This window comes from Xyrauchen texanus, chromosome 37, assembly GCF_025860055.1.
Source record: "Xyrauchen texanus isolate HMW12.3.18 chromosome 37, RBS_HiC_50CHRs, whole genome shotgun sequence".
Lineage (NCBI taxonomy): Eukaryota > Metazoa > Chordata > Actinopteri > Cypriniformes > Catostomidae > Xyrauchen > Xyrauchen texanus.
This window is the reverse complement of record NC_068312.1, coordinates 14,245,125-14,367,020: the sequence shown is the minus strand read 5'-3', so window position 1 is coordinate 14,367,020 and position 121,896 is coordinate 14,245,125. Positions and strand designations below refer to the sequence as shown.

The window sequence follows — 121,896 nt, the reverse complement described above, 5'->3', positions numbered from 1 at the left end:
CTCTCACTTTCTTTATTTTTACATTTGCTAGGTGAAAGTTATAAGCAATCACTTCAGTGGAGTCTACTTATGTGATGTATTTCTGTCCCCTGAGATGTTTCCAAAAGCACAAGGTATCCTGTAGAATAGCAGGTTCAATGGCATGGAACTCCACAGTGAAAAAAAGACTGCTGCAAAAAGTCACACACCAGAGAAGGTTCCCTCCTCGTAAAACATTTCCAATACATCAACATGGATCATCTTCTCCAAGCATTGGGGCCTATAGAAAAAGCATACTCAAAGGGAGCTCCCTAAAAGATTCAAGAAACATCTCAAGAGAAACCACCAAGGAATCATTCACAGCCAAAAAGCTATGTTCATGGGTAATGATCTACTAATGATCTAATAATCTACTAATATAATGCAATATAGTATCTAATATATAATATATAAGTAACTGTCCACTACAGTTCAAATTTAAATAATTGGTAATTAGAATAGAGTTATTTAGTTATTTATTATATTTAGTCCTTTCAGATGGAAAACATTTATACATATAAATGATGTGATCCAAAGTGCATGTGAACAGCGGTGAAACACTTTCTTATGAAGTGTTACATTCATACGAGCAGACAGAGAAGTTTGAAGTAAGTTTGGAGCAGAAGAAATAGAATTAAACCTTGTGTATATTGTCAGCTTTACGCTAAGCTAAAATGCTATTTCTAGCCATTTTACATGCATGTTACCAGACACAATCATATTTTTATATCAAGAAAATGTATGCCTGGGAATTGAAGCACGCGTCGCGGGATACACCATAGCCGAGAAGACAGGCCGCCACCCCACACGTCATGGACCAGTGAGATGGACCAATCATGGATCCTTCTCTGGACACTCCCCATTCTACACGATGCCCCCTTTCACCATGAGGATGACTGATTACCCTTTATTTTGAACACTTCTCCCCAGTACTGAATTCTCCCCATTTATGAATATTTTATGTTTATTATTATTTGTAATAAATACCTCTCTGAGGCATGACTCTGTTTCTGTCTCTTGCTATCCCCACCACAATATGTACAGAAATGGTCAATGAATGGATCAGTGAACAAAATCCAAATGAACGATGAATCAAAATACCCACCACTAAATGGAAAGCCAGGAATAAAGACAAGCAGGGTGTTGCAAATAATGAAGCATCCCTTGGCTAATCATATTCGAGGACTGGAACAAACTTTTGACAAACTTACCTGAAATAACATTTCTTGTGATCAGAATTGGGTAAGTTGCTCAAAGAAAGAAATTCACTATAAAGGACTTACTACTGCTCAAATTTAAATCAGATATTACTGACAGTACTGATTACTTCAATGGAAAAGTAATCACATTACTAGTTATTTTAAAGTTTAAACTTTCTAGAACACTTCACAGAAAAGCTTTTGTTTTACCACTCAATGAACTGTTCATTGGCTCGTTTCTGTAATGTGGTGTTGATCTTTCAGAAAAGAGGCATAGGATCTAATCGCAGCTTCTTTAATGATAGCAAGGAAGAAGGTAATTCAATAAAAATGGAGGAGTAAAAAAATAACTAAATATATTGTACATCAATGCTACAGCTTAATATAAGTACAAGAACTGACATTGAGTGAAGGAAACAAGAGGGTATATCTACACAGATTAATAATGAGGGAACAGTGAACAGCTGTGGAAGATGGAGGGCAGGTGAGTGTAATCAAAAAGGTGCATACTGGGAAATGTAGTCCATCAATACAACCACTTTACAACCTTATTTATAAACATTATTTTTATTGTATTGTATTGTATATGGTTGAGTGACAATAAAGAGATTTGATTTGAACAAGGGGAAAAACTAAACAGTCACTGAAACTGAACTAAAGGTGAGGGAAAAACACAAGGCAGTTTGTGACAGTTTGGAGGATGGAAGCCCTTAAAATGCGTTATGCGGCTACACTGTGTTTTCTTTGGGATATCTCTTCTGTTCATTACAAATGATTAACTTTTGCAAGTTTGATATTGCTGGAGGTCTTTTTTCTATATATATAATTACTAAGTGTAAATAGTGTAAGCACGTTTATCTGTCCAGTGGCGGTCTCCAATAATACGGGTGAAGGTCTCTGCGCGTTACTCTCTTTCTTGTTACGCAACACAACAATATTAAATGAAATACATTTTCTCTTATGTATTACCTCGTTATTTCATCTAACTCCATAAATGAAAAAGGTTTTTAATGATATCTGAGCATCATTAAAAGTGAGCGAACGTTTGATTATTCTTTTAACTCCTTTAACTATATTTTACCCGTTTAGATTAAGAAACTATGTCGCTTTGAGGTCCTCTCGTGTTTTTCTCTACACCGCGGGTCTCACGATCACAAGCGGTGAGTATTGGATCATCAAACAGAGGTAATTGCTATATACCTGAGATCGGTCACGTTCAAGTTCACACAATCAAAGATACTTCAGTATAGCCCCATGGAATTGCACACACTTGAATGTAACTTAACGTTTTCTTCAGTAGAGGTCACGGCCACTATTACAGATGTAAGTTGACCAACATAACTTCTATTTTAATAGCTTTGGATTGGCCATGCGTACACTTATCTGGAGAAACATCAAATTAAAACAGAGGTAAGACACACCCGAATTTAGATTGGTCAAGCAGCGTTTACTGTTCTAAACGGAAATTCCCTTTTTGTCTTTGCAAACCAAGTACACTTGAATCGATGCCAAATATTAGTCGTCACTAATCTGATGCAGACTTGCGGTACGAATCGTTTAATCTGTTTGGGAAACACAATGTCAGAGTCAGTCAGAATAAAATCAAATGTTGACAATTTATTGACCAGGTAACATAATCAATTCATCAATTCCAATTAGACAGTGATAAGTCAAATTTAGACATTTTATCAAAACATAAGAAATTCGAATTGCAATCACCTGATATAAATTACACACAGTAAACTGTGTGGGCTCGTCTGACTACAGAGAACCCTGAGCAATGTGTCACATTTCCTTAAATACCCAAACCATGAACAAGGGAATTTTGGGAGTGGTTAGGTTTGGTAGTCCTGGGGACATACCTCATTGACATACAGGCAGGGATGGGGACAGACCTCCAGAATTATACAGCATTTGGCAAAGACCTTTGAAACTTGTGATTGATTAGGTCCTTTGATGTTTACAAAGAATATACCTACATGTGGCCCCTGTGGGAGATTTGGAAGGGACATGTCTCTAATAGAGTGCAGGATTCTGTTAAGTTCTAAAATCTTAATGGAGATTTGGTTTTTCTGAAAAGGGAATGAGACCACCTTACCAGTTGCACTGCAACCTCTTGAATGATATCAAACATGTATGAACAGAAAACCTCTTATATTACAGAAAAGGATGTAATTCTAAAGTGCCCTTAGGTGAGATAGAGGTCAAAAATGGGATTTGTGTTGTATGGTCCTTAGCAAGTAGGGAGTGTTATCTTGGGTGGAGATGTTCGTCTGTGTGAGAGTTTTATGACGTTGGTTCTCGCAGAGTTCTTTGACTTTGATGTCAGCCTTACAATAGTACAGTGAGTAATAGTCAAGTGTTATCACATAAACAGGTTTATTTTAAAGTGAGGGTCATGGTAACGGATTATTAATGAATGAAATCTTATTGAATCCTCTTTAAAATTAACGGTTTTCTTTAAATCTTAGAAAAAGAAGAAGAAATTAAAGAATATCTAGTTTTAAAAAGCATGTGCCTAGTTCTTAGAAATGTAATTTTTGTATTCATGATGCTTCATACATTTAAAAAAACAAACTTTTATATCATATTCTACAAATGGTTTGATCTAGTGGCTTTATTAATGTCAATGAAATTAATAAAACATTTCAAGTGGTGTTATCATTAATTAGAGTAATAAGTAATACTTTCCTATAGCACCTTGAGTACATGTGAATCTACAAAAATATTACAATGAATTTTTGAGGCATAGATAGGTTAATCATACAATAAGTGTTTAACCTTTTAACTTAATGGGCAAATGAAAAAAAAAGTGTCATGTCCATCAAGCTTCTAATCCAATCAGAGTACACCATATTCCATGCTTGCGTTGAAATCGAAAAAGAAGCAAGTGCGATTTTGCTCCACACTTCCCTCGCTCTGTCTGCACATGGTGAACTTAAACATACATTTAAGATCTGTTCTGTTCAGACCGAACATAGGAAAAGGAGGACACATTTAAAATACATTTTATAAATATGTTATGTATTTATCGATTGTACTGTCTAGGGCAGAAGTACACAAATGGGTGGAATCGGCTTCATAGCTGCTCAACCTCTCCATTTTCTGTTGAGTCTTGTGGAGATCAACGCACTTGTCCTTTAGACACATCATTATAATATTTATTTTGATTTATTATTTTACATTTTGTTAAGAGATAAGACATTTAAAATGTGTAGTAACCATGAGCACCAGACATTTAAAGCATTATCCTGCTAAATGTTTGTGGAAATACATTGTGTTTTGTTAAGTGTGCAGTTTATGTTCAGTTATTTCAATGATTTAGAATTATTTGATTAAATGAATAAAATGTAGGAACAAACACTTTAGGATTTATTACTAACTGACAAGTAACACCTCAGTTACTTTTAATGGTTTATAATGTTTTTTCACTTCATAATAATGGTCCAGATAACCTTTAACTACCAAGGAAGGAAACAGAGATCTCATTCATTAATAATGTGCAACCATGACCCTCACTTTAGAATAATAGTCCAGATCATTAGTAATTCCTTCATGTTTATGTGGTAACACTTGACTCATTATTATGGGATAACAAAATTATTAAAAAGATCTCCAGCAATATCTAACATGCTGAATTTAATCATTTGTAATGAACAGACGAGATAACCCAAAGAATACACAGATTGGGCACATAAATTCCTATATTTCTGTAGGGTAAGCTGACTATGATACTCCACCAGACAGTGAGGCGCATGTTTGTCTGTAGATGCACTTCATGATCATGTTCACAATAAAAATAACCATTCACATTATAGACACATTAATGTTTTGATCAGTAATTAATTAGTAGTTATTTTAAATTAGCCATAGTTAGTTAATAGTTCTCAATGAGGCAAATCAAGTTCAGTAAGATGTCAGATTAACTACCTCAGTCATCAGTTTGCTATTACTTACTGATTAGTTAATTGTGTTTCCATATTAGTTAATAGTAGTAACTAAAGTGTTAATGTAGTACTACTCATTTATCCTGTATTAATTCCTGCATAATTACCTATTAATTACACTACTTACACTACTTTTTAGTGTAAGTTTTTGTACAAAAACATAATTAGTTCATGGAAATTAATTACTTTGTAATTAGAATAGTTTGTAGACAAATAATTTGTAGACAAATAACTTCTTTAAAAATGGTTTGAAGTTTATTGAGAGAATATCCAGATTGTACAAAGCTGCAATCTGGCAAGGTGACTACTTTAAAGAATACCATAATAATCGTAAATATAATAATGTTTGGTCACTGCATAATTCCCATTTCTTTTGTGTTATTTTACAGTTTGACTTTTATTCTAAGTATGTTGAAATAGTATTAATAAAGAATGAGTGTGTCCAAACTTTTAACTAGTTGTCTTGCCTTATAATTGTTGCTGGTCGGGATACAGTTAAAGTTGTTTCAACCCTATTAATCAAGATTTCTATTTATGTTCTCCCAGCATGTGGAGTGTGATGTGTCATGTCATCACAGCCCTCCAACTGCTGCACATCATCTCTCAATAAAGATGAAAAAGATAGACCTCATTCCACTCCATCAAGAGCAGAGAAATGCAATACAAAGAGAGCTGAGAGATATACTGGCATAAAAAGAACAGAGGAGCAAGAGAGAGAGAGCGAGGAGCGGTATACACAGACAGAGAGTAACAGTACATTTAACACACAGGCCTGCCACTGTTCCACTGGATAATCAGATGGGACACAGAGCACTTAGCACACAAGATAACACAATGACATAGAGTTAATCATGGTGTGTTTATTTATGCTATCTGTATAATTTATGAGCTCTTTGTTTTATCACAGCTCCCAAACATTTTTGAGCCTTAAAGAGATGGTTCAGCCAAAAATGAAAATTCTGTCATAATTTACCCACCCATGTTATTTTCTTTCTTCTGTGGAACACAAAAAGAGGTATTAGGCAGAATTTTAGGATCTGACATCCTCAGTCACATGTACAAGAGCAGCATCAACATTTCCTCCTCTTATGTTACATAGAATAAAGAAAGACATATGGGTTTGAAACAATGTGAGAGTGAGTAAATGACAAATAAATTTACATTTTTGGGCAAACTAACTATTTAACTGAATCAAAATATATAGGCCCCAATTTATTAATCACCTGAACAAACTGTTGCTTGTCATCAGGCATTTAGCCTTGCATGTCTGACTTAACTTTGGAAGCTCTGCAGTTTGAAAGCAACAGGTGTCATTTGCTCAGAAAAGAAACTACATAACATGAAGAACTGCAAAAGATTTTAGGTTAAGAGAATAGAATATTCATTTGGCTACATCAGCACAGGACTATATTTCTATGTTTAAAAAATTTAAAAAAGTTTAAAATGGTCTGAACAGAGATTATAAGGAATTCAAAATTCAACACACTCATTCTCATTCATTTCATTCTTTATAGAGAAACTCTCACATGCAAGATTCTTTGGAGAAAAAAAGATAATCAAAGTATCCTCCAAGATGGACCTCAATGTTCTAATGAAAAAAAAAAGTAGCAATCTAACTCCATCTCTTCATCTCTAGACTGGTCAGATCATTACTTTGTCTCTTATATACAGTGATCAGCTAATGTTACTCAATCTGCACCATGCTATCGTTCAGGTAGAACTATTCTTTCGACCACTAAAGATAGCTTCACTAATAATCTTCCAGATCTATCTCATAAACTCAGTATACCCCAAAGCCTAGAAGAAGTTGATGAAATAACAGAAAATATAAATACACTCATTTCTAACACTCTTGATATTGTCGCACCCCTTCGATTAAAGAAAATTAAAGAAAAAAGCTCTGCACCTTGGTACAATGATCACACTCATGCTCTCAAGAGAGCAGTTAGGAAAATGGAGCGCAAGTGGAAGAATACAAAATTAGAGGTATTTCACGGTGCATGGAAGGATAGTGTATGTAGCTACAGAAAAGCACTAAAAGCTGCCAGGTCTGCATATTTCACTCATAGAAAATAATCACAACAATCCTAGGTATTTATTCAGTACTGTGGCTAAATTGGTTAGGAATAAAGCCTCAACTGAACCAGATATTATGCCACAGCACAAGAGCAATGACATTAATTTCTTTACTGATAAAATTGAAATAATCAGAAATAAAATTATGCAATCATCTGTCATAGCACCTCAGAAAACAGTGTCTCGTTATTTTCCTTACGTGAAACTTCAATCCTTCGCTGTCATAGGTTATGAAGAGATAACAAACCTTATTGAATCATCAAAAGCCATAACATGTCTGTTAGATCCAATACAAACCAAGCTCTTAAAAGAGGTATTCCCTGTAATATTATTAACTCCTCACTATCCTTAGGACATGTCCCAAGAAACTTTAAGATGGCAGTTATCAAACCGCTTATTAAGAAGCCACAGCTTGATCGTGGAGAACTGGCTAATTATAGACCGATTTCAAATCTCCCGTTTATGTCGAAAATACTAGAAAAGGAAGTATCCTCCCAAATATGTTCATTTCTACAGAGAAATAGTATACAGTGCATCTGGAAAGTATTCACAGCGCTTCACTTTTTCCACATTTTGTTATGTTACAGCCTCATTCCAAAATTGATTAAATTCTTTATTTTCCTCAATATTCTACAAACAATACCCCATAATGACAATGTGAAAGAAGTTTTTTTGAAATCTTTGCAAATGTATTAAAAATAAAAATAAAAATAAATCACATGTACATAAGTATTCACAGCCTTTGCTCAATACTTTGTTGAAGCACCTTTGACACCAATTACAGCCTCAAGTCTTTTTGTGTATGATGCTACAAGCTTGGCACACCTATTTTTGGGCAGTTTCTCCCATTCTTCTTTGCAGGACCTCTCAAGCTCCATCAGGTTGGATGGGGAGTGTCGGTGCACAGCAATTTTCAGATCTCTCCAGAGATGTTCAATCAGGTTCAAGTCTGGGCTCTGGCTGGGCCACTGAAGGACATTCACAGAGTTGTCCCGTAGCCACTCCTTTGTTATCTTGGCTGTGTGCTTAGGGTCGTTGTCCTGTTGGAAGATGAACCGTCGCCCCAGTATGAAGTCCAGAGCGCTCTGGAGCAGGTTTTCATCAAGGATGTCTCTGTACATTGCTGCATTCATCTTTCCCTTGATCCTGACTAGTCTCCCAGTTCCTGCCGCTGAAAAACATCCCCACAGCATGATGCTGCCACCACCATGCTTAACTCTAGGGATGGTATTGGCCAGGTGATGAGCAGTTCCTGGTTTCCTTCAGACATGACACTTGCCATTCAGGCCAGAGTTCAATCTTTGTTTCATCAGACCAGAGAATTTTGTTTCTCATGGTCTGAGAGTCCTTCAGGTGCCTTTAGGCAAACTCCAGGCTTGCTGTCATGTGCCTTTTACTGAGGAGTGGCTTCCGTCAGACCTGATTGGTGGAGTGCAGCAGAGATGGTTGTTCTTCTGGAAGGTTCTCCTCACTCCACAGTGAAACGCTGGAGCTCTGTCAGAGTGACCATCGGGTTCTTGGTCACCTCCCTGACTAAGCCCATTCTCCCCCGATCGCTCAGTTGACCGGATGGCCAGCTCTAGGAAGAGTTCTGGTGGTTCCAAACTTCTTCCATTTATGGATAATGGAGGCCACTGTGCTCATTGGGAGCTTCAATGCGGCAGAAATTTTTCTGTACTTTTCCCCAGATCTGTGCCTCGATACAATCCTGTTTCGGAGTTCTACAGATAATTCCTTGGACTTCATGGCTTGGTTTGTGCTCTGACATGCACTGTTAACTGTGGGACCTTATATAGACAGGTGTGTGCCTTTCCAAATCATGTCCAATCAACTGAAATTACCACAGGTGGACTCGTAGACTTGAAGAACTCAACTTGTAGAAACATCTCCAGGATGATCAGTGGAAACAGGATGGACCTGAGCTCAATTTTGAGTGTCATGGCAAAGGCTGTGAATACTTATGTACATGTGATTATTTTTTTTTTAAATACATTTGCAAAGATTGCAAATTTAAGATACTTTCTGGATGCACTGTATATGAACAATTTCAGTCAGGATTTAGGCCTCACCACAGTACAGAGACTGCACTTATCAAAGTTACAAATGACTTGCTCTTATCATCTTATCGTGGCTGCATTTCACTTTTAGTACTTTTAGATCTTAGTGCTGCATTCGACACGATAGATCACGACATTCTCTTGAATAATGTTGGCATTTGTGCAGTTGCATTAGCATTGTTCAGGTCCTATTTAGCAGACCACTACCACTTTGTCTATGTAAAGGAGGAAGTGTCAAACCAAACAAAAGTAAAATATGTGCAGGAATCATGGAATAAGTTTCCACTGTTATGCTGATGATACCAACTTTATATTTCTCCAAAACCTGATGAGATTTCACAATTCTCCAAATTCTCCATGTATCAATGAAATTAAATATTGGATGGCCAGAAATTTTCTTCAACTCAATTCTGACAAAACAGAGGTACTAATTATTGGACCAAAAACCACAAAAAATAAGCTGCTAAAATATTATTTGACTCTCGATGGATGTACTGTTACATCATTGTGGCAGGGCGGAGGGCGGGGCCTGGTCATGATCCTACACATCTGGTCCCGTATTAGGCTAATTATGCCTCTGTGAGGGTTAAAGGTCGACTGCAGAGAATCGTGCGGGAGAGAGAGATTGTTTACGGACATGTCCGTCGTGTGTGTTTATGATCTTTAACCCTCACGGAGGCATAATTAGCCTAATACGGGCCCTGGTGTGTAGGATCATGACCCAGCCCGCCCTCCGCCCTGCCACAATCATCTTCAACAGCAAAGAACTTATGTGTTATATTTGATACCAATCTGTCCTTTGAAAATCAAATTACCAATGTTTGTAGAACAGCATTCTTCCACCTAAGAAATATTGCTAAATTACGGCACATGCTCTCTGTTGCTGTTGCCTAAAAACTAATGCATGCTTTCATGACCTCAAGACTAGATTATTGTAATGCATTACTATGAGGATGTCCAGAAAGTTCAATACATAAACTTCAATTGGTTCAAAATGCATCAGCCAGAGTGCTGAAGAGAACCAAGAAATATGATCATATTAGCCCCATTTTAACATTGTTACATTGGCTACCTGTTACATTTCATTTTAATTAAAAAATTCTGTTAACTACGTACAAAGCTTTGAATGGTCTAGCTCCACAGTACTTAAGTGACCTTCTACCACGCTATATTCCGTTATGTTCGTTATGATCACAAAATTCTGGCCTGTTAATTATTCCTAAAATATCAAAATCCAAAAAAAGGAGGTAGATCAACTAATTTATCCATCAACTCACAATTAGGCTGCTTTAGTTAGGTCTGCCAGAGCCAGAAACAATAAATTGCAATAAACTCTGCAATAAATTGAATGGCATCTATACTAATATTTATTTTATTTGTTTCCCTGTCTCAACATCGGGACTCCTATCCTGAGGTCACCAGGACCGGCTGGATCCAGCTCTGCTACATGTCGCTGTGTGATGATGACTAATAGCAGCCGGTGCCAGCCAAACATCACTTCAGTCTATTACGATGGACTTTGGAGGATGAACTGATGCCAAATCCAACCATAAGACATGGGATACTTCATATGCCACTGCCTGAACCTTGGACTTAGGAAAGATACCATCTGTCCTAAGATAATACTGTCCAGGTCGAACTGCGATGCACCTAATCTCTGCCTGCATCACCTCGGTCTATTGATGGACAACACTCTTGAAATGAAATACATAGACTATCAATTAATTGCCAACAAAACCCTTCATCAGCCAACCAACAAGGACAATTGCATCTACAGTATGTGAACTTCTGCAGTTATTCTAGGATGGACTTCAATGACATTAGTCATTAATCTTACAGTTCATAAAATATCTTTGTTTAAACACTGACCCTTAACACTTACTTAGTTTAATACTTTTTAAACATGGCTTGCACTATACATAAGTAATATTGGCACTATATTCATGATGTTAGTCAGTGGGGAATTGACCCCCACAATGAGTCTGGTTTCTCCAAAGGTGATTTTTCTCCATTAAACAACATCTTCTGGAGTTTTGTCTTCCTTAACACAGTCTCCTTCAGCTTGATCACTGGGGTTATAAATACAATTATTATTGAATTACTTATTTTTAAACACAATTCATAATCATATTTGATCAAACTACACAATGATATCTAAGACATTATAGATATTACAGTTTTATCTTCTGCTAATGCATGATCTTCTGTAAAGCTTCTTTGAAACAATGTGTGTTGTGAAAGGTGCTATTCAAATAAAAATGACTTGACTTGACTCTACCTCCATTCATCATACCAGCCAGAGAAACAGGGAGATGACACAGAAGAGCAGTGGGAAAATAAGTAAAGCTTACTTACTAAACCAACCAACCAATCAAACATCTATATTGTAAAAAGTGGTCAACTGTAATTATTATCCTAAAAAGCTACTTCTTGCTGATCTAGCCGAAAAGTTAAGTTGTTTTGTTGGTGTAGTCTAATATGTTCATGTTTATTCAGTCTTGAATCAAACCAGTTAGTTTAGATGTTACTACATAAAGCATGCATTTTTAGGTTACATTTTTGGTGTGTGTAATTAACTAGACAATCTAAACTACACTGTATGTCTAACTTTGTAAACAAAAGACAATCCTGAAAAGAGGACAATACGATAAAAGTACATTCAGAGTGTTGAAACAGAGGGATTAAAAGGGGGTTAAATGACGTGGATAATAAAAAGACAACTGAGTATAACATAGCTCTTATCTAGCACAATGGAAAAGCAGCAAGCAAAGAAATACATGTTATGTCTAGCATATCAGAATGATAAAATGAGAGACTCATTTATCTATGCACTAGTGCATTGAGAATAAAGGCAGTTTATGAGAGTTCATGAGTGATATTCTGAGCCCTCTGTGCCTTTAAGCAGTATTAAGTGACATATTGTATGCTGTGTGGTTATTGTCTAGCTTTCAATTGGTGGCAGCATGATGTTCTCACCTCCATGAAAACTCACAATACTCCCATAGAGGCCATACTCAAGTCCTGTTGCCTGGAGTAGCATTAATCTTATGTTCATGGATCAAGTAGCGTAAGAAGTGAATATGGGCAGCTGTTACCTTATGTGGATATTCCTACCTTATCTGACCCTTAACTATGACTTCCAAAGGTTGATGTGGTCAAATAATATATTTGAATAGAACAAGCTAATTTAGATGTTACCATATTCAGAACATTTTCAGGCTATTTTACAAAACAAGATTTTTACCCCACTCAAGTTTATGTGGATGTGCACTCACAAGGAGTCATCATAAGTTGTTAGATTGTTTTGCCCTGCAGACAAACAGTCTTTGAATCTGCTAATAAATATGTAAACCTTTCAGTCACGGCAAGGTGCTTGGCAAGAGTTTTGTTTTATACAAGTTTAATAATGAAAGGAAAGTTCGACAAACTGTGACGTTGGCTTTGTTGGTTTTAAAACACTTTTAAAAACCTTGATGGTAGGATTATTTGTTGTATATAACATAGATAGATGGATGGATGGATGGATGGATGGATGGATAGTTGGACAGATGGATGGATGGAGATAAGTTATTTAGAAAAATATTTGTACAAGCCAACATGAAAATATGTGGTGTAAAATGTAAATGCAGAGTTTTCTTCCTTAAGTGTTGACAATTTGTTTTCCTTAAAACCTCAGAGGAACATGAGAAGTGAACCATCACAGAGGAGCATGACCGACAACATGAAATCACCATGGAGAACCAAAAAAAAAAAGATAACTCTGTCAACAAAAGGCGTGCTGAACAAAAAAAATTATTCTTTATGATATCATAAAATATGATATCATAGACACCAGGAAGTATGACATTTCAGTTGGCAAAATACAACCTGACATGACTGATGCACAACAACATATTACAACAGAAGACAACACCAAAGAGTAGAAACATCCACAGAAGATCACAGATGAAAACAGACAACATAAAATTATGTATGACAGCATGATACAAGAAAATCAACGTGACATCACTTATGCTTATGTTATAATATTATAGAGGACACTCTATAATACAAACACAGAATGGCATATATAGGTGGACCAGATCAACTGTTTATAACAGAAGTGCATATTTAAGAGTGGAAAAAACCTCTGATGGCAAATTCATGGGTAAAGCACATTATCCAGCCACAGCTAAAGCTCTGCAATTCCCCTCTGCCCTGTCGAACAGATACCTTTCTCCCACACTTGGTGTTTTGCCATCGTTTTATGGAAAATAATTTGGCTATCGCATCAGAACTTTCAATTCTTCTGATCCCGGCCATTCCGAAATAAGGACCAGAAATGTCTGTAATGACAACAGATTTATTAGGCAAATGAATGACATGGGACATACCATAGAAATAAAAGGAAATCCTTGCTTATTAAAAACAAAGGCTGGAGTTGTAATCAGCCCCCACCCCAAAATAATGCACACTATGAGGGGGGTTCAGCCTCATAAAATTAAAACCACCAAGCCTTTTTTGTGGGGAACAGAGGGGACCCAAGAGGCTAATATGTGAGCTAAAGACTCAATTGAACAGATGGAGAAGCTTGGATTAGTTCTGAAAGCAATGTGAGATCACAGTTGTGTGTCTTTTCAGTCCTATCCCGTGTAGAAAACACATTTTAAGATGATTGATTGAGAACATTTATCCACTTTGGGTTTAACAAAATCAAACTTCTTATGCATTTAAGAAGAAGGGCTTTACATAATTGGGTACAACAACTGCTATGTTCTCATTCCCTTTAGTCAAGCACAGAAGAATGATACACATTTTAGGTTCTCTGTTACACTCTGTACTTACTGTCTGTCTTACCAATAACTTGTCTGGTGAGTGTCTTTCAACTCTAGGGAAAGAAGAAAAAAGGGTTGAAGAAAAAAGTGCACCTATACAAAATAACAGCTGTGGATTTTGAACTCAATTATGCAAAAATCGGTTAAACAAATACATTAATATTCAGTCTGTCAGCTGTTCTTTGTAACAGACATTATATGTTTGTAAGGCCCATGAAGAAACAAAAAAATAGGAATCACAATTGTAAATATTTTGGAATAATAAATAAATAATATTTATTTTATTTTAAAGAGACTAAAGGAGACACACCACCAAATATTAGGTGAAAGTACTCAAATCTGTCTACTATGTTTCATTTTGCAGTCATACTGTATATGCAACAGAACATTTTTATACTAATACTGTATATATTGACTTATTGAATGAATTATTCATATTCTGGAAATGTTCAATGTGTGCCTGGAACATGAGACCCTCATCAATACCATACATTAGACACTATCTGATTTAAAGAAAACTGAATTCATAGAAGCAGCAGGGTTTTGTGGAATGCCCTGAAGTCTGACTCTCCCAGCACTCCTTTCCATTTCAGAGTCAGAGTAAATATTTGTATTGCCCTTTAAAATGGGAGAGAGGATGTCAGCCAGGCATTGATAATGCCTTTATATACATCACTTTGCTTCAACTCACAATCAGAATTATTTTTGGCATTAGCAATGAAAATACAACCAAAATTCACATAATGTACATGTACATGCAAACACAAGTAATTACATTCATGCCATGGAAATCCTGGATAGTATGGGACAGACTATTTAATTTAAATATTTTACATTTATGCATTTGCAGACGCTTTTATCCAAAGTGACTTAGAGTGCCCTTGTTACAGGAACAATCCCCCCGGAGCAACCTGGAGATAAGTGCCTTGTTCAAGGACACAATGGCGGTGGCCGTGGGAATCAAACCAACAACCTTCGGCTTAACAGTTTAGTGCTTTAGCCCACTACGCCACCACCACTTCAGACACTCCCATTGGTATACAGGGGTTTATGTGGAAAAATGTGCTTGCTATTAAAAAAAAAGAGAAAAAAAGAGAAAAAGTTCAGCCTCTCATTTAGATTCTATTAACATTAACTTAACAAATGATACATTTGTTCGAATTTACAATCATTTTAAAGAGTCTAATCCTTTATCAGATGGTCGTAATAGTAGTCAACAAGAAAAGGGAAAAAAATGACAAGAAAACAATGTTTCATCAAGACGCATGTCTTACAATGTCAAACAGTATAAAATAGAACAAGGATACCTTTGTAAACAAATAAAACAAATATGTTCAAGATGGTGTACTGGTTTGGCCCCTGAATAAATGTCAATAGATGCAATACATGAGCATTAGTATGAAAACATCTGCTGCCCCCTAGTAGCCATTTGCTGCTTTAAGCCATGACTGTATGAAGCACTGCGTTCCAAAATAAAAAAGTATGTACTCTTTTGTGACAGAAAAGTGTATACTTTTTAGTGTGTAGCAAAAAAGTGTGCAAGTATTGGGACAATCACGTTATAAAATTGCATCTTGGAACATTTTATTGTATGTATATGAGACTTCACTATTAATATTGAAGGGATAGTTCATCTAAAAATGAAAATTCTCCCATCATTTACTCCCCCTCATGCCATCCCAGATGTGAATGACTTTCTTTCTTCTGCAGAACACAAATGAAGATTTTTTGAAGAATATCTCAACACTGTAGGTCCTCACAAAGTGAATAATGGCCAGAAATGTAAAGGTCCAAAAAGCAGATAAAGGCAGCATGCCAGGTTATATGATAGGTGTGGGTGAAAAACAGATCAATATTTAGTCCTTTTTCACTATCAACCTCCACTTTCACTTCCACATTTTTGGTGATTTGGATTCCTCTTGCATACCGCCACCTACTGGTTGGGGCTGTTCAAATGTGTAGATTTATAGTGAAAAAATACTTATGTATTGATCTGTTTCTCACCCAGACCTATCATATCAATTCTGAAGACATGGATTAAACCACTGGAGTCGTATGTATTGCTTTTATGCTATTTTAGCATTCTGAAGCTTTCACATGACTGAGCCTTTGAATTAGCCACGTGCCCTCATTCCAAAACCCCACCCTACAAAGATAGCTAAAGGGCAGCAATGTTTGTTCCTGTAGCTTTCACATTCAGTGGCACAATAGCACCCACAACTGACAAACATTATGAAGCATAGCTTCAATGATCCACTTCAAATACAACACTATGAGAACAAGCTAAATGATTGACAGGTGAAAAGTGTCAATGTCAGTGGTCATATTTTTGTTTGCTGTTTAAAAGTCAACAGCTGTCACTGAGAAAAATACAACAGCCAGAGGAAAACGATTAATTTATATCGACAGTATTCATTGACATTTCTTAGGTCTTTTGTTTATAATGCCCAACAAAGATTTAACAGGAATTAAAATTAACTAAATTGAGTGGCAGTGGATTCTGGCTTAGAATTGACACTTAAATGAAGCATTTTCCAAAATAATAAAAATAAATAGTAGTTGTTAGTTAAATAAAAATTATATAAAATGTGTTAGTACTTATGTCAGAGACCATTTTTTCAGATATATTTGCTCAAATCCTTCCAGAAATATTTAACAATAACCAAAAAAGTTATTCAACTGTCTCATATTTGTAAAAAAAAAAAAAAAAAACATACAAAAGAAAATAGTAATTTTTAAATGTATTTATAAAGCATATATTTCAATTCGCAGTCAGATTCCAATCAATCGTCACATTACAGGAAGCAATGTGTCACACTGTAACCATCGTGTGTGATTCCGCTTCCGCTTCAGTCGGGATTTTTTTTTTTTTTTGTCGGCTCTGCAGGAATGTGTGGAAATGCTCGTGATGGGGAAGAGGTAACAACGCACCTTCCTGCTGACAAATGAACCGACTAACAGATGTCAATGCCTTTGGGTTTCGGCACTGAGGATAGCGGAGACAGACTCGGATCGGCGTGTAGCTGAATATCTGTCCTATTATCCCACATTCCTGGAGTCGCATGATTGATTGAAACTGCTCCTCCTCCTCATGGCGAAAAACACACTGTCCTCGCGATTCCGGGGAGTCGACATCGACGAATACGACGAGAATAAATTCGTGGATGATCAAGATGAGGCTGCCGAACAGCAGGGACCCGACGCGTCAGAGGTGGACGATCTCATCAGGCAATATCCTTCAGTTCAGTGCTATTGATATCACTGTCATAGTCAATGATCAACAGTCTTCTTTATTATAGGTTACTAGTCAAACATTTCAGGAGAAAGTTTACATTTCTTTATTACAAGATCATCCGCAGACCTTGTCCTAGATTAGTGTATTTCGTATATTATTTACGCATAGATTGTGTCTCATAACCTTGTGAGCTGCCTTCTCATGCAGCATTTTGGGCATTACAGGTGCGTTTGAACATTCATATGATGGCATAAAATACTATCGGATGTTCGAATTGAAAGTTTGAACGCGCCTTTGATGCGCCAGAATGCTGCCGAAAGCTCGAATCGAATCATCCTGTGATGGCCTAATATGTTGCTGAATGTTCGAATCAACCGTTCGAACACGCTTCTGGTGGCACAAAATGTTCCCGAATTGTATATTGAACTATTTAAACGTGCCCCTGATGTCACAAAATGCTGTTGAATGTTAAAATTAACTGTTTGAATGCTGTTGTGATACTCAAAAATGCTGTTGAATATTTGAATCAATCATTTGAACGCTCTCCAAAATGGATATTGAATGTTCGAATCAACCGGTGGAACTAAAATAGTGGTGAATTTTCGAAACCAGCCATCCAAACACACCTCTGATGTGCAAAAATGCTGCAAAATGTTCTTATTAACCATTCAAGTACACCTCTGGTGCTCTAAAATGCTGTTGAATGTTCAAAGAAACCATTTGAATGCTGTCAAATATTTGAATCAATTGTTAAAACGCACCAAAGATGGTGACAAAATTAAATTGAATGTTCAAATCAACCATTCGAACATGACCTGATGGCCAAAAGCTTGTGTTGCAGAATGTTTGACTCAACAGTAACGAACATAACTAACACACAGTATCAGATTTGGATCGTGCTTGTTGGACTGATACCTGATCCGTCTAAAAGCTTCAGTATTAGAGCCGATACCAATCCAGGTATCAGATCAGCGCATCCCTGGTTGAATGTTCAAAAATAACCATTTGATCGTTTTTTTTTTATGCTCAAAAATGCTTTTGAATGTTTGATGCCAAGAAATGCTGTCGAATATTCAAATAATCTGTTCGAACATGCCAAAAATTCCCCAAAATCTGTTGAATGCTCTTATCAACCTTTTGAAGATTCCAAAGGTGCCAAAAAATGCTGTTGAATTTTCGAATCAACTGTCCGCCAAAAATATCTATTGCTATTGTTGTTTTTGTTGCGTCTGAAAAAACTGAACTTTTATGCATTATTAAAGGCTGAAGGTGTGCTGATTACATTCTTTTCTAGAAAATGACAAGGCCATGCAGTTTTTTCAGCATGTGAGATGTTGTTAAGAAATTATGGCTGTGAACCACTAGGTCTGCCTTTTGCATAACTCATTTAGCGTTTGACATTAGGATTGCCTTCCCCACTCAATTTGATGTAATTTATTTAATAAGGTCAACAGATTTGGTGACTTGATTTGGCAGAACTCCACATTTTTATAAAGACAAACTTTAAGAGGTCTTTAAGAGGTTTGCTTTAGAGTCAGGACTCTCTCCATCACTCTCACCAATAAAGTAAAGGCCTAACTGAATTAACTTTGGATTCCTTCCTGCTAAAGTGTGTGTCATCGGTATGGACTGTTCTAGTGTTTGAAGGTTTGTCTTGGCAGCAGGTTATGCATGCTCATTCTTTCCTCACCCTAAGAAACCGTGATTTCACAACGACTTCATGTATTAAGGGTGTGAATGATGTGACTCAAAATCTTAGATTAGAGATTAGCCAGTGAAATTAAAACTCCTTAATAAAGGAGCTCCTTTTTTTCTGAAGCTGTATGTTTAAAAGACTTTTTCTTGCATCCTCATTGATCTAAACATGCCTGCATCAAAGTAAGATTTACATGAGACATTTTAAAATATTCTTTTTATCTAAGGAATGCTCGTTTGTGTACTTTGTGAGTGTTTGACTGGCTGGTTAGCTTTCCTTAACTAACTGTGATGCACAGGGGACATGATGACGGCATTTCACATCGCCTTGAGGAATCCACCAATCAACTCCAAGAATCTGGCAGTGAAAGTAAGAGACATTCAACAAATTCAGTTACTCTGACATGTTCATTCATCACCTTCAGATGTTCAAGAACACTCTGTTTTTAAGGCATAACAGGTTGTCAAGTTTTTCAGAATAATGAGGACATCATGATGACATTATGATATGGTTGAAATGTGTTGTTGTATTCATTTACCTCTAGGGGTGTTTCATTCTGTGCTGTGGATGGTTTGATATTAAAACAGTAATCTGTGCGTTGCAGTGATTTAATGGCTGCAACAGTAATATGATAACAGGCCAATGTTTAATAATAAAAATGTAATATAGTAAAAAATACAGTGAAATATGCCTTAATTTGTAATGAATATCAGAAGAAGCAATAATGAAATATAAAATGCATTAATGATAACACAAATAAAGAATTATTCTGCAAAGTTATATAGTTCAGTAGCCTAAATGAAGGCTATTTATCATGGTTTGACTTTGTATCAATTTAGCGCATTAAAATAAAATTCAGATGATACGTACATTGTGTGTTTTAGAGTGGGAACTATCCATTTTATAATAAATAATGCCAAGTAATATCATTCAATAGCCTAACTAATAGCCTAACTGCATGCTGTTTATCGTTTTAATGGTTTGTAGCAACTACGTGCATTATTCTGATGTCCAGTCACATGTGTGCGTGAATCAAAATCAGCTGTTATATTTTTAATGGCTTTGAAAGTGGCTCCTCCAGTTAGATTTAGAACAGAACTGTCTGTTTTTATAAACATGTTTATTAGGGCTTGGTATCGCCAGCCACCTCAAAATACGATACGTAGTGCGTTACACTTCAGGATTCAATATATCACGATACATCACGATATCATGATTCGATTCTGATTAACAAGATTTTCATTCCAATTCATTTGGGTATACAGTATTTCAATTATAATGTCTGTTTTGATTGCATACAGTATGAAATCAATTATTTTTCAGCTAATGCGTTGATTAATTACAGGGAACCTTCAAATAAATGTCTTTAACTTGCATATTTTATATCGCATATATGTTTTGCCACATGTTTGTTGTTTACATGTCTAATTTGTACTATTTACAAGTATTTACATTGATATGTAGAACAAGCGCTAAAACAGTACTGTCTGTTTAAGACCAGCATCAAGGACTTTGACAGAAGTGTTTATTTTGGTCTAATAGCTTTTTATTTACTGCATCCATGCTGTGTGATTAGGATTAAATGTATAGTTTGTTGTTTTTGATCAAGAACTGATCAATAACTAACTGAAAAGAACAGAATGGACATTAAAAGTGACATTATTAAATGACAAATGGATTGCTTGGATCTTAGTTACATATGCGAGCGATTTGCACGCATATGAGGCTAGAGGGTTGCGGATAGAAAGAACGAGTGATCTTGGGATTTTCGCTATTAAGCAGAAAATCGATATTTTTGTCCGGGCCTGGATCGAAATGCGTGAGAGAGGCCCAGCACAAGAGAAAAAGTCTCTCTCGCTGACTGCACTGAGGAATATTGCTTTGGTGTGCGAGAGTTTGCACTTATTTAGATGACCTACTTCTTTATTAAAATGCTGGACATGATATGAATGCACACATAGTTGAATTTAAATACCGATACATGGATGTAAAGTATTGCGATATATCGATATATGATTGTTTTTACACAGCCATAATGTTTATGCATTTCAGCTGTACCATCTCACGAGAAGACCTTTTTGACCTGCATTTTTCTATTTCACCACCCCCATCTCTCCACTTTCTTTCTATTTCTATCTCAACCTCTGCCTCAACCTCCATCTCCTCTCCCAGGAGCGGGCCCAGGCAGCGGTGTTACGAGTGTTGACTGCATTTAAGAGCAGCGATATTGAGCCTGCGGTGAAATCTCTGGACAAGAACGGAGTTGACCTGTTGATGAAGTACATCTACAGAGGCTTTGAGAAGCCCTCAGACAACAGCAGTGCCATCCTTCTGCAATGGCATGAAAAGGTCTGATATGCCTAATCTGCCCTATGTTTGATCTCTGCGTTTTCGCTTCTCACACATCTGTTTCTATTTTCGTGTTTATCTTCTTCCTCAGGCTTTTGCCGTAGGGGGTCTGGGATCCATCGTACGGGTGCTGACTGCGAGAAAGTCCATCTGAGAAACAAAGTGTAAAGAGAGATAACCAGCCATGGGATTTACTCTCATTTCTCTGTCTTAGACATGGACCGCTTCCTCTCTAATGACTCAAATCAACTTGTCAAAGCAAAAAATTTATTCGGGGAACACCACACTACCACAGCCAATAGATTATTTCACTCAAAAGCAAGAGGCCATACAAGATATTGTATGATATTTAATGTAAATTATTGATTCTTCTATATGTTCTTATGGAATTCAAACAGCCTGGCACATTTCTTGACTAATGAAATCGAACCGTTATTGCAACAGTCCGTGAACTGCAGAAGAAGGACAATGAATCAAATGGAGAGACTTTAAAGAATAAGCCCTGAGCTGAAATTTCAGGGCATTAAATACTGTGGCGAATCTGAAAGTTGTATTTGCTTGTTTTACTTAGTTGCCAGTAGTTCCAAGTCTCATTTTTCTTATTGTACAGAAAGAGGATGATGTTTAATATATAGTATTTAGGTGGTGAATCTATGGTTTCATTCGTAGTGTTTGATTGAATTAGGTTGGTATAGGAGGGTTATTGTGAAGTGCCTGGTGCAATAAAGAACATAAAAAGTGTTTGTTTTTTTTATATATGATTAATTGGTCTATTTGCCCAAGTATAATGAGCCCACCCCCAAGTTTCTATAATATTCTGGGCCTTAGAAATGGTTCAGGTCCCTCCCTCAATGTAACTCTTAAGGACAAAACCGTTAGCAAGTACTACTTGTTACAGTTTGATGGAATAATGGCAATTATAATGTCATTGCACAGGTGAAGGTAGAGTCAGATTGTTATAAACAGTGAGAATGTTCACATGCATGATTCTACACCGATTACACTTAATAAGCTAACAACATGTGAGATCATTTAAATGGCTTTTATTAATGAAATCTCATAAACTGTTTAAGTAAAAAATGATCAGCACATGTAGATTTCATCCATTAACTGGATTTCAAGTTGCTTTGTAAATGCCTTTATTGGTGTTTTTATTGGCTGATCTACTGGGTGCTATTCAAAAAGCAGAGAATACTCAGATTATTCCAAATATCATGTAAAGCTGGTTTTATTGTGTTGTCTGATTTATTAATAAGTGCATGTAAACACACTCACTCATTACATATAGATGAGAAATTTGGCAGTTGTATTCAGTGCTGGGTAGTAACGGATTACATGTCATCTGGATTACGTACTCCGATTACTTTTTATGGATTACATTATTACTTATTTAGGCAATGGCAGTAAATTGTACTTAATTTATTAAGTCCCCTATTTCTTTTTTAAAATCTTGTACCTTTTTTATTCTAAATAAGCCTACCAGTGATGCACAAGACCATACCTTCTCATGACAAATAATTATGCAAATTACTAAACACTGCTGATGTATAGCTGTGAAATAATGTCTTCATATCCAGTGAATTTCACTAATTATTGATTCTGGAAAACAAGTTTAAAAAGAAAATAATAATTTTCATCTTTGCAAAAATATACACACAAACACATCATATAAATTCACATTTTCTGCTTCAAGTTGTCTTCAAAGCATTTAAGCAACATTATATCAAAATACTGTAATTATCATACTCAAATGAACAAGTCATCAAATAAACAAAGAGTTAGGTCAGAGCAATAATCATTCAAAAAGAATCCGATTAGAATACTTTCAAATATAATCCACAAGATTAAGTTGCTGATTTGCTATTTTAGTTGTCAATTGTAATCAGTATTGGATTGTAATTCTGACGTTATCAACCAGCACTGGGTATCTTACAAATTGTAATCTATTGGAGAAAACAAACCGAACCTTGAAATGATATCTTTGCTTTATCTAATGTATGATATTATTTTAATTCTTCTCTCAAATGATTATGAAAGTCTTTGCCTCGTCACTTTCAAATCCACTTTTACAACAAGAAGAGAGAGTAGTCAGCACTCACATCAAGATACAAGCATAAATATGACTTCAAACAAAATCACTGAAAAGATTTTTAATTTTATTTTATCAAGACTTGATGTTCTTGACATACCATAAAGTGAAATCAAAATAAGGATGCAGTGGTATTTTGAAGCAACCAGAAACAATGGATACTTCTATGATGGCTACAGTATTATAAAACATTTGTGCATGTTCTCCGTTTGTGCTAAATTAACTTTTCAAAATAAATCTTATTTCCAGACTGTTTTACACAGGGCATTTATATATATTCTCCAGATGTGTTTTAACTTACAATAAAACAGGGTGTAAAAAATGTCCAGTTGAATTTGAAAAAGAAATGACATTTTCAAGGGAAATAAATACATAAAAATTAAGCATGTCATTTCCTGAACCAAAATCAAATATTATTTTAGGATGAGCCCAGTGATAAGATGGGGTTTGCAATTGATTCAAGCTCCAAGAGTAAATTATTGTTTTCCATTTTTTTGTACACACACACACACAACAGTACAACAGTTAAATTCTTTGGGATCCATCTTTAAAAAAAATAAAAAATAACAAAAGAAATATCCAACATTTGCACAGATATTCAAGGCTGTTTTCATTATAAGACGCTGTGTTGCATCATTCAAAGTGTTTAATCTTAGTGCTGATGTGGTCTTAAAAAGTGTTAAAACACACAAATTCGATTGTTCTGTCAGCAAAAAAACTGTTTTTGACCAATAACTACATTCAGTCTTCACAGATAAAAAGCAAAGATATTTCTAACGACATGTTTCTCAGGGAAATATAATAGCAGTCCATAGTATTTTATCCTTGAATGTTAAGGATTCAAGTGTACTCAAATGCTTTAGTATACACTCAAAATCCAATGTACAATCAAAGCATAAAGGCATCTATGTTTTTTTTTCCAGTCTATGCATATTTGCCTTTATGTTACAGTTTCAAGCCCACAGTGAAACATCTCTCTCATTCACACACAAATTCACAAACAGTTCTGAGGACCAATGCATGTATATGATAAACAGAAAAAAAAGAACTTGCATATCCACTGATTTATAAATCTTTTCATCAATTATATACAGGTAATCATATATAAATACTTGTATGGAATGTACATAATTGTATTTTCCACATACACAAGGCAGATTAAAAAGTCATGACAGTATAGGACGTTATCCCACTCGTGATTTTCGCTGACGTCCAGCACTGGGCAAAACTAATATTCTGTACCACTGAAATGGAGTAGTGTAAATAATTTATCCAACCATGACTTCACACAGTCAGTTCTTAGTTATGTATTCCAAAAAGTGAATGAAAAATAATCGATTTCTGTGTTGCAAGGTGTTATCCAGTTGAAGGATGCTGGAAATAGCTGTGGTAGATACTGAAAGCAGATTTAACCATCTGCACATTAATGTTCTCATGTCTGATGCTCGTCGTCAGAGCAGATGCACCACCGTACATATATTCAAGACAGATGATGCGAAACATCATTTCACTATTACTTATGAGTAAAGTCTCTATTCACAAAGAAAATGTCCATCCATAAAGTATTTAGTTTCCAATCCCTGCAATATTTTAAAAGTGAAAACTGGAGAGCTTTTTAGTTGTTGTTGTCATCGTCTCCCATTATTTAGAGGGTATGATGAGCTACACAGGAACTGTTGAGACAAAATGAAACTGCTCATTTCAACTATTGTTCTCTTCCCACTTTTTCCTCTTTCTCTTCCTGTTTCTGTCTCTCAGCTCCAGCTTGTGGAGGTTCCTGAGATGAAAGGCCGTATGATACCTTTGGGTGTGGGCTTGGAACCAAACCATGACATCTGTAACACAAAATAAAAATACTCAAATAGTGCTTTCATTGTTCAAACATAAGGTGGCCACCTCATTGGTTGAAATGGAGAAAGTTGTGAAACTTGGTCGATATGAAAGCCAATTGTTTTGATATGGCTAATAACTGATATAATGGCCACTGTTACAAATCTATTCTGTTCTGCTGGTTTCATTTTAACAGCACTAAAATAGCAAGCATATGTTCCAGTTTAGAATTTAAGTAAAATCAGGAATCAAAGCATACAGTAGAAAATATGATTAACTGCTGGCTTGTAAAATTATGTAGTATGTTTGAACTGGACAAAAAAAGCCATGATATTATCTGCTTTTAATACAAAAATAATACAAGCAAAATAACACTAGTATTGGATAACTTAATTAAATAACTGTAATTGTGCATCCTTAATTCCATATAGTGTACATTTGAAAAGGGACAGCATAATTTGAAGCCATAAGTGGAATCTAGCACAGTGAAGTGCACTGATTTCCCCTGCTTTTAAGCACTGCTGCTGGTAAGTTATAAATACCTGCCAGCTGCTATTACTGTGTCACTCAGTGCTATTGGAGTGCTGAGCCAGATATCCTGACCCACCTACAGTGGCCTAGATAGCCCACGGGTGTGGAGGAGTTCTCGGCTTAGTGTGGTGAAGTTAAAGAAGAACATAGGATGACATTTCTATATGTGGTCCTCCAGCATACTTACAGTACAAATATATGCATATACTAACCTTGTACTCCAGTGTCTGTTTGAGCATGTCCTCTTCCTCATGTGTGAAATGCAGGAGTACAGATATGGCTCTGATGAGCTGGTAGGCCTGGAGGGAGGGAGGGAGGGAGGGAGGGATGGAGAGAGAGAGAGAGAGAGAGAGAGAGAGTGTGAGAGTGTTATTAAAATAGGAATATTAATTTAAGAATCACTTAAATTATGCTTCCACAGCCAGTTCAACAAAAGGGTTTAGAAATGAGTAATACCAGTATGAATCTGACTGAATCAAGAAATTAAATTGAGTACATCATATTACGAAAAACCTTAAATTATGGCTTCACAAACAGCGTTATAATTCAAATGCCATTGGAAAAAAATACATCCAATAGTACTGATCTGATCAATAATCCAGAAAAACATACAGTTGAAGTCAGAAGTTTACATAAACCTTATCCAAATACATTTAAACACGTTTTTCACAATTCCTGACATTCAATCATAGAAACCTTTCCCTATCTTAGTTCAGTTAGGATCAATACTTTATTTTAAGAATGTGAAATGTCAGAATAATAGAGAGAATGATTTATTTCAGCTTTTATATCTTTCATCACATTCCCAGTGGGTCAGAAGTTTACATACACTTTGTTATTATTTGGTAGCATTGCCTTTAAATTGTTTAACATTTTATGTAGCCTTCAACTAGCTTCTTACATCAAGTTTCTGGAATTTTGGCCCATTCCTCCAGACCCATGTTCCCATGGTGTTTATACTTGTGTACTATTGTTTGTACAGATGAACGTGGTGCATTCAGGCATTTGAAAATTGCTCCCAAGGATGAACCAGATTTGTGGAGGTCCGCAATTTGTTTTCTGAGGTCTTGGCTGATTTCTTTTGATTTTACCATGATGTCAAGAAAAGAGGCACCGAGTCTGAAGGTATGCCTTAAAATACATCCACTGGTACACCTCCAATTCAGTACACCTCCTATCAGAAGCTAATTGGCTAATAGCCTAAAGGCTTGACATCATCTTCTAATGATGTCAACAAGCTGCTTAAAAGCACAGTTAACTTCGTGTATGTAAACTTCTGACCCACTGGAATTGTAACATAGTCAATTAAAAGTGAGACAGTCTGTCTGTAAACAATTGTTGGAAAAATTACTTGTATCATGCACAAAGTGTTAAAAAAAAAAGTTTTAATGACTTCAACCTAAGTGTATGTGAACTTCTGACTTTAAATGTATTTCATACATCAGCCTACAGGGAAGATCTACAGTGACCCCGAAAAGTATTCAGACATTTAATCCCATCGTAATTAAAATAAATAGTTCAACCAAAAATGAAAAATCTCTCATCATTTACTTACTCTCATGCCATCCCAGAATAGATGTGTATGACTTTCTTTCATCTGCTGAATTCAAATGAAGATTTTTAAAAGAATTTCTCAGCTCTTCTGGTCCATACAATGCAAGTGAATGGGTGCCAAAATTTGGAAGCTCAAAAATCACATATATCAGCATAAAACTAATCCATATGACTCTAGTGATTAAATCCATGTCTACAGAGGCAATTTGATAGGCGTGGGTGAGAAACATAACAATATTTATGTCCTTTTTTTAATATAAATTGTCCTCCCTGCTCAGTCAAACTCCACTTTCACTTTCTTCTTCTTGGGTTTTTTGTAATTCACATTCTTCATGCATATCAACCCCTACTGGCCAGGGAGAAGAGAAGAATCTCTAGCAAAAAAGGATCCGTTTCTCACCCACACCTATCAGATCACATCTGAAGATATGGTTTAAAACACTGGAGTGGTATGGATTACTTTTATGCTGCCTTTATGTGCGTAATGAGGTTAAAGGGAAAGGAGGAGGCTAGAACCGGCTTGACAACGTAATTAAAGTTTAATGATAAACTTAAACAAAAACACACATAAGTAAATACAGGGCAGCTGCCAGTAATTCTCTCTCTCTCCAGTCGCCTTTATCCCTCTCGGGCTTGATCAGCCTGATTAGGGAATGGGTGTGCAGAATCATGGCCTGGCCCCACCCTGCCACATTTTGCTTTTTGGAATGTCAACATTTTGGCACCCATTCACTTGCATTGTATGGACCTACAGAGCAGAAATTTTCTTCTAAAAATGTATTTTTGGGTGAACTAATCCTTTAAGTAAAAAAAAAAAAAAAATCATTTAGCACTTTTTTTAGATTTAAATATATCGTTGATTGCAGGGTCCGAACACCGAAGTACGTCATTTCTTATCTAGTGACTGTGGCTCTCATGTTAATAATAACAGTCATAAACTCTACCTGTGGTTACTCTGTTAACACACCTGTATAAACTTGAAAGGAAGAGACTTTATACATTACCAAAAATGATCTTTGTGAAAAGTTAGAAGTAATCGCAAAAATGAAGTTAGCTTTGAGAGGAGGTCTAACATCACTTGGTTTGAAATGGTGTTCTTAATGCAACAGAATTCATATATTTTTAAGTGCAGCTTAAATGTATAATTATGTCAGAGCATACAGGTACCGAACAAGCCCTCACCTCTGCCTCTCTGGATGACATGAACTTCAGCACCACATGTTTGAGGTACTCAAAGTTGATCTCTCGTGTGTCTGTGAGGTCTGAACTATTGATGACGGTGGTGTTTGACGTGATGGGAGGCAGGCCTGAGGTTTGAGTGAGTCCTGGGGCTGGAGCTGGACCGGTGGCTGGGGTGGGCGTCTCTGAGGCTGGCTTATCAGCCGATCTTTCCAGCCTCCCTTCCTGGAGTCTCTCCTTTTCAGAGTCAGGATCTGGTTTCAGTTTCTGTTGCATGCACACAAATTAATGGCTACCAACATGGATTCTGTTGTATAATTTCTGTGGAAGTGTAAAAATATTTTGTATACATGCATCTGAAAAAAATAAAATAAAACAAACCAGCTCTTTCTGTAATGTCCTCTTCAGTTCTGCAAGCCTCTGCTGTAGCTGTTTTATTGTCTGAAAAGAAGAGACAAATATACACATTTTTAGTCAAACAGGTAGACCATGTATATATATATATATATTTCGGTTTTACAGATTAATTGCTGTTGATGGTTGCTGTTTGGAACCATCTATTATTGGCATGAATTTATGCAGATATGTTTTGTGATTAACAATCACATGAGCATTTCCTGTATTTAAACCTTTAATCATTATAATATATATATATACAAAATATAATATATTTATTAGGGGTGTCAATCGATTAATTTTTTTTAATTAATATAATTAATAACATGGTGTCCTGATTAATTAATCGCATATACAAATATTTGCTGAGAAAGCCCCTCATATAACAATAATTCAATATATAAAGATTATACATATTTCTATCAAAATATAATTATCTTTAAATATATATATAAAAATATATATATATATATATATATATATATATATATATATATATATATATATATATATATATATATATATATATATATAACAAAATATTCAGATAATTAAAATGCATTACATTCCTGTAGTAGAAGAGTTAATCATTAATAAGACCATTCAAAAAGCGGCTTTAGAATACAATGTATTGTTTACTACCATATTATTGATCATAAGTCAATCATTGGCATACAGTTCACAGCAATCCATTTCACAAGTGAATTTGTCAATCAGTTGGAGATTTATTATGAGGGCTTGTTTAAGGGCCCGTCAATTTACACCTACGTCAGACGTCTCGGGTGTGTTGCATCATAAACATAAAATGTTTAGGTCCCTGTGTTAAGTTAAATATAGTTTAATACTCAATCTTTAAACACATCTTGAGATCCCTTAGATCGCATTTGCGCTCTGAGTGTTTTGAACACAAGAATGTTATGCATGTTTGTTGTTCTGCCTACTGAAGTGTTTTCTTCACTGTATAAACTGCGCATTGCTCATACAGCTGAAATTTCACTTACTGCCCTCTGGAGTAAACAGTTGGCACTACAAGCTTGCATTTCTCAGGAATCTTCCTTATAATGTATGGCCCGTGGGCATGCGATTAATTGGTTTAATTTTTTTAACGCATTATTTTTATTTAAATCAACAGCCCTAATATATATATATATATTATAACTTCTGTGTAAGTTTAAAACCTTAGAGGATATACCTTAATGTTAATGGTACCTGCAAAATCTACTATTGGTTACCTTTATGATCTATACTGTATATTTTAATGTGTTTGAATGTTAATATGTAAAACTTTAACAAAAAACAAATCTAAAATGATTCTAGTTAAACAAAAACAACAACATGAAACTTCCGTAATGTGACATATTTCAGAGTAAACTGAATTTTCAGACTGTAGTAATCTAGGGCAGAACTTTATTTTATCCATTGGGATTTGATTGGATCTTAACATGTTACACTATGACATAATTAGCAAATCTTTTTCCCCACCCATATTGTCTTGTAAAAAGAAAAAAAGTTTTAGAGTAAGAAGTTATTACATGTTTAAAATAACAACACTGATAAATTGTGCACACACATTTTTATTAAATGTTATCTTTAAAGTTAATGCACGAAACTTCAACCTCCTGCATACAAAAAAATATGTGTATTTATTTTTACATACATTTTATTTTTATATATTATATCATATAATATTTTTTTATAATTCAAGCTTATAATTATGAGTAAAATAATGCATAACACATTGACTTTTTTATGTCAACATCAACATTTTAAAGTTTTTCAACCTTTTCATAACTATTTCACCATTTTGCCTTCACCAGTTCATTTGAAATGGTCCTTCAGTGTGAAAAATAAATTAGATCTCTAAAAGTACAAATATACTAAGCAGTTTCTCAATTAATATGAGCTCATTAGGCCAGCATGCCTAATAATTCTAAAAGAAAGTTCTTGAAAAATGCTGTTGAAAATCATTTTAGATGGGAGAATAGCATGTCACACCGTAGGCCATCAACTTTCCAAAAGTATATTACAACTCCCCATAAAAGACTAGGAACCTTGCAAGCTCTCCTTTCCTTCAGTTTCTAGCTTCTTTGCATTTACCTTGTTCTTTTCAGCCAATTGTTGCTCCAGGTCTTTGTTGACTTTCTGCAGCTGGTCCAGATCACTTACTGTAACCGCCCCGTTGTGTTCACTCTCACATTTGTCTGCAAGCGACTGTGCTGTTAAACTAATCACCTCACCCTCAAGATCAGACACCTGACACACACATTGGCAAAAAGAAACATGTAAATTAACAAGCATAATAAAGTACAGGCATCTCAGATGTTCACTGGACAGGTATGCAAGTGAAAGAATCAAACACACACTGACCCGTGATTGGTAAGAGGTGAGCTGTTGTGTTTTAGTGAGGACTTCCTGCTGAAGTGACGTCAGCTGAGAGTTGTGCTCTCTCTCTCTCTCCTCTGCTTCCAAATGACGAGATTCACACTCAGCCTGCAGAGAGGACAGACTGCTACGGGCCACCTGCAGATCTGACACATGCAAACACACACACAATAAGAACGCGCAGCAGTAACTTTTCAAGACAATCATTAGAGAGTACATTTATGATTTTTTATTACAATCCCTTACCTTCCTTCAGACTGTTTAGCTCCTCCTCCTTCATCCCTAACACTTTAGAGAGTCGATTCACTTCTTGTTCCGCCCTCTCAAGAGACTCTGCCATTTTGCTGACCTATCAGAGACAAGCAACATACAATGTTAAAAAACACTTTAGTATTTTATTTTCCAGACTGCCCCAAAGAAAATTAACTGGCTATGGTAAATAATAATACAATTCCTAACACAAATAGACAGCTATGTGAATTCATGAACAGATGTGTGTTGACCTTTTGTTGAAGCTCCTCCCTCTGTTTTCGTGTTTCCTCCAGAGCTTTGGCAATCTCAACACTTACAGTCTGTCTGCTACTTAACTCCGCCTGTGACGCACATAAAGATGCTCTGGTTGGCAAAATATCACATTAAGTACTCCTTGAAATTTGAACAAGTTCTGCTCCAATGTCAAGAAAACCACTTTTCTGATTTGAGATGGAGTGATATTTTGGTAAAGAAGATTAACTGGCCTATATTCGTCTGTTCTGAGAGCCTGCTTGGCTGATTAATGGAACAGAAGTTTCAAACTCAACCCTATCAATGGATAATACACATTTGTGATTTCCAGTTTTCTTAGAGTGTCTTCTTAAGAGCATGTGGCTCAAAATGTTACAGTTTTGGTGAGAATATAATAAAAACAGTGTGCTGATTATACATTACCACCATAAAATATTTTTTTGTACATACTGACATGTTATCAAACACAGGCTTAAAGGCCATTATAAGATATCTGTTCTCTAAATACACTATATGGCCAAAAGTATTTGGACACCCTTATTAACAAGTATGGTAATTCCAGTTAAGTACAATCTTAATGCTGCTACATACAATGGCATTCTAGGACATTATGCGCTTATAAATTTCTGGTAACAGTTTGGGGAGAGCCCTTCTATTCCAGCATGACAATGCCCCTGTGCACAAAGCGAGGTCCATAAAGAAATGGTTTACTGCATCCGGTGTGAAATAACTTGACTAACCTGCACAAACTACAGACCTGAACCCAACCGAACATCTTTTGGGTGAATTGGAACACCAACTGTGAGCCAGGCCCCACCGCCCAACATCAGTTCCTGACCTCACTGATGTTCTTGTGTCTAAATGGGAGAAAATCCCTGCTTTGCTATAGGTTACTACATGCAATATAGTTAAAGTCTTCCCAAAAGAGTGGTAGCTGTTATTGCAACAAAGGCAATTGGTACCTACATATACACACAAACCGTGGGTGTTAATAAGTGCCGCTAATCACAATTTGCTATTTTCCTGAGAAATAGAAGATGTCTGAGCGGCATGTCTATAGTCAACGCAAAGTCTAATATAAGTTCCAGCATTTGCAGTTTGGGGATACCACCAGCAAATAATATCAAAGAGCTATCAATCAATTGGTAGTACTTCGCTTCTAAATACTAAAGCACTGGAACAATGGCAGACAAAATGGGAGAGAGTTCACAGCAAGGATGTAGTTATTGCACAAAAGAATGCAGGACACAAATGGTCCATATGGATACAGCCCACTTACACTACCAAAATGTCTTCATTTTTAATGACGTTGGTTGACAGGGAAGGGGATATATAATATGATGCAGACGGTGCAATAACTGGACAAGAACCTCAGAATTAAACTGCACTTGACCCAGCCTGTTAGCGCTTTGCACGCAGATTCTGCCAAACTACTTGCACCTAGACTTGGATTATGATTGCATGAAAATATAAAAATGTCATGGCCATGCCCACTGACTTTGTTCACAATATTCATCAAGCACACATGGTGTACACAAACTTGGCCACATACTGTAGTGCATCAGGATTGGCATTGGTCATTGAAAAGCCAATATAGTTTGGCCACTATTCCCGATGAAGCCTCTATACCCTAAAATAATGACATCATATTAAAATGTTAAATGTGCACCAAAGAAGATGAAGTAGATTATTCTCATTATTCTTACTCTGGACTGCTCCAGTTCTGCAGTTAGTCTTCCTACAGTGCTCTCATTTTCAGCTTTGCTTTTCAACAGTGAAGCCTTTTCTTCTTCCAGTAACCGCTTAAGAGATAGAAAGAAAGAAAGATGAGAGAAGTAAAAATAAGTCTGATGTTTAATAACTTTCCCATGTTTTTTTTTATTATCAATGAAAGTCCTGCTATTGACAATTCACACACCATGCTGTCCTGATGTTGGTTGACCTCGGTTTCTCTCTCCTTCTGTTGTGAAAGAAGTTCTTCCTCTAGTTTGGCTGTTTTCTCCAGGCCTCTCTGTCTCTGTGTCGAGACCTGCTGTTGTAGCCTCTCTCTCTCCTCTGCCCATTCCACCTGCTGTGGGACCAAAGGTCAAAAGGACAATACTCTGAGGCAAAAGGTTAATAACTTGAAGGATTAACAATAAAGTTAAAGGGCTTAACCCAATAAGCCCTTTTCTATGTCTAACAAAAAATCAAAGGGGGTACTTTCATTTGTACATACAATGAGGTATAATGCAGGTCAGAAAGAATAGCACTGTACGGTGCAGTAAAATATAATTTTCTACAATAAAGATTTTTAGAAAAATATCTCAGCTCTGTATGTCCATACAATGCAAATGAATGGTGGTCAAACCTTTCCATACGACTCCAGTGGTTAAATCCATGTCTTCAGAAGCAATATGATAGGTGTGGATGAGAAATAAATCTCCACTTTCACTTCCACATGCTTCTTTGTTTTTTGGCGATTGTATTCTTAGTGCATATTGCCACATACTGGGCAGGGCAGGTTAAACGTGGAGATTTATAGAAAAAAGGGACTTAAATATTGATCAGTTTCTCATTCACACTTTTCACATAGTTTCATTAACTATGGATTTAACCTGGCGTCTTATGGATTACTTTAAATTACAAAGGGGGTACTTTTTTGAACAATTTAATTCAAGATCATACAACAGCCTTCTCTTATGAACCTGCATTAAAAGGTTTTTTCAGATAGTTATCTGACATTATCTACCAGTTTTTCTGCATGCGTTTCACTTTCTGCAAGCTGCTGTTCCAAACTCTTCATCATCTCAAAGCAATCAGTAAGCCTCTGCTCCAGATCAGATATCTGAGAAAAAACACACATGTCATTCAGGTCTATGAAGCACAGTTGTGTGATGTGTGGGTTTAATGGAGAATTATATTACTCTCACCTGTGCATCTGTCCTCTCCCTGTAAGCCTTGGATGAGTCGTCTTTGTGCTTCAGCAGTGTCTGGAGATCTGTGATATTAGCGTTCAGCCGAGAGATCTGCAAACACAGGACAATAGGAATTCTCTCATTGCGATACAAAAACAGATTAGTACAGAATAGTACTATACAATACAGTGACGTATAATGCTGATCAGAAATAATAGCACTGTACAGTGCAGAACAAGATAGTACAGGGCTGCGTTTTCCAAAACCCACGCAAGATTAAACTGATCGTAGAGACCATTGGCGCCAATGGTTTCTACAATCTACTTAGGCTTACGATGCTTTTAGGAAACACAGCTATGGCCAGAATGGCATTGTGTATTAAGGTGAAGTTTAGTACTCGTACAGGTCAGAATATAGTACAGAACAGAATTCTGTAGTATAGTGGAGTATAATACAGGTCAAAGTAGCCCTGTGCAGTACAGTACAGCACAGTGCAGTAGACTACAACATAGTACAGCACTGTTTGTTTTTATTCGGTATTTTACTGTATACTATTAATTTTCCTGCTTGCCCAGTTGGTGGCGATATGCACAAAAATGTGAATTGCAAAAAACTAAAGAAGAATGTGGAAGTGAAAGTAGAAATAAAACAAAAAGGACTTAAGTTCACCCAAATTTTTTTTAATTTGAATCATTTTCTCACATTCGTGCCATCCCAGATGTGTATGACTTTCTTCTGAAGAACATAAATTAAGATTTTTAGAAAAATATCAGTTCTGTAGGTCCATAACATAAAGTGAATGGTAGCAAGAAATTTGAATTCCAGTCAGCATAAAAGTAATCCATATGACTCCACCAGTTTAATCCATGTCTTCATAAGCAATATGACAGGTGTGGATGAGAAACAAATCTATATTCAAGTCCTTTTATTTATTTTTTTACAAAAAAATCTCCACTTTCATGCTCTTCTACTTACATTTTTTGGCGCTTGAATTCTTTGTGCATATCATCACCTACTGGTTGGGGTTGGTCAAAGGAGGAGATGTATAGAAAAAAAAGTTAAGCTTAAATATCTAATTCACACATTTAATATAGTTCCAGAAGATATGGATTTAACCTGGAGTCTTATAGATTACATTTATGCTGGATTTATGTGATTTTTGGAGATTCAAACTTTGTGTCACCATGAACTTGCATTGTATGAACCAACAGAGCTGCTCTGTTGACACTCTAAAAATCTTTATTTGTGTTCTGCAGAAATACAGAAAATCATACACATCTGGGATGGCATGAGGATGAGTAAATGATAAGCGAGTTTTCATTTTTGGGTGAACTATTCCTTTAATAAAGCATAGCGTAGAATTACAAAACATGCAAATCTTGGTAAAATAACAACTCACTAGTACTGGTTTGTAACTTTTCCACTAAGAGACATCTTGATAATATTAAGGACATTTGAGTAATACTGTGAGTATGTATAACAAGGCCCAACAAAATAAACAAAGGAATGACGTTTGTTGTAGAAGTTGGCCGTTTACCTGGGCCTCTTGTGAGCTGACTGCTGTGGTGTGATTGGTTCTCTCCTCTCGCAGCTCTCCCCTGGCCTCTTCTAACCTCTGCTCTAATGAAGATTTCTACACTCACAAAACACAACACATGTGAATACAAGATGACTGAAACAGCAGCAAGACGATATGCATGTATATGCATGTGTCCTCTGACCTCCTTTAGCAGTTCATGTAGATGTTCATCTTCAGAGAGGTTCCCCTCTAGTTTCCTTTCTAAGGAGGCAGCTTTCTCTTGCAGATCAGCCAACAGACGCTCTCGCTCCTCCTCTGTCACTGCAGTCTGACCAATTAGAGTTTGGCATGAGGAGTTATACCATTTCATAATAAATAATGTACACTTTTCACAGCATGCAAAGCAGAGAATGAGCAAGAACCTTTTTCTTGTGTTGTTCATGCTGTAGTTTCAGTGTATTGTGTTCAGACTGGAGATGCTCCATTGACTTCTGTAGTGCTTTTGTGTGACTTTTTGCCTGGAAAACACAAAACAAATGTGGAGCCGATTTTCATAAAACCATTCCAAAATGGAGTGTCGGTGGTATTATCATAAATGTGGCACATTCAAAAATGCATATTCCTTTGCTTTTAAACAGACAGGTTTGCAGGTCAATAGAGCGCAACAGCACCTGTCAACTTTTTCCCATCTGGGTTTCGGAAATATTATCCCCCTTTTTGCATAGGGATTTCTAAAATCCTCCGTAAAAGAGCTGTAAGCCATGAACAAACCAGCTCTGAGGTGAATCACAACATTGCAAACTTTGTTCTGAGGCAAAAAAAGTATTTGAAAATCAGACAAATTGACAAAGGTACAAGAATGTGTACTTACCGTCATTCACGAGGGCTCAAACTACAAACCGATGAAGCATTGCGAATTATGTAATTGAATAAAAATTAAGGGAATATATAAAACTATTGATTTTAGGTTGATTAGATTAGAAGTATAGAAACAATATATTTTACATTTATTGCAAAATAACTCAACTATAAAACACAATATTTAAGCAATGAAGTTGAAATAACATAGACTGATGGCTTCAGGAGAAGCATGTACCTGTAACATCGATGAACAAGCTCAGAGCTCACGGTAGGTCTGTCTTTAAAGGTTAAGTTATCATTGAAAATCAATGAATCAATGGAAAAATTAAAAGGGATTTTTACTTCCAGAACCAGACTGTAGCGCTCTATATTTCCAGTGCCTACAAAAAATGATGGCTTCTTCTGGGATTGTTTGTGTGTGAGAAAGCAAGGGTGAAAATATTTATACAATTGATTAATGTATAGTTTTGATAATTAATACATTTAGTAAATTTAAGATATCTGTGGGCATTTTTAAACCAAAGTGCTCTAAAATGTCAAAGACATTTGTGAAAATGAAGATGTGCAAATTCCCAAATGTGAAAGAAGGTGGGACTGAATACTCTACTTTAAAGGGATTCTAACTTGATTACCATAAATGAACCTCTGGCATCATCTGTACTGATGAGTTAGATGTTTCCAGTGTAAAGAAATTATATTTCTTACCTTCTGGAAATCCTCTGACACCTGCTGGATCAGCTGCTGTAACTCTTGTTCTCTCCTCTCCAGCTCCAGTACTCTTCTCTGTGCCTCTGCTCTCTCACTCAACAGCTCATCCCTGAGACACAAATACAGAGATTGTGGATTAGATTTCTCATTTAAAACTTTGCTGTACTTTCTAAAACCTGCATCTAACAAGTAGACAAAAGCAAGCTAATTTTCAAAGGAAGATATTTTTTATTTAATCTCAAAGCTTAGTTAAATTTGAACTTGTTCAATACATATTTCAATACTCACATTTCCATTCTATTTCACATATTACACAGTTTGACTGAACACTGAGCTTTGATAAAAAGATCCAAAACCTTACTCTAAAAAAATATGTTTCACATTCTCACATCTTCCAAACATTTGCAGAAATAAAGACAAGTTCTTCTGCACTTCTTTACACACCTCTGGGCCTGTAGCTGTGAGTTGAGCTGACACATCTCCTCGTGTTCTTCTCCCAGCTCATACAGTTTGTCTTGGGTGTGACTCAGGGTCAGTCTCGCTGTGTTCAGCTCCTCTCCTCTCAGTTTGAGCTCTTTCTCCCGCTGACTCAGCTGCTCCTCTCGTCTTAACAACTGCAAGATAAATGCCCAATTATCACTCGAGTGCTTATGTGGCTTGTGAGGAAGCGACAGACCTCTTGTTTTCTGTTTTGCGATGCATGTGAGCTGCTATATTCAAAGTTATCAGACACTGCTTGGCGTAAGATAAAATGCTCCTTTAACTGCATGAAAGTTCATCACAGTTTAATATAATACGATTTTTTAGCTTTTAGGCATCAAGTAAATAATGCTTCACAAAACATAAAATCAAAAAACGCACAAAGTAAAGCCCAACATATTCGTATGGTAATAAATGGTACATACGCAATAAAAAACAACAACACATTTACAAAGTAAAAATAGCAAGTCTACACAAGACTTAACGAGACTTAAAACAGACACAGATTCAGTAGATCTAATATCCCAGGGCAGGCTGTTCCATAATCGTGGGGCCTACAGTTCAAACACAAACACCTTTTGTATTGCATCTGAATTATTATTCTTCTTTATTGTCATTGTACACAAGATACAACGAAATTGCGGAGCTTCTGCATAATCTTGGTAGAGCCAACAGTTTATGACAAGATCTAAGACAGGGGTGTCAAACTCGGTTCCTGGAGGGCCACGGACCAGCAGAGTTTAGCTTCAACCCTAATTAAACACACCTGAAGCAGCTAATCAAGGTCTTCAGGAGTGCTTGAAGATTACAAGGAGGCATTTTGGAGCAGGGCTGGAACTAAACTCTGCTGGGCTGTGGCCCTCAAGGAATGGAGTTTGATACCCCTGATCTAAGAGGTCTAACCATTTCATAAGTTCTTAAATGTTCTACTTAATACTCTGGCGCCAACCCATGCAATGCCCAATATGTAATAAACAAATCTTAAAATCAACCTTTAAATTAGTAAGATTTATTAGGATTCAACGACAAATGCAATTGCAGGTCATCTGCATAGCAATGACAATTAATGTTGTATTTTAAAATCACAGAACCAAGCAGTAACATATATAGTGAAAACAATACTGGCCCTAACAGGGATCCTTGTGTATCACCACAATTCAGTTTTGAAGAGGAGGACATCTCATCTCCAACAGACACTACAAAATTCCTATTCATCATGTAGAAAACAAACCAGTCTAAAGCCACCCTAGATATTTCCACCCATGTCTTCAATGCATCAATTAAAACTGAATGATCAACACGATCAAACACTGCAGTTAAATCAAGCAACACTAAAATGGAGAAATCTCCACCAATTTACACAAGCAGTCTAAAGTTTGAATACACATGGAAGAATTTATGTTTCTGATCTCAAACATTTGGAACAAGGTTTACACTTAAATGTTTGAAATTAGTTTTGTAGACAAATATACAATTATTATTTCAAATCTTAGACAGTATAGTGCAGGTAAAACTGACCAACATTCATGGGAACTCCAAGTCTGTTTACAAAGCATCCAAGGTTGATACCTCGAAGTTGGTTGAGAATGTCCAAATTTAGCAAAGCAATTATCAAGGTAAATTGTTGCTATTTTGAAAAAGGTAAATTACAAGATTGTTTTATCTTTATTTGTTTATCTTTTACACAATCCCAATCATTTCACTATTCATCTGAAATGTGGGAAAAATAAATAAATAATAAGTAGAGTGTCCAACTTTCTGACTGTTAGTGTATATATCAGTACTGTGTTTGTAATTCTGAAATATTAAAGAATGTATTTATGCTATTCATGCAATTTGTAATAAAATAACACACCGTTTACTGTGCTACTGACCATGTGTTTGACTTTGGCTAGCTCCTGCTGCTGAAAGCCTTCCAGTTCATCCAGGTCATCTCTCTTCTGGAAGAGACTTAAACTCTGCTCAGTCATCTCTTCTAGCTGAGCAGCCAGTGATGCCTTCTCCTATTTGAATAAAAAGCAATCAGTTCTGGATTTCAAAATATTGTTTGGAAACAGAAAGGAGTCATTTAACACATGTTTATATGAAATGCTTTTTACAGGGACAGTTGCTCCTGATGTAATCCGTGGGGACTGTTGACACATGGATCATCCCTTGTGGGCCTCGAACCAACAACGATCGAGTTACCAGCCCAGATCTTTAACCAAAATGTCCCAAAACACCTGCTAACCTGCTCTAATGATGCAATCTTATCCATCCACTCCTGGTCCTTCTTCTCTAATGCTAACGCCATGCCTTCTGCCATCTTGGCTCTGTTAGACTGGAAGACTTCATTCTGGTCCTGAAGTTTCCGCATGGATGCTGATCGAAGAAAGAAACACAACAAAAGTTTAAATGACTGTCAGTTATGCTTCTAATGAAGGAATATTCATGGTTATTTTCTTACTGTCTTTGAACCACAGACAATAATTTAGACTCATACCTCACTGTATATAAACAAATAGTAACATACTCAGTAAATACTCTAATAATAGAAGCTTAGCAATTAAGTGGGTGCTTAAAGGGATATTTCACCCAAAAATGAAAATTCTCATGATTTACTTCATCCTCCTGGCATCCCAGATGTGTATTACTTTTTTCTTCTAATTAATATTACTTTTTATTATTTACAGTAAATAACCCAGAAGATTCCAAAAACGACACAAAGAATATTATAACTCATTGGTTAGTTGGTATCACAGAGAGCAATGCTAGACAAGTACTTAAAATATCTTTGTTAGTGCATTTTAAAACTCACAACTTTTAATCATGAATTGTTGTTTAATTTAACCTTTATGAGGGGAAAGATCAATATAGCCTGGCAAACCAATTGTCATCAATGAAAATAAAAAAAGAACATTGCTTAAATTTTAGATGTCCATGGTAGTAGCTTAAAGACAGATTGTTAGTACATGCACCTATAATTAATCTCATATAATTTGTCTGTTGTTTCCTCTTATGTTGGGGGTGTACAGTCTATAAATGGAAAATGAGGCTATCCATTTAAAGCATGACTTTATCTTTTGAGTGCCACAGCACATAGGAAGCTTTTGCAGGCTTTTGAAAAATGAATGATATTATGCCTACCTTTTAGGTACAATGTACATTTGCAGCAATAGAGCTTGTCACCCCAAAGGCACTGTCACTAGCACTGTAAACTAAAGAAATCATGGGCTGGACCTTTAAACCATAGAAGCAATAATGTCCAGTCATGAAAAAACTCTGAAGGAAAAAGGTAAACACAATCCTGATTATTTGTTTTTGGATAAAGAACCAACTTTGATCAAGATTATTAGTAGCCAGATGGCAGGTGTCTAGGTTTGAGATGCATGAGGTGCGTGTAATGCATTGGACAAACAAATGGGAAACAGAGTGGAGGAGAGAAAGCTAAAGAGAAAGGAAGAGGTGAAAATGGGAGGAAAATAATGGTACGTACAATCCTGATACTTCTCTAATGCAATCTCAAGCTTCTCCTTGGTCTTCTGCATTAGCCGAAGTTGCTCAGCGTAGTCTGGGGTTGGGGAATGGGATACCAACACACACACACACACACACAGGACCGGAGGTAGGAAGAGGAGGATTTGGGGGATGGGGGAGGGACAAAATCAGAGGGAAAAACAAGGGGATAAACATGATTAAGAAGATAACAAATGGAGGGAAAAACAGAATGTGGCTGTTAACAGGTTTCTCGAACACTCTTCCTGTCTGTCATTGGCCAGAAAACAGGTAGTCCCATCCTGAACTCATGCCATTGGTTGAGTTAATGTTGCTATGTAGGGTGATCGGGATGCTCAGACAAGCAATGTTATGAAAGAGCCACAGAATAACTCTTAACAATTTTCTGGGAAATCAACCTATGAATGGCTTACTTATAGTTGTCTATCCATTTTAAGATACAAATTACACACTTCACCTTTAAAGGATAGTTAACCAAAAATGAATATTCTCTCATTATTTACTCACCCTCATGATATCCCAGGTGTGTATGACATTTTCTCATCAGAATACATTTGAAGAAAAATGTTTTAGCTCAGTAGGTCCTTAAAATGCAAGTGAATGGAGATTTCTATTTTGAAGCTCCAAAAATCACAGACATTCAGCACAAATGTCATCCATACGACACCAGCAGTTAAATTAATAAATGTGCATATGACGTAATCGCATTGGCATTTGAAACGCGCAAGAACTGACGTACATGCGTTACAGCCAGAAGAGCACCGATGTTTACAAGTGAGGAGGAACGCTGTACAGTAGCTTGGTTGATTTTGGTTTAGATCTGTTTTTATAAATTTCTTTACTCACAATGGTGTGTTTGTGTGCTTATCTTGGATGTCTCAACCGAACGTGAATGTATCACACGAGAGACCGCTTTGACTCCACCCTCTCCTGAAGTGTTGGATTATACTTAAAATAAATACTTCAATATTGATCATTATTTGCACCAAAAGCGATCGTATCACTTCAGAAGATATTGATTTAACAGTTGGAGTTTCTGACTGTCTGTGATTTTTGGAACTTCAAAAGAAAAATCTCCATTCACTTCATTCATGTTCTAGTGAAGAAAGTCGTATACACCTGGGATATCGTGAGAGTAAATAATGAGATAATTTAAAAGATTTTGGAAATTACATTTCACCCAAAAATGAAAATTGTCTCATCATTTACTCACCCAAATGTGGATGACTTTCTTTCTTCTGCAGAACACAAATTAAGATTTTTTAGAAGAATATTTCAGCTCTGTTGGTCCAAACAATGCATATGAGTGGTGGCCAGAACTTTGAAGTTCCCAAATAGACATAAAGGCAGCATAAAATGAACCATACAACTACAGTGGTTAAATCCATATCTTCAGAAGTGACATGATAGGTGTGGGTGAGAAACTGAACAATATTTAAGTGCTTTTTCAATATAAATTCTCCTCCCTGCCTGGCAGGTGTGGATATGCACAAAGAATGTGAATTGCCAAAAAGAAAGAATGTGAAAGTGGAGATTTACAGTAAAAAAGGACTTAAAAATGGATCTGTTTCTCACCCACATCTATCATATAGCTTCCAAAGACATGGGTTATACCACTGGAGGCTTATGAGCTACTTACATGCTGCTTTTATGTCCTATTTGGAGCTTCAAATGTCACCATTCATATGCATTGTATGGACATACAGGGCTGTAATATTCTACTAAAATATTTGTGTTCAGCAGTAGAAAGAAAGTCTTACAATGAGTAAAAATGAGACAATGAAAATTTTTGGGAGAACATTTCATTGTTTCAAAACTTCCTTTCCAAACTTCACTTTGGCCAGTTGTTTCTCCACCTCTCATTCCCTCTCTCCTTTGATGTGTTCAGATCAGTTTTACAATCTCATGTGTGCTACCTGAGAGTTTGGCCTCCAGCTTTCGTATATGATCATTTCTGCGCTGAATCTGGGATGAGGGATCATCTCTGGAGCTGCTGCCATCAGATGCCTGAGAGTGAACAATACAAATGTAGACACAATTATCAGCATTGTTATATTTCTAAATCATAATTTTTTAATCAATCAGCCATGCAGAAAATGAACTACAAAAATGGAGGTAAAAGAAAATCTCTCAATGCATCTAACAAAACAACTGATTTCAAAATGCAAATGCCAAACAATTTTTTATATGAAACAATTAGCCAATTGCACAAACAAACATGGTCTATCCAAACCCAACTCTCTTTATAATAAATAAAACCTGTTTGAAATAAGGACTTTGATTTAGACCTGGTAATTGATACACAGTCATGTTCTCCATCAAGTCTTTAATTATTTAAGGCTTTCAACATGAACCTATCCTTTTGTGTGTATGTGAATCTATCCCGATGTCTATCTCTGTGTGCGTGTGTGTGAGTGAGTGTCTTTGCCATAAATTTCTCATTAAGCAGGTTACACTGGTTTGTTCAAGCAGGTGATATTAATGCTTCTTTATACTCCACAAGTTTCCTAAGCAGCAGAATACAGCCCTCTATTAATAAAACTATTCTTAATATCACTTAGATGCAGCACAGTGCAAATAAACTTAATCCGACCTACCGATATTACTGTCTGATTTGAATAACTCTTTCATGCTTATTATTAAGGTCATGCATCTTGATGTTTTACAGTGTCAGCCTGTAAATGGCTGTAGGTTATGCAGAACTCTGCTTTGTGAAACTGGGATTATTCCACGTATCCTTAGAAAGACAGATGATACTAACTGATGCCTAAAAACAAACTTATACTGCATGTTTTTAGTTTGGTTAGGAAGAATTATTATTGTATCTCCAGAAAGAGATACTACTAGCTACAATTTAAATGAATGATAAGGTCAATATCACCAATTTTCTTTAATGTAAACATCAAAAAGATTTGAAGATGTGAAGATATAAGATCACAAGAAGCAGAGGACTATGAAGTGGAGCTAGACAGAAAGAAACAGAAAGTGAAAGTAAGATTTACACACAAAGTCATCCCCTGAATCTGCCCCGATAGAAGTGATGGACTCTTTGCTCATGGAACGGGGAATGCGACCGGATCGGGGGGCAGAGGCTCCCTCGTCTGCCAGCTTCTTCTTCAACTTTGCGAACATCACTGTAGGGGTTTAGGGTACGTTTGCGTTTTTAAGGTTCAATATGTGATCACTTGACTGGTTCTCTCCGATTGTCTCCAATAGCATGAGACGCTTTAGGGACTTCGTAATGCCGAACAAGTTTCGTACACAGGATAGGACGAGCTCATTCTGGTGTCACAGTCTGCTGCTTTGACCCTGCAGAAGATCAGACAATCACAACATTAGTCAATTTGTTTTATTTATCATTTGTACAACTGGCAAAGGTTTCGCTGAGGCTCAGACATTGTGCAATCACAAGACAGACAAAGAATGTAATAAAAAAACTCTATATGTACACACATATACATATATATGCTTTGTTGGAGTCATGCTATCTGTTGCAGGGTTCCCTGTTCTTCTTTTCTGTTCTTATATATTTGCAAAAGTAATGTTTGAGAGTCTAACATTTAAATTTCCTACTGACACACTAAAGATGAAGATATAAATAACCATCTTAAGACAAGTGTTTTTGTGAAACGTCTAAAGTGCACTTTTGCACAGTACTGTGTATATATATGTATATATATATATATATATATATATATATATATATATATATATATATATATATATATATATATATATTTATTTATTAAGTTACAAAGTAAATAAAATATTCTATATTTGAAGAAACTATATTGGGACAGGACCACCGATTAACTCTTAAAGTGGAAAACATTACAGGCGACAAGAAATATAATTGCTTTTATGTAGGCTGGAACATTTCTGCCAAAGTGTCATGTGCTGTCACTTTTAAAACAGCTGACACTCTATTAAATACATTGACAGTGAAATACTGGTACACTGTATCCCAACTTGAAGGCAACCGAGGAAATTGCGTTACAATCATCACTTTGCCTTTATGGAGGGTCACTATGGAAATATATTCAATGGTTTAGAAAACACTAGACTGCAAAATGGGCTCAATGTTTTCAATGTTTGACATCCTACATAGTTGTACGCTAACCGGTCTCAGATGTCATCGTCACACGTTAGCTTGATATCAAAACGAATTACCCACAATCTATTAACAGTGGAAGACATGATCTACCACTAAAGTGTCGATAAAAAGCTCAGCAAGGAACAATTAGACACAAATTGTAAACATAACAAGCTAATGTTAGCTTTCCAACGTCTCCATTTCTAAACCAACAAAACAGTCGTGCAAGCACCTACCTTGAAACCTTCATGAACTCCGCCAAAACTGATTAAATTAATATCTAACGTTAAACGTTAATCCGGGAATATCCTTGTGGATGATACATATGTGTGTGCCTTTTTGTCGGGCTATCTAGCTAACTCATTTCACCACGTAATCTTCAGTCACCGGATTCCTGATGACGTTCCAGGAACAACTTGGCGAATTTTCTGCGCGCTGATTGGACGCTGATTCGAAGGAGGCGCGGCTACTTTTTCGCGTGTTTCATATCAGTGACGAAATTCTTGAAGTCACAAAATAATGTCGATTTTCAATTGATCTCAATATGCATTGGTACTTTCTCCCATAGCATGCATATGTGAATGAAAAAAATAAAAACAACTCCTAAATGGCATTTTACCATGTACTTTCCTACAAAATATAAATATAAACATAATCATGTTTAACATTACCTATGTAGAAATATAGACAACAGATGTAATAAATGAAAAACAAAATACAAAAACAAAGGCATATGAAAGGCAGGGGCATTAAAACAAATCATTCTTAATAATATAATGTAATATATTATTATGTAATGCAATTTAATAATATAATATAATATAATGATTAGCTAACTAAATGTAAAACAATTAGTTCACATTATAAACATTGAGGAATTCCTCAAACCAGATGAATAGACCACTTATGGGTTAAAATGGCTTGATGTAGGCCTACAACAGTTGACAACTGCAATGTAAAAATTTCAAACACACATTGAATGACAGCAATAAACAAAAGAAAGATGGGAAAGTAAAAACAATGAAAGAACAAATAAATAAATGAATAAATAATTTAAGAACTTTTCATAAAGTTTCAATGTTTTTTTATTTGTTCAATATTTATTTTATTATTAAGCTTTCTCCATATGGCTTGCTCTGTCAGCTTATGTTTAGCTCAACAGACCACACAGTATATAACCTTTATATATACTCCTTCCACTGATACAATAATCGTTCCTGCCATAGCTGCCCAACTGATTATTGCTACCTCAGAGGTTTTTGCCAATGATGCCCCAACAGTTCCTATCATGGCCACCCATTGGCTCCTGCCACTGATGTCCCAAAGGTTCATGTCATAGCAATCTCAGAGGTTCTTGCCATGGCTGCCTCAGTGGCTCCTTCCACTGATGCCCCAATGGTTCCTGTCATGGCGCTTAGAGGTTCCTACCATGGCTGCCTAAATGTTCCTGTCATGGCAAGCTCTGAGGTTCCTGCTATGGCCACCCAAATATTCCTGTCATGACCACCCAAAGGTTCCTGCCACGGCCGCCAAAATGTTCATGTCATCACCACCTCAGAGGTTGCTGCCATGGCTGTCAAAGAGGCTGTCCTTTTCATGGATGCCCCAAAGGTTCCTATCATTGCCACACCAAAGATTCCTCTCTACTGTACACCACCCAAGAGGTTCCTTACATGGCTGCCCAGAAATTCCTGTAATGACAGTCTAGAGGTACTATCAAATGTTCCTGCCTCTGCGACCCCAGAACCCATTTCAGTCCCAGAGCTTCCAGCCATGGATGCCCCAGAAACTCCTGCCATAGCTGCTCCAGAGCTTTCTATCATGAAAGGCACCTCACTGCAGGCACAAAAACAGGGGGTTGCTTCAATCCATAGCTCAATTAAAACATTTCAGAAATGATCAAATAGCACTGTTGACTTGAGGCCTCATACATTTTCTTGTTTGCTTCATATTTTAGTGATTTAAATTTCACAAGCTTCATAATTCACATTTAATGTGTGACTGTAACTCAGGTTATGATTAAAAAAAAGTGAAAGTAATGTGAACAACAGACCTTATTTTGGGCAAAAACAAGAGCGCAGAAGGCCTAGACTTCAGCCAAACTGGGAAGGAAGCAAAAGCAGGCATGGGAAGCATGCATTTGTTTTCAAAAATGAAAATGAAAACAAAAACACAAATAGGTGTTTACTTTTACACTTATACAAGTATATATATATATACAGTGATAAGACCACATCTGCAGAGTTGTGCCGCATTCTTTTGCACAGCCAGTAGACGGCGCTTACTCACTGCTCAGTATGTGACGCTGCAGAAATTCATTCCGGAACACCATCTATCTATACTACAATAAAATACAATTCATAAAAATACATGAACAAATTAATATATATAAAAAATAAATAATACCTCAGAGGATGAAAATAAATGAATATGAATTTAATAGTATACAAATAATACAGAATTTACATTTATGCATTTGGCAAACGCTTTTATTCAAAGCAACTTACAATACATCATGTATAGATTTAAGCTGTTTGAATAGTATGAATAATGTTTGACAGTTAAAATAGTGTTGTTCATTTATATATAGCAATTCCTTTATACAACCTTTAGTTATACAATAGTAATACATAAATAATTATTAAGGAGGACAGAATGAATTAACATGAGTAACCTATATGTTCTACAAATAATATTTGCTATTATTTTTTTGAAGCCCTTAATATGTTTTGTTTTATTTCTTTACACTGTTGATTCAACAATAGGCTATAAAACGACCAGTGGAAATATTTTTATGATCGTCTGACAGCATGAACAGACCATCTTCTCACAACGAGGTTTCGACGCACCTGATTTTATCCAATCAGAATTCTCACCGTCTCTTAAGCGGAGAGAAATCACACACATTTGCATTCAACGGTTAAGCCTCACTGCATTCTGATTGGTCAGCAAGTGTGTCACTCTAATGCGCTGCGTTACTACTACAGGTCGGCGAGGATCAAGCACCTTGCAGTCAGTTTATAGCCATTAAAGAAAAAAAAGAGTCTCTCTCGAACATGATGGAGTAGGCAACATCGGTGCGGCTTGGAAACCACCTGGTCTGGAATAACCTGATGGAAATTAGAGGACGGAGGCCTTGCGAAGTCCGTTTCGAGGAGGTTTTCATGGAGCGTTGAGATAATTATGATGTGGTGGCTTGCCTTAATGATGTTTACATCTCCGGCTTTCCCATTCATCGTGTTCGTGTGCATGGATTTATCCGAGGCGCTTCATTCCTACGATGCGCTGCCTTTAATAAGGAAATCTCGTGAAATCGCCGAAGAGCATCTAAATACAAGCGCTAACGGGTTTCCTGTGTACCTGCTCGGTATTGTCGCATTAACACCCGCGCCCACGATCGCATCCAACAGAAAACCGATAAATGTCGCCGCATCAGCAGCCACCACCATTGAAACACCACCAACAGACCCCATCACCCCATCGCTGTCTAATCCCAGCTATGTGGGCGCATTTGATCGGAGAAAGCACAGTTTTCCTGAAACGCGGAAGAAAACGTCGCAGATATTTGATAATAAAGCCGTGCCCGATCTCAGGACAACATCTGACAATTCTCAAGGTGAGTTAAAATAAATAAACAACGAATGTCAGTTAAATGTCCAGTTTGATAATCCTTTAGAAAGGATCATCAAACCTTTCCTGCATTGTGCTTTATGAACAGATATTTGAATTATTTTCTGTTCTAAACCATCATTCCTGCACGCTCTCCGCTGCAGTCTGCCGTCTGTCTCTCTGAAATCACTTCATTAGCAGTCATAGCCATGCAACATGATATATTGATGAGGTATAGATTCGTCAGCAGTCAGCACACTATCTATCTATCTATCTATCTATCTATCTATCTATCTATCTATCTATCTATCTATCTATCTGTCTATCTGTCTGTCTGTCTTTTTTCTTTCCATCCATATATCAATTCATTCATCCAACCTGCTTTCAACCATTTGTTTCATTTATTCCTTTCTTTTTTCGTGTCATCCATCTGTGAATCATTAGACATTTCCATCCATCCATCATAAGTTCCTTCCTTTTCTATCCATCCATCCATTAGTTCCTTCATACCTTTCTTTTTCTTGCCATCCATCCATCCTTCAATCAATAGTTCCTTCTTCCCTTCCTTTCTTTTTTCCATTCATTCATCTATCAATTCATCCATCCAATCTGCCTTCAACCATTTGTTCCTTCCTTTCATTACCTTGCCATTCTTCAGTCATTAGTTCCTTCCTTCTTTCTTTCCTTCCTTTCTTTTTCTTTCCATCCGTCTATCAATTCATTCTTTCAACCTGCTTTCAACCATTTTTTCTTTCCTTCTTTTCTTTTCTGTGCCATCCATCCATCCATCCATCCATTCTTTAATCATTAGTTCCTTCTTTCCTTCCTTTCTTTTTTCTTTCTTTCCATCCATCCATCCATCCATCCATCCATCCATCCATTATTTAATCATAAGTTCCTTCCTCCCTTCATTTTCCACCTATCCATCCATTAATTCCTTCATTCCTTTCTTTTTCTTGCCATCCATCCATTCTTCAATCAATAGTTCCATCTTCCCTTCCTTTCTTTTTTTTCCATTCATTCATCTATCAATTCATCCATCCAATCTGCCTTCAACCATTTGTTCCTTCCTTTCATATCCTTGCCATTCTTCAATCATTAGTTGTTTCCTTCTTTCTTTCCTTCCTTTCTTTTTCTTTCCATCCATCTATCAATTCATTCTTTCAACCTGCTTTCAACCATTTTTTCTTTTCTGTGTCATCCATCCATCCATCCATCCATCCATCCATCCATGCATCCATCCATTCTTCAATCATTAGTTCCTTCTTTCCTTCCTTTCTTTTTTCTTTCCATCCATCCATCCATCCATCCATCCATCCATCCATCCATCTATCAATCCATCCATTCATCATAAGTTCCTTCATTTTCCACCTATTCATCCATTAGTTCCTTCATTCCTTTCTTTTTCTTGCCATCCATCCATCCATCCATCCATCCATCCATCCATCCATCCATCCATCCATCCAATCTGCCTTCAACCTTTTTTCTTTTTCTTGCCATTCTTCAGTCATTAGTTCCATCTTTCCTTCCTTCCTTTATTTTTTCTTTCCATCCATCCATCCATCCATCCATCCATCCATCCATCCATCCATCCATCCATCCAAATTAATTAATTAATGTTAAAACTTGACCTTTAATTGTCTTTATTTACATACCATGTGATACAACATGCCATGCACATCCAACACTGATGTATAAAACTGGTTATGTACTTGTCCATTCCTATAATGTGGTAAATCATATTATAATGTGATCATACTGGCTCTTCATGTATTGAGTTGCAGGCTGTTTGTGTCCTCGCTACAGTAGTCAGTGATCTATCGGCCCTTGCTTTACCCCTGCCATGAAGGAGTTCAGGATCTATGTTATCTTACTACCATCAGCCAGCATTTTCAGGAATATATCCAGCTGTGTTTTTTTACAGTACATTCTTATTAAAAAATCTTCAATAGTATGGTACAAATAGCTGGTAAGAAGGAATGACCTGGGCTTACCCATTGTGTTCATTTGTAAATTAATCAGGTCACACTGCTATTTAGAGGGAGGACTACATTAATCTTGCAGTGGTCTTTTGGGTAAACCAATTGTTTTTATGGAAATAACTATAGACTTGGCCTACTTTTCCATAATAATGCTAAATCCCCAAGACAACAAAACTGACAGTTACCACCAGTGCACTGACAAAAGGGTAATTGACCCCTGGTGATTTTACACAGTATAGATGTAGATGTTTATACATTATGACCCACAGTTATAATCTGGAAACAATGTCCACAAATCTAAAACATGGGACTGTGTCTAAGCCTGCCTTTATTAGGATACAGAAGGAGCTAAGGAAAACATTTAGATCAGTTGTTTTCAACTTTTTTTGCTTTAGGACCCAGATTTTACAATGGACAATAAAGTGGTGATGCAACACAATATACCAAAATTGTTTGTCTTGCAAAAATAAACAAAATGTCCTTTAGGGCTGCAACTAATTATTATTTTGATAATCAACTAATCTAATGAATAATAAAACAATTATTTTACTATTCGTGCGATTATTGCAACAATTAATCATTAGCTCTTAACCGATTCAGCTTGTGCCCGACTTAAAAGGTTGTATTTAACATGCTTACTAACAATAAAGAGGACAAAATCATCTTTTAAAAATGCCTCTAAATGAAATTCATTGAATTAAAGGAAAAAATACTTTTTATTAAGTTTAATTTAGTAAAATATTCACTGCACAAAATCATGATTTTATCAAGTGTTTTTGTGTTGGTTTCCATTTAAAATAGTCTAAAAATCCTTAAAACAAGATAAATTTACTTGAGAAGGAACATATAAGATATTTAGACTTGCTTTAAGAGAATGTATCTTAAATATACAGTAAGTGTATTTTGTATTTACATGTATTTTTTCACTTGGTTATAACTCTGCGAGTGCAGTAAAGACAAAATATAATTTTATTCAAGATCTATTCTCTAAAAGCAAGTATAAATATCTTATATGCTGCTTCTCAGGTGAATGCATCTTTTTTAAAGGATTTTTAGATATTTTAAAATATTTTTTTATATTATATTCAACATTCTCAAATAATTTCTTTTTTCTTTTGCAGTTTAGCTGCTAATAAAATTATTTTTTTTTTTAAAGGAGTTTTAGATATTTATATGGGAAAACAAGCCAAAACAAAAACAAATAAAAAATGTACAGCTAGTGCATGCACTCGAGGGACGGGTGTTTAAGTGCAGCTTTAATATCCCCCCTTAGATCGGGACACTTCGCGCAACGCATAGAGGAAGCACTGACCGGAAATACCAGTTTCAGAGTTTGTAGTTATTTACATGACCTGCTTCCATATTATTTGACCTTAAATAAAACTATAATGCATTAAATATAACTGCATTAAAGATTTAACGTCGGGGTGTTTCCTTTAATTATGCTCGACATGCAAGTTTTGCTCAAGCTGAATGGCAGCTCTGGCTCCACTTATTCCACAACGAGAGTAAAACATTTGACTTATTTGGTATTTTTGTATAATTCCATCATGCTTTGCGATCTACATCACCTGATATTTTTAACCAATATTTACAATTTTCCACTTAATCGGCTATCGGTTTGTATATTGCAACTAAAACTAGTCAAATTAATTATCTGTAGATCGTACTCAATAATAGTTTTGAAAAGCAGTTTACCAGAGATTAGTGATAAATGATTTAGTTGTTAATGTACCTAAAAGCAGAAAAAACACAAGAATTATAAATCGATTATGCATATTGATTATCAGACACTTAAACACAAAAATAATCAGTATCGTATTGGCCATTAAAAATCAATATTGGTCGATTTCTAGTCATGGCCAACCAGTTGAAGTAGACAAGCAAATATTTCCCACAATTCATTTGTAAGTTGCTTTGGATAAACGTGTCTGCCAAATTAATAAATGTAAATGTAAATGAACAATCAAGGCTTACTGTCTTATCTGAGAATGTTCTCTCAGTGAACACACTTCATAGCACCTTTACATTAAATGTACTCTTGGTTATCAATGGAACCGTTACATTAATCCACGCAGATGGAGTGAAAAACACATATCATATGAATCGTATCATTTATCACACGTTACATATTATCTGAAACTATTTCTTAATCTAATACAAAAAGCTGCATTTGCTTTTTGCCACTCTTATTTTGATACTGTGTAGAGGCATTTAGCCAAACAGGCATTTAACCGTAAAGTCTGAAATATTCTAATGGAAGCAGATAAATGCATTATGGTACGTATGATTTCAGAGGTGAGAGAGTTTGACCTACATCCTAGCAGCTGTGCATTAGATAGCACAGTGAACTCTGTTTACCCCTGCACTGGAGCTTTTTTAATGGAGTTGTGGGACTAATGCCAGTCCCATTGAAACTAATAGACAGCGGAATATGTTTGCTTCCAATGGAATTCTGAAACATCTATATCGACACACTAAGTGATATGGATTTGAACACACATATGCCAGACACCTTGTCATGTGTTATTTCTTTTGTTCTCTGATATCCAGGGGTTGGCTTGTCTTCATTCATAGCTAACGTTGAACAGCTCCCTTTTATACAATTGCAGTAAAACAAATCACTGTGTTTATGTTTTTTTTATTCACTTGCAGTTCATTATCATTCCAAGGCTGTGTTAGTAAATGAAGCCACGACAAAAAATGGACCTCCCATCAAAGGTTCATCCTCTTGGATGGCTCCGTTGTAATCTTGCGCTATCAAATTGAATATTTTCATAATATTGTCATAAATAGATGAGTCTGGTAGGCACCCTCATTTACATGGATGTATGTATAATCTTTCAGACTGGGATATGTAAGCCTCTTAACCAAAACCCTCCACAGCCCCCCTCAGGAGCAGAAGGTGTTTACGTACACACTCCACAGCTCTGTGTGTCAGAAGGTGTGTAGGTCTCTGCATACAAATTATGTTTTTCCCTCAGCAGGTGCCCCTCTGGGTGACCCGCTGCAGTAAATCGGTTCTTGGGGATAGAGGTATGATGGAGGCATTCAAAGAAAGTTCTATTCCTAAAAGAACTATTCCTAAAAATATAGATCACTGCTGTGTAAAGAATCTTTAGTCCAATGCATTAAACCCTTGCTGAGCATGCCATTGTCATTGTTATTGTTGACATTACACTAAAAGTATTCTTTAATTGATGTGACTGAGTGCATTGATCAGAGGTCAACCAATTATAGATTTTGCCAAAACAAGTAATTCAGAAAAAAAGCATTTTCAATTAAAAGGCCAATAGATAAATCATTATATTGAATTAGGGGTGAGCAGTGTCACAGTATTGGTAATTTTATATCACAGTAGGATATATATCACAACATAGATGCTTTTGCTGTACATTTAACACATAATGGTTTATATATTACTTAGCCATAAGGGTAATGCTTATTTCTTTTATTTAGTGCATTGAATTCTTCCGAAATAAAAATTAGGCTACTACTATCTATTGATTTTTTCTATTTATTAGGACCTTGATGAATACAAATTAAAAGATAAGATTATTCATAATGGCAAAAGTGAACAGTTTTGACGTTATCTGATAGTTTCAAAAGCTGGTATTGGTGGCTAATAATCACAAAATACTGTTAATTATTTGGCTTGATGAAGCCAACATGCTATTATTTTACATACATGCTGTTATTTTACAGACAACACCAAAATTATCAATTGAAACCAAAGTCTTTCTAGCAAGTCAGTCAACTTTCGTCCATCTTTGGAATGCTCTCGGAAGGCTGTTCCAGTCATGCCAGGACAGCTCCTATCCACTTAAATGAAGAAAGACCAAAATCTCAAAAAGGGTTGGTCAAGATTACAATCAAAGAACATATTTCAAATCAGCCATAAAATCTGACAATACTGGCAACATAAATTGTGATTCTTTACCTCATATTATGATAAAAAACCAAATTTTCCTGGCTTGTATATCTAGTGTGCATGCACATTCCAGAGTTGATTGACAGGTGATGTCTGTATCTAAATGGTATTGGATCTTTTAACTATAAGGCGGGACTTCCTTTCTACATCCATTTACCGTTGGGCGCTCGGAGCTCCTTGGTTGAGCGTTCCAATTTCTCCCATTTATTTTAATAGAAGCAGCCCATCTCTGCTAAATAATCTCTGTTGTAACTGCTCCTACAGCTTTCAAGCTACATCTACCAAATATGGCACAGACCTTCAAACTGTTCTGTATCAAATGTTTTATGAAAATGGAGAATGAAAAATCTGAAAAATTCCATAGACTTTAATAGACAGAATGTTCGTTAATTTAAACTCCAACTGTCAAAAAATTCAAATGTAAACAAACACACACAAGGCCTACAATATCATGGCTTTAGGTTCCAATACAAAAATTGTTATTTTGTGTTCCACAGAAGAAAGAAAGTCATTCAGTTTGGAAAGACGTATCATAACCCTTTAACTCAAAACAACTAATTCCCTGTCAAGTCTATACATTCTTTCTCTGTTGTCTTACATTCTCTCCTGCATACTAAAGATGTAAGCTCTCACAGTCTAATATCAACTTAATGAGCTATCAAAGAATCAGGCTAGAGGGAGTCATTCGTTATAGCTGGCAGAGATCAAGATGGAGGAGTGAGGCATAGCGGCCATGAAAGAGAAATGTGATAAAGAGCAGTTCACCATGGCTTTCTACATTGCTTGCAGTGTCTAAAACAAAAGACATAAGAAATACCAGACTTATGGGGTGACCTTGTCTGTGTTTTATCAGTGTTGTATTAAGTACCCATTTGCCATACTTGAGTAAAAGTAAAGATATCTTCATGGAAGTTGACTCAAGTAAAAGTAGCTCAAGAGAAAACAACTTAAGTAAAAGTATTAAAGTAACTGAAATTAAATTTACTTAAGTATCAAAATTACAAGTAAATTGCATAAATTATGGAATAGTTCATTAAACCCATGGCAACTTATTTGATTGGTGGTGCTCATCATTTACTCACCCTCTTGCCATCCCACATGTGTATGACTTTCATCTGCAGAACACATACAGAGATTTTTAGAAGAATATTTCAGCTCTATAGGTCAACTGAATGCATATTAATGGTTGCCAGACATTTCAAGCTACAAAAAGTATGTTAAGGGAGCATAAATACTTGATTGTTGAATCTATGCCCCTAAACATCATACTTTGTTAAATGTAAAATGTAAATGCATGTGATTGACTTTTATATGAACAGGTCTCCTGGAAAGGCGGGAGACTGATCGCACATACTTTTATTATTTAACAGCTTTCATAATGTTTAAGCCTAAACTTATACATTTAATTAGTCAAAACAATATATACATTTAAACTCACATTTAAACTTATGCATGTACAGCAGTTTCTTGTCTTCCCCAGTGGAGACAGAGGACGGAACACATCTGAATCTGGTGAGCGCTTCGCTTGTGATTTTGATTCAGATTCGTGATTTGCAAAACAAATCATTCACACTGCTTTTTTATATTGTTGTTCAGTTCAAAGGGATCAAATTTAAAAACATTTGGCTCAAATGATTCTTTCAGTGAATCTCACATCACTATCGCCGAACTGGAAGCATTTATGCATGTACAGCTGTCAGTCGCAAAAGTAACAAAAAGATTAGGATTTGTACTTCATTACTATACACCTCTGCGTTTTATATAAATATTTGATGAACTGAATATTAGCAGCCTTTGGTGACCAAAAATGCATAAGAAATACTTTCTCTGTGTCTCCTATGAAGAGCTAGTGTGTAACTGCAGTGGAGAGGGTGTGTCGGACCCTGACGAGTGTGACCGTGAGACGGGTCAGTGTGACTGTATGCTGGGATTCACTGGGCTGGACTGTGAGGAGTGTGAGGAAGATTACTTCACCAATGGCACAATTGGATGTCTCCACTGCGCATGCGACTCATTTGGCGCAGTCAGCTCAAGCTGTGACAGGTAAGAGGCGTTGTGGGAATGTTGCTGTGGATGTTTTTAGTTTTTTTAGTTTTTTTTAGTTTACATATTTACAGTAGTTGAAAAGTGAAAGATATATAATATTAAAAAAAACTTGAACTTTTGGGGTTTCTGCTCAGACAATTGATTTTATTTTAATAAAATGATTTTCTTACCATATTTGGTGTCTTCTTAAAGGGATAGTTCACCCAAAATGTATAATTCTCTCATTATTTACTCACTCACATGATGCCCCAGGTGTGTATGAAAAATAGAAAAATATTTAAAATGCAAGTGAATGGAGATTTCTCTTTTGAAGCTCCAAAAATCACAAACAGCATAAATGTCATTTATACAACACTAGCAGTTAAATTAATGTTTTCTAAAGCGATGTGATCACTTTTGTTGCAAAAAATATCAATATTTAAGTACTTTTTTTTACTCTAAATCATGCTTCCGGTGAGCAACAGTACACGTGTGCATTTGAAACACACGAGAACTGACGCATATGTAGTACTATACAAGTACTATAATCCAACGCTTCTGGTAAGATGCACAAGAGGATGGAGTCCAGTCAGTCTCTCTTGTGACGTATTCGTCTTGCCGTGATACCGATGTAATCTTAGGTTCTCCACTCAGTTGAGTAAAGTTGTGAGTAAAGAAACAGATAAAAACAGATCTAAACCAAAACCAACCAAGATATTGTACAGCGTTCCTCCTCCTCACTTGTAAACAGCGCTGCTGTTCCTGCGGTGACGCACATGCGTCAGTTCTCGTGTGTTGCAAATGCCAATATGATTACGTCACGCAGGTACCGCTGCTGACCCGAAGCATGATTTAGAGTTTAAAAAAGTACTTAAAATGTATCTTTTTTGCATCACAAGTTATTGTATCGCTTTAGAAGATATTCATTTTACCACTGGAGTTGTATGGATGACATTTGTGCTGACTGTCTGTGATTTTTGGAGCTTCAAAAGAGAAATCTCCATTCACTTGCATTTGCATTGACATACTGAGCTAAGATATATTTCAGTTTTTCTTTAAATGTGTTCTTGTGAAGAAAGAAAGTCATACATATTGTGAATTTCATGAGGGTGAGTAAATAATGAGAGAATGTAATTTTTTGGATGAACTATCCCTTTGATTGTTTTCATACAAATTCCATTTGTCCCAGTCCCGACTGCTGTGGGCATTTTTAATTTCTCTATTTCTCTAACTAGTAGCCCCATATAAACATGCCCAATGTTTTATTAAAATTGTCATCCTCATATTAGAACAGCAGGTCTAAATTGGGAAAGCTGTAGAAAGTCACAAAAAAACAAATAGTAGATTATGTTTCAGGAGTGTTGGTTATTCCTGTTTTAAGATGTTACAGACATTACAGCTGAGTTTCTATAAAACTGCTTTGGAATAATATGTATATGTATTGGGAATAGCTCAAATGAAAAACTATACAAAAACATTAATTCGACTAGATTTAACTTTTATGTTACAAAGTTTTTTCTTCTTCGGCGAGAAAATCTCAATGTTCTCTCTTCGCTCTGTCACACAAACAAGTAATAGCCAGTGCTGAAGCATTTGACCAATTAGAAATGAGCATAATTAATTCTGATAAAAATATGGCCAACATTGTCCAATCACTGCCAAACATGTTAAAATCTAATTTAGCATTATAAATTGTGAACCTACTGTACGTACTGATTATCATTGCCCCCATGTCTGCCAGCCATGTTGAGTGGTGCAAACATCATCTGCAGCCTGACACTGAACTTTTGACTGGATTGTAGGAGTGAATGCACTTGGCTGCATGGGAAAGATTTAGGATGTTCCCTTGCTCCCTATTTAGTGAATACACCTCCAGTGTGCTGCCTGTCTACACTGGTCGAAGAAGAACAGTTTGAAATGCACCTTATTTTCATCCTAAGAAAGTCACATGAGTTTGAGACAGCATGAGGGTGAGTAAATTATGTGAGAATTGTAATTTTGGGGTGAACTAATAGGGTCACTAAAAATGTGACGGTACCAATATCTTGTACTTGGTATGGGCGAAATTATTGCAACAAATCACTTGCCTGTTGGCATATTTCTGCTGTGCTTTAATTGTTTAGTGGGGTTTTTGCTATATTTACTTGGAAACATGCAGGGAGCAGATTGTAGTGATCCCAGCCTATTATGGTACAAGACCATCTAGTAATTGGCTTTTTGGATCTATGATCAAAGCCAGGATTAAGCCCAAGTTAGTGCATTTTTCCAAGGAGAATTTGACACTTTTGTTTTCAAAGTATAATAATATATTTGATGTGATCTTATTTCCACTCAGAAATATCAGTATGAAATTGAAAGAGTATATATATGACCATATTTTGAAAGGGAGATGGATGAGAAAATGAGGAGAGAATGAAAGAAGCCAGTTCACCATTACATTATGAAGGTCACATTTTATAATCTGTTTTATAACTTCCCCAAAATCTTTCAAGTAAGGACTCTCTTATATTGGAGAAATGTTTAATACTTAACCGTGCAAGATGCCTTGATAAAACACTACATTTTGCCACTGTCAATTTCAGCACTCAAATTAGGCCACCGTATTTAGCTTTGAAGCGTCTTCTAATAATAATAATACTGTGCTTGGGAGGCTCATTTTCTGCCTGTTTCAGGTAGCGTTAAAGTTCCGTGTGTGAAATCGCAGCTCTGCTGATGTTGGTATCCTACTGTGTTCAAGTGCTCCTCATGGACATTATAACAACCAATATGCATCCAGTGTGAATTAATAAGCCTTGAATTAACATAATAGCATATCAAAATGTATCTTGACATAATTGTTATAAGAAGCGATATGATGAGCTTGCAATCAAACTGTGAAGTGCCTATTTTAAAGTCTGATTTCAAAGACATGGTTATATTACACACAGTGATAATTCAAATAATTGAAGAAATGTGTTTGAGTTTGAGTTGAGATTTGTGATGTAAGGTAAAAACAAAAACACACACAAAAAAATGCAAACGTACCACCAAATGCCTCTTTTGATTTAATGTAGAATCCTTCACAGTTGACAGGACATTCACTTTTGGAAGGTAGAATTTACATTGCACAGTGAAGGTTTTGCCCTGTGTCTCCTTAAAAAAAGATATTATCTCTATAGTTCCAGTGGTTAAATGCTGAGGTAGACTGCCCCGTCTTGACTATTACACAGTGCAATACAGTGCAATACACACAAACCTCCCCCTCTCTTGCGAAAACACTTGAAGACTGTAACTTTGTGCAGACAGGTAGATCAGGAACAGAACTAGATGACGACGAGACTGATCAAGTGACGAACACAAGTGCAGTTTTATTTACAATGTGCAATCCAAAAACTTGAAGGTATCAAAGCAATAAAACAAAACAAAACAGATTATAAACAAGAACTATTTCCTTGGGGCAATGGTGGAAGTGGAGTTTGGGGCAGGGGTAGACTTGGGCCATGAAACAGGGACACAATGGGACCGGACTGGGCTTGGACCATGGGGGACCAGAGGGCCCTGGAGACCACGATGGTCTAGGCAACCAGGGTGGAGCTGGCAATGGAGTCGCTGAAGGTGGAGACTCAGGGAGCAGAGCAGCTGGAGGTGGAGACCCAGGGGGTGGAGCCACTGGAGGCGGAGACCCAGGGGACAAGGTGGCTTGGCATCGTGATTCAGACATGGTGACTTCCCATGGTGGGTCAACATAATTGGCATGGCAGGCGTGACAACATGGCTTGACAAGGCAGATGTGACAACATGGCTTGACAAGGCAGATGTGACAACATGGCTTGGATTGGCAGGTGTGACAACATGGTTTGGTATGGCAGGCATGACAACATGGCTTGACGAAGCAGACATGGCAGCATGGCATGATGATGCAAACATAGCAATATGGCATGACGAGGCAGAAGTGGCATCATGGCGTGACGAGTTAATGCGCTGGCTCTGGGATGGCCGAGGCTTCAGGCATAGGGGAGGACTCTGATGTGCTAGTGGACTCAGGGGTGGTGGTTAATTGTAGGCATACTCATCAGCTCCTAGAGTGAAGTTAGATCTAGTCAGTAGTAGGGCATAATCAATCAGTTTTGCCAAAGTCTATGTAATTTTGGCCTTGAGGCAAACAAGACTTGACTGGCTCCTCTAGTCCAAAACTGAAAATGTCCTTCAGAGCAACATCATTAAAGTTAACCTCATTGGCCAAATTACTAAATTCCACCACAAAGTCCTCGAGGGGACAATTGCCCTGGCGGAGATGCAGGAGTGCAACTGCTGGGTTCATGTTGCTCGGTCAGGTATTCTGTAATTCTTCTGGTAGATGAGGAACAGAATTAGTCCACAACGAGACTGATCAAGTGACAAACCCATGTGCAGTTTTATTTACAAAGTGCAATCCAAAAACATGAAGGTATAAAAGCAATAAAAGAAAACAAAACAGATTATAAACAAGAACTATGACTGTAGCTTAGCTTGACTATAAACAAAAACCATGAACTCGAATCAACAGCAACATTACATAAACAATACCTGACAAAGAACAAAGGCAGACATGAGGGTTTAAATATACAGACATGCAGGAACAATATTACAAGACAACCAATAACAAAACTGAATGAATAACATAAGAACTAATAAGAACAAAACACATGAAACATGACGGGAACAGGAAATCACATGACAGAATGAGCTTTATTGCCAAGTATGCTTATTCACACAAGGAGATTGTCATGGTGGCAGAAGCTTCCAGTGCAAAGAGAATGCAACCATATATACATACAAACAAATGTATACATGTATACATGGCAGCTGGGACATAGTCACCAAGAAAACAATTGGTAACACACTACGCCGTGAAGGACTGAAATCCTGCAGCGCCCGCAAGGTCCCCCTGCTCAAGAAAGCACATGTACAGGCCCATCTGAAGTTTGCCAGTGAACATCAGAATGATTCAAAGGAGAACTGGTTGAAAGTGTTGTGGTCAGATGAGACCAAAATCGAGCTCTTTGGCATCAACTGAACTCGCCATGTTTGGAGGAGGATGAATGCTGCCTATGACCCCAAGAACACCCATCTCCTTCCCTCAGATGGGTATTCCAGAATGACAATAGTCTCCAAACCTTTATCCCATAGAAAATCTGTGGAGGGACCTGAAGGTTCGAGTTGCCAAACGTCAGCCTCGAAACCTTAATGACTTGGAGAAGATCTGCAAAGAGGAGTTGGACAAAATCCCTTCTGAGATGTGTGCAATCCTGGTGGCCAACTACAAGAAACGTCTGACCTCTGTGATTGCCAACAAGGGTTTTGCCACTAAGTACTAAGTCATGTTTTGCAGAGGGGTCGAATACTTATTGCCCTCATTAATATGCAATTCAATTTCTAAAACTTTTGACATGCATTTTTCTGGATTTGTTTGTTGTTATTCTGTCTCTCACTGTTCAAATTAATCTACCATTAAAATTGTAGACTGACCATTTGTTTGTCAGTGGGCAAACGTACAATATCAGTAGGGGATCATATATTCTTTTTCCCTCACTGTAGGTACATTTAGGATTAGGAGTTTGGGAAGGATTTTGATTAGTGGGTAGTTAGGTTTTGGGGTAAGGGTTGGGTAAGGGTTAGGGGTAAAGTTAACAATGTAACTACAAATGTAATTAAATGTAATTACAATGCAACAGCATGGATGTACATAATAAGTACATTGTATCAAATGGTTAATTACATAGTAGTTAAAGCCACCTAATATAAAGTTGGTCCAAATATTTTATATACAGATATACAGTTGTGTGCAGGTGATGTAATGTTTTGAAGAAGAGGTAGGATATTTTAAAAAATATAAATGAAATATGGATATAAGTAGGAATTGATAGATTGAATATTGAACATGGTTGTATTGACAAAAGGAAAGTATTTGGGGGCAGTTAAATCTGTTCCTGTGCCTGGCTGTTCTGGTGCTCAGTGCTCTGTAGCGCTGGCCAGAGGACAACAGTTTGAAAAGGAATTGTACTGGGAGAATGGGGTCAAGATTTATTTTACCAGCCCTTTTTGTCACTCTGGATGTGTACAGTTCTAGCAGGGTGGGTAGGGGAGCGCTAATAATCTTCTCTGCACTCCGAACTATCCTTTGAAGTCTTCTGATATCTGACTTGGTAGCTAAACCAAACAAGATAGAAGTGCAGAGGACAGACTCAATGACTGCTGAGAAGAAATGTATTAGCAACGCCTGTGGCCGGTTGAACTTCCTTGGTGAAGGAAGTCTAAACTTTCTGCAAATTTGCCACAAGTTTGCCACTATTTTTTTTTTCAAAATGAGCTTCTGATTCACCGCAAATGTTTGTCTGAAGTTTGCAGCTCTTCACCGCTAGTTGTGAACCTCCGGCAAACTTTTGGCAACAATGGACAATTTGCTGCAAGTTTACCGCAAAGCTAATTTGCATGTGAGTATTATCAGTGTTAAATTTGCCGCAAGATTGCAATAAATTTGCCATGAACTCTTGATTTTTGAAAAGGGTTGTGACATTTTCCCTTTGTGACATCACGCCCTGATATCTGCAATAGGCCTACCATGTATTAGAATTAAATGTACCACACATGTAACGTGCAGTGTGATTAAAAATCAATGAAGTATGTTGCAAGAAAAGAACATTCTCCTTTAGTGTACGCCTGTATATCAATGTCTGCACAAATGTACCAGTTGCTAAGAAACCAGATCTTCCATGCATTTTCTACTCTTTACACAAACATCTAAAGGCCTGGAGCACACACACTCATGGTGAAGTGCTTCTTCGTTATTTGCTCAGAACTAAAAAGTTCTAAACAGCTGAGCAACAACATACTGTTTGTAAACAATCAGATAAAGGCCACACCGATGAGGGAGGTTTTTGGAGTTGCATTTAAATATAAAGATGCACAAGACTACATGTAAAGCCTTAACCAATGTGGAATTAAAATGTGTTATCAATGACACCATGTCATGTCTATTAGTAGAATTCATGTTAGATCAGTAAAAGAAGCTGTTTTAACTGCTTAATGATGATTTAAAGTAAGATATAAGCAGATAATGTGTAATTTGTAATGTTTACCTTTTGCTTTAATGGCGCTAATGCACTAACATGCTATAAACAGCCATAATTTGCACCAATTACGCTCAGTTATTGTAATTTATAATGACACTGTTACTTCAGAAAAGATGGGCCAATAAAAGTCAATAGAAGAGTGTTAATGGGTAGAATATACACAAAATAATGATGATAGGCATGTTTTAGTTTGGTCAGATGTTTAAATGGTTTTTGGCTGCAGACATCATATGAATGAGTGGGCTTTTAAGAGTATTTGAGTATATTTGTTTCCTTTTGTAGACTAATTAAACAATAAAATGCATGGCATGTTTTTGGAAAATGTATCTATGCGAACTATCTTACAGATGTAAGTAAATCTACACCAGCTTGCTAATAACTGTACCCCAATGCATTCATGTTGACTGATCTTAACTGACTTAATGGGAATTAGTTGTTGGCCTTAAAGTAGGTGGAGCATCAGGTCACACCTATAGATGATGAGGACAAATGGCAGTAAGAAGGTTCACAACAGCCGCACTGGCGAGCTGTTGTGAACCACTGAAACAAATTCAAAAACACTTTAAGATTTTATTTTAAATTACATCACACCAATTCGTTCTTCAAATTCGTTTGGCATGTATGTGGGCCTTAAGTCTACACCTGAGTTCAGAATGGCATACTACCCATAATACTCTTACTACTTCTGCCATATGCATCAATGACAGAAATAGTATGGCTAGAATGGTTGAATGCAATTCCGAACTCTAGCCTACCTCTTTCAAAGCAACAGGCAAGGTTTACAGCAGTCCAGTTCCTGATTCCACGGTTGTCATGGTTGTGAAGGAAACAGGCAGGAGAATGATGGCATCTAAAAGGGGGTGGGGGTAGGGGGCTGGCATTCGTTCAGAAAAACTGACCTAGTTAATATGAAGCTGATCTGCTCCTGGGTCCCTGAAACATTAATGAGGTTTCTCCTACTGCTGCATGCTGAACGTACAGTGAGGAAAATAAGTATTTGAACACCCTGCTATTTTGCAAGTTCTCCCACTTAGAAATCATGGAGGGGTCTGAAATTGTCATCGTAGGTGCATGTCCACTGTGAGAGACATAATCTAAAAAAAAAAATCCAGAAATCACAATGTATGATTCTTTAACTATTTATTTGTATGATACAGCTGCAAATAAGTATTTGAACACCTGTCTATCAGCTAGAATTCTGACCCTCAAAGACCTGTTAGTCTGCCTTTAAAATGTCCACCTCCACTCCATTTATTATCCTAAATTAGATGCACCTGTTTGAGGTCGTTAGCTGCATAAAGACACCTGTCCACCCCATACAATCAGTAAGAATCCAACTACTAACATGGCCAAGACCAAAGAGCTGTCCAAAGACACTAGAGACAAAATTGTACACCTCCACAAGGCTGGAAAGGGCTACGGGGAAATTGCCAAGCAGCTTGGTGAAAAAAGGTCCACTGTTGGAGCAATCATTAGAAAATGGAAGAAACTAAACATGACTGTCAATCTCCCTCGGACTGGGGCTCCATGCAAGATCTCACCTCGTGGGGTCTCAATGATCCTAAGAAAGGTGAGAAATCAGCCCAGAACTACACGGGAGGAGCTGGTCAATGACCTGAAAAGAGCTGGACCACCGTTTCCAAGGTTACTGTTGGTAATACACTAAGACGTCATGGTTTGAAATCATGCATGGCACGGAAGGTTCCCCTGCTTAAACCAGCACATGTCAAGGCCCGTCTTAAGTTTGCCAATGACCATTTGGATGATCCAGAGGAGTCATGGGAGAAAGTCATGTGGTCAGATGAGACCAAAATACAACTTTTTGGTCATAATTCCACTAACCGTGTTTGGAGGAAGAAGAATGATGAGTACCATCCCAAGAACACCATCCCTACTGTGAAGCATGGGGGTGGTAGCATCATGCTTTGGGGGTGTTTTTCTGCACATGGGACAGGGCTGACTGCACTGTATTAAGGAGAGGATGACCGGGGCCATGTATTGCAAGATTTTGGGGAACAACCTCCTTCCCTCAGTTAGAGCATTGAAGATGGGTTGAGGCTGGGTCTTCCAACATGACAATGACCCGAAGCACAGCCAGGATAACCAAGGAGTGGCTCTGTAAGAAGCATATCAAGGTTCTGGCGTGGCCTAGCCAGTCTCCAGACCTAAACCCAATAGAGAATCTTTGGAGGGAGCTCAAACTCCGTGTTTCTCAGCGACAGCCCAGAAACCTGACTGATCTAGAGAAGATCTGTGTGGAGGAGTGGGCCAAAATCCCTCCTGCAGTGTGTGCAAACCTGGTGAAAAACTACAGGAAACGTTTGACCTCTGTAATTGCAAACAAAGGCTACTGTACCAAATATTAACATTGATTTTCTCAGGTGTTCAAATACTTATTTGCAGCTGTATCATACAAATAAATAGTTAAAAAATCATACATTGTGATTTCTGGATTTTTTTTTTTAGATTATGTCTCTCACAGTGGACATGCACCTACGATGACAATTTCAGACCCCTCCATGATTTCTAAGTGGGAGAACTTGCAAAATAGCAGGGTGTTCAAATACTTATTTTCCTCACTGTATTTTCCTTTGAGCATACACTCGTACACCCACAAACAACAAATCCAAATGATTCAAGAATCTCCTGGTGATTTGATTGTGATGTATAAAGTTCAAGACTGCTGCATTGGCGTGTGCTAGTTCATATGTTAACTACAGTATGTCATATATAGTTTATATGGCTTAGAATCTGACTAATGCTGTTCAGTGTCAGCTTCTAAAGTGTTTTTATTTGAACAAGCAGTTTAAATGTGTGAAGCGCAAGGGTTTTTACAAATCAAACAATCGCAGTTCACTCACAAGTAATAATAATAATTTTATTAATGCAGTCTTATTGTTATCTCTGTCTAATTTGGATGGTTTTTGGCTATTTTGTGAATAGTATTGTGTATTTAGGGATTACTGGTTGTGAACCAACTATTATGCATTCAAATCCACATTATAACCCAAGTGTGAAATGTTTTTTTGTGAATTACCATGTGCCGTGAATCTTTTATGCCAGTGTATCATATTACAAATGACCTGTCAATTTCATAATGCCAAGCTCACACATCTGAGATCTAGTTAATGGTTGGATAGGTTCTTTTCTAGTATCCCAAGTATTTTAAGTGGTATTATGACAAAAAACAACCTGCATCTTTTGCTAGCCTCATTTTCGTTGGCCTGTTTATTACAATGTAGTCTTTATAAGCCATATTTACCAAATTTACATATACACAGAGGTGTTTTTTATTCTAACACTTGGCTTTAAAAAAAAAAACTATATAAGGCTAAATAATTGTTCTAGAATGGGGTGGTCCATTTAGATAAGCATCATGGTGCAAACTACTATGAAACACCGACCTGTTTCATGTTTATACAAAATGCTAAACATGCCACCCTTATGAATTGTGCTGTTTAGCATCTGGCTTTAGGGAGCTGTCTGTGGCCTAGAGAGAGAGACAGATGAAGGGTCTGTCTGCTAGTTAATCTGAATGCAGTGGGAAGGGCGTTAGACAGGGTTTGATTGATCATTTTCTGACCTTGATTATCTCTATGTTTGTGTGTACTACTGTGTGTGGTGCATGTGTGTTTGGGAGTCTCATTGACTCCTCTAACGTCCTCTACAAAACGCTTTTTTCTGGCTGTTTTAATGTGTTATTTACTTAATTTACTGTTGTTCCAAACCTGTATGAGTTTCTTTCTTCAGTGGAACACAGAAGTTTAGCAGAATGCTGACGAGCTCCCAAAAAAAAAATAACATAATATTACCATAACATTAATTCACATGACTATAGTCCAAGTCTTCTGAAGCCATACAATAGCTTACATTTTATAAACTTTCTCTGTGGAAACAAGCAGAATGAATATTCTGCCTTACATCTTGGTTTGTGTTTCTGTCTCTTTTTCTTGTTCTTAATCTTTCTCTGTTTCTCAGGAGGATGTGATTGATACTGTAGGTCATATATGTCACACCTTACTCTCACTCCCCAGAATGCTTGAGGTGCTGAGCCATCGCCATGGCAACCTGTCTATCGGACCATGCACATCCACATACAGTATACACGCACACACCCACCCACACACTCTCGCGCAGCAAGTGCAAATGTATCCACTAACTCTCCAAAGACTTCAAAGGAATATTTAGCTTACAATACAGAGGTGCTTTTTTAACTGTAATATTTTGTCCGTGGTTGTGACATTCCTATTGTGGTGCAAATACACATTGTTTTAGAAGGTGCTACACCTTTTCAATGAAAGGAAAATTTAGCAACCAACTTAAACAGACCATAGTCAAAGTGAATGGGATATTTAATTTGCAAATATCTTGGATGTGTCACATTTTACTTAAAATCAAAAAATTAATTTTGCGGAAAGAAAGAGATAATAAAGCCTATCAATAAGACCAGATTTTAATGACCATTTTCCCATGTAGAAAAATGTAATTCTATAATACAGTAATAAAAATCATACGCAATAAATATTTTTTTAAATAAAAAATTTGCATTTAAATGAGGTTTAGCAAATGCGAATATTGTAGAAAGAATAAATAAAAATACAATAAATAGCTTAAAAATCATCAGTACTGTATGTTTAGTATCAGTCAAATTCTGACTATATTATTTCTGCCAGTCAATTATTGGCAGGTTGTGAAACAAGAAGCAATTACACCTGCCGAGTCAAGAGATAAACAGCGTTAGCGGTGTTACACCACATTCTGCAATACAAGTTCAGGAGAATCTTTCAATGACTTGAATTGTTCGGTTGAAGGGGGTACCAAATTCTGAATCCTGAACAAAACAGTTTGGTGAATACATGTTTACACATTAGCTTCCACTCAGGTGACAAGTAATGAAAGTAGCTACGTGGTTAGCTAGTTAGCTATAAGCTCGTAAACACAGAGAGTAAAAGATGGACCAGCATTGCCTCTCACCAACTACTTATCAGGGTAGCGTGAAATCAATACTCAACTGACTCAATCCACCACCGTACTGTTGTCTACTGAGCTGCAAAAAGATGTTCTGATGTTTGCCTTTCAATCTGCTACATTACTTACTGCACTGAAAAGCTATATCTGGCTAACAGCAAACAGACATGTGTGACATAGTTGTCAGGGACAGGGTTAACATTATATTAGTTATATTGAAAAGGGAAAATGATGGGGTCATTGTTTATTAACTTTCCAGTATGTATTTGACAAACTGGTTAGCATCTTACCGAGAAGACAGCACTCAACTCTGCACCGCTTATTTCCGCCCTGTCTGCAGAGCCACCGTAAGTTCAGAATCAGCTCTGTAAACAGTGTAGATGGAGCGCGCTCTGCTAAACAAACTATTGACACCAATTATAAAGCTTTGTTTTCTGCATGATATGTTCTGAAAAAAAGTTTTCATATCTGCGCATATCGGTAAACATATACGCCGATAACAATTTATCGGTGAAAGGCTAATATCACAACAGTCTCTTAAGTTTACTTAGAATGGTGCCAAAAACATCCAGTGAGCGGCAGTTTTGTGGATGAAAACAACTTGTTGATGAGAGAAGTCAATGGAGAATGGCCAGACTGGTTTGAGCTGTTCATATGAATCGTGATTTTTGCTGAGGTACACAGATGGTAGGCCCACTGCAGCCACAGATCTCTGTTCTTGGCTGACAGAAGTGAAACCTGATGTGTTCTTCTGCTGTTGTAGACCATCCGCCTCAAGGTTCGATGTTTTATGCATTCTGACATGCTTTTATGCTCACTACAATTGTAGAGAGTGATTATCTGTGTTAATGTTGCCTTTATGTCAGCTGGAACCAGTCTGGCCATTCTCCGTTGACTGTTCTCATCAACAAGGCATTTCCGTCTGCAGAAATGCCCTTCACTGGATGTTTTTGTTTTTGGCACCATTCTAAGTAAACTTTAGAGACAGTTGTATGTGAAAATCCCAGGATATCAGCAGTTACAGAAATACTCAAACCAGCCTGTCTGGCACAAACAATCATGCCACGGTCCAATTCACTGAGATCAAATGTTTTTCCCCAATCTGACATTAACTGAAGCTCCTTACCAGTTCCTGCATGATTTTATGCATTGCACTGCTGCCACATGATTGGCTGATTAGATATTAATAATCCTAATGAAGTGCTCAGTGTGTGTATGTCAGAATGCTTTCTCCTTTCCCAGATTAATATGCAAAGACATCTATAAGTAAACCATTTATAGGTTGATTTTCCTGTAAAGTGTAACCACTGGCTTTGTGGCACTATGGAAACATTGTGCTGTTTGTTTGAGCTTGGTAACTAGCATATAGTTACCAAGCATATATATATATATACAGTATATATAACATATGGAAGATGGAAGTAAAATAAGAAATGAGAAAGAAGTGTAACATTTCTGTGCCACTAGTGTCACCAAATGGAACTGCAAAATGTTTTTAATATATACTGTATATATAATAAAAAAAAATTTGCAATTCCATTTGGTGACACTAGTGGCGCAGAAATGTTACACTTCTTTCTCATTTCTTATTTTACTTCCATCTTCCATATTGTTTTTTAACCCCCCTCTTCTTTAACTCTACAGTAGGCCAATAATGTGTCATTTAAGATGTGTGTGTAGGTATTCATTCAGATTTGACATTGTGTGGATGTGTGTAGTGTAGGGCAGGTGAGTCTTCAGTGATCTCTTTGTTTTTGATACTTGGCAGGAAGCATCTGCACTGCACAATTTCCATACGCTACAGTTACAATTTGCAAGCAATGTGGGTGGATGTTGATGACAATGATGTTTGTGTTATGTACTGTATATTTCATAAGGCATCAAACCGATTTCTTAACAGAAGCCCTGGAACAAAATCACAAGTGAATCTTTTTTTCATTTCTGGACCTTTCTGTCTTTCTCAATCTCGGCTTTTCCTCTCAAATCCACTTTTTCTATTTTTGTCCAGCCGCTGCCCCTTTTATTGCTGCTGTTGTTGTTTTTCTGAGGTCCCTTTTTCTGGCTGAGTGCTTCAAGCCTATCCCATGGGTCTCATCGTCCGTCCCTCTCTCATCTATCACTAGCTACACTTACAAAGGGGAACCAATCACACAACCCCAGGAAGCATCACCTCACCCCAACCTTCACCCCAGAACTAATGCAACAGCTCAGGGGTGTGTGTGTGTGTGTGTGTACAGGGAGTTGACTAATGACTGTTTGGGATGAGCATCGGTTAGAGTAGCCATTAAACGACTTACTAATCAGCAAAATTACTAAATGAAGGAGTGATAAGCACATAGCATCATTATTTTCATGATCTTACAAGTGATATTATTAGTGGTTGTGGTATTTTCGGTAACACCAAAATTAAGACACTTAAGTAGCATCTACCATCCTCCTACATGTTTAATGCTTCCTATAGCTGCTACAGTTTCAGTAGTGAAACCACTAATATTTGGGGTTGACAACTTGACGAGCACATTGATATTAAACACAATTAGGTCTCGTGTGTGTGTGTACCTATATGTGAGAGAGATTCCAGAAATTCAGCCTGAAGCAGCAGCTGGTTTTTAAAATGTGGTCTGGGCTACAGGTCCCCCATGCGTACCCACATGTAGAAGTGGTCAAATAAAAAATGAAAGGTCTAGACTGCCTTCAAGAGTGCGTGACTGCAGTTTGGGGCAGAATTGTTAGCTGTCTGGGGAAAAGTTTTGTGTATGCATATGTGAATGTGTGAGAGAAATACCACAAGTGTATGCTTAAGAGGAATTTGGATGCACAAAGAGGATGATTCTTTGTGTTCAAACATTTATGTGAACCTATTATGGAAACAAATTACCATTGGTGGTAGAGTGCTTTTGAAATGTTTTTTTGGCCTTTTTGAATAATAGTTGAGTAGACGGGTTACAGGAAAATAAGGGGAGACAAAGGGGTAATGGGATCAGGAAATGTTGCTTGCCAGACTCAAACTTAGCTTTCCCACTCGAGCACCATGTCTCAGCATGTCAGAACATGCATACTAGGTTGGGCCCCTTGAAAAGTGTACATTTTTAAAGATTAAAAGGTACAAAAATTCCCAGACAGCCACTGTTCTTTTTACTATATCTGGCCATATTCTCTGTATGGCCCATCTGGATTATAGATTAAGTTATTTTAGACTGAGGTTGTTTTGTAACGTTTTGTGTTTTTTGTCTTTTTATGTTGTAGTTCAGGTACGTGTGTGTGTAAGACAGGTGTTTACGGGCCCAAGTGTGATGACTGCCACCCTGGATTCTTCCACTTCAGCAGCACAGGATGCCAGCCGTGCCAATGCAACCACCATTCGACCTACTGCCACCCACAGTCAGGTCAGCCTCACACAAACTTATTATCATTTGATGTTTCCAGATGGATTCTAGACTAATTTAAAGACTACAGATATATACAGATGATTCTGTGCCACAACTCATTTGTATCTACATACAGTATATGTACACATCAGGATCAGAAATGAACCAGGTCTCTGGGAAAAAATGCCACAGATAAGGACAAAAATGCCACCAAATTCAAGATTTGGGGGCAAAAATGTCCCTGTAATGAATTCCTGCTGTTTTAATTGTACTGTAGATCTGATGTATTTCCTAAAATTCTCTATTAAGTTAATTACTTTTAAATATTTCTATTTTTTTAATTCAGAAATATTTCACATTAAACAATGATATGCAGTACGTTTTTATATGTTTAGAAAAATACCCCTGTTCGAATTAACTCAAGAAATTCTTACAATAGTGCATATAAATATAAAAAATTAATAAAATTAATGTTAGGTACTTTTCAATGTAGACACAGTCAATATAGTGCAATTCACTTTGTTAGCTGTCTTGGTTCCAGAGGTATTTTTCCCATTCATTTTCTCCATTGAAAAATTCTTCATTGAAGAATCTAGACATGATCCAGATTCAGAATCAGTTCCGAGGTGAATCGCAAACCTTACAAACTTTAATATGAAGCAAAAAAGTATTTGCAAATGTAACAAAAAGACAAAGGTACATGACGTAATTAAATAAAAAATTATAGAAAAATATAAAACTATTGAATAAAAGTTGTGGATTACGCAAAAATAAACCCAGACAGATTGATCAGAATCTTGAATCATCCTGAAGACTACCAAGCAAATAAAAAATAAATGTACATAAAACATTGATTTGTGTTGAAATTATGTAATTGTGTGAGAAGAAATAAATAGCTGAACTGCTGAAATCAACCTTTGTTTTACATGTGAGTTCTGTTGGTGTTTACAGTCAGGTCCATAAATATTGGGACATCGACACAATTCGAATCTTTTTGGCTCTATACACCACCACAATGGATTTGAAATGAAACGAACAAGATGTGCTTTAACTGCAGACTTTCAGCTTTAATTTGAGGGTATTTACATCCAAATCAGGTGAACGGTGTAGGAATTACAACAGTTTGTATATGTGCCTCCCACTTTTTAAGGGACCAAAAGTAATGGGACAATTGGCTGCTCAGCTGTTCCATGGCCAGGTGTGTGTTATTCCCTCATTATCCCATTTACAAGGAGCAGATAAAAGGTCCAGAGTTCATTTCAATTGTGCTATTTGCATTTGGAATCTGTTGCTGTCAACTCTCAATATGAGATCCAAAGAGCTGTCACTATCAGTGAAGCAAGCCATCATTAGGCTGAAAAATCAAAACAAACCCATCAGAGAGATAGCAAAAACATTAGGTGTGGCCAAATCAACTGTTTAGAACATTCGTAAAAAGAAAGAACGCACCGGTGAGCTCAGCAACACCAAAAGACCCGGAAGACCACGGAAATCAACTGTGGTGGATGACCGAAGAATTCTTTCCCTGGTGAAGAAAACACCCTTCACAACAGTTGGCCAGATCAAGAACACTCTCCATGAGGTAGGTGTATGTGTGTCAAAGTCAACAATCAAGAGAAGACTTCACCAGAGTGAATACAGAGGGTTCACCACAATATGTAAACCATTGGTGAGCCTCAAAAACAGGAAGGCCAGATTAGAGTTTGCCAAACAACATCTAAAAAAGCCTTTACAGTTCTGGAACAACATCCTATGGGCAGATGAGACAAAGATCAACTTGTACCAGAGTGATGGGAAGAGAAGAGTATGGAGAAGGAAAGGACTGCTCATTATCCAAAGCATACCACCTCATCAGTGAAGCATGGTGGTGGTAGTGTCATGGCGTGGGCATGTATGGCTGCCAATGAAACTGGTTCTCTTGTATTTATTGATGATGTGACTGCTGACAAAAGCAGCAGGATGAATTCTGAAGTGTTTCAGGCAATATTATCTGCTCATATTCAGCCAAATGCTTCAGAACTCATTGGACGGTGCTTCACAGTACAGATGGACAATGATCGAAAGCAACCAAAGAGTTTTTTAAGGGAAATAAGTGAAATGTTATGCAATGGCCAAGTCAATCACCTGACCTGAATCCGATTGAGCATGGGACTGAAGGGAAAATGCCCCAAGAACAAGCAGGAACTGAAGACAGTTGCAGTAGAGGCCTGGCAGAGCATCACCAGGGATGAAACCCAGTGTCTGGTGATGTCTATGCGTTCCAGACTTCAGGCTGTAATTGACTGCAAAGGATTTGCAACCAAGTATTAAAAAGTGAAAGTTTGATTTATGATTGTTAATCTGTCCCATTACTTTTGGTACCTTAAAAAGTGGGAGGCACATATACAAACTGTTGTAATTCCTACACCGTTCACCTGATTTGGATGTAAATACCCTCAAATTAAAGCTGAAAGTCTGCAGTTAAAGCACATCTTGTTCGTTTCATTTCAAATCCATTGTGGTGGTGTATAGAGCCAAAAAGATTAGAATTGTGTCGATGTCCCAATATTTATGGATCTGACTGTATTTTGTGAAAATGACCATCTGACTCTTCTTTTGCCAGCTTATCACAAGACTACTTGCCAAATAAATAAATAAATGGGCATGAAACATTGATTTGAGTTTAAATCATTTTATTAGCTTACTTATAGAGAATGCTCAGTGATCCAAAATGCAGGAAATATGATTTACAATATCCAGATGAACGGTCTGATTATATTAATCCCCAGATGTGCAGTTGTTACTCAGAGATATCAGACCCCTAGATGGCACCATTGACCAATCAGAATTGAGTATTCCAGAGTGCTGTGAAATAAAAGGATAGAAGAAATACATTTTAAGTTAACTGCTAACTATTCAATTGCAGATATAGAGTGTTGCTACAGAGCTCTTTTGCTGCGGTTTGTTTGCCACAATTCTTCGATTGTTTAAACTTTTCCCTTGTACTGTAGTTTTTCACTAGGAATTTCGCTATTAAACACAATATTTAAAAAAAGTGGAAATAACTCAGACTGATGGCTTTAACAGAAGCATATATAACCTCTATAAGCTCATAGTAGGTCTGTCTGTAAAGGCTTATACATAAGTTAAAAATAACTTTGCCTATAGAAAAAAATTATGTGGTTTTTATTTCTGGACATTTTGTGCTCTATTCAAATTAGAATTTGACTCACCTACAGTGATTCATCACAACATCCTCCACACTTTCCCCTGTCTCTTCCTCTGTTTTTTCCTCTCTGTATTCATGGTAATCCAGGTTTAATTAATCTCAATTTGAGTCTGGTCCAAAAAAAAACCTATCAACATAATGCTCATGTTTATGTGTGTGTGTGTTCATGTCTTAAGCAAACCTGCTGACACATGAGACGTGTAGGCTTGTTTGTCTTAAATAATTTCAGCCATGCCTCAGTATACTGATGTCATAAATGTGTTTGTCAACTGCTTGTGCATGAGCCTTTGTGTGAGTGTCTAGAACCCATCTGTCTCTCTCTCTCCGCAGTGTGTGTGTGTGTGTGTGTGTGTGTGTGCAGATTTGAGCTGTTTACCTCTTCCCTGATGCAGAGAGCCACAGTCAGATTTACAGCCCTCCTCAGTGATAAAACCCAATCAGCATCTCCGGAGACTGCTTATAGTTCATAGACTTTGCCCAGCCCTTATAATATAATGCCACACACACAGAAGTCAAGCAGTAGCTCACAGAGCCAAACAATACTCTTTAGATCAGTGATGAATATTATACAAAAGCTTTTGGGCTTTTGCCAGATAGTTTGCATTGTCTTTGTTCAAGCGGAACCCTTAATGTACTAACATCAGGGTTGCGAGACAAAGCAAGGCATAATCAATTTGAGCCCAAGTGCATGATTTATTTGATGATTATGTATTTATTCAATACATTTCCAGTAAGTTAAAGGATAGTATTTGGGGGTAAAAAGCCCCCCATAAAAAGCCTGTTGCAGGGGCGACAGGACCCTATTAAACCATTGTTTATCTTAAGTGGATAGAATAGATTTGATAAGAGGAAGGTTCAAAGTGGGCTCACATTGACTGATCCGATCAAAATGGAGATTGATTTCTTCATAGAATACTTGCGATGAAATGAAATGCCAAATGTGATTGAAATGAACAAGCAATTATGCATCCTTTTCTAAAGTGATTATTTTCAGTAAGCAATAAGCATTATCTTAATTTGTTACTCAAAAAAGCATCTCGCTATCTCAAAAGTATTTGATTAAGTTGACAAATTGCCCTGTTACTATAGCCTTTGAATCGACACTATATTAAAATAACCCCTCTGAGGGCTTTTTACCCCAAGTGGAAGGCCCCCCACCACCTTAAAAAAAAAGAAAATAATATTATTTAAAACAACCTTCTGTTGCTGCATTAATATTCAATAACTATACATTTATTTCTTGAATCTTGATACACTTTGTGACCAGAAAAAAAGCTAACTTTCCTTAAGGTGCGCCTTTAGCCGTTGTAATTTAAAGAAATAACAATAGCAAATGTGCGCTATTCTGTAACATGGGCTCAAAACATGACTCTGCAGATGAAATAAAATAGAAGTACCATAGACAAAAACTGATCAATACCAGGATATAGAAACACAGCACTAGACAATGACAAGTCAAGCACATTGACCATGTACAGATTCGGAATAAAATACCATCATACTACTCTACCTTCAAGCTTTAACTTATTTATGTTCTGTTTCACATACAAAAGAATTGTCGCACATTTTTTTCTTTTACTGTTACCATTGTAGAAATAACTTACATGCATCACCCATGATTATTTTTTTTTGCATTTGAAGTGTCCATAATTTGGGGGGTACAGTGTAAAAGTGGTAACCTGCAATTGTTACCATAAGGGACTATTTAGACCTGATCTAACCCTTAAAATGAGTTTTGTTGGTGTAACCTAATGTATTAATATTGATTTAGTTATGTTCATTAATATTTTTACTTGAATAAAACCAGTTAATATAGATAACATGAAGCAAATTGTTTTTAGGTTAACATTTAAAAAACAGTTTTTTTCAGGCCACTGATGAGACTGAAGTCTTTATTTAATATTTGTCAAAAGTACTATTCATTTTTGAAGTTTACAAATTACTTAGTGCACTTTTAAAGATATTAGCACTTCAATTTTGGTGACAAGTCCTTCTTTCAATAATGGCCAAAGAAATACTTTTTTCAAAATGACTTTTGAAGTAGCTGCATGAACCAGTCTTCGCCTTATGTAATGATTTACATAAGACTCTGAGGGAGTCAAGAAATCTATTGTCTGTTCTATTCAGAAAACCATTAATTACTAAAAACAAGTCATTCTGCATTTCCTCCCTCTCTCAGGAGTTTGTTTGGACTGTCAGAACAACACTCAGGGCCACAACTGTGAGGAGTGTCTCCCCAATTTTTACCGTCTTCGTGGCGAGGAGTTAAAGGAGGGATGTCTGCCCTGTCCCTGCTCCTCCGAGAGCTCCACCGGCAGCTGCCATCTTGGTGAGTCTCCATCCCTGTGACATGTTGACAGGGCTGAGGGCAGGTTGTGGGTTCAGTACATGATGTCCTGAAAGTGGTCTGAAATTATTCAACAGGGTTACTGCACCATCACACTGTTCTTAGTACACGCCACAGTATATATTTGGAAACAACAATAAATGGCATTCGCAATGCATTTACCTTCCATAATGTGAGATATTTCCATGGAAAAACTGGATAGTATTAAAAAAGTTTGTATTAGGCTATATAATACAGTGGGTACGGAAAGTATTCAGACCCCCTTAAATTTTTCACTCTTTGTTATATTGCAGCCATTTGCTAAAATCATTTAAGTTCATTTTTTTTCCTCATTATTGTACACACAGCACCCCGTATTGACAGAAAAACACAGAATTGTTGACATTTTTGCACATTTATTAAAAAATAAAAACTGAAATATCACATGGTCCTAAGTATTCAGACCCTTTGCTGTGACACTCATATATTTAACTCAGGTGCTGTCCATTTATTCTGATCATCCTTGAGATGGTTCTACACCTTCAACTGAGTCCAGCTGTGTTTGATTATACTGATTGGACTTGATTAGGAAAGCCACACACCTGTCTATATAAGACCTTACAGCTCACAGTGCATGTCAGAGCAAATGAGAATCATGAGGTCAAAGGAACTGCCTGAAGAGCTCAGAGACAGAATTGTGGCAAGGCACAGATCTGGCCAAGGTTACAAAAACATTTCTGCTGCCCTTAAGGTTCATAAGAGCACAGTGGCCTCCATAATCCTTAAATGAAAGACGTTTGGGACGACCAGAACCCTTCCTAGAGCTGGCCGTCCGGCCAAACTGAGCTATCGGGGGAGAAGAGCCTTGGTGAGAGAGGTAAAGAAGAACCCAAAGATCACTGTGGCTGAGCTCCAGAGATGCAGTCGGGAGATGGGAGAATGTTGTAGTAAGCCATCCACCAGTCGGGGCTTTATGGCAGAGTGGCCCGACGGAAGCCTCTCCTCAGTGCAAGACACATGAAAGCCTGCATGGAGTTTGCTAAAAAACACCTGAAGGACTCCAAGATGGTGATAAATAAGATTCTCTGGTCTGATGAGACCAAGATAGAACTTTTTGGCCTTAATTCGAAGCGGAATGTGTGGAGAAAACCAGGCACTGCTCATCACCTGTCCAATACAGTCTCAACAGTGAAGCATGGTGGTGGCAGCATCATGCTGTGGGGGTGTTTTTCAGCTGCAGGGACAGGACGACTGGTTGCAATCGAGGGAAAGATGAATGCGGCCAAGTACAGGGATATCCTGGACGAAAACCTTCTCCAGAGTGCTCTGGACCTCAGACTGGGCCGAAGGTTCACCTTCCAACAAGACAATGACCCTAAGCACACCGCTAAAATAACGAAGGAGTGGCTTCACAACAACTCTGTGACTGTTCTTGAATGGCCCAGCCAGAGCCCTGACTTAAACCCAATTGAGCATCTCTGGAGAGACCTGAAAATGGCTGTCCACCAACGTTTACCATCCAACCTGACAGAACTGGAGAGGATCTGCAAGGAGGAATGGCAGAGGATACCCAAATCCAGATGTGAAAAACTTGTTGCATCTTTCCCAAAATGGCTGTATTAGATCAAAAGGGTGCTTCTACTAAATACTGAAAAAAGGGTCTGAATACTTAGGACCATGTGATATTTTAGTTTTTCTTTTTTAATAAATGTGCAAAAATGTCAACAATTCTGTGTTTTTCTGTCAATATGGGGTGCTGTGTGTACAATAATGAGGAAAAAAAATGAACTTAAATGATTTTAGCAAATGGCTGCAATATAACAAAGAGCGAAAAATTTAAGGGGGTCTGAATACTTTCCGTACCCACTGTAAGTGTTGTCTTTTAAGACAACATTCCTACTACTATTAATTAATTACATAATTACAGCAAACCATTTGGAATGAACCCCCAATTATTACATTTTAGGGCCAGTAAGTAACCATCCAGAACACCCTAGTAATCCCCTAGCAACCCCACAAAACCTCTGAGCGATCCCATGCACACCTTAGCATCATTGTGGTGGTATCTTTTACACGGACAAGCAATTCAAATATTCTTTTAAAAATGTAGAAATCTAGTTGTTATTTTCCCTGTCCACATGACCTAGGTTATGTCATCAGAAAATAGGTTTTTATTACATTTTGATGGGAGTTATGGCATTTGAATGGAAGATTAAAGTTTATATTTGTTTATAATAATGTGCACTGATAAATTGTGATGAAGGCCAGTTGGGCAAAAATTGTGCTTAAGGCTTCCATTTAGAGAGTTAAAAGGGTCATATTGGATTTCATGGTGTCAACAACGGTTACAATAATGTCCTTTGCCTCAAGTTTGGTGTTGTAGAGACTATAACTTATTCCCATCATTGTTAGAATGAAATGGGCCTAAAATGTAATATCTCCTGTCTACAATTCATTATATAAGAGACCTGACTTTTTCCCAGTTACATACAGTTTCAAAGCATTTGGCTGAGTTGTCTGCGAGTTAGCAGGTGAGAGTTGTGCATACCTTCATGAATTTATATGTGACCTGGGGTTTAAGTCACAGCTAAAACTGTGCATGGCACCGAAGAGCCTGTCCAATCCTGTCTATTGGTCCCCACTGCACGGCAACAGTCATGGTGATGTGGCTTTGGGTTGCCAGTTTACATTTATGGCCAGTGGAGCCTGAGGTGGAAAGACAGTGTGTGAGGGGAGAGAGAGAGAGAGAGAGGGGACACGGAAAGTTCAGATGTGTTATATAAGTGTACTTATTATTGCCCTGTGGCTTATAATATTAAATAGGTCAAATATAAGAATATATACACTGTACCATGGCCGCAAAAAAGTAGTTGGATTCTTAAAGGTGCTGTAAAAGAATTTCAGCTATTCTCAGACTTCCACTAGAGTAGTGCAACAGTTGGGTTCCATAAGTAAAAATCTCATTAATTTTTTCCACTGACAAATTAATTTCCATTGATAGCTTATAAACTCTTTAAGAAAGACCTACCTTGAGCTCCAAAGTTGATCTTCAATGGTAAATTCTTCACCAGTCAATGTTATTTTAACTTTTAAAACATAGTGTTTAATTGCTACATTTCTGCTGAAGAACTACATTACCAATGGTCCTAAAAACAATGTGTGACAAAAAGTTCCACAGCGACTGCCCATTTTCATTAAGCATTGTTGATGACATTATTGAGTTGGTTTTACTATCAAACTACTTATATATTTTTTTTATATATATCTGACTATTTTGCAATAAAATTATAATAAACTGTAAAGGGAGATATGGAAAGGAGGAGGGAGAACCGGCTTGACAATATAAATGATATTCTATTGTAAAACTGAAACCAAAAGACACAAACACACACATATGACGGACAGCTGCCTGGGCACTGTTGTGACCTATTAGCAATTAGACACACCCCTTTTTTCCAAAACCCCATCTTGCAAAGTTACAGATACTGTTGAGACAGTGATAATCAGAGGTGGATCCTGAGAGCAGTGCATCATCTAATGTTCTCAAAGTTGGTAGAAAAATAGCGTTCTTACTTGAGCTGTCAATTTAACACTGTTACTCTGTTACATTTTATGCTGTTAATTCAATGTGATTAAATATATCAAAAATAACACATTAAAAGTAACACAAGTAATCATGCCTCCAGACCAGGGGTGTCAAACAAATTTTGGGTCACAGGCCTGATTGGACCAAGCCACATTGTTTGGGGGCCAAGTATATATTTATAAATTATATGTACTGTGTGTGTGTGTAATTATACACTTGCGGCCAAATGTTTGGAATAATGTACAGATTTTGCTCTTATGAAAGAAATTGGTACTTTTATTCACCAAAGTGGCATTCAACTGAACACAATGTTTAGTTAGGACATTATTAACATGAAACATTACTTCTACAATTTGATAAAAATGTTCAGAACTTCTTAAACTGCTTAAAAGAGTTCTCATCAAAAAATCCTCCACGTGCAGCAATGACTTTGCAGATCCTTGGCATTTTGTCCAGATTCCTGTAGCACTTGCCATAGATGTGGCTGTCTTGTCAGGCACTTCTCACACACCGTAAAGTCTAGCTGATCCCACAAAAGCTCAATGGGGTTAAGATCCCTAGATGCTCAAGATGGCACCGAGTATGGCTGCTGCATTGCGAGCTCCGACCCAGTGATGCAATTATTTGTATATTGTGTTGTGTCACGGATGACATAGGTGAGGGTAGGAACAAAGATTTACCGGTAGATTGAGAGCTTTGCCTTTCGGCTAAGCTCTCTTTTCGTGACAACGGTGCGATAGAGCGAGTGCAATACCGCCCCCGCTGCCCCGATTCTCCGGCCAACCTCCCGCTCCATTGTCCCCTCACTCGTGAACAAGACCCCGAGGTACTTGAACTCCTTCACTTGGGGCAAAACCTCATTCCCTACCTGGAGTACGCACTCCATCGGTTTCCTGCTGAGAACCATGGCCTCAGATTTAGAGGTGCTAATCCTCATCCCAGCTGCTTCACACTCGACTGCCAAGCAATCCAGTGAGAGCTGAAGGTCACGGACCGATGATGACATGAAGACAACATCATCTGCAAAAAGCAGCGATGAGATCTCCAGCCCACCGAACCAGCACACCTTCCCCACCTCGACTACGCCTCGATATCCTGTCCATGAATATCACAAACAGGATTGGTGACAAAGCGCAGCCTTGGCGGAGACCAACCCCACATGGAATGAACTCGACTGCGTGCCGAGGACCCGGACACAGCTCTCGCTTTGGACGTACAGGGATTGGATCGCCCTAAAAGGGACCCCCCACCCCGTACTCCCGCAGCACCTCCCACAGTCTCTCCCGGGGGACCCGGTCATACGCCTTCTCCAGATCCACAAAACACATGTAGACCGGATGGGCATACTCCCAGGCCCCCTCCAGGATCCTTGTGAGAGTAAAGATCTGGTCCGTCGTTCCACGGCCAGGACGAAAACTGCATTGTTCCTCTTCAATCCGAGGTTCGACAATCGGCCGAACCCTCCTCTCCAGCACCTTGGAGTAAACTTTACCTGGGAGGCTGAGAAGTGTGATACCCTTTTTGAAGAGGGGAACCACCACCCCGTTCTGCCACTTCTTAGGCACTGTCCCAGATTTCCACGCAAAGTTGAAGAGGCGTGTCATCCATAACACCCCCTCCACATCCAAAGCTTTCAGCATTTCTGGTCGGATCTCATCAATCCCCGGGGCTTTGCCACTGCGGAGTTGTTTGACTACCTCAGTGACCTCCCCCAGGGAAATAGAATCTGATCCCCCATCAGCCTCCGGCTCTGCCTCTACCATAGAGGGCGTGTTGGGATTTAGGAGTTCTTCAAAGTGTTCCTTCCACCGCCCAATAACCTCCTCGGTTGAGGTCAACAGCGTCCCATCTTTGCTGTATACAGCTTGGATGGTTCCCCGTTTCCCCCTCCTAAGGTGGCGGACGGTTTTCCAGAAGCACTTTGGTGCGGACCGAAAGTCCTTCTCCATGGCTTCTCCGAACTTTTCCCACACCCACTGCTTTGCTTCCCTCACGGCCGAGGCCGCAGCCCTTCGGGCCTGTCGGTACCGTGCAACTGCCTCCGGAGTCCTCCGGGACAACAAATCCCGGAAGGCCTCTTTCTTCAGTCGGACGGCTTCCCTGACCACCAGTGTCCACCACGGTGTTCGAGGGTTACCACCCCTTGCGGCACCTAAAACCTTGAGTCCGCAGCTCTCCACCGCAGCTTTGGCAATGGAAGCTTTGAACATTGCCCACTCGGGTTCAATGTCCCCAACCTCCGTAGGGATGCCTGAAAAGCTCTGCCGGAGGTGTGAGTTGAAGATCTCGCGGACAGGGACCTCCTCCAAACGTTCCCAGTTCACCCTCACTACTCGCTTGGGCTTCCCAGGTCTGTCCAGAGTCTTTCCCCACCCCCTGACCCAACTCACCACCAGATGGTGATTGGTTGACAGCTCTGCCCCTCTCTTCACCCGAGTGTCCAAAACAAATGGCCTCAGATCCGACGACACGATTACAAAATCGATCATCGACCTTCGGCCTAGGGTGCTCTGGTACCACGTACACTTATGAGCATCCTTATGTTCGAACATGGTGTTTGTTATAGATAATCCATGACTAGCACAGAAGTCTAATAACAAACATCCACTTGAGTTCAGATCAGGGAGGCCGTTCCTCCCAATCACACCTTTCCAGGTGTCCCTGTCATTTCCCACATGTGTTGAAGTCACCCAGCATCACTATGGAGTCCCCTACTGGGGCCCTATTCAGGACTCCATTCAGGGTCTCCAAGAAGGCCGAATACTCTGAACTGCTGTTCGGGGCATATGCACAGACAACAGTCAGAGTTTTCCCCCCCACAACCCGTAGGCGTAGGGAGGCGACCCTCTCATCCACCGGGGTAAACTCCAACGTAGTGGCGCTCAGCTGGGGACTTGTGAGTATCCCCACACCCGCCCGTCGCCTCACACCCTGGGAAACTCCAGAGAAGAATAGAGTCCATCCCCTATCCAGGAGTAGGGATCCAGAGCCAAAACTGTGCGTCGATGTAAGCACCACCAGATCCAACTGGTAACGCTCCACCTCCCTCACCATTTCCGGCTCCTTCCCCCCCAGTGAGGTGACATTCCACGTCCCCAGAGCAAGCCTTTGCTGCCCGGGTCTGGTCCGTCGAGGCCCACGGCCTTCACTGCCGCCCATATGGCAGCGCACCCGACTCCTGCGGTTCTCCAATGGGTGGTGGGCCCAAGGGATGTAGAGGGGGGTTTCACGTCGCTTCTTCGGGCTAAGCCCGGCCACCAGGCGCTCGCCGACAAGCCCTCCATCTGGGCCTGGCTCCAGACGGGGGCCCTGGGCTTCCTCCGGGCAGGGTAACTCCTCCTCTTTCGTTTTTTTCCATGAGTCATTGTGAACCATTCTTAGTCTGGCCCCTCACCTGAGACCACTTTGCCTTGGGAGACCCTACCAGGAGCACATGGCTCCAGACAACACAGCCCTCAGGATCATAAGGGCACACAAACCTCTCCACCACGATAAGGTGCTGGTTCCCGGAGAGGTATATTAGATATGTAAATTGTGTAAATATGATGTTTATTGTAAATTGTTAAATGTCTCATCACTGTCATGACTGCTATGTTGCTCAGATCTGCACCAAATACTTTCAGCCACTGTTGCACTTGTGTATATGGTTGAGTGACAATAAAGGGATTTGATTTGAGATCAAATTTTGTTGAAAACAAAGGGATTTGACACTCTTTTCCAATTATCTGTTGTCTAATGTCTGTGTTTCTTTGCCCACTCTACCCATTTATTTTAGTTTTCTGTTTCAAAAGTGTTTTTTCTTTGCAATTCTTCCCATAAGGCCTGCACCCTGAGACTTCTCTTTACTGTTGTACATGAAACTGGTATTGAGCGGGTAGAATTCAATGAAGCTGTCAGCTGAGGACATGTGAGGCATCTATTTCTCAAACTAGAGACCCTGATGTACTTATCCTCTTGTTTAGTTGTACATCTGGCCTTCCACATCTCTTTCTTTCCTTGTTAGAGCCAGTTGACCTTTTGTCTTTGAATACTGTACACCTTTCTTTGAAATGTTAATTTTTTGGTCAATTTCAAGCATTTTATAGCCTTCATTCCTAAAACAATGACTGACTGATGATTTTCTAGAGAAAGCCGTTTCTTTTTTGCCATTTTTTACCTAATATTGACCTTAAGACATGCCAGTTCATTGCATACTGTGGCAACTCAAAAACAAACACAAATACAATATTAATCTTTATTTAACAAATCAAATAGCTTTAAACTGTGTTTGATATAATGGCAAGTGATTTTCTAGTACCAAATTAGCAATTTAGCATGATTACTCAAGGATTTGGTGTTGGAGTGATGTCTGCTGGAAATGGGGTCTGTCTAGATTTGATCAAAAATCACTTTTTTCAAATAGTGATGGTGCTGTGATCAATAATGTCCTTACTATACTTTATGATCAGTTGAATGCCACTTTGGTGAATTAAAGTGCCAATTTCCTTCAGAAACAGCAAAATCTGTACATTATTCCAAACTTTTGGCTGCCAGTATATATATATATATATTCTTTAATGTTTTTAAATAACTTTTAAAGTTATGTATTCAAATTATGAATTATCTTTTACAAAATGTTATCATACATTATCATATTTTATCAACTTTGTACACGAAACACTGTGACATGACAGAGAGCAACTTGCAGAAAATCACATATTCAGTCAATCCTTCCAAATTAATTCAGTAAGTTCATTCACTGAAGGATTCGTCAAACTGATTCAGAATGAGAACTCTCTAATGGGAATGTACTGGCTCATAAGAGTCATTTAGTCAGACTACTCGGATTAAACCAGTCACTGTTTGTTGTTGAGTACAGCCAGCAAACACAACACAATAGAAAGCCTGCTGTTTTGGTGTTATTTCACGGTGCATGCATTTCTATGTCACCACATTCAATTTAGACAGCAGAAACAGTGAACACTGCATGTGCATGTTCCATGAGAAGCGCTGCGCTTATGGGCGACAGAGCACTTCTGAATACACAGCGAATCAGATATGTGCATCAATGGCTTTATTCTTTCGTCTGATCTTCAAAATATAATCAAGTGTATTTCTTCAAACGTGCGTCTTTGTGTCTGACAGCATTTCTTGTCACATGTCACCGCCACAGAAAACCGAGGTGAAGACGGTTTTTCGCCTGTAGTTTTCCTCACGTCCACCAACAGCAGATAGGGACCGCCAACATAGTGACAAATAATTTGTTTTACATTTCAATAGCTCTTTACCCATTATTCCAAAATCCAATGGAAGAGACACATATTGCACACACTTGGTTTTTGTAGATTTACATCTTGTACTATTTTAAATTATTTATTAAAATTAGACAACCGTCAAACTACTTTAAGAACATTCACTCGCTAGCCTTAAATATTGCACACCCTTTTGTTTGTCCATTTTCATCTCAGGTGATTTTGCATGAATTTGTATGTTTTTCATTCTTGCACATTTCTATAGCTCTCTGGTCATGTGACCTAATGACCTCAAACAAGGTTCAGAATATCCACTGATTACCCTTCTATATTGCACATCCTTTAGTTTGTCAATTTTCATCTCACTTGATTTTACATGAATTTGATAAACTTTCTAATTTCAATAGGTCCTTGGTCATGTGACCTACTGACCTCAAACAAAGGTCAGAATGTTCATTGACTACCCTTCTATATTGCACACTCTATAGTTTGTACATTTTAATCTCAAATGATTTTACATGATTTTTATTACATTTTAACTTCAATAGCTCCTTGGTCATGTGACCCACTGATTTCAAACAAAGGTCAGAATATCCACTGACTACCCTTCTATATTGCACACACTTTAGTTTGGCCATTTCAATCATGTGATTTTACATTATTTTTATTTTTTTGAATTTCAATAGGTCCTTGATCGTGTGGCCTACTGGCCTCAAACAAGGGTCAGAATGTGCACCACTACTCTTCTATATTGCACACCCTTTAGTTTTACCATTATTTGTTTTTATGTAGTTGTGTGGTACAACTATATGTTCAGTTCATGCCTATGATTTCAGTGTTCAACAAAGCCAACAACTGCTCCATGTTTGCCACTGATAAAGAACCTGGAAGTGGCCCAAAGAAGACCTTTGTTTGAGGTCATTAAGTCACATGACGAAGGAGCTATTGAAATTAGAAAAATGTATGTGAAATCACGTGAGATGTAAGTGAACAAAACTAAAATGTGTGCAATATTGAAGGGTAGTCAGTGGACATTTTGAACCTTGGTTGACGTCAGTAGGTCACAAACCGTTTTTAACTTTAAAATGTGCCTTCTGTCCTGGGCTCTGATGTTGTTTGAAAAGGCTTGAGAAGTTTGTTCTTCTGTTGTAAATAAGCAGCACTTCCAGATTCATGTGTCAACTGCTGGCAGGAAGTGCTTTTTAGAAGTTAATAATGTTTTTATTATTGATTTATTTTTACACCAATGTATCGATTTGCTTCAGAAGACATTTATTGATCGACTGCAGTTGTATGGATTACTTTTATGCAGCCTAAATGTGACTTTTGGACTATCAAAGTGCTGGCACCTGTGTACTTCCATTATAAGGACCTGACAGAGCTCTATCTTCTTTTAAAAATCTTAATTTGTGTTCTGCTGAAGAAAGAAAGTCATACACATCTGGGATGGCATCAGGTATAAGTGAATGAGAGAATTAAAATTTTTGGGTGAACTATTTCTGTAAAATAGGCTATATTTACCTCGGACAGATTGACAAATTTGTGTGCCCCGGAAGGAAAGCTGATGTTCTGTGTACACGCGCGCATACACTGTTGTCAGCACTCTTAGAGTGGTTCATGTTAGAGGACTGCCGGGTTCGGGTCAGTTTTTCCAAGTAGGACTGTGTTCGGTTTGTAATTTATGAATAATAATAATAATAATAATAACATATATATATATATATATATATATATATATATATATATATATATATATATATATATATATACAGGACTTCCGAACTTGTTTCGCTCAAGAGTTAGGTGCACGTTTTTGCGTGTGTCTGCGAACGTCCTTGACTGCTGCACTGTGTCTCGCTGTTTCTTTAGTGTCTCACGCAGGACCGGCACATTTTAGATAGTGTCAAGTTAAAAATAACTTCAGGTCTCAAAAACGCACGTCAAGACACCTGCATTCTGTTACATTCTTTGCGCTGCGTCTAGATTGTTTTTAGCGCAGGTGCCACAAAGATGTCGTGGTTGCAAAGAAGTGACCGTTACAATGTTTAATATTATTCCAGATTATTCTGATTTTGAGTATGACTTTCAACGGGCTGTGGCAAGAGAGAAGGTGGGGTGTGGAGGCAGATCTGGTTTAGTCAGCTGTTGGAAGGGGTTGCCCTGGCAACAGCGGCCATTGAGAAAACAGAGCAGCGTTGAGGTATCATGACTATTGAACTGCAGAGGGTTAGTCAGTGGTATTGTGGAGGAGTTTCACAGTCATTCTGTTTTTATTGTTTTATGATATGAAACCTGGTGGTAGTAGGATGTGGGTCAGAGAGTAAGATTAGTCAATCAGGTCAGACTGCTGATCCAGTTCAGTCATTCAAACTTCCTGCTAACTGTGTTTCTTTCCTTTCATGAATATTTCAGCGCTGACCACAGCTAGATTCCACGTGTTTGTGTGTGTTGAGTATCCAGTGTGTTTTTATCTTAGCTTCTCTATATATTACTTACCACTGTACCATGTAATAAGAAAATAATACATATTTTTCAGTACCATCCATCCATCCGTCGTATATAATCCTATGAATATAATCATTTAGTACCATGGTACTGACGCAGTTATATTTTGCAAGGTCACAAATGATGGATTAATTAAGAGAAAAATATTTATACAATATATTAAAAAAACAACAACAAAAAAATTCCCCAGTACTACTTTGTACCCTCCACTCAATTGTAATGTTGTGGTGCCACCGTGTGGTTGTATTTAAAACTACACTTAGGTGATTCAAGTATTAGACAGAACTGATGGCTGTGCATATATTAGAGAACAATAAAACATTGCTGTGGTGTGTACTCCAAAAAGAAACCATGAATACTGAGTCACTGATTTGCTGTGTTTGCACATGTATGTAATATTTTCACTCAACTTATTGTTATATGGGTGTGTGACATCTTGTTAACAGATTCTAGCAGGCGGCCTGTATGTGACAAATGTAAGCCTGGCTTCTCTGGCCCGACATGCAATGTGTGTATAGACGGTCTCTTCAAATCATCAGGTGTGTGTGTGCCCTGCAACTGTAACGGGAATGCAGACCCTCGCTCCAGGCCTCAAATATGCCACCCCGAGACAGGGCACTGCCACCGCTGCATCAACAACACAACGGGCGCACACTGTGAGATCTGCACCCGTGGCTACATAGGGGACGCCCCCTCCCACAATTGCACCCGAAGAGGTACAAAAATTTTCCATATAATTTGTGGGGAACATGGGAAGGTACAAACAAGCGGTCATATATTCTGCCCTACAAAGGCAAAATGCAGTAACTGCGCTAACAATGACAATGAAAAAGTCTCACTCGCATTTTCTCTGAATCTGAATTTTACATTGCAGACTTTCATCAGACTTTTGAAAAATGTCCACTTTGCTGCTTTTTCTGGCCAAAAAATTTCCTTGAAGATTGGTAGAGACCATCTGACTTACAACAATTAACCACAGTTTGTTTTTGTTTTTTTACGTGCCATTTTAGTTGTGACTTAATTTGAAATCAATGATACACAATAGTTAAGTGTGGAAAAAATCATAATGGGTGATTGGAAAATAAGTTTGTTTGAGATGATAGAAATTGTTTTTAAATCTAGATTAAAAACATGTGCCAGGTTTGGAGAAATTTAATCTTTGTGTATATATTGGTCATATGGATTTTTGAAAAACATTTTAACATTTTCTAAAAAAAATATATATTTTCTTTTACAAATGTCAAGTGGTGTTACCATCAAGAAAAAAAAGCGTTATAATACTTTTCTTGCACCTTGAATACATGAGTGTACACAATGTAATCATTAAATAAAAATACTTTAGGAAAATAACAAATATACATTTTTGAGTAATAAATATCAATATGTTTTCTTAGGGTTACTCCATTTGACTTGAACAAAATGTTGAAAAACATTGTCCCATGACAACAGAACAGCAACATGCATGTTGGTTACACAAATATTGTAACAAATATACTGTACCATATTTGAAAACAATATAATTTTATTGTAAAACTTTGCATTTTAAAAATAATAATAATAAAAGATTATTCCAAACAACACATTTCATTTTTGAAGAATTTCAGCTTTTAATGACTTATATGCATCCAGACAATCACACCAATTGTTTCACTATTTGTTAACTAACCGCCTGAAAAATATCAAAATTAATTCAGACAAACATATTAATCATATTAGAGTTGCATTCAAATATTTGTTTTGTGTGAAATAGATAAAAAAAAAAAAAATAGTTTAATAGACCCAGACACAAAATTAATTTGTCATTCACGTCATTCACCCAATAATCAATAGTAATTTTCCACAAATTATTTGACAGAAAACACTGAAGAAATTTGTAGAAGTGTGGGTAGAGTTTTTGTGTGCAATATGCATCAGCTGGTCAGTGAATTGACTGTGGGTGGTTCGTGTGTGGGAGACAAATGGCAATTTAAAATCACAATTAACAACTAGAGATAGGAGAACATGTTGGTGATGAAATGTGTCACAACGTGGTTTATCAATACAAACTCATTTCAGTGGTTTGTGTGCATTTGTTGTAGTGGTTGTTAAAATACTTGCTTGGGTCATTGACTCAATGAGTCATGAAAAATGAATGCAAGCTTCGGTGTAGATTTCATTTGATAAATAAATCATTTGATAATTATTTTATTGCACCACTCAGATTTGGGGATAAATATTATAAGTGTAAATAGATATTTTCAGGGAAATTCTTAACCGTACCTATGGGATAGTTTTTTCCTCTGTGTATATTACCTCTGCAAAAGGGAACTCATTTACTCAATGAAAACACCATATTTCACAACATTAGGCTACATACATACTGTTGGTAGATACATACTTCTTTCTTTATACCCTTATTATTATCATCATCATTTTATTCCTTTATTCTAATATTCTTTTTACTTTATTCTCTTTTTGTTTCTATTATGTTTATTTCTTTTATCCCTCTGGGGTCTGAGGGTGTTTTGGGCCCTGGAGAAGTTTTGACATGCCTTGACATTTGTGCTTTTTTCAGTTGCTTAAAAACATATTAATGGCTAAAGTCTGATAACCCTGTATTCATCACAAACTGGGCTACAATAATATGTGAGCAACATGTGTGTACATGTTTGTATTTTTGAGAAAATAACGTTTATGCATGGTTTTTGAAAAGACAACATTTGTAAGTCATTGAAATAAGGGCATATAACACATACTAAACATTTGTCCACAAGCCTTTTGAGAACTGGATCTTGTAGCCTTGAGTTATTGCTACAAAATGATGTGAAAACCATCCTGATCACTCATTCATACAAAACAATATAATTAACTTTCGTAAGACACATTTAGTGTTAGAAAGGTCTTATGCGAGAAGGCGTGAATGATGATGAATATTGATTGTAATTTACACCTGAGGAGACAAATTGGCCCGGTTGCTAGGGAGGGTAGAGTCACATGAGGTAACCTCCTCCTGGTCGCTATAATATGGTTTGCTCTTGGTGGGGCACATGGTGAGTTGTGCGGAAATGCCGCAGAGAATAGTATGAAGCCTCCACACACACTATGTCTCCGCAGTAACACGTTCAACAAGCCATGTGATAAGATGCATGGATTGACGGTCTCAGATGTGGAGGCAACTGAGATTCGTCCTCTGCCACCCGGATTGAGGCGAGTCACTACGCCACCATGAGGACTTAGAGCGCATTGGGAATTGGGCATTCCAAACTGGGGAGAAAAAGGGGAGGAAACAGTTGAGGTCGCCATGTCTTTCACCTTAATACCACCTAGCACTGACTAGTAAATCATGGTTCATGGCTGTAATGTAACTATGGACCCTTTTCACATTTCCGGGTTTGGAACACAGAAGTAAACTACTGTATAGTGGGATAAACTTCTATAGCAGTGAAAAGGAGACCACAGCTATTATTATTTTTCCATTCAAATTTGATCCCACAGCAAAACAAAAAATCTATTTTTACATTTCCATGACTTTCAAAAAGAGGAAAACAACAGAGTGGTGGATAACGGAAGACAGAAGAGAGAAAGATGCCAAATTTATTGTCAATCCTTCAGCAGTTTTATTTGTTACCCTATCACAGTAGTGTTGACTGTTTTTATAAATTTTTTATTAAGGCCAGGTTAATGCAAGGAACACCATTTTTATCTCTGCAAATCCACTAACCATATTAATAATTTACTCTCTATCTCTCTCAGCTGTGAGAATCCTCCCAACTCAAGACATCAAGAACTCCACTGCCAAAATATTAAAAGAATATTGTTATAAAGTTACTCAAAATGAATGAAAACCTGTACAAAATTTTGCTAGAGTCATCAAGGGATTTCATTGGGTCTTGAATAAAAATGTAAGTGACATTACAAGGCACTGAAAAAGACATCAGGTGAATGAAAACACATGCTTCATTGGGTAACATTGGGTAAAGTAAAAAATGGCATTAAACATGACAGAATCAACCTGAATACATTACGTACACATTAGGTCAAATAGAAATAACTGCTTAAGGGACAGTGATTTGTAGGTTACCACTTTGTATAGTGTATGGGTGTGTTGTACATGCAGCCCGTTATCAACATTTGCATTGTTTGTACCTCAATGTGGAGTTGCATCATTTGTTATCTCTGCAAATCTACTAACCATATTAATTATTAACTCTCTCTCTCTCTCTCTCTCTCTCTCTCTCTCTCAGCTGTGAGAATCCTCCCAACTCAAGACATCAAGACCTCCACTGCCGAAATCCCCAAATCCACACGTCCTATTCCTTCTACACCTCCAATCCGCCTCCCCACTTCTTCCTCCCCCTCCACCACCACCACCACTTCCCTCCCGACCCTGCAGTCTGGCACTGGAGACTCCGCAGGACACAACAGCACAGCCTCTGCCCTAACTGTAGTGTCCTGGACGCAATTTAACATCATCATTCTCGCTGTCATCATCGTCGTCGTTGTCCTCCTCATGGGCTTCGTCGGGGCCGTGTATATGTATCGCGAGTATCGGAATCGAAAACTGAATGCCCCATTTTGGACCATTGAGCTTAAGGAAGATAACATCAGCTTCAGCAGCTACCATGACAGCATCCCGCACGCTGACCCTAACGGACTGTTAGAGGAGGAGCCATGCGTGGTCGCAGCCAATGGGCAGTTAGCACTGGCCACTGCCGCCAACATGTACAAAGCGTGAAATAGTTGGTACGATTATATCTGCTCTTAAATACGATGATTAGGGAAAGAAGGTAGCCTTGCTCTGGGAGCCAAAGCTAACTTTTATTTATTTCTACATACTATTTAGCTCCCCATAAGGCAGATATCACACAGGAAGCAGTGGGACTGTGGCAGGGCGGGGCCGGGTCATGATCCTACACACCCGGTCCCGTCCTCCGCCCTGCCACAGTCCCACTGCTTCCTGTGTGATATCTTCATGCAACCTGATCTTAAAAAACATATTTCTTGTACCATTTTGGAGAGGTCTCTTTTAAATTCAAGACAAGCCATTAAAATATCACTTATGGAAGCCCTTAAACACACAAAAAATGTATTATTTGCCAGAATATTTTGTGCTGCCTCTTAAATGAGCCTCTAAGGTTTGTGTGCCTGAGTTTGAAAAGACAGAGGCAATGAACGAGGCAATGAATTTGAGAGACCATTGGACCAACACAGCAAGATAATGACACCTAAATACTACTGTCTGTATAGAAAGCTCACAAGTTCTTGAGACAATTACTCTACTTTTAAAAGCAGACAGGGATACGTCTGGAACAGAGTACAATTACATAAGATTTGTACTCATCCAAACAGCTTTACTCAGAAAAGAATGGAACTTAAAAGTTCAAAATGAACAAGACTTTTGTAAAAGACGCCAAGACTGCAAATCAGGTGATATTTGTTAGGGAGGAAACGTCTGACCTTGCGAAGCATCTGTCTTTGACTGAGACTATTTCATACACATATCAAAGGCCATGCTTTGGATTTCTATGGAATGCAGTCTTTGTAGATCAGAGGAAATTCCTGTAACAGATTGGTATCAAACCAAACATGCTACAAAACAGTCATACCTGGTTTACCGGTAACACTCACACCTGTTTCAGCCTTATTGTGTTTGTGTGCGTGTGGGTGTTTATGTGTCTGTGGGAGAGACAGTGTTGAGTGTGGAGACAGTTTCTATTCTAACTGTGTAGAGCTGGATTCTACACAGGAATGTACAACAAGACTTTGTGAGCATGGATAGATTCTGCTGCATAGTTTCACTAATATAAATGTTTGACACGATATTGTAGACACGAAAGCCATGTAAGCATAAAAAGTATTCAGACTTTTAGAAGACATTGTGTGGGAAAGACTGTGTTTGGGAACCTATAAGGTACTGCAGTGGACACAATGTGTTTACCCCTCCATCTGTCTACAAGGACCCTTTAAAATGTGATTCAGGATCATTTTGATGATTTGGACAAAGGACTGGTCTTTTGTATTGAATTATTACTTTTTTTTTTATCATTATTATGGTTGATCATGTTGACTACTATTTATTTATCCTTTATGTTTTGTCTCTGTGTTCTTATTTTATTGCTGTTTTGTACAGTGTACCATACTGAATGCAAACTCTGTAGGCCGAGTTGTGTGCACAACCTCAATGACAAGACATGTTGGAAGTCTTATTTTCTCCTCTGGTTTTCTTTCTATTTAGTAAGTCAGGTTAAACATTAATAACTCACTGTATATGGGATGTCAGTGGAAAATACTGTATTTTCTCAGTCCTGAGTGGTCGAATGACAAATTAAATTAAAGGATTAATGAATCAAAGTACATGCAGATATGAGACAGTATATCAAGACTTTTAGACTGAATGTCTAGTACTTTACTAGAGAGTGAATGGAGTACTTTAACAGACAGTTTCCAATTCAGCAGAACAGTAATGTTTTATTTTTTTGAAACACATTCATATTTTTAATCACATATGTCTTAGAGGAATAGTTCACCCAAAAATGAAAATTCTCCCATAATTTACTCACCCTCATGCCATCCCAGATTTATATGACTTTCTTTCTTCTGCAGAACACAAACAAAGATTTTATTGAAGAATATCTAAGTTCTGTTGATCCATACAATGCAAGTGAATGATGGACAGAACTTTGAAACTCCAAGCAGCACATAATAGCACCATAAAACGAATCCATAAGATTTCAGTGGTTAAACTAAAGCATTGTCTTTTGAAGTGCTTCAATCGGTTTTGGGTGAAAACAGACCAAAATGTAACTAATATTTCGCTATAAATCTTGACATCAGCAGTCTCCTTGGCGACCATGATTTCAAGAGTGATTACACTTCCTGGCGCCATCTAGCACTCTGAGCATGCGTCAAGCACTAGGAAGTGTAATCAAGCTTGAAATCATGATCATGCCAAGAGACTGCAATGGTAGGATGTACAGTAAAAAATGAGATTCATTTTGGTCTGTCCTCACCCAAAATCAATTAGATCGCTTCAGCAGACATGGATTAATCCACTGGAGTCAGATAGATTACTTTATGCTGCCTTTATGTGTTTTTTGGAGCTTCAAAGCTTTGGTTAACATTCACTTGCTTTGTATGGACCTACAGAGCTGAGATATTCTTCTAAATATCTTTTTTTTGTGTTCTGCAGAAGAAAAATCTCATACATATGGGATGGCATGAGATAATTTTCATTTTGGGGTGAACCACTCCTTTAAAGAAAAATCTCCAACTGTAACTAAAGCAAATCAATTAGACGAGTGGTTCTCAACTAGTAGGTCACAAGTCTGTTCTTATGAGTTGGCAGACAACAGGTTAAAACAATGCTAAATTCCAATATTAAAATGCGAAACATATAATCGTAAAATCATGTGAGAAACAATTTTGATACTGTGTTGGGTAACAAGCACAGCAGCAGCATTTGATGTACAATGTAAAATCTGGGTGCTGAAGTAAAACCAGTGAAGAACCACTGAATTAAACTACATAAAACATGTTATACCTCCGATTAGACTTGTAGATTGACCTGCTGCTGTGCTTGTTTCTTGGGTTTCACTGTACCTTTAAAAAAGCTCCTAGGAATAGAAACCATAAGGCATCTGAATTTATAATGAACAGAAAAAAAATTTCAATCTATAGTTGTAGTCACGGTAGTCTTTGTTCCTGAAGGGTGTAGCTCAGTTCAGCTCAGTGGCTGAGGCAAGAGTAGTTGTGACCCAACCCTACAATTTCCAAACAGCTGCTGGCAGACTTCCAACCAACACCGATCAGACATTCTCTGTTGACCTCTCTCATCAACAAGACATTTCCATCTGCAGAACTGCCCCTCACTGGATGTTTTTAGTTTTTTGCACCAATTTGAGTAAATTATAGAGAATGTTGTGCGTGATAATCCCAGATCATCAGCAGTTACATAAACACATTTTGGGGTCTTGGAGTATTGACTCCAGGGTGTACTGAGTGACTCGAGCTTTAGTTAGTGTTGACATCAACCATCAGAATGGAGAAAAAAATGTGGTTGCAGTGATTTGGACCGTTGCATGATTTTTGGTGCCAAATGGGCTGGTTTGAGGATTTCTGTAACTGCTGATCTCCTGGGATTTTCACAAACAACAGTCTCTAGAATTTACTCAGAATGGTTAAAAAAAACAAACAAAAAACATCCAGTGAGGGGCAGTTCTGCGAATGGAAATGCCTTGTTGATGAGAGAGGTCAACAGAGAATGGCCAAATTGGTTAGAACTGACAAAGTCTACGGTAACTCAGATAACCGCTCTGTACAATTGTGGTGAGAAGAATATCATCTCAGAATGCTATTCTACGCACTTCGGAACGCACTTCGGAACGCACTTCTATGCGGGGGCACGTAGTCTCGTGCCGCTCTCGTATATGCTTGCCTCTACCTGCGTCCACAATTGACTAGAGAGAAGCATAATGAGCTTGAAATATTTCACAAGTACACATACTAAATAGAGACGGGATGTTTTAAGGGGATCAAACAAACACCACAATGCAATAAATGGATTGACAAACAAGCATTTTTTTTTTCCTTTTTGGAATCAAATGTGCCAGAACGGCATTCCGGACCATACCAGTCCAATTTAACCCCTGGCCACAACATTAAATCCAACTGCCTAATATTGTGTAGGCCTTGGGTGAATGGCAAAGGAAAAGCAGTGGTCAATGCATTGGAAGCCTGTGCTCCGGGGTCTAACTAACGGTGAGGGTGGCTCATCTCGGCTTGAATGACATGCAAGAGCCACCTGGACGTGCAGTTATACAGGGGGTTTGAATAAAAAAAAATGCAGTCAGGAGTGGTTCCTCCACGTCCTCAGTAATGGTGACTGAAGGCGAGGAGGGTGGCTCCCCTTGGGTTGAATGGCATGCCTGAGCCCCTTGGATGTGCAGTTGAGCCGAGGGTTTGAGTGAAAATGCAGTTGGCAGGAGCTGTTCCTCCAGGCCCTCGTGATGGTGACTGAAACCGAGGAGGGTGGCACCTCTCGGCTTGAGGAAGAGGCTAAAATCCCTGGGTGAACGGCAAAGAAAAAGCAGGAAAAAAATTAAATCAATGCATTGGGAGCATTCATGCTCCAGGGTATAACTCACGATGAGCGAAGCCAGGGAGGGTGGCTCATCTTAGCTTGAATGACATGTCCGAGCCCCCTGGATGTTCAATTGTGAAAAAATGCAGTTGGGAGCATGTGTTCGCCATACCCTCAATGATAGTAACCGAAGCCTAGGAGGGTGGATCAGATCGTGGGTCCAAAAGCCGAGTTCTTTGTCAACAGTAAGGCAGTAACACGCTATAACTGCACAACATCCATAAAAGCGTAAACACAAACAAACACAGTCCATGGTTTTCCACTCCGAACCTTTGCGAATCTGCATCAGGGATATATACAACCCTCATATCATTGTTTCCATCTTTTCATTGGCCGGCATTATCCAGAGACAAACATGGATGACGCAATCTTTACATCACTTGTGTCAACTGTCCTGTTAAGCAATATTGAGTGACTACCCAATCACATCTGCACAGATAATTTTGAAGGAGGGCTCATTTTTTCGTAAGACCCTCCCAAATATCATGTTTGGGTGTTTTGCTACTGAACACTACACAGAGTGCAAGATTTTGCAGAGAATGGACATGAATGATGTCATGTGTTGAACTGAACAAAGGCAGATTGATTAATATTTCTTCGTATTTGTAAATCTTTTGACTAAAATCTGTACAAAATCGAATGGATTTTAATTATTGGACTCGAAGTTTGGAGGATTGTGCTCATCTGTGTTTGGGTGGAAGACAATAAAGATCAGAACTTCTGGTTTCATTTTCCATGTTTTGATTTTCACTCTTGACACGTTTAGTAAAATCTTATTGTTGTATCCTTTCAATCATCAAAATCTCTTTAAATATCAAATCTTGAGACCCAGATCTTCACCACTATCTAACTTCATTGGCAAACAGATCAGCTGAAAGTTCACTGAAACTGGGGTAAGATACAAACAGACATTTTCAGACTAATTTATTGTGAACATCGAAGTGTTTGTTCAGAGTTCCTTGTTTTATTCTTTCATCAAAAATGCATTTTTCTCACGGTCACTTGAGCGCACGCTCTCTCTCCTTCTTTCACACATGCAGTGCCTCAGGGAGGCATATTAAACTGATATGCTAGATTTAAATGGCAAACGAACCTGTAATTTATGACATGTATCCATGTCAACAGTGAGCACTTCAATATGAAAACAGGAAAATCTCAGGCAATTCAAAATTCTGGTTTTACTATTTTAAGGACCCTCCGAGGCAAACGAACATGTTGTCACCCCAAAACAAGCAAATATTGCAGCTTTTCATACTTGCAATACTACTTGTGTATAGTTTTGACGCTTCCTTTGGTGATCGTTGTGCTGTACTGAACTGATACACTGAACACCCGGGCAGGTGAATGCTCTGACATCGCGATCCACGTACTATTTGTTCTCCCTCATAGCAACTGTCGTTGCCGCAGGTTGGAGACAGTGAAACGGGGGTGTTTTCTCCTGTCAGTCATTGACGCTCTATGAGAGGTTGGGCATACTAAGATGGCCGCTCGAACACTTCCGGTGGCTATATATATATATATATATAAATATAAATCTCATTGGTTCTGTCCAATATTTACAAAGCGCTGGGTTGCCAATTGGGTTATTTTTAACCAAGCAAAATTAAGAGTGCAGTCTTTACCCTGACTGCTTTGATATAAACATCATCCTGGCTACTTTTGTAATAAAAAACACATGCCCGACACTTCAGCTACTGCAGTTTTTTCCCCCAACATTGAAACCAGGATATACAGTACAAGCTTTATTATAGGACCATTTGAGCTTTTGGTGGCAACCCAAAGACCCACATTCGTAAAACTTAATAGATACCAGTAAAACACAATTGAACTTTAAAATGTATCTTATAATCTTATTAGATAAAAACCAAGTAGAATACAATTATTGTGCCAAAACTGCTTTGAGAGAAAGATACTATAGCCATACTATCTCCTAAGTGAAATTAGTCACTGAACCAGGATGGACAAAATTGCAAAGAGAAAGCCCTGAAAATGTTCTGAAGGTGTGACTTCAGTTTGTGTTCAAAATTAACACAGTCCAATAAAGATGGGAAGCTGCTGATTTAGAAATAATTTTGAAAATGATGATATTATAAATCAAGCAAAAACACAAAAATGAAAATTGGTAGCTTTTGAGATAATTCTAGTTCAAGTTTTGAGTGTAGTCTAGCAGTCCCCATAGAAGAACTATTCCCTCAGCATACAGAATATCAAAAGCATGCATCCATGTTATGCACATCACTGTCAAGTCAGCCTCATGAGAACAGGGGAAACTCCAATAATCACATTCTTTTTGTGACATCAATATTCTTTAAATTCTTTAAAAATATGCAGGGTAACAGCACATATTCAAAACTGTGATTTAGCAGGCACTTTCAGAAAGAAGACATCATGAAACAACAAAAGGTTTTGCTTGACCAAGACACAATTTGTGAAAGGCAATATTACTCCTCTGAGTTTTGAAGCTTAATACGACCCTTCAAAACAATGTAAGTACGTCATTGTGGTTATGCAACTGTAATAAAAAAGAATGCAGAACTTTCTCTGGGCAACAGCAGCATGTTTAACATACTTTGAAACATAATTTGGTTCCTGCTCCAACATAGTATAAAGTTTTTTCTGCAATCTTCCTAAGGATAAATGTTTTAATTAAAGTGCTGCTGAACATTAGAGTGGAGGTTTTTGTTGGAGGTTTTCTGTATACTTTATAGGGGGGGGGAATATGCAACATTAACCAAAGGATTTCAATAGAATTTTAAGTTTTTAATCTAACGTCTAACAATTTAGGTATCTAAGCCAGCAGGTATTTCAGATCAGCATGTGTTATTTTGCACTTGAACTTCTGTAGATGTAATGCTCTGGCAGGATTTGAACCTGCATCAGCAGGCATGGGAGGTGGAGATGGTGGTGCTAATGAGGAGGCATAAGACTACAGCTGAAAAATAGTTGATAATCAGCTCTCATATGTTTTAGGAAAAGTCATACTGAACATTGAAGTTTCAGGTTAATACTGAATGAGTTTGAACTATTATTTTTGAGTTATCCGAACCTAAGCAATAAACTTAACAATGAAAGTAAAAGAAAATGGTACATCAACAATGAATATACAGTACAGTATACAGTATTTCAAAACATTAATATCAGCACACAGCCTACTATGTATCAAGCACTGACCTGTATAGCATAAGCTAATCTTTGTTTATGACATATTAATTATTGTTGTTATAATGAGTTGCCCTTGAGTTTTACTTAAAACTTTGAAATTAAGTGAAACCATGAACACCGGTGACTACATGATTATCTGGCCCTCGTAATTGTTATTTCCTCAGGCGATAAGAATTTGGGCACAGAGTCAAATGTCTTTCAGAATCAGCCAGGCATGCGGTATCAAAGGCAATACAGGAAGCGACACTGGACTGACCTGACATGGGAGACTCGTGTTGTCATGTCGCCGAAACTTCACGAATGGGCTGTTTGTTTTTGGGCGTTGAAGAACACGTGGGAGAAATTTGTATATATAAAGAGATGAGCTGGAAGGCATGAAGCTGAGCTTATTAAACTAGCAGTTATGGAGTACGGACAAGAAGACGTAGCCTCTAAAGAATACGCTGATTTAATGGAGCATGAACCCGTCAGTCGTCTTAAGACGCAGTACCGCTCTTTACAGCGACAGATGTGCCTCGTTCAGTTTATGACTGTTTTTCTCTGCATCAGCTGCTGTATGTTCACGCTCGTGTATCAGCCATTCGCGTCAAGCTGCAAGGTAAGCCGCGCGCTTCAAAGTGAAATTCGAATTCAAGTTCAAATAACATTTCAAATGACATTCAAATTCAAATAACGGGTTCATTCATGTTAGTGATAAATGACCATACGGGATTTTAGGATTTGATTTAGTTATTCTGCAACATCTAAAATGATCTTGTTCTTATATATATTTTTATGTGGCAAGTGGGCAACAATACACAACAGTGTGCATGTAACGCATAATGTTGCCTACACGATGTTCATTCGTATTATTCTGTAATTACTTATTAATTAGATAAAAATCATGCAATATTCAAAAATAATAATGCATATTATTTATTTTGCCTGAACTAAATAAGACTTCATCATTGACTGGTTGATGGTAAAGCTGAATCAGTTTTCTTCACAGTCTTTACTGAGAAATGGCTGGTTAACCTAACATTTCATTCATTGTTTATTAACCACAATACACTGAACAGCATGTGGATTTACAGTTATAAACCAGAAAAAACCGAAATGGCTTGTGGAATGTACAGTCATAGGTGACGGAATCAATGATTAATCACTGACAAAGTAAATGAAGGAGGATTTAGTGCATGTGTTTAAACTCGATCATTTTTCTAACTGTTTTATGTTGCTCTCTTTTTAAAGGGGAATGAAATCAAAAAGACAACTGAAATCGGTAATGTTAACTACAGTACACTTTTCATTATCTACTAACCAAGCTTCATTTTGTTGTAAATATTGATTTCAGTGTTTAATGCTATTTTTATGTAAATAATAAACCTGGAATAATATTAAACCCACATTTTCATCTCTTCCTATAGGAATGCAGAGACAAGCTCCTGAGTCCCATAGCAGAGAAAACATTATCCTGGGACAAAGGCCCACTCGTTTTACTCGCCTGACATGTAATGTGTTATTTATTCCCTTTTGCTGTGACATGGTCTCTAAATGATTGATAATGAATGTGTAAAGAGTCCAACTGTTAGAGAGAATCAGGCAATCCTGTAACAGCTTCTTATTTGTAGGCATACATGTGGGTACATTTTTATCTGTAAAGTCAATTGTAAATACCCTACAAGCATGCAAAATTGGCCCTTTAAAGTGCATGCGCTCTGATTATGATCATTAAGATCATATGCACTGGCTCACCTCATTCAGTGCTTCCAGTGGTGTGAAATAAGTCATAAGGAAAAACATATTTGACCATTTATGAATTCATGTTATACAGTTTTCCAAATGGTGCAGACTTTCAGTTTCCTAGTCCTATTGTTTGCTCTATAAAAGTTGACTGTTTAGTTAACTGTTTTCAGTCTTGGCTGGTAACACCCATGAATTTGAGATGCACTGAGAAATCACAACAGATTTCTTATCCTTAAACAGATCACTGCACTGTTACTTCAGTGGAACTGACTTGTACAGTGTAAGCACTGTAAGTCACTTTGAATGGAAAACATCTGCTGAAATGGAAAAGAAGGACAGGGTAAAAAGGATACATTGTGCTTTTTAGTGGTAAATTAATGTCTGATTAACTGTTGAGACTGACACAACAAGATGTGTCATTGTCAAAGAGCAAAAGTGAAACTAAGAAACTTCACCAAATAAACACCAAAAATGGTTTGACATTACATGGCAATAGAGAATATCAAATGCAATTGTTTTTATACTCAAGGATTCTCAGGAATGTACAGTATCATATTTTTGACCTAATATAACATTTTCATGTATTCACACGTTTTCTTTTCTTTAGTTAAACAGAAACCTGTTGTCTCTGATGCTGGTAACGTGACATGGATTTTGAAACGTCCGGAGCCAGACCATAATGAATTCTTCACCTTGGATAATGATAATGAATCTCTGAAAGTGCATCATGATGGGATTTACAAAATTTCTCTGCAGATCATGTACAGGGGATTAGAAGGATACTTTAATGATGGTGAACATCATGGAATTCTGCACCATGAAATTCACCATTACACCGACAGTTATCCTGGAGTCCTGCCCCTGCTAACCTACATGGATACAGTGAACTTTAAGAGTCCATACTGGAAGAAAACTCTGTTCTCAGAAGGTATCTTTTCTCTCAAGGCCGGGGATAGACTGAAGGTCTGGTCCAGTCATCTTATCCTCATTGATGTTGGAGGAAAGGTGGAACGAAAAACATTCTTTGTGGCATATCCTCACTTTTTCTGTTAAAAGAACAAAAAGATCTTTTTTTGAATAGCTTTGCTTAAGAGCTGCTGCCCACAATGTGTATCACATTAGAGCCATATACAAAAGCAGATGCATCTACAGAATTAGGATGTTCCTTATAAAAAAAAAACAGACATTGGTTTCAGTTTTTAAATAAAAACACTAAAATCCAGGATATTCAATGGAACATGAAATTCCAGCAAAATGAATTACGTAAGGAATAATTGACGACGGGCCGTTGAATTATTAGAAAAATAATGCACACCCGGGGTGGTAATGCGGTCACGACATGAGCTGAGTATATATATATATATATATATATATATATATATATATATATATATATATATATATTTGGTCAAAATGTTTTTACATGGAGTTTCTTCCCATTGATGTCAAAGCAAAATGTTCAAGTATTGTATACTACAATATCATGTTTGCTGTCATAAAAATGTCTATATAGTACATTACTCATTAAAGGGGTCTGTTAACTCTTATTTCCTTAAATTCCCAAATATCATCATAATAATGATTTTGTATGAAATACCATTTTATATACTTAAAATAAATGTTTATATATTTTATATGATAGTACACTGCCATTAACCATCAATAAATGTTATGATATAAAGGTTGTCTCTTGGTAATAAAAAAAAAAAAAAGTACACCATGTCAGTTGTATTCTTTTCCGCTGCCTTCAAGAGATGTCAGACCATTCGAAGACAATTGCCAGATAATCATCTAAAAATATCCATGACTCATTTCTATATACTGTACAGATATATTACTTTCTTAGGGGCATTTCATATTCCCATATACATGTAGTATAGTGAAACTCAAAAAATCTGTGTTTACCATCCCTGTTGGTCTCCCAACACTACACATGTTTAATTAGTATTATGATTAGTATAGACCTTCAAGACCTGCAATAGGTGTGCCAAATAAAGGAGTCTTCCAAAATGTGTAGTGGTGGTTGGTCTCCAGGAACAAGGTTGGGAAACACTACTTTATATAATACACAGTATATCTACAATGTAAATAAATGCTGCAGTGATAACTCCTGATAATCTTTGCTGTGTTAGCATTAGCCTCAGAATGATAAGAGAGTTAACACAGTGAAACAGAAAATGAGCTTAGTAATAATTGGTCCCACTGAGATTCAATCAAGTGATTCTAACAATTTAGGATTGTCTATGTCTATTTGAACTTGATATGGGCAAACCCTTGATTGCTTTAGATGCTTTGTACATACGTTGTGGCTGAGGGCAAACTGAGGGCCTTTTAGTTTGTTCTGGATTATTAGAGTACCTTGACTGAATGTTTAGAATATCTTTGGTAACAAGCTATACAGGACAGGAAAGAGCACCACGTGTTATTGTATAATAAACTACTAAATGTTGTTGTTGACATGTTGCCTTTCATGCATATCTAACCATTAGTGTTAATATGCTTGATTATGGTCAAATAACATGTTATATAGAGTAGAATTTTAGTTTAAATGTTTGTCTTGTTAACTTCAAAGTGTAGTATTTTAAGACAAATACATTAACTAGATGGCTTGGCTTGATTGTGATAAGTGACCACTTATTAGTGCCATAGAAAATTGACTTATGTTGCAATATTACAACAGTAATTTCCTCAAGGCCTACTGATTTACAGTAAAATCCTTAACAGTGAATTGGACACTCTCTACTGTAATAGTAATGTAAGGCTTACTACAGATGTTTGAAGCGAATCTGTATACCTGTCTTCACTCAAGACAGGTCAGTCAGCAATATATTATTTCGTGTTGTGCATTATCTGATGCACTGTAAAGTGAAATCTAGTATTTCTCTGTTTTGGTACACATGAGGTAGAGAACAACCTTTTAACCTTTAGCTCTTTGGTCAATGACATTAAGTTGTAAAGGTTTTAAAGCTTAAAGACAAGTACTGCACACACACACACAGATGTATGTCCTGTCTGACAAAGGTTTCCTTTGCCTGACACAGTGTTATGGTTTGTGAAAGCACCACTCCCTTTCCAGGTTGTAAGGGTATGAGAAGGATTTCAAGAGCATGACTCAACACTGTGTTTTGTGATGCAATCACATTCTACTATTGTTGACATGTGGATTGCTTTTGCAAACACGTTCACATTTGCTGTCACATATTATAAAGTGCTTTGGGTGCAGAAAAAAATATTAATGTTAATTTGTGTTGCTTTTCTCAGACTATGGAGTGACTATTTGCACTAGGTGTAAACAGCACCTACCCCACCAATATTTGCACTCCAATAGTCTGGTGGAAACACAGAAACTGATGGCAAACTGCACCCCAAGTATTGCTACACTGGCGTGGGGTGTAATGACTGTTTCTGCAGAATAATGGGGTTTGATTCTGCCTTTTGACACACTTTTTCCCACCCTGTTTCTTGTCTCCACTATTAATTTTTCCTTTACTACTATCATTAATAATAAATAAAAATGAATTTAAATGTTTATGTCCTTGCAATAATTCGGTCATGGTAAAGGTTGGGAGTTGAGAGAATGATTTGATCAGAGTAAAATTTTTACTATATTGTATGGTTCATGGTATATGGTTTTACTATAGCAATATTTTAGTAATCCAATTTTGTGGAATCTAGAGCTTTAATGCAATTAACCATAATGCTACAAAAACAAAAATGCCTTTTGTGGTTACATTTATTTAACTACAAAATGTAGTTAAGATGTAGGGTGTCTGTGGGAATCTAAATAAACACAATAAACATGCTGCAGTGATGCGGCTACACTGTATGTTAGTATTTAATTAATGGTGAAAATGGCTAAGCTTTTAAAGATGTCTAAGGATTTACAGATTCAATCTTTGAGCAAAGAGTAACTTAAAAATACATTAATTCATATGGAATGTTTTATTTGTTATTGGCTCTTTTTCTGTTGATTTAAGATTCTCTATATAGTACAATGTATACAAAAACAACAGATTAATTTGAGTTCATTGGATTTAGAATAATGCATATTGTCTACATATAAGAGGAAGAGTACAGGTGCAAGAACATAGTTGAGGGAGGCCATGAGAACATTTGTGTAACATTTGTGCATGACTGTGCTTGTATAACAATAATATTAATAATAATATCACATATCAAGGTCCCGTACCCCTATGGCAACAACACTGGCTCCAGTGCAGCCTGCCTCAGCAGGCCAGCCCTGGCATGTAGCCTCCCGTCTCACGGCCCGTCAACAAGAACCCAAAGAAGGCTTTGAAGCGCCCCAGAGATGGGCAACCCAGGGACGTGGAGACCTGCTGCATTGGAGGTGTTAAGCAGACCACTGGCAATCCCCTGGTGGTGGGCCGGGAGGAGAATCTTTTGATACCTTTTCTTTTGATTTTGCCTCATGCCTGTGGGGCTGTGGTACATTTTCAAGAAAAGAGTTTCCTCATTCCCTGGGTCACACATCCAGCTGCGGCACATTTACGGCAAGCACGGCGTTGCAGAGGTGCCCCCCCCACCCCTGCATGCCTAGCTGTGTCACAAACACACCCACACCAGGGTGGTTATGACAGACTGCCAGGGAATTGCTTCAATGTCCCCAGACTCAGAACGGCCACAAGCTTGGGGTTCAAACCCCCTCAGCATGGTGCGTCAGGCTCCGTGGCTTGCACTCTCCAACCCGTCGCGATGGTTGACCAGGACCTTCCGACCTGGCTTTGTGATTCAGTTTGCCAGGTGTCCGCCCAGGTTCAATGGCATCCGTTTCACCTCATCATGCTGATCTGCCGCCGCTTGTTCAGCCCTTGGACAGACCTTGCATTTCTGCAGGCAGGGGTCCCCTTATTGTAGGTGTCCAGGGGTTGTGATTATGACAGATGCCTCAGAGCATGGCTGGGGCGCCGTGTGCAATGGGCACGCAGCCGTGGCTACTGGACAGGGCCTTGACTGCGTTGGCATAACAACTGCCTTGAGGGGCTGGCAGTGTTGCTTGCCCTGCGGAGGCTTCGGCCGGTGATCCTGACGGACAACACAGCGACAGTAGCATACATCAACTGCCAATGCGCCGTTCTTGTGAATACAATCTTGGGGTTGAGCCAGGTTCTTCACGTGTGTTGTCAGGTACGAACAGGTAAGTTGTGGGACAACTGGCCAGGTGTACCACTTGCGTATAGTGCTTATCCCGTCCTGGAGGGGGAGACATGTGGTTTCTACACCCCAGCCGTGTTCACAAGATCGTGGACCCTGGATATCCTTTCTCCTTAAACCTGTGGCAGGCAAATTTGTGGAGAAATTTGATGTTGGCACAGTCCCCTCTGCCACGGGTCAATGTGTTTGTAGAGCTCCTCCCCTCTGGGTAGGACCTACCACGGGGACTTTTCCACATGCGACACTGCAGACAAAACTCGGTAAGACCATGTGACGTATTTCCACACAATTACCTCCCCTTTGGGCAGGGTTTGGTCTCTGCGGTGTCTTCCCCTTGGGAAGGGACACCTCCGCGACGCTGACACTTATGGTTAGTTTCTTAACCTCCATTCCCTGGTGGAGGGTACAAGACGTTGTGTCCCTCCTGTCCCAACACTGAACTACCCGCTGAAATGTCCGAGATTCTGTCTCGGCTCCTCAGCACAAAATCTGAATGAGTGGTTGTGAGCCAGCTCCTTTTATACCCGTATGTCCAGATGAGTGGCATGCAAATTCCACTCGCCAATTCCCTTTGGCCTTTTCTCAAAGATAAGAGGTGTGTCACTTCTCATTGCTTCCATTAGGGAACGGAGGTTACGGAAGTATCAAGGAAGATATTTTTACAGGAAAACAACACAAAAATTATTATCAAGAATACGATTTTTCCCCTAATATCAAAGGATTTACTAGAAAAAAATTAATTATGATTCAACGTGAATTTTCTTGATAAAAAATATGATCGTGCCTGGTAGCATGTGCACGTAAAATGGCTAGAAATAGCATTTTTGCTTAGCGTAAAGCTGACAATTTACACAATGTTTATTTCTATTTCTTCTGCTCCAAACTTACTTCAAACTTAATGTAACTAAATTAACCTAATTCTCTGTCTGCTTGAATTTAACACATCATAAGAAAGTGTTTCACCACTGTTTAAATGCACTTTGGATCGCATCATTTATATGTATAAATTACTAAATATTAAATGAAACAAATGATAATATAATGCAAAGTAATCACTTCAGTAATCAAAATTATTATTGAATGTAACTGTATTCTGATGACCAATTATTTAAATTGTAACTGTAGTAGAATGTACTAATTAATTGTATTTTAAATACGTAATCCCATTGCATGTATTCCATTACTCCCTAAACCTATATATATATATATATATATATATATATATATATATATATATATATATATATATATATATATATACAGTTTTGAACACAAAATCATATTGAAACAGCTAAAGTGATGAAACAGCTTTCCTTTTATACAGCAAAGTATAAAAAGATTTAAAAATATTTCCCAAAAACTGAATTTATCCAAATACAATTACAAACAATGAAATACACACACACACACACATTACTGGTTGAAATACTTAATCATTCTTTATTATAATTTTTCTCTCTCCACATTTTAGAATAATAGTATAGTCATCAAAAATATGGAATAAAATAAATGGAACTATGGGAATTATCTTGCGACTAAACAAAATCCAAAATAAATAAAAACTGTGTTATATATTAGCATCTTTATTCGTTAACATATTCACCCTTTACACAGAATTTGCAGACATGTACTCTTGACATTTTCTCATCCAACTTCTTGAGGTATCACCATGGGATGCTTTTTAAATAGTATTGAAGGAGTTCCCATGTTGGGCTGCTTTTCTTTATTACTAAGTCATCAATTTCAATTTTTTTTATTTATTAAATTGTAGTTTTATAATGAAATAAATTTATATGGTGGCACAATTATATTTTTGTCTACAAAACTAATTTCAAACATTTAATCATACGCCTTCAGATCAAATTATTTTTAAGATCATGAGAAACATTTCAGTCAAGTGTTTAAAAACTTTTGACCGGTAGTGTATATATGATACTGTCTCACAAAACAGTATACAGTTGAAGTCAGAAGCTCAACTATCATTAAAACAATCTTTTTAACCTCTCCACAGATTTAATATTAGCAAACTGTAATTTTGGAAAGTCGTTTAGGACATCTACTTAGTGCATGATACAAGTAATTTTTCCAACAATTGTTTACAGACAGATTGTGTCACTTTTAATTGACTATATCACAATTCCAGTGGGTCAGAAGTATACATACACTAAGCTAACTGTGCCTTTAAGCAGCTTGGAAAATTCCGGAAAATTATGTCAAACCTTTAGACAATTAGCCAATTAGCTACTGATAGGAGGTGTACTGAATTGGAGGTGTACCTGTAGATGTATTTAATGCCTACCTTTAAACTCAGTGCCTCATTGCTTGACATGGGGGCTTACAGATGGTAGGCAATTAATGTCACAGTTATAAAAACGTTTAACCTTTCTAATGACTCTGAGGAGAAAACACCAAAAGAAAGATGTCCAGGGTCCCTGCTCATCTGCTTGAATGTGTCTTAGGCATGCTGCATGAAGGCATGATGACACTGCGGTTGTGGCCAGGGCAATAAATTAAAATGTCCGTACTGTGCGACGCCTAAGACAGTACAGGGTATAACATCTCATAGCAAGAACTAGCAAATCTGGTGCAGAACATGAGGAGATGCACTGCAGTACTTAATGCAGCTGATACTGACTGTAATCCCCCCCCTTGTTCAGGGACACATTATTCCATTTCTGTTTGTCACATGTCTGTGAAACCTGTTCAGTTTATATATTGCACTAAAAGAAAACCTAGACTGTTCAGCAAACAAAACAGAATGCAGGTGTCTTGAGACATGTTTTTAAAAGTGTTTTTAACTTAAAAGTTATTATTAACTTGACATGGCCTCTAAAACCTGAGGCGCTACTTCATGAGAAGCTGAACACAAAGGTCAAAGACATCTGTCCCGCATGTGTTTACATAGAAAAACAAGTGAAAAACAGTGCAGAGGCTTTTATTTAGGGCATGAAAAACAACTTTAGCCCAAATGGCCATTTGATAGTGTTGTGTGTATGATTTTGATCTTTACATGTGTGTTGCGGGGGGTGGGGCACAATGCATAATTCAAACATGGCAAGGTGGTCGTACATGTCTATGGGAGGTTTGTCTCTAAACACAAAAAGCCAAGAAATTTGGCATCACACTAAATAATGACTTGTCGTTTTCTCCAGCTGAGTCAGACCTTTTTGTTCCAGGGAAGTTACTCAGATTCTGGTATTGACCCTAGTCTGCATTCATCTTGACTTCTGCAGCTCACTCCTGACCGGCCTACCAGTGTATGAAATACAATCTGACTGATATTCAACCTGCCAAGTAGGTGTACTCTTATGCTTTATCACTACTAGAATGAAGTTTAAATCACTTGTTCCATCATGCAGTCATATTCAGTCAACAAAACAGCTATGCACATCTAGTCCCTGCTGACGTCTAGGACCGTGACTCATCTGCTCTTACTGACCACACCAGCACGCCTTGTTTATATACCCTCAAGGACGGCTAAGGTCTTCCTCACACCCAAATTACAGAATCAAGTTACCCTACATTTGAGAAAAGAAGATTCTCTCCTAAACATCAGACAAAGGCTCATGACTCTACCAAAAGAGCAGACCAATTTCAGCAGCAGAAATTTCGAATGACTGTCGCCAAATTCACAGTGAGATAAATCTGGTGTGTTTTCATAAGCATTATTAGTCAACTATGGTGGCAAGTTCCATCATTACCAACATAGTTCAAAGATTTGGTGTTTCCCAAAACAGCATTTTCCAGTGTTTTGCAGAAATCTGTGTTCTGAAACACTGGGTTTTAAGCCGTTTAAGGGATTAAAGGCTGTTAAAAGAATTCGCTTTATCACACATGATTTCTGTCAGAGAACATAATTTTTATGTGCATATGATAATGCACAAGTGGTGTTTACATGTTTTTGAACACAGTTTGCATGTGCTCAAGCATGTTGGGGGAACCCCAAAGTCTGATGTCGAAAGAAACACACACTGCATATTGCAGCATATGTATCTGTCACATTACACTGTGCACGCAGCTTACCTGTCTAGAACAGCTTTCCTGCATTAAATGGCTTTCTGGTGTACATGTATATGTTTAATATTTGTGGTTACTCCAAATATAAAGTTATTACTGCGCAACGGCATTAATGACTGCACAATTTGTTGAACCAATGTCGTTTGAACAATGTATGTGCAAGAGTTTCTAGTTGCGTTCTCTACAAGTAAGCTAATAAAATACTGTAATATAAACTAAAATCAATTTATCATGTGCATTTATTTGTTTATATGGCAAGTATTATTGTAATAGGCAGAATATTGAGGGGTCAGACAGTAATTTTTTACGAAGTAAACCCCAACAGAAATTTGACGCAATTCCGGAGGATTTCAGCTGTTTGGCGATTTATTTCTTCTCACATAATTACACAATTTCAGCTGAAATCAATGTTTTATGTTCAATTATTAACTCAGAATATAAAGAAAAACCAAAAACACAGGGAACCAAGAATAAGACATGTATACATTCAACAACTGTCAACCGGTGAGCAAACAAACAGGGCTTTAAATACACAAAGTCTAAGGACAAATTAAACACAGGTGAGGACAGTAGGAGACAGTGATGAGGGCAGGAAATTATGGGAAGCGTAGTCCATGGGGAACAGATAACAGGGGAGAAACACAGGGCAGACAACAGTGAATAGTGACAAATAGGCTGCATATTGAGGAGTCAGATGGTCATTTTCACAAAATAAACACCAACAGAACTCAGATGTAAACCGGAGGTGGATTTCAGCTGTTTTAAAATTAAAATTACATAAATTTAATGCAAATCAATATTTTATGTACATGTATTTATTTATTTAGATAGTAGCTGTGTAATAAGCAGTAGAATGCACAGACAGTCGGTTGTTATCTCAAAATAAACTCCTTTAGGGCGATACAAGCAGGACTGGTCAACCCATTAGGCAACATAGACGACTGCCTAGGGCAGCATTGCAATCAGCCGAGCCAATTTTAGCTTGTCCAATCTTTCTTTTTTCTTTTTTTTTTAAGACCACTTGGTTTGGTTTAAATGCACTTTACATGAAGTTTATTTCTATATATGTGATACCCATTTATGATACCGTGGCATGGGGGGGTATGGCCATGTGTCGGTCTGCGGGAAAGGGAGAGCGGTAAGGCTCGTCACCTGGGTTGTAACTATCTCTAACACTTATCTCTCGTTATAATGATGGCGGAGGGAGACCTGATAAGGCACACCAGAGCATCAGTGGGGGAGAGAGAGTGACCCACAAACTGACACCAAGCATAGAGACTGTTTCCCCCATTACTTTGTATTTGATTTATTTTGTATTGACGTTACCGTCAGGTGTCTGAAAATTGATAAAGATTAAAAGTCTGACCTTGAATCTGCTTCGCTGTCTCCTGATTGCAAACGAACTTAGAACCTTTTACAGATACCTACTTACCATAATATGCACTTCCATATTTCTTTCCAACATTGTTTTTAATAACGTTTTGCTAGATTGAGTTTATACCAATTTGTGATGTATTTAATTATGTTTGAATTTTTACAGAGGTATAGTAGAAACCACCAGGTAAAGGATCACCAATTCTGCTTCACGTCAGGTTCCTGATCACCCTGTTGGGTTTTATTGTATGATAACAACCGTCTGACTGTACATTATCCCTTACATATACACAAAACACGTATTACATAAATCACAATATAATACAATAAAAATAGTACAACAATGAACTTTTACAACAACGAACATGGTTTTTCAATCTCTATGCACTACTTTAAAAGTTATACAAAATTATACAAAATGATACTACTGTAATCTACATAATTAACATTGAGCATGTTTTGGTTTTGGGCTCATATTGTTTTGGGTAAAGAATTAAATGGCCTTGTATTGCATAAGCATTTTTGAAATAGCTTGTTTATTCACTTATATTTCACATGTAAATCCCTCCTCAAACTGATCAAGAATTATTGTTTAAAATTATTTATGATTTACTGTAGTTGTTAAAACTTCTCATCAAAGTATTACTTAAGTTATCAATATAATCAGTGATCTTTTGCCTGGTGGTTTTTTCTATGCCTCTGGGATCATGTGAAGTGTTGTCCAAGAAACCTAACGTTCAATCATCCTATTTTCTGGATACTTCGCATTATTTCCTTTTGAAAGAAATGTATTTGGAAAAATTCTTTGGAAGAAGTGCTTAACATTATTGCACTTTAATGAAACTCATGAGTGAAACCATGCATCTGTCATTAGGCTATGTGTAGGTGTTAAGGAGTGTAGGTAAGGTTACAGTTGCATAATGCCAAAAGTCCTGTGCTCTGTGCTGCAAATACGGCTTGTAGGGATTCCCCTTTCATTTAGTTTATACATTTTTTAACACATGGTTCATTGAATTTCAAGAGAGAATTGTGAAATCTTTTTGACTTGGATATTACACTAATATTCTTTTTAAAAGCACAGTTTTGAGTTTAGACAATTTTGAGATGGCGCCAACGGGACCCTGTCTCGTGGAACAAGCTCATGTAAAGAGTTATCACTTCTCTGTTTCATTCAACTGAAAACTGTTTGCAAGAATAATGTACTCTATGAGAGTGCTGCAATTGATCTCCGATCATCTCGTGAGGTGCTGTGACGGAGCAGTTCACTCTTACATATTGTGAATGTGACTCTGAGGGTTCAGTAATATATACAGGTATCGTTGTATTAAAGAAACAAAGTTGATCATAAATCATAAATTAATGCAAGACATGTTCACCTTGAACCTAAAATTTTGTTCTAATTTCTTTTCTTTAGGCAGCATAAACTGTATTACCACACACAATACAAACACATTCAATAAGAACACACATTTGGCAGCATTTTTTGGGAACACAAGGGAATTTATTAATTTATTATGATGATCATTATAATTATCTTTACATTTATTATTGTCTTTAGTTCTTAATTTGCACATGTTGCCGCATACTGATACTTGTGTGATGGCAAATTGGGCTGTTGGAGATGGTAAATGTTTGTATTTGGAGAGGTGGTTGCATAGAAGATTTTTTAATCACTTAATTATTTTAATGGCATTTTTGGTTTAGTTTAAAGTGCTATATTCATTTAGAAATGTGTTTTGTTTATGTTTTTCGTGTTTCAATAAATGTATTTAATTTTTAAAGCAAAATCAATAAGTCAAAAATATTCACCTACTTGGGGGTTGACCATAAAATTGGATATCACAGTATTTTAAATGCAATTATTATTAAAATATTTTGGACATATTGCCAGCCCAAAAGGGAAGTACAATTTTTCATGAACAATTGTATAATGGATTTTATGGAGACCCGCACACATGTGTACTCAATTCCATATTGCAACATGTTACCTATTAATGTTTGCATATTTGTTTGTTTTTGTGTAGTCTATGGGCAATATAAACATTTTATTTGATTGAAAACTTTGTTTTTGAAAATAGTAAATTATTTACTTGTGGTATGGCTCTTTCGAAAAAAATACATCAACCAAAAATTACAAAATTGTCTCCTTAGTGAAAAAAGTAAATCATTTTATTTATTTAATATAAAATAATAGTTAATTTAATGCTAAGAAATTGAGAAATCAGACAATTCTGCATGATAGTAATTATTATAATAATATATATAGTATATTTATAAAAATGATATTAATAATTCACTCGCTGCTCCCAATAACGCACAGATGATGAGAAGCGAAATAAACATAATACCTCAAAAGGCAATAATAACTTAATAACTGAATTATTGTATTTAAATAGTAATGGTAAATATGCTGTTGTGTGATCTATGAAGAACAAAGTGTCTGAAACATTCTTTGTTTTATAGAAGAATAAAATGGTGTTCTTTTATTAACCATCAGACAATCTCTTCTTTTCCAAGAGAGCTGTAATATGCTGTCAGTAGATGACGGTAATTAATTATTTTTGTTTGTGATCTATCATTACAAAAGAAGAAGAAGATGCTGCCTGATTCTGATGAGCAGACAGAAATATGCTGCCAAATGGTCGGACATTTATATAATAAGGAAGGCTATTAGTTATAATCTGACCAACATGCTGTAGCATTTGGTCACGCTACAACGCTACTTGCTGGAAAAAGTAGTTCTCTACTGGAAAAGCTAATCTGTTTTAAAAGCAGCTTAGCTACTGTCAAGCTACTGAAAAATGTTGTTAAGTTAGTAGCGTCACTACATGTAGTTAGCTTCTCCCCAACACTGAAGACAATTGAAGGGTGAGGGTCGAAATCCCTTGTCTCTTCAGATATATCAATACATATATATATCCTTTTATATCAATATCTATCTATATTCTGTTGCTTCACTTCTTTAATAAAGTGATGAATTAACTATATGCATGATCACATAATCAATTCTATTTTCTTATGCATAACTGAAATATACTTTGAATCATATGTGTGTTGGAATGTTAACTAGTGTCTTTTAAGGAACATTCCAGAGTCTTTCTCTCTGTCCTGCCCGTAGGCTGAAGGTCTTTTGGGGATAAGCTTAGCTGTGATGAGAGGGGGCAGGGAGAATGTTAAACACATGTTCTGTGTTTGATCGTTACTTTTCTATGATTAAGTATATGGTTTAAAGTCCTATGCAATACTACCTGAATAGTAGAAGTGTGATTTTCTATTATTATTTCTTTAGGGAAGAAATGTATGCTATTTCCACCCTCTCCTCTGCCCGAGGAGTGAATATTTTATCTCTCTGTTTTGGTTTAAATGGCCTGATAATGTGTACTCTGGCTGTCTTGTGCCCAGAGAAGGACTGTCGTTCGTCAGTGTTTTGTGCGTGCGTTTGACCTTCTACCCAGGTTTTGAACCCAGGGATGCACACCAGGCCGACTCGAAGACGCCCCGCGACCATCTGCGAGGTCACTTCAGATGTAAATCTCGGGCGCGGACGACAAGTGCGCTGATTAATGTTGATAGGCCATTTAACTATCTATATGTTGTGACTTTATGTTCTTTTAGCCAATCAGGAGTAAAATAATGGAATGTACGTCCTTGCAAATGGTATAATTGATGTAAGATTTTGTGTAAGGTACGAGTTGGCTTTCGATCTTCTCGTGAGACTTTGCCGCTGGCTCTACCAATTTCACTGCAAACTATACTTCAGTAAATTTTTGATTCTTTAATTGAATTTCTCGACTCCTGGTTTTCTTTCTCCATATCTGGTCCGGGCCATAACTGTTATACCCCTAACACAATAAACCAATGAAAACAAGACACACGAACATGGAGGGAAACAGGATATCACATGACCAGGAACACATGAGAAAACAGGAAATCTCATGAAACACATGACTATAAAACAGGAACTAAACTTCAAAAATAAAAGAACAAAACACATAAATGTGACAGCAGAACCCCTCAACATCTGTTTAGGGATATGACCGATGAGCCCTGTGCTTTCAACGAGAAACCTTTGCCGTCAATGTACTGATGCAAAGTGTAGTTTCTGAAAATATCTTGATAAATTTGCTGGCTAAAATGTGTCTGCTTGTAATTGTGTTTGTTTATTTCAAAAGTAAGTTATACTATATAATGAATACACATTTAATTATTCACTTTAATTTAGCTGTTCGTGCCTCAATACAGATGCTAAAGGCATGCTTTTGGCATCTACTAAGTGTTCGTATTAATTCTACTTTTATATAAATTACACTACAGTATTTGATATCTTAGCAGTATGAGATTCCCCAAGAAAGTCCATAGCACCACATAGTGTCACGATCCCCTGTTGTCTGCCCCGTGTTTTTCATGTCACCGTCACGATTGTTCCCGGTCCTTCACACTGTTACGATTCCTTGGCTGTCTGTCCCGTGTTTTCCATGTCACCGTCACGATTGTTTCCGGTTCTCTACACTCTGTCATTGTTCGCACCTGTATGTAGTTTGTTATCTTCCTGTGTCTGTGTATATAACCCTGTTTGTTTCTCCATTCCCCTGTCGGTCTTTGATGTATGTAGATGCCTGGTTCCCGTGTTTTCCGTCATTGTTTTCCCCGCCTGTTAACTCCTTGTATGCCTTCCGTGTTTTTGTTTTACTCCGCTTGTTAACTCCTTGTATGCCTTCCATGCTTTTGTTTGACTTTTTCCCATTGTGGATGTTTCCTTTGTTCGTGTTTTTTTGTGTTCCCCTTTTATTTCAATAAAGTCCCGCTGCACTTAGATCCTCGCCCCTCGTCTGCTTTCCTGCTCACCTACAATCATAACAGAAAGACCGACCCATAAAATGGATCTAGCAGCGATCTTTACCGGACTGGCCCAGGCAGATCTGACCATTCGCGAGTACTCGCATCTCTTCTCCACTGTCGCCATCTACACCGGGTTCGACGACGCTTCCCTGAAATCCATCTACTGGATCGGTTACCATCATGCCGGCGGAGGGAAGCCCCGGAACCCGGAGAGCACACGTGGAGGGAGTATGTGAGTCTCGTCGTGAAGAAACTCGCGGCTGAGGAACCACCCCTCTTGATTCCGGCTTTCGAGCCCACGCCTGCCACGGTCAGCGAGCCAGAGCCCACGCCTGCCACGGTCTGCGAGCCAGAGCCCACACCTGCCACGGTCAGCGAGCCAGAGCCCACGCCAGCCACGGTCAGCGATCCCAGAGCCAGCGCCTGTAGCCTCGACCGTCCCAGAGCCAGCGCCTGTAGCCTCGACCATCCCAGAGTCAGCGCCAGTAGCCTCGACCATCCCAGAGCCAGCGCCAGTAGCCTTGACCGTCCCAGAGCCAGCGCCTGTAGCCTTGACTGTCCCAGAGCCAGCGCCTGTAGCCTCGATCGTCCCAGAGCCAGCGCCTGTAGCCATGACCGTCCCAGAGCCAGCGCCTGTAGCCATGACCGTCCCAGAGCCAGCGCCAGTAGCCATGACCGTCCAAGAGCCAGCGTCTCCCGAGCCTTCCAAGGCTCTGCCTCTTGAGCCTCCCGAGCCTTCCAGGGCTCTGCCTCTCAAGTCTCTCAAGTCTCTCGAGCCTCCCAGGGGTTCGCCTCTCAAGTCTCTCGAGTCTTCCAGGGCTCCTCCTCCCGAGCCTCCTAGGGCTCCGCCTCTCAAGTCTCTTGAGTCTTCCAGGGCTCCTCCTCCCGAGCCTTCCAGGGCTCCGCCTCTCAAGTCTCTCGAGCCTCCCAGGGCTCCGCCTCTCAAGTCTCTCGAGCCTCCCAGGGCTCCTCCTCTCAAGTCTCTCGAGCCTCACAGGGCTCCTCTCGGGCCTCCCAGGGCTCCACCTCTCAAGTCTCGAGCCTCCTCGAGCCTCCTCTCGAGCCTCCTCTCGAGCCTCCCGAGCCTTCTAGGGCTCCGCCTCCCGAGCCTCCCAGGGCTCCGCCTCTCATGTCTGTCGAGCCTCCCAGGGCTCTGCCTCTCGAGTCTCTCGAGCCACCCAGGGCTCCGCCTCTCAAGTCTCTCGAGCCACCCAAGGCTCCGCCTCTCGAGCCACTCAGGGCTCTGCCCCTCGAGCCACCCAGGGCTCCGCCTCTCGAGCCACTCAGGGCTCCGCCCCCCAAGCCTCCTCAGCTCCGCCTCCAGAGTATCCCTCAGCTCCGCATCCGAGGCCTCCCTTAGCTCCGCCCTCTGAGCCTCCCACGGCTCCGTCAACCACGGCTACGCCCCCGGAGCCTCCCTCGGCCCTGCCTACAGAACCTTCTATGGCTCCGCCAACCACGACTCCGCTTCCGAAGCCTCCCCCGGCATCGCCTTCAGAGCCTTCTTCGCCCTCGCCTCCTTCGGCTCCGCCTCCTGAACCTGTCCCTGTACGGTGGCCACCTCCCAGGCCTCCTAAACCTATCCCTGTCTTGTGGCCGCCTCCCAGGCCTCCTGAACCTGTCCCTGCCCCTTGGACTGCCTCCTTGCCCTCAGTGCCCCCTTGGACTGCCTTCTTGCCCTCTGTGCCCCCTTGGACTGCCTTCTTGCCCCTTGTGCTCCCTTGGTCTGTCTGTTTGCCCCTTGTGCTCCCTTGGTCTGTCTGTTTGCCCCTTGTGTACCTGCTTTTGTCTACTAGCCTTCCCTTCACTCCTTGGACGGTTTTGTTTTTTTTGGGTTTGCTTTCTGGATCGTCTGGAATCCGATCCTTTTGAGGGGGGGTTATGTCACGATCCCCTGTTGTCTGCCCCGTGTTTTTCATGTCACCGTCACGATTGTTCCCGGTCCTTCACACTGTCATGATTCCTTGGCTGTCTGTCCCGTGTTTTCCATGTCACTGTCACGATTGTTTCCGGTTCTCTACACTCTGTCATTGTTCGCACCTGTACGTAGTTTGTTATCTTCCTGTGTCTGTGTATATAACCCTGTTTGTTTCTCCATTCCCCTGTTGGTCTTTGATGTATGTAGATGCCTGGTTCCCGTGTTTTCCGTCGTTGTTTTCCCCGCCTGTTAACTCCTTGTATGCCTTCCGTGTTTTTGTTTTACTCCGCTTGTTAACTCCTTGTATGCCTTCCGTACTTTTGTTTTACTTTTTCCCATTGTGGATGTTTCCTTTGTTCGTGTTTTTTCGTGTTCCCCTTTTATTTCAATAAAGTCCCGCTGCACTTAGATCCTCGCCCCTCGTCTGCTTTCCTGCTCACATACAATCATAACACGTAGCACCTCGACATTTTTTTTTACCTTATTCATAAAGATGTGAAACATTTTACCTGACCGTTTATCAGCAACCATGTGCTTTGTAGGCGTATTTCTGTTGTCTGTTTAGAAACAAATTCAGTCCGTGAATCATGTGGACGGCTCACCCACATGAAACATTTGGAGCGGTTTCTCACTCACATATCCACCACCTTATTTTTCAGCGTGAGTAGGGCGGTGCCATTATCCACCTTGAAAATACTACTCTATGTTGCTTTATATTGCAGGCTGGCAATATATGTCATCATATTATTATCATGAATCATTATTTTCATAAACGCATGGGTTTGCTGCGCAAACAGTTTTACTGTTATCACATTTTGCCATTATTTCATCA

The 121,896-nt window shown here is 37.9% G+C and overlaps 4 protein-coding genes across 4 annotated transcripts; 3 read left to right on the top strand and 1 right to left on the bottom strand.

Moving 5' to 3' along the window:
- Positions 1-16,971: 16,971 nt before the first annotated feature.
- On the top strand, positions 16,972-23,841 carry LOC127630926 (actin-related protein 2/3 complex subunit 5-like protein). Its single transcript, XM_052108806.1, has 4 exons — positions 16,972-17,343; positions 19,340-19,411; positions 21,215-21,391; positions 21,483-23,841. The coding sequence occupies exons 1-4, from the start codon at positions 17,203-17,205 to the stop codon at positions 21,543-21,545; spliced, it is 453 nt and encodes a 150-aa protein (XP_051964766.1). The 5' UTR covers positions 16,972-17,202; the 3' UTR covers positions 21,546-23,841.
- Positions 23,842-23,986: 145 nt separating this feature from the next.
- Positions 23,987-46,292, bottom strand: LOC127630925 (golgin subfamily A member 1-like). The gene is made up of 23 exons (XM_052108805.1): positions 46,146-46,292; positions 44,823-45,125; positions 43,733-43,823; positions 41,797-41,871; positions 40,552-40,682; positions 40,196-40,324; positions 38,286-38,455; positions 37,839-37,950; positions 36,695-36,790; positions 36,475-36,600; positions 36,291-36,386; positions 34,769-34,864; positions 34,588-34,683; positions 33,775-33,927; positions 33,563-33,658; positions 31,856-31,945; positions 31,599-31,701; positions 31,338-31,498; positions 31,068-31,223; positions 28,956-29,015; positions 28,578-28,841; positions 26,054-26,140; positions 23,987-25,315 (listed from the first exon to the last, which is right to left on the bottom strand). The coding sequence occupies exons 2-23, from the start codon at positions 44,946-44,948 to the stop codon at positions 25,235-25,237; spliced, it is 2,595 nt and encodes an 864-aa protein (XP_051964765.1). The 5' UTR covers positions 44,949-45,125; positions 46,146-46,292; the 3' UTR covers positions 23,987-25,234.
- A 2,623-nt stretch (positions 46,293-48,915) lies between these two features.
- Positions 48,916-96,028, top strand: LOC127630970 (multiple epidermal growth factor-like domains protein 9). The gene is made up of 6 exons (XM_052108894.1): positions 48,916-49,525; positions 57,276-57,474; positions 72,762-72,901; positions 78,271-78,420; positions 90,186-90,455; positions 93,963-96,028. The coding sequence occupies exons 1-6, from the start codon at positions 49,093-49,095 to the stop codon at positions 94,451-94,453; spliced, it is 1,683 nt and encodes a 560-aa protein (XP_051964854.1). The 5' UTR covers positions 48,916-49,092; the 3' UTR covers positions 94,454-96,028.
- A 6,237-nt stretch (positions 96,029-102,265) lies between these two features.
- Positions 102,266-105,077, top strand: LOC127630971 (uncharacterized). The gene is made up of 4 exons (XM_052108896.1): positions 102,266-102,617; positions 103,250-103,280; positions 103,426-103,509; positions 104,352-105,077. Exons 1-4 carry the CDS (start codon positions 102,423-102,425, stop codon positions 104,795-104,797), a joined length of 756 nt encoding a protein of 251 aa, XP_051964856.1. The 5' UTR covers positions 102,266-102,422; the 3' UTR covers positions 104,798-105,077.
- The last annotated feature ends 16,819 nt before the right edge of the window (positions 105,078-121,896 follow it).

Excerpts from the sequence above, each read along its gene's own strand:
- LOC127630925 (XM_052108805.1), bottom strand. The coding sequence starts at position 44,948 with ATGTTCGCAAAGTTGAAGAAGAAGCTGGCAGACGAGGGAGCCTCTGCC. Across the intron at positions 43,824-44,822 it reads CAGATTCAGGGGATGACTTT|GCATCTGATGGCAGCAGCTC; the intron begins GTGTGTAAATCT and ends GTTCACTCTCAG. Across the intron at positions 26,141-28,577 it reads TGTCATCCAGAGAGGCAGAG|GCCTACCAGCTCATCAGAGC; the intron begins GTGAGGGCTTGT and ends CCCTCCCTCCAG.
- LOC127630971 (XM_052108896.1), top strand. The coding sequence starts at position 102,423 with ATGGAGTACGGACAAGAAGACGTAGCCTCTAAAGAATACGCTGATTTA. Across the intron at positions 103,281-103,425 it reads CAAAAAGACAACTGAAATCG|GAATGCAGAGACAAGCTCCT; the intron begins GTAATGTTAACT and ends CTCTTCCTATAG. Across the intron at positions 103,510-104,351 it reads TCGTTTTACTCGCCTGACAT|TTAAACAGAAACCTGTTGTC; the intron begins GTAATGTGTTAT and ends TCTTTTCTTTAG.
- LOC127630970 (XM_052108894.1), top strand. The coding sequence starts at position 49,093 with ATGATGTGGTGGCTTGCCTTAATGATGTTTACATCTCCGGCTTTCCCA. Across the intron at positions 57,475-72,761 it reads GTCAGCTCAAGCTGTGACAG|TTCAGGTACGTGTGTGTGTA; the intron begins GTAAGAGGCGTT and ends TTTATGTTGTAG. Across the intron at positions 90,456-93,962 it reads CCACAATTGCACCCGAAGAG|CTGTGAGAATCCTCCCAACT; the intron begins GTACAAAAATTT and ends TCTCTCTCTCAG.
- LOC127630926 (XM_052108806.1), top strand. The coding sequence starts at position 17,203 with ATGGCGAAAAACACACTGTCCTCGCGATTCCGGGGAGTCGACATCGAC. Across the intron at positions 19,412-21,214 it reads CCAAGAATCTGGCAGTGAAA|GAGCGGGCCCAGGCAGCGGT; the intron begins GTAAGAGACATT and ends CTCCTCTCCCAG. Across the intron at positions 21,392-21,482 it reads TTCTGCAATGGCATGAAAAG|GCTTTTGCCGTAGGGGGTCT; the intron begins GTCTGATATGCC and ends CTTCTTCCTCAG.